This window comes from Sorex araneus, chromosome 2 (assembly GCF_027595985.1).
Source record: "Sorex araneus isolate mSorAra2 chromosome 2, mSorAra2.pri, whole genome shotgun sequence".
In the NCBI taxonomy this organism is placed as follows: domain Eukaryota; kingdom Metazoa; phylum Chordata; class Mammalia; order Eulipotyphla; family Soricidae; genus Sorex; species Sorex araneus.
Genome location: NC_073303.1, coordinates 259,285,535 through 259,426,729, shown reverse-complemented (window position 1 = coordinate 259,426,729; position 141,195 = coordinate 259,285,535). Strand labels below are relative to the sequence as shown.

Below are 141,195 nucleotides of genomic sequence, written 5' to 3'. Positions count from 1 at the left end.
CCAGAAAATCTTCCTGACTTCAACCTCTGACTCACAAGGTTTTTTATATTCTCATTGTAGTGTGGGGTCTTACTGGGACTATGGCGATAAATAACACGGGAAGAGTAACATTTGCTACATATAAAACAACAGGAGAAACAGGGAAATAAATAGTCCTGGACTCTAGCCTCCAAAAACTTGTGGGCTAAGTTCTGGCACCAACTACCAGGTAATCTTAGAAAAATTACTCCTTCGGAGCTCCGTCTCCTCATCTCTAAGTGGTGAGTTATGGATACCTAATTTATTGGGTCACTGCAAAGAATTAAAAAAGGTAAAATTAGGGGGCCGGAGCAATAGCACAGCGGGTAGGGTGTTTGCCTTGCACTCGGCCAACCCAGGTTCGATCCTCGGCATCCCATATGGTCCCCCAAGCACTGCCAGGAGTAATTCCTGAGTGCAAAGCCAGGAGTAACCCCTGCGCATTGCTGGGTGTGACCCAAAAAGCAAAAAAAAAAAAAAACATAAAAAAAGGTAAAATTAGAGGCGGGCATTAAAGGGTTTAGTTTGGCATATGGTTAATAACAAGTGGGATGCAGATAAATCAATGCATAATATAAAGCAGGCTTTGATCAGTTTGTTATAAGCAAGTTGCAAAGTGGTCAGGATGTGGGAGGGGAAAAAATGATTCTACTTGAAAGGGCAATGGAAGACTATTCGGGATAAATAGAAGTTGAGGGAGGCGTGAAGGATGAGCAGGCTTTGACGAATGGTCCTGGGAATTTCCCACAGGCAGTCGATAACACAGTGTTGACAAATAGTGTATCCTGGTACTGTTTCCATTTCCCAGGGTGCCTCCCTTGGAAATGACTCCCACCAGCCTGACTCCCACCAGCTCAGATATGTTGCTGGGATATAATAAGGTTGCGATTGTCAGAAGGGATTCCGAGGATAGAATTCTTCAAAGTGTACATGCGCGGGGGGTTGTTGTCGCTATTTTGGTTTTGGTGTCACGACGGGCAGTGCTCAGGGCTTACTCCTGGCCCTGCACTCCGGGATCATTCCTAGCCAGACTCGGGGGATCATATGTGGTGTCAGGGAGCGAACCCAGGTCAGCTGGCGTGTAAGGCAAGCACCCTCCCCGCGGTGCTATCTCACTGTCCCCCTTTGAGAGTTTTAGGGCTGAACTCTACCTGATTTATTTTAAGTGACTCAGGCTCGAACTAGCGTCCTCAGGAAAGTGCAGCACAGAAGGGAATCTCAACATTTTGTAAGGAAGAGCATCCCGGTAGTTAGGGTTGCCTGGTTAGGAAAGTTCATGGGCCTCCAGTGCTCGGGCTTTTCCGAAGGATCAGGAGAAGGATTCTCAGAGCAGCCACAGGGCACCTGGATGCCCACAGTTGGTTAACCCGGAAGACACGGGAGTGCCCAGAGCCCCTCGGTACACTGCAGTATTCGCCAATCTCACTCCGCACCTCCTGACTCTGGCACTCGCCTGGCTACATGGAAACTTTTGCGCTGCCGCTTTTTGAGCTGCTCAGCTTGGGGCAACTGCGCCTCCTCGTGCCCCATTTCCTCGTCGGTCAGAGGGAGGAACGATGGGTCCTCTCCCGGCGCTGCTGTGAAGATGGAAGGGTGACTCAGGGAGAGCACTTTGCACAGGGTCGAGCACATCACAGTCAGCTGATCAATGCTCACCGGATGGCTGGGCAGGAGACACTGCTACCCAGCTAGGCGCCAGCCACTAGGCTTCAGGAAACAGGCACGAGTATTGCCTTCCTTAAGGTTAAGGTCATGGAGCAAGAGAAAAACTCTTATACTCTACCCACTGATGTATGTAAAGCAGCACACATGTGCTTGGTATTAACATACTTGCTTGTATTCTCTTATATATGGGCTTAAATGGCTGCAGAATGAAATCAACAACCTTTACACACTTTTCTTTTTTTTATTGTGGTGGGAAGATGCTTGCTGGTAGGGTGGGTGTTTAAATTATTATATGTAATGAACTATTGTGAACTACTTTATGAAAATAAAATGTATAAAATCACAAAAAAAAAGGTTAAGGTCAGCCAGGACGCAGAAGGGGAGCAGAGAGGCTTAAGCCCAAAGGTACCCACGCAGACACCGGGTCAGACTGTGAGGCTGGCCGCACAGGGCCTGAGGACACTCTAGAGGGCTCAGCGGACCAGCAGGTGCGGGCTGAGTTCCCCTCACTGCGGCCCAGTGACGGGTTTATTTTTGGGTTGGGCTGTCTGGATGTTAATGCTCGTGAGTTTGGTGCTTGGGGGGAGGAGGGAGGGGGAGGGCATCCCCTGTGGTGCTGTGGGGGGGCCAGGTGGTTCTGGGAATCGAACCCACCCCTCCTGCATGCAAGTGTGTGCTCTAGACCATGATCCGTCTCCCCGGTCCCCGCCCGATGATTTAAAGGGGCAACCTCATGCCTGATCTTACTTTACTTCAGCAGAGAAAGAACAACCATCTGCCGCCGAGGGGGCGGGGCGGCCATCAGTCAGATTCCCAGCGGTGCACCTAGCCATGCATTAAGCAGTGGCGCTGCTGGCAGGCTGTCTGGCTTTGATGATCAGCATCCACATGGTTGTTCTTTTTTCACGGAAATCTATACATGTATCCATCTATACATGTATCCGTCTGTCCATCCATCTCCTCATCCCTCCTGCGGAATGGAAGATTTCAAAATCCTTCGCTCCCACTCGCACAGAGCCTCCTTCCTGTGAGGGAAGCTGAAATGCTCACGAACGCCCATAAGCAGAGTTAAGTCGGGGAGGTGGAGGAAAATGCCAGGGAAGTCAACGATGCTAAAAATTCCAAACAGATGAGGGAGTGAAAGAAAAAAAAATCTTTCAGAAAAGGTATCGTATATTGGAGCATGCCAGAGAATTCTAAGCAAAGTTTGGGATTTAAACTTATTCAGCATTTGCTTCCGAGAGCAAGACATAAAACCTGAACTCTCAGAGCTGGATGATAGTCAGAAGAGCCCTAAGGGGCCTAGGAGATAGTCTGGGGGGGCAGGGGTGCATGCAGGGAGTCCTGGCTTGCCCCCTGGCACCATAGAGCTCACCCCAGCATCTCCAGGTACCACTGGATGCCCCCAAGCCCCACCAGGTGCGGCCTAGTAGCACTCCTGGGGGGCCCTGGGGGGTCCCACACTAATGCCTCAGCAGCCCTTACCCTTGGACCCCAGCAACGAGCTGCCAGCCCCATCACAGGCCCTGCCCGCACCCCCGGAATACACACATACAAGAGCACTCAGCCCTGCTTCCCCTCCTCCCTCCCACGCGGGTGGACCCCTGCCCCCAGCTCCTGTGTCCACGTCCAGCTCTGGGCAGCCCAGCCTGGACCAGGCTCACTAGCACATATTCCCGTGGGCAGTCTGAGTCCGCAGGCTTCTACTCCTGCGCTCAGAGAGTTTTCTGCTTCACTTCGGCTGACAGGCCAGGGGAGAGGGGGCTGCCGTCAGGTGGGGAGGGGTCGGGCACATCCGTCACCAGCCCCCTCAGAAGGAGTCACTGGGAAGTGCTCCAAGAGAAAGGCCAGGAAACCTACTGCCCGCCCTTCACCTCACCTCTTGGCTCAGGGTGCCGAGGGCAGAAACTGTCTCCGGAACCGCGGTCTCCACTGGGGACAGAAGCACCTCCTGGCGTCCCCTCTCAGATCTGGGCCTCCTAGAAGCAACCGGGGCCGTTGGCCTCCCTCTCTCACACCGTCCAGCTGCAGAGGGCAGGCCGTGACCAAGGGGCTTCCCGGGCCGTCAGCTCCTCTCGCCCCCCGCAACCCTACATGGTTCCCTTCAGGATGACGGAGTGATGACCGTCTCCTTGGCCCTGTGCCTCAGTGGCAGTAAGCGCCCCCTGCTCCTTCCGAGGGCAGCAGCCTGACCCCCTGCCCTTCCCATCCTGCCAGCTCACCCCGGCCCCACACTGTTATTCACAGCTTTGTTGACATTTCTTCCCCACGCCTGCCTCGGGTGGTGACTCATCCCCGCTGCCTCCGAGGGCATCTCTGGACCACACATGACACACGGCATCAACCTCACGTTAGCTCTGCTCTGACACCTTGAACACAGGCGCTGTGAAAACTTGGTGATTCGGTGGCCCAGAGGCAAACATGAAGACACCCCATTGTTTACAGGGTTGGAATTAGGCCACCCACCTGCCAGAGTCACGGAGAGACCGGGAATACAGGCTTTCCCTTGGGGACCCAGATCCCTAAGTCTGATTAACAAAAAGATTAGTTATTGGGGGAGAGGGGTGGAGCAATAGTACAGCACATAGGGCATTTGCCTTGCACACAGCATCCCATATGGTCCCCCAAGGACCACCCAGAGTATTGCCTGAGTGCAGAGCCAGGAGTAACCACTGAGCATCACCAGGTGTGACCCAAAAAGAAAACAAAAAAGAGTTTGGGGGTCAGAGCAATAGTGCAGAGGGTAAGGCACTTGCATTGCATGTCGCCCACCTGGCTTGGATCCCCCGCACCCTGTGTGGTCCTCCAGCACCACCAGGAGTCAGCCCTGCGGGCCCAGCCAGGAGTGGCATCACTTAGCTCCTTCTCTACCAGTGAATGAGAGTAGAATGGCCATCACTAGGCATAGGATACGGGACGTTCATCATGGAGCTACGTCAGGGTGTACCTTGACCACTGCTGCCCATACCAGCCGGATACGAAGGGAGACGGGGGGATGGGGGTGTCTGAAAGGGGAGGCCACGCGGGGCATCCCAGGATTCTGTGATCTTGGCCCCATGTTGACTGGGACACTGGGAGAGAAAGAGCTGGACGGTGGCAGAGTGGCCCGAGCCTCTGTGAGTGCAAGGTTGGTGAGATTAGACTGGGACACCAGGTCACTCCCGTTGTTTGTTTGTGTTTTGCTTTTTGGGTCACAACCAGCGATGCACAGGGGTTTACTCCTGGCTTTGCACTCAGGAATTACTCCTGGCGGTGCTCAGGGGACCCTATGAGATGCTGGGATTCGAACCCCGGTTGGCCACGTGCAAGGCAAACGCCCTACCCACTATGCTATCGCTCCAGCCCCAGGTCACTCCCTTTGGGTCACATGTGTGCCCTGCTCACAGGTCATTGTTACGACACCCCCCACCCACCGCCACCACTGGGGGCAGGTGCCTGGGCCTCAGATATACACACCTGGCCCGGAGGAGGGCCCGTTCCCAGCCTGATCCTCTCCTGGAAGGAGCCTTCCAGGTCACCTTCCCTGAAGTGGGTCTTGAGAGAGGCCAGGACCCGGAGCCAGCTTGGGATTCAGCTGTGCGTGTGGAAGGACAGCCTGTCCACTGCAGACTCCTTCCCAGGGGGCCTGGCCATGTGGCTGCTGGCATGGGGGCCTCGGGCCATAAATCACAGCTTGTTGCCTGGACCCTCGTCACCCTCCGGCCCTGCCTCCCTCCAGCGGGCTGCAGGGACCGGGCTGAGGGGATGGCCTCAGGAGGACACTCAGGGGCCCTGCCCACACGGCCACCCCGAGTGCAATGTCACACGGGGGGGCCTAGAGGTGCTCTGTGTGCCCCTCTGGCTGCCATGTCCCTGTCCAGCTGCTCAGTGGTCACCGGTTGGCCTCACGCAAGGCAAGTGCCTTCGCTCCGGTGCTGCTGTCCCTCTCCGAGCGCCGGGCAGGACTTGCGGTGTCCGTTGTGTCCTCTCGGCTCAGAGAGCCGCGTCCTCGTGGGACGAGGAGGCCTTCTCCTTTGGTTTTTTGCCTTGTTTGGGTTTGGTTGCTGTTGGTTTGAGGGACACGCGTCATGTAGGTGTAGCCCACAATTACCCCCAATCCTGTGCTCAGGGATCAGCCCCGCCGGGAGGGAGGGAGGGCCAGGGCCCGAACCCGGGACTGCACCTGAGCCACTGTATTATCTCAGCAGCCCCAGGAGGGACCATTCTCCACTGGAGGGTGAGGGTGTGAGCACTGCCTTCAAGGGACAGACCTCTATTTCCTGGTCCTCCCTTCTCTCCCCAGCTCTCTCTTCCCTGCTGAACACACACACACACACACACACACACACACACACACACACACACACACACACCTTCCCTGCACCAGCCTTCTCAGGAGTGACTCATAGAATCAAGTCTTGGCTTTGGTGCTTTGTGTCCTACTAAAGAGCTAAGTCCAGCTCACTCAGCTGGGTCCCCTCTGCACTAGGGATCACAGGTGAAAACTGGCAGGCAGAACCGACGGCCAGGCCAGGCTCAGCACCCTGACCAGGCCCGGGAAGGCCCGGGACCCCCCACCCCTGCCGCCACCCAATCAGTCGAGTTCAAAGATGAGCAGAAGTTGATGCCAGAGCCATGTTCAGGGCCAAAGCCGAGGAGAGGGCTATAGGGCTATAGGCCACGAGGAAGGGCCTGGGAGGGCAGCGTCCAGGGTCTGCACTGGACCGTCGTGTCCCTCCCACAGGATTGCCAACAGACCAGGGATCCGTCACTCCAAGGCAGGCCCAGGGTCCCCATAGGACGAGCTGTTACAGGCAGACTGGGAGGTCCCGGTTTCCTGCCAGGTGCGGTCTGACCTGGATTCCACTCAGGGGTATTAGCTGAGAACCTCGAACCCCGACCCTCCCAGGAGACACGTGTGACGGTGAAGAAGCAGAGCAGGCACCCCTCTCCTTCTGAGCAGGACCCCCAACACAGAGTGGGTGTCCCGGAGGGCCCACACTGTCACTGGTCAGATGCAGGCCTGGAGAGGGACGGTGACCTGCCCAAGGCCCTCGAGAGGGACCCCTGAGCCAACGTCCGTTCCTCTTCCGCATGAACGGTGTGGGGTAGAGGATGCTGAGGGGAGTCCTCCCCCTCTGGAATATCTGTACCTGCTCATGGCGGCGGGGCAGGGGTGGGGAGGAGCGGTCAACTGGCACCAGGTGCTGCCTCCGTGCCAGGCAGTGTGCTGGGGGCTCAGACTCAACCATAGCAGAGACTAGGGGTCCACACCACCCACCCGACTTGGCCGCTGTCCCTCACTGCTTACGGCAGGCACGTCGGTCGCCGGCAGCGGCAGGACCAGCGAATGAGAACGTGTCTCCTGGAACCTACTCGACGTCTTCCCGAGCCGTGGCCCGCGCAGGCCCCGCCAGTGAGCTTTCTGTTTGCTTGCCGCTGGGAGCGTTTGCTCAGATGAGCATAGAGAGCATCTTGCAGGAGGGGGGCCGGGACCAGCTGGCGCACGCACAGCCACCAGCCTCCTCCCAACGGCCCCCAGCCCTGAAGTGACATGACGCCTCTCCGGGCTCCAGCGGCAACAGGCTCCTCTACCACCGCGCCGGTGGGAATGAACCAGCCCTGCAGCTCCTCGGGGATGACTTCAGCCCCTCTCCAGCCCCAGGGCTATAAATAAAGATCCCCCCTCAGGGTGCTCAGTCCTGTCCCCTGTCCCGGCCGCCTCTGTGACTCAGGGCACACGAAGCCACACACGAAGCTGCTGCATCCATCCTCCTGGCTATAGGCAGAGGGAAGCACCAGGTGCTTGGCGTGTGCACTCACTGAGGTGCAGCCTGTGTGCGCCAGCGTGTGTGTGTGTGTGTGTGTGTGTGTGTGTGTGTGTGTGTGTGTGTTGGTGTGCCGGCATTCTGTGTGAGCCCAGAGGCCTCTCATGACACAGCGCTGGAGTCGGGAGGGTCAGGAAGAGACGCATTCTCTCGCCCGTCTCGGCGTGGCGGCCGTTAGCTAACGCTCCGTCTTCAATCACTCTCGCCAGTGTGTCTCAAGGCCCTTCTTTGTGCTCCGTTCTCTGCTAAGCAGGAGAATCAGACAGGCTAGATCATCACCATGAGCTATCGCCGATAAAAGCAAATAAAAATCCCTGAAATGGCAGCAGCGTGTGAGAAAACCACATTTCATGGGGAAAGTGAAGCTTCACCTTAACAGAGAAAAATCTAGAAAATGTTCATGTACTGAGTTGCTTCTCTATCTGCCAGGCATTTGCTAAGAGCTACATAATTTATTCCTCACAACAGCGAAACCAAAAAAAAATTAGGTTTTTATCCTAGTTTTTTACAGATGAGCAGAGAAATGATATCATTTGCCTCGAATCATGGAGATCCTGAAGGCCCAAGGTCCTGGGGCAGAACCTTAGAGGTTATCCCCTCTAATGCTTGCTTCTAATGCCTGCATTTACACTACACAGTCCCTGGAACTGTCCATTCAGCCCTTAGTAGGAGACATTTAACTGTATCTACAGGCGGACAGCTGTGTCATCTGCAGAGTGACAGATGACTTTCCACCCCTTGGAAAGTTTCCTCCTTGAGTTCAACCTGTCACCTCCGTACCTCTGCCCGTAGACTCTCGTCCACCGTCTGGGGTAACAAAGGCAATCTAACTCTGCCCCCGTGGCTTTCCTTCGTGTTAGTGATGACAGCCACCGCACTGCCTCCCTGCGGGCCTGGGCCCTTCAGCCATCCCATATTTGAAATAACTGTGAATGCCTACATTTGCTTCATCATTGTGTCCTTCAGAGTGATATCTACCACGTGGGTACATTAAAGTAATTATCAGTTGAATGAAGAAAGAGATGAATAAGCCTAGCTAGTACCATGATGTTGCATTAAGTCTTTTGTCTTAATTAAGGATTGCCTGGTTGCCAGGAATAGAACCTGTTCCACACAGGACTTGCCTGTGTGAGGCCCTGGGTTAATTCCAGCTCTCTCTCTCTCTCTCTCTCTCTCTCTCTCTCTCTCTCTCTCTCCCTCTTTCTCTTTCTCCTCTGTCTGTTTCTCTCTCCCTCTCCCTCTCTCTATCTATCTATCTCCCCCTTTCTCTCTCTCCTCTGTCTGTTTCTCTCTCTTTCTCTCTCTCCCTCTTTCTCTTTCTCCTCTGTCTGTTTCTCTCTCCCTCTCTCTCCTTCTCTCTATCTATCTATCTATCTATCTATCTATCTATCTATCTATCTCCTATCTCCCTCCCCCTTTCTCTCTCCTCTGTCTGTTTCTCTCTCTCCTCTGTGTGTTTCTCTCTCTCTTCTCTGTCTGTTTCTCTCTCTCTCTCTCTCTCTCTCTCTCTCTCTCTCTCACACACACACACACACACACACACACACGAGCACACACACTCCACAATAACAATAGAGGCTATCCCAGATGACTGAAGTCCGATGGGAGGCTCCAAGGCCCTTTGATGGGAATAATGGGTCGGAAAGAGAAGAGAAAGCGCAGGGAGATTCCAGGCCCTGTGCTCTCTGCTCTGTCCGCTCTGGCTGTGACTCCCCTGCCTTTTGTGTGCTGACTTCCTTTGTTGCTCCAACTCTGTAGCTGACCCAGAGCCATAGTCGCAGGTGACTCTATGACTATCTGCACTGACTGGCTGGGGCTCTGTGTTCTATCAGAGAGGGAGTAGGAAAGGTGTTTGGGAGGGAGAGGAGTGTGGGTGGAGAGAAATGCCAACTTCTCTCATGCACCTGTCAATGCCCAAAGCCTCCGACTGCTGTCAGAGAATCACCTGCAGTCAGCGGCCTCCAGGCATGGCCTCTGAGGGCAAAGGACCTTCCGTACTCTTTGCCCTTCTGTAATTCAGCTTCTGGGCCGCAGAGCCCTCAACAGTCCGATCAGTAGCCAGAAGTGACCAAGACAGGGCATAACCTAACCCTTCCTCCTGCGTGAATAGTTTGAGAGGGATTCTTTTTTTTTCTTGTTTAAAGTGAGTTTTAATGATATATCAGTGTTAAATTCTTTTTAAAAAAATTTTTATTAGAGAATCACTGTGATGTACAGTTACAAACTTATGAACTTTTGTGTTTGCATTTCACTCATACAGTGATCGTTTACCCATCCCTCCACCAGTGTCCATTCACCTCCACCAATGATCCCAGTATCCCTCTCACCACCCCTACCCCATCCCCCACCACCCCACAAAAGGGCATTCCCTTTTGTTCTCTCTCCTTTTGGGTGTTGTAGTTTGCAATAGAGGTATTGAGTGGCCTTCATGTTCGGTCTATAGTCTACTTTCAGCTCCCATCTTCCAACCCGAATGGGTCCTCCCAACATCCTCTACTTGGTGTTCCCTTTGAGAGGGACACTTAGTGGCTCTTCCGTGTCATTTCAGAGATCCTTGCAATCTCCCAATGCAGCAGGTCCCAGCAGTAGGTGATAAGCTCTTCTTTATTCCTTCACCCCTCAGTAAAATGCATCGGGGGCTTATGGGTCATGGAGGGCTGGAGAATGGGGGGCTGTCAGAGCCATCATCCAGCCGTATCGTCATCAGAGTGTGTGTTTCTTGGATCACCCCTCCCTCCCACCACCTCACCCCTACCATTCTTAGCCGCAAGCACGAGCATGCAGCTGTCTTCCACTTAGATACTGGGTTTCACTCCGAGGCAGGTGAGGAGAGTGACTGGGAAGAAGGGCCGCGGCTTACACGTGGACACCCAGCTCGCTGGGGTCTGAACGGCGCAGACTGCCCGCTGTGCTGACCCCAGAGCCCTCGTTCTGCTGCCACAGGTCATGGTGAGACAGGAAAAGAAGGAATGATTTCTGACAGTGATAAGTACGTGACAGCTAACCATCTGCGCTTTCCACCTGCAGCAAGGCGGAACGCCTTCACCATTGACATTGTCACCCCCTCTACCCCCCCACCACCACCACCCCAGTGTACCGCTGCGCTTGGCCATGCTCGAATGGCGGGACAGCAATGAACTGGTAACTTTAGGGCTCCAGCTCCCAGCAGCCACATTTGTTCCTCGGGTGCTGTCTGTTCCGCAGTTTGTTGGCTTGTAAAGGGACCCTGTCACAGTCATGGGGACTCCATCGCAATCAGCAGAACCGCCCCGACTGAGAGAAACTATTGAGACGCTCTCCAAACTGAGCATCAAGGCTCTGTAGCTGAAGTGAATGAAGCTCCCCGGGAGAGATGAGCTCAGCCCGCCTGGCCCCTCTTTAGCGACCCCCTCCTCTCGTCCAGCTGCTGGCCCTCGGCTCTCTGGGCCCCCATATTTACCCCCTTGAGCCAGGTCTCCTGTGGGCCAAGCTACCAGAGACTCACCCACACATGAGTCCTTGTCTACTCTCCAGACCTGCCCGGTGCCTCTATGCCAAGAACCATGAGACCCAACTCTCCTCAGAGCCCCAAGCAAAGTTTTCTTGAGTCTAAGTAACGTGTGCGTGACAGATCGTGGCAAGCTACCCATGGCAACAGAAACAACGGCTATGGTCCTCATTCCCCTGATCCTGAAAGAGCCCCCAGTAAGCCATCAGGCTACACTAGCATGTGACAGGCACAAATGGAGATGTCACTGGCGCCCGCTTGAGCAAATCGATGAACAACGGGATGACAGTGATACAGTGATACAGTGAAGTAACATGTGTCCTGTTGTATGATGTTTTGATTGGCCTTCCAGTGCCTTACCATGTGTTCTCCTCATGGAACTTGTGGTCGGGGTGGGGGCCTGGGGGGAGTGTGGGTGGATTTCATTGGAACTCAGATTAAGGTACGACATGTAAAGTTTCCCATCCATAATAACCCCTTTTTGTCCTAGGCTCTCCGAGAACTGGGCTCAGAATAAGAGTTCAGTTCAAGCGTTAAGGGACAACCTTCCCCTCCACCTTACTTCTAGAATTTTGGCCCCCAAAAGTCCATTCCAATGTCACTGGCCCTCCAGTCAGGTGTGTAGGGACTTCATGCCAACATAATCTCTTCATCAGTCTCCCTGCAGCAGATAAATTAGCCCCACTCCATAGATAATGCCCCCAAACAGTGAAATACATACCCTCCCAAATCACTTCTGGCTCTGAGGTCATGGTTCTCTGAGGAAATGCAGGGAATTTATTTCGAAGAAGAGGGTGATGAACACTTACTCAGTGAGCCATAATTCAGCCTGCCAGATTCTGGAGACTTCTTGGCTGATCTTTGAGAGCACTCCTAGGGTTCTGAACTGCCACTGGCCTGAGAGCTTATGATATCAGAGAGAAGGTCTGACTTGACCCCTGGAGGGGAAAAAAAATGTTATCTCTAAACTGAGGCAGTAGATCCATGAGTACCCTTGGTACTAAACACAGCATTTTCCGGTTGACTCGGACCCCTTGGCCAGTGGATGAAGGTTTGCTGGGATTTGACTGAGGTGCCCCTGGCAGTGGGCACAAGTGTCCCATGACATCTGCTCAACAAGTCACCTCCAATAATGGCCAAAATCCAGAAATACATTTGAAAAGAAAAAAAAACTATTCAGTTACATATGTGGGAATAAATTATGCTTCAGGGTGAGAAAGCTAAAATAAATCATAAAATAAACTTGCCCCTAGTAACTGAGGAATATTTTGTGAACCCCCAAATGAAATGTCATTATTTGGGGGATTATTTCTCCAAAATTAGGCCACCCACATTGGTCCTGCTTTTTTTTGGGGGGCGGGGGGAAATCTGTTAATCACACAATCTGCGACTGCAACCCCGAGAGCCATTGCAATGAGCTAAAGATGTTCAAATCAACTGCCCTTCAATCCAGAACACAGTACAAGGGGAGTTTGTCATCTGGGGCACGGGGAGGATTCCCAGGTATGTTCCTCGAGTGGAAAAGACAGATGTTCAGGCACATAATCAACTGAATCATCGGCTCAGTGAGACAACTCACTGTTGGGAGTGACAGATGCTGGGATCTTGAAATCAATTTCCTTAGCCTGTTCTTAGCAGCTGCAGACCTGGAGCGTTTGTCTATAGCGCTGGCGGTGCTTCGGAGACAGGGATGAATGTGGCAGGCAGGACTGATGCACTCCAGTTGCCATCTTGTCTGAGGAGGCAGGGACTTACCTCACCCCTCTGACAACGCTGCTGTGACTCTGCAAAGGACAGAGTGCAGGACAGTGGGGCCACCGCAGACTCTGGGATAAGAACTGGGACCATCAGACTCCTAGTAGTGAGTGGGTGGGGGGTTTGGTACAGTGGTAATGTGACCCGGTTCTGGCCCAGGAGCAGAAGCTGGCTGGAGGAATTCTTAAAACGGTTCTTTCAACATGGGAGAGATAGTCCAGTGGTTAGGGTGTTTGCCCTGCACACAGCAGACCCGGGTTCTGCATCCTATATGGGCCCCTGAGCACTGCCAGGAGTGATCCCTGGGCACAGAGACAGCAGTGAGCCCTTAATACCTCCAAGTGTGGCCCCCCAAAACAAAATTTTTTAAAATAAAGGAATTCTCAGCAAGGGAAGCAAGCCCAGCCACTGCACTTGTTTTCCTACGTGTATTAGTTCTCTTACTCCTTGTGGCCACCCTGTGGGTTGAATATTATTATTATCCCATTGGGGAAATCAAGTATTGAAGAGATCAAATAATAGTCATTTGGTAAACAGTGGTGACCAGATTCAAACTTTAGTCAGATTTAGTTCATCTCCTGCATCTCCTGCATATTTTCTACTCCTCCATGTCATATAATCTAGAAGAGAAATTGCCACTCATAAAACATCAATACCTTCCAAGGTTCTGGAGTCCTTCAACCCTCATGTGGATGGCAATAATTTCAGAAGTCAGGGACAGTGAGATTTCTCCCACCACTCTTTTTTTTTTTTTAATTTTTATTAAATCACCATGTGGAAAGTTACAAAGTTCTCAGGTTTATATGTCAGTTATACAATATTCAAACACCCATCCCTTCACCAGTGCCCAAATTCCACCACCAGAAACCCCAGTTTACCCCCCGCCCCCACCCCCTACCCCCTACTGTATAACTAATGAATTTCACTTCATTTTTTCTTTACCTTGATTACATTCCATAATTCAACACAAAACTCACTATAGTTGACATAACTCTCTCTCTCTCTTTTTTTTTCCCTTTTTCCTTTTCCATTTTTTTTTTTAATTTTTCCCCCTCATCCCCCTTCCTGCGCCTCATAGTATGGTGTACTCCACGCCACGTTGGCCAGTGTGGGGCTTTTGCTTAGCTCATAGTCCAGAGGTGGCTGTTACATTAAGAACCTTCAATATTTCAACAAAAACTTACTGTTATTATTTGGAGTTTCCCCCCCAAGTCTGACCTGTTCAAATGGAACCCTTTCACATTGATGACAATTATAAATGTTAAGTCGCGTGGACACGGCAGCGTCCGCGCGGTTTTGGATTTCTGTATAAAGTCCTGGGAAAATTCTGCCAAAAATTACATATTTCCTCCGTTAGCCGGCGTGGGGCAAAGGCTTAATTCACAGTCTCCATACATGGTCTCCCACCACTCTTTAGCCAAGTCTTCCCTTCTCACTGACTAGGAGTTTGATTCAACTCCGAGTTGAACTCTCTCCCTCTCTCTCTGTCTCCCTCTCTCTCTCTCTCTCTCTTCTACCTCCTCTCTCTCCTCAACTCTCTGTACTCATCTACATTTTCCCTCCTTCATTTCTGCCTTTTTATTTGGGAAGGTGGGTTGGAGTTTGGCCACACCCAGGGGTGCTCAAGGAACCCTATGCAGTACCAAAGACCCATGCTCAGAGGCCACTCCTGTCAGTGCTTGGGGACCAGTATGCAGTGCCAGACATCAAACTCGTGTCAGCCACATGCAAGGTAGTTGCTATGCTGTCTCGCTCTCTATTCCCTTTTGTGTTTGTTCTTTTATCTTGGTTTTGGGGTCACACCTGGCAGTACTCAGGACTTACTCCTGGATATGCACTCAGGGACCACTCCTAGCAATGCTCAGGGACACTGTGGGGATTGAACCCAGGTCAGTCGTGTGCCAGGCAAGTGGCTCACCTGCTGTACTATCACTCCAGCCCCGACATTTCTTCCTTCTTAACTTGACAACATGTTAAAGGTCGACATATGTTTCTCCTGGAACAGTTCCCCTCCGTATGGGTCCAGAGGAAGGGGGAATGTTTCTCATGCCAGTGAGGAATTCTCACCAGCAAAAAATGATTTTTCTTCTGGGGCAAGGGTGATGAGTTGGCAGGTTTCCCGGGCTAATTGGTTGAAGTCTTGATTCAGGGGATCACCCAGCCAGGTGACAAGCTCAACAGTGCCATCATCCCACTCATGGGAAGAAAACAAAAGCTGAAGCTGCCTCTAGCTGACGATAAATTCCGGGCGCTTGTCAATAGGACCTCATGGGTCTTGGAGGACCTCCTGGCCCTCTCATAAGGACAAACTAACCCTGTAACCCGGCTTATCATTCTCATAAGCCAAGCAGGAAAAGGGTCCATGCTTGACTTCTAAGTTTCTGGAAATGAAAATGCAATAGAACATCCTGGCGGTCAGCATAGTCTTGCAATTAGGCTCATGACAACTGGACTCCCAGTTCAGTTACCTGCTGATGAATGGGGCAGGGAGGGGCAGTCCCAGTGTTGCAGAGAGGGGGTTTGGGGAATCAGTGTAGATCAAATATAATGAGCAATATGTCCGGCACATACTAAATACTCATTGCCTTTGGAGATAATGGCTTTAACTGAAAAGGGACTAATGAATAAAATGATAATGGTGAAGAGGCTGGAGTGATAGCACAGCGGGTAGAGCATTTGCCTTGCACGCGGCCGACCCGGGTTCAAATCCCAGCATCCCATATGGTCCCCTGAGCACGGCCAGGGGTGGTTCCTGAGTGCAGAGCCAGAAGTAACCCCTGTGCATCGCCAGGTGTGACCCAAAAAGCAAATAAATAAATAAATAAATAAATAATGGTGAAATAGTGAGTAGCTGAGGACAAGTGCTAATTCTCATGGTCAGTTCCTGTTCTCAGTAACAGCTCTAGTTAGTCACCGTCCTCACTGCAAGAGAATCTCTGCTTCTCTGCTGCCCTGTTTGCTCCCTCCAGGGAAGCACAGCTCAGTCCACTTGAACTTTACCCAGTCAACAGATTCTGTTGTGGTTGGATACTGAGATGATTTCCTTTTGTGCCAAGCTGGCCTAATAGTGAGCACTCCGGTAGAGCCCATGAGTCAGGCAACTACAGAGTTGAGACCTGAGATCAATGCAGATATGGTTAATGTTAAAAGGGAATGTTGGTGAATTAGGTAACTCAGGTTCAATATTTTAAAAGCCGTTGTATAATATTGCTGCATTTGTTGCAAAAAAATTTTATTTTTATTATCCTTAGTTGAATAACGATAATCTAAGTTCTAGTGGAACTTATGGTTCTAAGAATTCTGATGGAACTCTTCACAAAGTTCCATTTATTTTCTTATTGATTGATAGTTGGTGGTTTCCGATGCTACAGATTCTCATGCACAATTTCCCTTTTTTAAATTTTTTAATTGTATAAAGTAGTTCACAATATTTGATGACATTTAATATTCAAACACCAATCCCACCGCCATGACACCTTCCCACCACCATACTTTGGGTGTTTCCATCCCGAACCCCAACCCCTCCCAAAGCAGAACCGAAATAATATAATATTTCCCTCCTGGTTGCCTCCTCCTTTGAATCCCATCAAATGTGGTGTGGTGCTCTTACTATGAGTGAAGTGTGTCCTGTGAAGTGTCGTGGTCACGCGCGCGCGGTCCAGAGGAAGGTTCACTCATGGGTGAGGCTCGGCCCAAGCATATGGAGAGCGGCCATGAGCAGGGCGGCAGTTAGATTCTGGAGGTCTTTGGCTGCCGAGGCTGGGTCCCTTGGCTCGAGGAGGGGTCTCACCTACCCCCCTCTGGGGCGCCCTGCGTGAAACCGCGTGACTCATGCACAGTTTCTAATACCATTCCCGTCATCAGTGTGCCCGCCTCCCTCTCCCAAGGAGCACGACATTCACCAGCATCCCTTTCCTCTCGACCCGCCCCTCCTGCTCCTTATGTGCTTCTGTCTCCCATCATGCTGCCGTCGGCCCTTCATTGCTCCCTTGCTGGGTCTCTGAGTCCCGTTCTGTGTCTAGCTCTTTTCTTTCAGCTGCCTTCACTCACCATGATATCCTCTAGTTCCATCCGTGTTGCTGAAAATTGTATGATATTGCTCTTTCTTGGAACTTTATAGTATACCATCATGTATAGCTGGGCATCCGGGTTGTTTCCATTATCTTATCTATTATACTAAGTGCAGTGATATCATTGTATCACTGCCATCCTGTTGCTCATCGATTTGCTCGAGCGGGCACCAGTAACGTCTCCATGGTGAGATTTGTTGTTACTGTTTTTGGTATATCCAATACGCCACGGGGAGCTTGCCAGGCTCTGCCGTGGGGGCGGGATACTCTCGGTAGCTTGCCGGGCTCTCTGAGAGGGATGAAGGAATCGAACCCAGGTCAGCCGTGTGCAAGGCAAACACATTACTGGCTGTGCTCTCGCTCCAGCCCAAGTGCAGTGATATACTAAGTGCATATTATATCCTTCAAATGGATATTTTTGTGTTTGGGGAATAGATTCTAAGCAGTGATTTCTCGGAAATGTATGGTAGTTCTATTTTGACTTTTTTGGTAGATATCCATATTGATTTCCATAAAGTCTAAGCTAGATGACATTCCCACCCACAGTGGATGAGGGTTCCTTTCTCACCAGAACCCCTCAACACCAGCTATTTCCAGACTTTTTGATCCATACCATTCTTACAGACATGAGGTGATACCTCATTTTCATTTTGATTTGCATTTCTCTCCAGGGTTCCATTTACACCTACTTTTGAGTATGGTATGGTTATCTAGTTGACAGAAATATATGTCTTATTTGATTTTGCCTCAGGGAAAGTTTGTAGTCAGTTGGTAGAAGTAAGGCTATGCTCAAACTATCACTTGGGTGATGCAAGGGCATCCTAGGATACTGACTTCAGCTGTCTTTTCATGCATACATAGAGAACGTTAAAGTGTATTGAAGGGTTCATGCTGAGTTAGAGCCTTTCTCTGACGAGAGTATCATCACACTACAGGCATGGTAGAGGGGGCCCAAGGGTTTGCAGGTACCGGAGTGCTGGCATTCATAGAACTGAAAACCATTTACCCTCACTTCAGCCGGAACATCTATGTTTTCCATATTGGACTTTCACAAACTATGACTCATAACTGAAGGGGAAAAAAAAAAGTTTGGAAATCACCCACTTGATTCAACCCACTTAGATTTCAAAAAGAGGAAGAAACTAAACACGGTGCACAAAAGTCAACTGATTTGCCCGAGGTTTCAGAAGTAACTAGTGATGAAATCTGGATTCAAATTCCAGACTTCGAGATTAGCATATTTTCCTTTAAAAAAAATAACTCCTGGGGCTGGAACGATAGCACAGCGGGTAGGGCATTTGCCTTGCCCGGGTTCAATTCCCAGCATCCCATATGGTCCCCCAAGCACCGCCAGGAGTAATTCCTGCGTGCATGAGCCAGGAGTAACCCCTGAGCATCACCGGGTGTAACCCAAAAAGGAAAAAAAAAACCTCCTGAAGTGTTCTCTTATAGACACACACGTCTTTGTTGTTGTTGTTGTTTAGTTGTTTGGTTGTTTGGTTGTTTGGTTGGTTGGTTGGTTCTGTTTGGGAACCACCCCTGGCAGTGCTCAGGGCTTGCTACTGACTCTGCACTCAGGTTTCATCCCCGGCAGACTCGGAGGACCATATGGGGTGCTGGGGATCAAACCCAGGTTGGTCATGTGCGAGCCAAGCCCCCTCTCCACTGAACTGTCTCTCCAGCCCCCTACAAACGTGTCCTTCCGACATTCCTAACCGTCACTGTTGATGTCTGCAGCACTGTGACATCCCTACCCATGAGCGGGTGGTACTGGATTTGGCACTTTGGAGCCTGGCAGAGCAGCTTGTGGGGATGTATCAGAGAGGGCTTTCTGGGGAGCTAATGCCTGAAGAACGGTTTTCTGAATAGGGTGTATGAGTTCACCAGATGGAGAAGGAAGTAACGGGATCATTCCACACCTCAAAACTCTTAGCAGTTGAGAGGCACATAAACAGGAGGCCGACTGCTCTTACCAAGTTCCCGCCCAGGTCAGTCAGTCCAGTCCAGAGGCTGGCAATACCAGCGTTTTAGGGGTTAACTTGGGGGATTTAATCCAGGGAACTAGTTACAAAGTGTTGGGAAAGCTAAAGTAACCAGAAGAAAAAGGAGCCGACAAAGATGAAGAGCCCCACAGAGCAGCTAGCTCTGGGTGGGAACAAAGCTCAGAGCATCCTTCTCCATGCCCAGGAAGGTGCCAGGAGTGTCCCACAGCAGGCAGCAACCTAAAGGCCGTGGGTCAGTCTTAGCACCTCAAGGAGGGCCCTCCCAGGCTGCCACCGAGCTGGGGTGAATGTGTCCAGCCCCTGCTCCATGCACGGTGCTCCCTGGTGCCCAGAGGAGCATGGACCACCTGAAACAGGCTGGCTGAGCCGCAGAGGTGGCCAGAGCCATTTGTAAACGTCAGTCCAGAGATGGGGGTGCTGCAATGGGGGGGTCCAGAGCAGAGCAGGGGCCTGCAGGTTCCCCTCATGCTTCAAATGGCCTCAGAGGCTTTGCATTTTCCTCCAGCTCCTGGGAGGGTCTAGAGAGACCCCCGTGGATTGCCCTGTCCACTCGGGATTGCATCGAGCAGACCTGGTCACTCGGAGACTGGGCTGGGCTCGGGCTGCCCGGTTTTCCCACACACATGACCAAAAAGGCCCCAGACAGCCCTAAGCCTTCCTTGTTGGGCTTCCAGGAGCAACCACCCTGGACCCAGGCCCCGGTGGCCACACAGAGGCACCAAGGGACCCTCGGCACCAGTCTCTGGCCTTGACCTGGAGGATGTAGTGCTGGAGGGAACCAACGAGGCGCCTGTCCTCCTCAGGCTTAGCTTCAGGATGCGTCGGAGAGGAAACAGTCGAAATTCACTGAAACCTTGACCCCCGTGAATGTTTGGATAGGGATGGGGCGGGTGAGGGGTGCACGGTACAGTCCTTTCTGCAGCTTAGGAAGGTCATGCTGTTCAAACCCCGTATAGTCTGTGATACCCCATACAGTCTGGGCCAGCACCTCCTCATCAAATATAAATAGCACAGTGGGTAAGGCGTTTGCCTTGTACGTGGCCGACTTGGGTTCAATTCTTCCATCCCTCTAGGAGAGCCCAGCAAGGTACTGAGAGTATCCCGCCCACACGGTAGAGCCTGGCAAGCTACCCATGGCGTATTCGATATGCCAAAAACAGTAACAAGTCTCACGATGAAGACGTTACTGGTGCCCGCTCGAGCAAATCGATGAACAACAGACAACAGTGCTACAGTGCTATAACCACACTTGCCATATTCACACCAAACAGGGATAGGTTATGGAGGCAGAGATTGGCACCTGTCGAGGTGTAGCAAATTCTGCTACAAAAACTGCAAAATTTCTACCAAAAATCGGGATGAGTGACAAACATGTTTTTTAATGCCCCAGTTTTCGGGGTGTTTGGGAATCTCAGAATTACGGAGAGGGATTGGAAACTAATCCATCCTAGGTAGGAAAATAATCAGGCAGGGAAAATAGTCAGTGGGGCAGGACGTCCTGAGTGGGGCAGGGCTGGGGACGACGGGCACTGTGCCCTCCCCGCCCGGTGCCCTGCTCACATGGCCCCCGCTGAGAGGGAAGGGGACGTTGCCGTTTCTATTTCAGACAGGAAAGTAGGACCTGGAGCCATTAAGAAACTGACTCTCAACGAGCATCCCCAAAGCTCCACACACAAGTACCACTTTGTGGTTTCACCGTGTTCTCCTATCACTCTGCTAATGGAGTTTCCCTTAAGTATCATCCGCTTTCACTGATATGAGGGCTTTGGGGGGGATTCATTTGTTTTGGGGGCCACACTCAGTGGTACTCAGGCCTTAGTCCCAGCTCTGAGCTCAGGGGTCACTCCTGGCGGGCTCTGGGGGCCATCTAGAATGCTGGGGATTGAACCCAGGTTTGCTGCGTGCAAGACAGATGCCCTCCCCACTGCACTATCTCTGCAAGCCCCCACATGCATTGATCTTTAAAGGAAGCATCGTAGAAGCACAACCCATGAACAGACGGCATCTCTCTAATCAGTATCGGTATCACTGTCATCCCATTGCTCACCGATTTGTTCGAGCGGGCACCAGTAGCGTCTCTCATTAAGAGACTTATTGTTACTGTTTTTGGCATATCCAATACACACGGGTAGCTTGCCAGGCTCTGCCTCGTGGGTTCGATACTCTCAGTAGCTTGCCGGGCTCTCTGAAAGGGGTGGAGGAATCAAACTCAGGTCAGCCGTGTGAAAGGTGAACGCCCAACCGCTGTGCTATCGCTCCAGCCCATCTCTCTAACACACATGCAAATACACAATTCCTAATGTGGCTCACCTACACATTATCTCTGAGCAGTGCTGGGCCAGGCTCACAGTGGAGCCGGCCTGAACCCCAATGCTCTTCCTCACCGGTACATGGCAGTGACCAAGCAGCTTCCTTTCATCTCTAACACCCCCTGTGGAATCTTTCCCTTCCTGGGAACTTGCCCAGAACGAGGGCAAAAGAGGAAGCGTCGCCAGGAAGGCAGCTGCTAAGCGTTTCCTACATGGTGCCCCCTCCACTACCTTCATGTCACACACAAGCACACTAGCTAAGGGGCAAACAGGGGCAGAGGTGGGCTTCACACTCAGTCTCATCCCCCCAAAAAGGCCCTCAGTATTTACAGTCTGGCCTCCCCCCAGCACTGAGCACTGTGGGCTGCACAGAGGCCCTGAAACCCTCCCACGCGGCCCCCCGAGGCTGGGAGGTCTGGGAAGGCCCAGAGCTGTTCCATCCGGCTCCACTCTCTCTCCCCAGTACGCAGAGTCAGGTACCCGCAGCAGGTGCTCAGGAAATACGTGCTGAGTTAAATGCACAGATAGATGGAGGGGACGCGGGGCCGTCCGCCCCTGAATCGCAATCCCAGGACCCAGCATGGTGCGGGGCCTGGGGAAGCATCTCCACCGAGATCTGTCCGATCAACGAGCGACGCTCCTGCCTGAAGATCAGTTGGAACTGGGAGTCTTATCATCCCATTTTCTAGAATTCAAAATAAGTCCTAAGTGGTAGTGTCTGTGGTTCCGTGAACAGGCTCCGGGCGAGCAGAGGAAGAGGAAGAGGAGAGAGCACTCTCCAATTCAGCTCTCAAGATCAATCTCAGCAAAATGTGCCAAGCCTGGGACGTGGGTCCCAGCCTGAGCCCGGAAGGACTGATGCTCCCGGCACCTGCTTCCACAAGCACAATCCCCAGCTCCTGGGTGAATTCTTTGGAGACGGATGGCACTGACGAATTTCAAGGGCTGCGACATGTTCCTGGAATCCTCAAGTGTCTCTCCTGACTCAGACGAGGAAGCATCTGAGGTTCTGTTGTGCAGGAAGCGGGCGCAGATGGGTGGGGAGGGAGAGCAAGGGCACAGGAGTCCCTTATCTCAGGAGCTGGGGGAGGAGATAAGATGCGGAACCAATTACGCGTTGGCGAGCGCTATAGGTTCCCCCTCAACCCATTCCTGTTTAATGATTGCTGAGTAACACACTCATTAGCTGTCACATATGGGAACAGCCCCCTCAACAAAATCCTCGAGCACAGAGTGTAGTACAGCACGGGGGGGGGGGGGGCGGGAAGGGGGAAAGGAAACTCCTTTTACCAAGACACAAAGATGCAGGATCATGGTACAAGTTCCACAGGTGACACTTGAAACCCCAGCCTTGGGGCAGGAGCGATAGTACAGCAGGTAGGACATTTGCCTTGCTCGTGGCTAACCTGGGTTCCATCCCCGGCATCCCTTATGGTCCCCTGAGCACTACCAGGAGTGATCCCTGAATGCAGAGCCAGGAGTGAGCCCTGTGCATCGCCGGGTGTGACCCCCCTCCAAAAAAAAGCAAAAAATAAAAAAATAAAGGAGCTATAGCAGGAGCAGAGTACACTGGTATCTTAAATAATAATAATAATAATAATAATACAGTAGGGCTGGAGCGATAGCAGAGTGGTTGGGTATTCGCCTTTCACGCAGCCGACCCGAGTTTGATTCCTCCGCCCCTCTCGGAGAGCCCGGCAAGCTACCGAGAGTATTGAGCCCGCGCAGCAGAGCCTGGCAAGCTCCCCGTGCGTATTGGATATGCCAAAAACAGTAACAATAAGTCTCTCAATGAGAGACGCTACTGGTGCCCGCTCTAACAAATCGATGAGCAACGGGATGACAGTGACAGTGAATAATACAATAAAATAAAATGCTCCTGTTAGGGCTCGTGATGAGATAGGCGAGTGCCACTTCCCAGACCTTCAGAAGCCATCCGGCTAATCACACTCGCCGCCCTCCCTCTCTCCCCTCTCCGCCCGGCCAGGCGTGCAAACCGCGGGCAGAGAAGCGGGGCAAGCTGCTCTGTGATAGCTCCGCTGCCGGCTTAGGAACCCACTTGGAGAAGCCAGCCAGCACTGCCGCTCTCGGGGCTCCTGCCAAATGGGTTTGGCCACTCTGGGTTGCCGGAGAGAACCGGGAAGGGATGGTCCCTGGGAGCCCTGCCAGCACCATGAGCATGGAGGGCAGCGGGCAGAGAAGGGAGGCAGAGGGCACATGGCTTGCAAGATATCCTGAAGGCACCAGGGCAGAAAACTGTTTCCTCTGGACTTTATTTATAAAGCTACTATATCAGAGAATCTGATTTCCAGGAGGATGTACATGTGTGTTCATGTATGTGTGTGTGAAGTTTTAATAGCTAATATTTGATAATACTGGGCAATTCGTACCCCTGATTTGTATTTATAACCTATGGGTTAGAGCGGGAATTCAGGGGCTGGAACGATAGCACAGCAGGGAGGGTGTTTGCCTTGTATGCAGCCGACCCAGGTTCGATTCCCAGCATCCCATATGGTCCCCTGAGCATAGCCAGGAGTAATTCCTGAGTGTAGAGCCAGGAGTAACCCCTGTGCATCACTGGGTGGGTGGAACCCAAAAAGTAAAAAAAAAAAAAATAGAGCGGGAATTCAGACAGTAGGAGCTGTTTGCTTTCAGACATGTATTATTCATCCACATAAGTTGGTCTTTTAGTATTTTATTATAATCTTCAAACATGAAGTGGTGACCAGTTACAAAATGCTTCTTGCTGCCTCTGAACCTACCTATATTCCCTCATCTCTTCCTGAAAACATTTTTGACACCATCACCTGTTTTATTTGGGGGTTTCTCACTCCCCTGTGTCAGCTTCCATGAAGAGAAGTTAGGATAGAGGCCGGCAAAGGGTTACTCCGAGGATAAATTGGAGCTTCTCATTTTATTTATTTTTGTTTGTTTGTTTTTTGCTTTTGGGATCACACCCAGCGATGCACAGGGGTCACTCCTGGCTCTGCACTCAGGAATTACCCCTGGTGGTGCTCAGAGGACCATATGGGATGCTGGGAATCGAACCCGGGTCGGCCGTGTGCCAGGCAAACGCCCTCCCTGCTGTGCTATCGCTCCAGCCCCGAAGCTGCTCATTTCAGAAGAGGAAGAGGAGCAGGTTTCGGCTGGACTGCCAACCCCCACTGAAAGGGCGGGTCGCCCGAGAAAGGGTCTGAGACAGAGTCTGGCCAAGTGGGAGGGGCCGTGGCTCCTGGCAGAGATCTCTGTGTCTCTCCAGGTGGGCTCTGCATGACTCTCGGGGGTGCGGCCATGTAGCCGTGCGTGCAGAGGGAGCACCTGAGGGTCATGCATCCATAACCTGCACCCCTGTGCCGGGCCATTTGGTTCACGGGGTCCTGACTGGAAACGGAAAATGAGGCAGGAGATGAGAGAGGAGCAGGAGAGGTGGGTCCTTAAAAGGGCGGGTGCTTCGGGGCCCGAGATTCCATGGGGAGTCCAAGAGCTATGGCCAGCTCTTAACCGAGTGTCTGGGCAGCAAGCACTTCCCCCGCCCTGGGCTTCAGAGTTAGGCCACTGCCGACTGGGCGGGTGGGGAACTTTGGTGGTCAACTCTGCCATCCAGCACCTTCATCCCTTCATGACGTCATAGCCTAGCGGAGGTGGCAGAGTGAGGGTGAGGGGTGCCCCTTCCCCAGAGCTCGATTGTTAAGCGTTCCTGCACTTCAGGCACACACGAGTAAGCAAGGCCAAGCTGTGCCTGCTCACATCTGTCCATCCCCAACTCCCAATAACAGTGACGACTTCTGGGTCTGCCCCTCAGCCCACCCGTGGCTGGTGAGATTCCCGCCCAAGGCGCTCTGTAACGCCAGCTCACTCGGGTGGGACCTTCATCTCCTGCAGGTGAGCCTGGAAGGGGTCAGCAGTATCTCAGGTGGGGGAGCAGAGAAGGAGGTCCTCTCTGAAAACAGGGCGCCGACCCAAGGGAGCAAAGCCAGATCGTGGAGAAACTCTTGCTCTGGGCAGACTGCTTGAGCCCTGGATCAAACTCTACCTGAAGCCAGACAGTCACCAACACAAGAATCAAAAAAAAAAAAAAAAAGATAAATAGATACACAACCCTTTGGGGACTGGAGAGAGAGTACAGAGGTAAGGCACTTGCATGAACCCAGCCGACCCGGGTTCTATCCCTGGGACCCCCTATGACCCGCCACGCCTCCCAGAAGTGATCCCTGAGCACAGAGCCAAGAGTAAGCCCTGAGCAGCCAGGGTGTGGCCCCTAAGATAAAACAACCTCCACCCCCCCCAAATACCTTTGTTTTGGTACTTTTGTGGATTTTTTTACTGAGCAATGGATGGTACAGGAAGGGGTTAAGATACATGCCTTGCAAACGCCTGACCCTGGTCCAATCCCCATCACCACGTGACCCCTGGAGGGCCCAGGAGGTCTTGGTGACCCCTGAGCAGCACCAAGGAGGCCCGGATAACCCCAACACTGTAGACTCCAACTCCCCTGCATTCTCAGGGCCACACACCAAACCCGTGAGGACCCTGGTTAGCCGAGAATCACCGGGGATGCTCCCCAGAGTCCTTGGGGAGTTCTTGGGAGATCCCTCCTAAAAAGAACTAATGAATCACTGACAAGAATTGAGCCTGGATTCAAGACGCTAAAGAGTGCATCGGTTGTACCCTCTCGCTGCCCAGAACTGGCCTTGGTACCACCCAGCCAGAGAAGCTGCTCACCGCATATCCCGGACACGATGTCACTGCATCACCGCACACGTCACATGTGTGAGGGACGGCGGAGAGGAAGCAAGTTATTTCCACGCTTACCCAAGACGCCCACTTCCAAATGAGAGCTGTCGGCAGGCAGTCACCTGGGAAGGAGGCTGTGGGCGTACTTCTTGATAAAGACGCACAGATGATTTCTAAACCCCCCCCGTGAGAACCTACTAAATCAAAATTTCACTGATCTTGACTGATCACCTGTTAGGTCACAGAAGTGAACCGTGCATTTACCCAAGGGTCTACCATGCATGTACTCCTGCTGGCTCTTCGGAATAACCTTCAAGTGAGGGTACAGAGGGCAGGACCCTCACCTTACACACAGCCAACCCGGCTTTGACCCCCAGCACCCCATAGGGTCCACTGGGGCCCCCAAAGAGTGACTCCTGAGTGCAGAGCCAGGAGTAAGCCCTGAACATGGCCCAGGGAGCCCCCCCAAACAAAACAAAACAGAAAGAGTAATCTTCAAATAACTTATTTCCTAGGCAAACCTTCAGGCTCTGTTCTCCTCCAACCCGGTAGGGGTCCTTGAGTGGCCTGCAGTGAATCTCTGTGAGACTGTCCCCCACTCATCTGTGGGCACATCAGGAGCCATCCCTCCCCTGCCGAGGCCAGTGACCCAAGCCTGCCTCTGTCAGCCTAGGGGACCGCAGGCACACCCCAGGTGCTGAGTGCCGGGCTCTGTGTATCTGCCGGCATTCTGAGATGGAGAAGCTGAGACTGCTCTTGGTCTTATTTTTCCAGTGAAATAAAGGGCACAGGAAACCAGGAAACCAAGATGAGACAGAATATGGGGGCAATTCAAGCTGTCTTGGATGTCTGGGTCCACTTATTCCCAAAGCCCAGACACATGTCTGGAATTTCTTCTTCTGCTCCCACCCATTGGGGCTGGTTTTCTATGGGCTGGAGCCAGAACTCCCAGCATAACCCATCATGGTGAGAGCTCAGACATCCCCAGGTGGTCTCTCCCCAGCAACGCTTCTGGTCCTGTATGCTGCCCCCCGATTGCCCTGGGAAGGGAGAGGAATGGGACCCTGAGTCAGGCCATGGAGCAGAGGGGGCAGAGGGGCCTCGTACCCAGGCTGCCTGTAAGGAGAGAAGGGGCCACAGGAACTCAGAGAACCCACAGAGGCTGGGGGGGTTGGCCGGGGAGTGGGGTGAGGGGTAAGGGCAGCTCGAGAGAGTATTTCTAGCAGAAGGAGCAAAACAGGTCCGAAAGCCTGTGGGGAACTCCAATTAAGTGCAAGTTTCCAGCACCTTGAAACCAAAAGCCTCCCGTCCAGACGCCCGCATTGCTGAGCAGGTTTGGCTCCAAAGGCCATCACCCTTGCGAGAGACGGGCGGGGACCCTCGAGTGGTGGGGGTCTGCGGCAGGGACCTGCCACCCAGCCTGCTGATGGGGTGGGGGCAGGCGGTGCCAGAAACCAAACTAAGGCCTTGTGCCTGTTGGCCTGCACTCTAGCTGTTTGAGCCCTCCCTACCCCACAAAAAAAAAATTGGAGAGGGGAACCAATGATTAAATTGTTGTTGAGAAGGAAATGTTTTAAAAATGTGAAAATTATGAAATAGCATCTCATTCCCAGCACTTACTCAAACATGATTCCAGCTAATACACTTGCAGAGATGGGGCTGGAGTGATAATCCAGTGGGTATGATTTTTGCCTTGCACATGGCTGACCCGGGTTTGATTCCTGGCACTCCTTTTTTTTAAATTTTTTTTAAAATTTTTTTTTTTAGTGAGTCACAGTGAGGGTACAGTTACAGATTCACACCTTTTCGTTTTTGTTTTTCCCTCATGCAATGTTCGAGAGCCCATCCCTCCACCAGTGTCCATTCTCCACCACCAATGAACCCAGTATCCCTCCCACCCCCCATCCCATCCCCCCACCCCACCCCGCCTCTGTGGCAGGGCATTCCAATTTGTTTTCTCTCTCTCTCTCCTTTTGGGTGTTGCTGGAACTCCTTATGGTCTCACGAGCCTGCCAGGGAGAGATCCTTGAGTTCAGAGTCATGAGTAAGCTCTGAGCAATGCCAGGCGTGACCCACAATCATATGTAAGTGTAGAATATATAGCTGTATTTATATATATATATATAGAGAGAGAGAGAGAAAGAGATGTACATTACCTCTTTTCAAAGCAGCCAAATACTTATGCTATGAAAGATTGTAGCTATTTCTTTAGTGTGTCATTCTTATTTCTGCCACTTTAGAATATTATATGAACAGAACGTCATATATATGTCATGCGTTGGCATCATTGTCATTTAAATGGCTGACTATACTCTAATAGCTTAACCAGTCCCCTATTGGCCGACGTCACACTGCCTTTTAATGCGTGTGTGTGTGTGTGTGTGTGTGTGTGTGTGTGAATTCACTTGTATATCAAAACTGGGGTGAACAGATCTTTGCGTAGTTGTCCATTTCTTAAAGGAAATCCCTGCAGATAGGATTACCGTGCTACATGTGTAACATGCACGTGCATGTTTAAAACCTGTATCCGCGTTTCCAGGTCTGCTTCATGACTGTGCCAGGGCAGCTCAGAGCCGCCCCCGTGCCAGGCCGTTTTCTAGCGCTGAGCCACACACCGGCTATTTTCAAGTCTGTGGCCACCTATTTTCAAGCACCCTTTTAAAACGAGCTCATTTATACACCTACCGATAAAAGCTGTGAGCGATGTTCCATTTTCCTTACCCTTTTCAGAGTTTCCAGGCTTAGTTTTATTCCCTTTCGTCTGACCAGAGGTGAAAGCGGGTATCACTGCTATGTCATTTGCATTTGCTTTATTCCTTCACAACTTCTTATGTGAGGGTGGGTCATGTGTGCGGGGAGGAGGGGGTATTTGGTGCCACACTCCGTGCTGCTCAGGGCCCTGTCGTATGTCAGCGCCAGTGACTGAAGAGCTGCACGCAAAGAAAACATCTTAACCCCTGTCTCTGTCTCTAGCTTGCAAGCATGTATTTTTAGACATATTGTTCGTGTCCTTTTCTGTGTTTATTTGGATGTTATTTATCTTTTCATGGCTGACCTCTAAGGACTTCTTAAATACCTAGGATATTAATTCTCTGTTATTTATAGAAGCAGAAAATGTTTTTAATATGTCCTTCATGTTTTAGCCAGTACCAGTGATAACAGGGTAATGTAGGGGAGCTTGCCACATACGTTTTGCTTGTTTGTTTCCTTGTTTGTATGTTCCCCTTAGAGCCACCCCCAGAAATACTCAGGACTGACTCCTGGTTCTGTGCTCAAGCATCACTCCTGACGGCGCCCAGGGAACTATAGCCACAAACATTTAATATTTTTATTTATATTCATTTTGTTTCTTTTATAGTTTCTGATACCGTTGTTTTAAGGATTTCTTTACCCCTGAGAAATTAAAATGTACTCAGCTATACTGTCTTCTTAGATTTTTATGCTTTAGAATTTTTTTTTTGGTTTTTGAGGCAAGGTTCAAATTCAGAGACTCAAATTCAAAGATTTCATTTAATGGAGTATTGCCGCTATGTTAATACTTCCATACACCTGTGATATCATTCTGTCCGTTCGTGTCACTCTCTCCCTTCTCACTACTTCTGCTTGGAGGAACTGTAGATTTTGATTAAGGTCATGCCTGGTGATGCATATGTAGTTGCTATTGTGAATGAAATCTCTTTTCTATTGTGCTTCAGAGCTCACTCGTGCTGGTCTGTGGCAAGCCACTGATACAGAGAGTTGATCCTTGAACAATAAGCGTTTGAACTACAAACATCCACTTACCTGTGGATTTTTTTCCCCACACAGCCACGGATCTGTGTTCAGTGTTTCAACCAACAGTGGGTGTTGGCTGGCCGGGCCCCCGGATGTCGTTTCAGAGGGATGACTTGGAGTTATGGATCACGTGAGGATTTGGAGGGCGGGGACCAGCACCCCTCACCCTGTGTTGCTCTGGCACCAAGTGTCATGGATGCTGCTGCCTCTGAGGGGTGGTGTGAGCTCGTAGCATGACAAGCCATGAGCAGAAACAACGAGGGGGAAGAGACGGACGGACAGACAGACAGACTTGTATCCTGACTCATCTTTTTCCTGTCTCCGCTGACCAAGCCCTGCTGGAAGCCAGCAGAGGAGAGGCCGGTGCCTGTAAGCCCGAGGTCAGGTGGGGGCAGTGCCCACAGAGACACAGCACGCATGATGCCCAGGAAGGGGCCCGGGTTTGAGTTCACCAGGGGTCACAGGAACATGCATTCATTTGAGAACAATCTCAAAAGAGGTGGGGAAAGTGCGTTTCAGTTGCACGTTGAGGGGCAAAGTCCGCATCTGATGCATTGGGCTCTTCTTCAAGCCCAGCTAGTCACCATACGGGAGAGGGCGTTTCTCCAGGCTCCCAAGCGATGGACCCCGTGAAATATTTCCCCGCTTCTGGAACCCCAGACCAGCCTCGTCAGGGGGAAATCAGGAACCCCCAGCCGAAGGGACCAAGTGGGCCCCAGTAGGAACGGTGCTTTTGTTTGTTTGGGTTTGGGGGCTCCGCCTACCTGGGGTTGGACGGGTCCCTCTGCGGGCAGGGCAGGCGCTTCCCACGGCGCAGTGCTCTCCACAACTGGGGCGCTCGTGCACCGGGACCCGAGTTCAAGCCCGGGCACCAGGAGGCCCCCCAAGTGCCGCCACTTGTGACCCAGGAGGCTACCTTGGGTCATATTAGGGTGGGGGACAGGCTCTGCGTCCTCGGGCCCTAGTGCTAAGCTGGCATGGCCCCAGGGCCCCTGGGAACCACATGAGACACCCAGCAGCGTGGTGGGACACGGGCAGCACCTGCTCAGCCTGCCCTTAACTGGGATTCCCCTCCGGTCATTCGCGCTTCCTGTGAAGGAGTCGGCAGTGCCATTTGGCATCTTTAAAGAACTCTCTCTAGCCCCGTCCCCATACCCTCTTCCCCTCTGTCAACTTTCTTCACATCAACAGGATGCTGCCACAGGGACAACCCCAGCCCCTTTCTAAAAGCTCCTTTTGGGTGGGGCTGGGGGCATACCCTGCAGTGCTCGGGAGTCAGTCCTGGCTGTGCGCTCAGGAATCACTCCTGGCAGGCTCGGGGGCCATGTGAGATGCTGGGGACCAAACCCTGTCAGCCGCGTGAAGACCAGCACCCTCCCCATTGTACTGTCTCTCGGACCCACTAAAAGCTTCGTGGGGCCTTTCTTGTCCAACTTGGCTACCCTCGGCACCTGGAAGCTATGCGAAGTGAGTGTTTGCAGGAGGGTGAGGCGCTCTACATGGGAATGTCACAGAGAACTCTGGGGACCCCCACACTCCAGCTTTCCACCCCTGCAGCATGGACAGTGACCCCCTGATTTGGTAATCATACTGGCAGTGTATATGTGTGCATGTGTGTGCACATGTGTGCATGTGTGTGCATGTACATGTATGTTTGTCCATATGTGTATGCATGTGTGTCCATATGTGTATGCATGTGTGTGTCCATATGTGTGTGCATGTGTGTACATGTATGCCCATGTGTGTCTATGTGTGTATGCGTATGTCCATGTGTATATGTGCATGTGTGTGCATGTGTGTGTGTCTGTGTGTGTCTATGTGTGTCTGTGTATGTGTCTGTGTATGTGTGTGTCTGTGTGTCCATGTGTGTCTGTGTGTGTCTCCATGTGTCTGTGTGCCTGTGTATCCATGTTCTGTGTCTGTGTGTGTCTCTGTGTGTATATGCGTGTGTGTATGCATGTGTGTGCGCGTGTATGTGTGTGTGTCTGTGTGTGTCCATGGGGGGGGTGTGTCTGTGTGTGTCCATGGGTGTGTGTGTGTGTTTGTGTGTCTATGTGTGTTCCCGCCTTTGTGTCTCCCACACCGTCGGACGCTTGCCTGCACACAGCCCACCAGTGCTCCTGGAGGAAACAAAGGCATTTGTGGCCCAAGGCCCCTGCGTCCCTGTCTCCCCGTGGAGCCCAGAGCATCTGCGTCTGCAGCCCTGTGTGTGATGGAAAGACGTCCCCTCCCCGTGTGCGTGGGGGAGGAGAGCGGTGGGGGGCTCCTTCCCCCTGTGCCGCCCACATGTGTCTGCTCCCTTCCCGATGAGTCATGGAACCAGACACCATCGCTCTCGGACAGAACATGTCAGGTACACGCTCGGGAGAGGGAGCGGCCGGCTCATAAATCTGTGTGCGTCCCTGCGGTTACCTAGGGAACACTGGGGCAGAGCCAGCGGAGGATGCAGACAGAGGCTTCTGTGCGCCTTGCAGCTCTCTCGCTCTCTCCTCTCTCTCTCTTACTCTCTCTCCCTCTCTCTCACTCTCTCGCTCTCTCCTCTCTCTCTCCTCTCGCTCTCGCTCTCTCCTCTCTCTCGCTCTCTCTCCCTCACTCTCTCTCGCTCTCTCCTCTCTCTCTCCTCTCGCTCTCGCTCTCTCCTCTCTCTCTCGCTCTCTCTCCCTCACTCTCTCTCGCTCTCTCCTCTCTCTCTCCTCTCTCTCCCCCTCTCTCTCTCTGCGAGGTTCCCCACTGTTTGGATCCAGGGAGGGCACAGGTGGCCCATGCTGTCCCCAAGCATTCAGAGGGACCCATTCTCGGGTCCTACTGGTCCAGGCAGGACCGGGTGCTGGCAAGTTGCTACTTTTCTTCCCCACGGCCACACACGGTCACTATCACCCCTCCTTCCACTCTCTGTGAGGGTGCGGGCGGATACCAGGACGTACTGAGCTGCTGGGCCCGAGAGCTGCTTGGGGGTGAACACAGGTGGTGGCACGTGCAATGTCACTGGCAGTAGTGGCGGGACATCAGCCCTGCCGCCACCGCCCAGGCTCTGCTCGGCTCTGCAGATGGACACTGGGCTCGGAGAGGTTTGGTGACTCGCTCCAAGCCCTCCACTGACAACCGCAGCCCCTGGGAACAGCCGGCCACCAGCTCCTCAGAAGCTCGGGATTGCTCTGGTCACTCCCTGGGAGTGTGTGGGGAGGGCAGTGGAGACCGCTCTGCTCTGACCACTGACACCTCGACAGGCCCCTCGATGTGGTCACTGCCCACCCCCATGGTCCCAGTCACAGAGCCACACACGCCCATCATCTCCAAATCCCAGGACCAGGAGCTCTCGGTTTGGGCCAGATGTCCAGTCAGAGCCGAGGAGCTGGTCAGCCGGGGTCAGAGAGGTGGGGGGGACACAAGTGAGTTTGCCGCAACAGCTGAAGGAAGGCTAAGTGCCCAAACAGGATGTGCTTGTGTGTGTGCACGTGTTCAGGCATGCAAGCAGGCATGTGCACATTTGTGTTCAGGTGTGCGTGTTTCGTGGCATGTGTATGGAACACATTTGTCAGACCATCTGTGATGTTCTCTGAAGGGTGATTTCCCTTTTCTTTTTTTAATATATATAATTTCTTTATTTTAGAAAGTCGTTCACAATATTTGATTACATTTAACATTCAAACACCAATCCCACCACCATTACACCTTCCCACCACCATATTTCAGATGTTTCCATCCCGAGCCCCAATCTCTGCCCCAAAGCAAAACCGAAATAACATATTTTGTATTGTTTGTTATGAAAAACCAACTGAAAATGCTACAAAAAAGTATCCTTAGAGGAAAGAGTGCGGAGGTTGTTGTATTTCACCCGGGGCCATTAAACCCTTCTATAAGAGATCACTAACCTATTGTTAAAGGTTGAGCCTTGTGTGATTTATACATATACATACATATATGTCTGTAAAATAAATGCATATTTATTTTATATGACTTGAAACCCTATAAATCTGGTACAGTAATCCTGGAGTATGGGTAGGGTGTGTGGTTTGAAGTATTGTGTGGCCACAAATGTGGCCACATGGTCCAGGAATAGATTCACTCGTGGGTGATGCTCTGCCCAAGATGTTGATTTCCCTTTTCTTTTCTCTCTCTCTCTTTCTCTCTCTCTCCATAGCTTTCCATACCATAAGTATCTTCTACCATAAGTACAATTTGCTTTCATCATCATTCCACAGGGTCTGCGCCTGGAAATGTAGGGCAGGCCTGACATCTTACTGCTTGGTCCCAGTGGTGTTCAGGGGTCCCCAGCACCACCCACTCAATAGTGCTGGGGTGGGGGCATGCCTGGGCCCCACGCATGTCACTGAACTACATCCCTGCCCCCTACTTTGGTCATGTTTTTTAATCTGTTCTGTTTGGTCAGTATTTAAGAAATGTAGATAATAGTTGCTTTAGGTCCCGGTGGTACTCAGAACTGACTCCTGGCTCTGTGTTCAAGGATCACTCCTGGCAGAATTCAGGGGACCAGATGTCATGTTGGGGGATCGAATCCAGGTGGGCCAAGGGCAAGGAAAGGGCCTCTGCCCGCTGCACTGTCTCTCCAGCCCCTCCACATGCTCTCATTTCATCTTTTTACTTGGTTGTTTGGTTGTTTGGGTTATATTTGTTTGTTTGTGTTTGGGCCATCCTTTGCGGTTCTCGGGCATCACTCCTGGTGGGCTCGGGGGATAAAACCAGGTGCCAGGTGTCCGGCCAGGGCTGGCCAGCGTGCACGGCAAATGCCCTGTCCTCAGTACTACCTCTCTGACCCTCCAGAGGATCCTTAGGGTTCCTCTGGTGTGACATTCTGCAGGTCCTTGGTGGTCCTGATTGTGGGTGTGGAGTCAGGGGCTCTAGGGGGAGCACTACGCCCCCACTGCTGTAGTTTGCTCTGGTTTAACCTTTGTTAGTATCTGCTCTTATGGTCAGATGGTGAATCCTGGCAGGGAGAAGTTCACTGTAGTAGCACAGTCATAGCACTGTAGTACTGTCATCCCATTGTTCATCAATTTGCTCAAGCGGGCACCAGTAACGTCTCCATTGTGAGACTCGTTGTTACTGTTTTTGGCATATCAAATACGCCATGGGGAGCTTGCCAGGCTCTGCTGTGTGGGCGGGATACTCTTGGTAGCTTTCCGGGCTCTCTGAGAGGGATGGAGGAATTGAACCCGGATCGGTCAGGGGAAGCTCAGCCCCAGTAAAATCTCCATCGGCTTCCTGCCCTTGATGTTTGGAAAGGGTCCAATCCTTGACCAGAGAAGACGCAATCCCTGCCCTCCGTCGTGGATAACGCCAATGGCACGTGTCTTGCAGAGAGCAGGGTGCAAGCACACTTGCACGCCCACCTTCAAATCAGATCCCAACCCAGGGAGCCTTTCCGAGGACACTGAGTCCCCGTGCCCTCCTGGCCCACGTGCTGTGCGGAGCCTGCCAGGGTCAGTGGAGGGGACGGTGGGCTCCCCCGGCCCTGGCTCACCAGCAGGCCGTGTGCAATGTCCCAGGGCCAGAGGGTCAGACCAGGGAACCTCTCCACGTACCTCCCATCCGCCTTCACACTCCAGCCCCTAGCCCTGTGGGTTCAGCTCCTGGGGGACTTCACAATCAAGGGCCACCAGATTGCGCCAAGGGCTGCCTCCTGGGAACAGCCGTGCGCTGGGAGCTCTGGGCCAGGGGAGGCCGTGCTCACCCACAGTCTGGATTCTAATCCCTGTCATCCAATAGGCTGAGGAGACTGAGGGCAGGGTGGTGCAGTGGTCGCCGTCACTCCCAGGAAGAAAGGCTGGCCGCCCCAGAGGCACTCCGGGAGCCTGTGCTGACGGCCTTTGCAGGCGGATGGAGTGACCTGCTGCTTCCTGTGCCCCCCGTCCAGAAGGAGGCTTACAGAGCTGTCCCACAGGGGCTGCCGAGAGGACAGGAATGTTCCTGCCATCCCCAGAGGCCCCCGTGTCCTGCACCAAGCGGATGCCTCACACTGGCCGTTGCTTCTTCAGTGTCAGCCTCGTTCACTGACCACCTGCGAGCCTGTGCCCCGAGCAGCCACGGGGAATCCCCACGTCCCCAAAATGCCGACCGCTGGGCCTGGGGGTGCGCCTCCGGTGGCAGAGCGCGTGCCTAGGTGCAGCATGGCGTAGCCCCCTCTCTCGCTGCTGCGGGGGGCCGCACTGCTGAGCCAGAGAGCCCTGAGTGCCCCCCCAGAAGAGCACAGAGGAAGAGCACGCATCTCACAGGCCCGTGTCTGGTCTGAAGGGCACAGGCGCTGAGGTACCTGGTTTGTGCGTTTATTTTTCTTCTTTTTTAATTGAGCCACTGTGAGATACACAGTTTCAAAGCTGTTCGTTGGTTGGGTGTCAGTCATGCAAGCTTCCAGCACCCAGGCCTCCACCCCTGCACGTTTCCCACCCCGTGACCCGTTTCCCGCCCCCAGCTTGCTTCTGTGGCAGGCGCTTTCCTCCCCCCCTCTTTCTCCCTCCCCCTTCACCAAGACCCAGTCTCGCCCCTTCTCTCTCTTCTCTCTCTCTCTCTTCTTCGCCAAGACCCAGTCTCTCACAGACTCTCTGTCTCTCTCTTTCTCCCCCTTCACCAAGACCCAGTCTCTCTCTCCCCTTCTCTCTCTCATTCTCTTTCTCCCCTTCTCTTATTCTCTCTTACTCTTACTCTTTTTTTTTTCTTTTTGGGTCACACTCAGCGATGCTCAGGGGTTACTCCTGGCTCTGCACTCAGGAATTACTCCTGGCAGTGCTCGGGGGACCATATGGGATGCTGGGGATCGAACCCGGGTCGGCCGCGTGCAAGGCAAACGCCCCTACCCGCTGTGCTATCGCTCCGGCCCCTCTTACTCTTACTCTTTCTCTTCTTCACCAAGACCCAGTCTCTCTCACACACTCTGTGTCTCTCTGTCTCTCTGCCTCTCTCCCTGTCTCTCTCTGACTCTCTGTCTCTGTCTGTCTCTGTCTGTCTCTCTATCTCTGTCTCTCTCCCTGTCTCTCTCTGACTCTCTGTCTCTGTCTGTCTCTGTCTGTCTCTCTATCTCTGTCTCTCTCCCTGTCTCACTCTGACTCTCTGTCTCTGTCTGTCTCTGTCTCTGTCTCCCTATCTCTGTCTCTCTCCCTGTCTCTCTCTCTTTCTATCTCTCCCTCCCTCCCTCCCTCTCTCTCTCTCTCTCTCTATCTATCTCTCTCTCTCTCTCTCACTCTTGCTCTCCCTCTCTTCCTCCCTCCCTTCCCCAAGGCCCTGGGGCACAGTGCCTAGCCCCGGTGAACACTCCACACCCCTGAGCTGAGGTTATCGCGGCTCCTCTGTGCCCGGCACTTCATGCATGTTATCATGTTTACACTCACCACGGTGCCCTGAGGTAGGCCCGGTTAGAATCTCCTCCACAGATGAGGCAGCAGGCTCAGCGGGGCTGAGTCACCTGACTGAGGATGCTCAGATAATAAGCTACCAGCACTGGGGCCTACACCTAGGTCTGCCTGAGGCTCCTCACCACTGCACCACCCTGCCCTGAGTCCCCTCGGCGCTCACTGGGCGACAGTGGGACTAGAATCCAGACCGTCAGGGGCTGCTCGCCAGCGCACGTGCCCCGAGGGGCCCCTTCCTGACCAGCCAGCTCTGCCCCGGCCCGTCCACCCGACTGCCCACTGCCTGGCCTCTGCCTTGCGCAGGACCCCCGGTCACAGCCAGGCCGCGGCCGTAATTTCCTTCAGGGCCAACGCTGACCCTTCTGCTGCCTTTTTTCCGTTTCCTTTTTCTTTTATTTTTTCCTATAATCTCAGTCTGGTTCAGAGCGAAGGATGCGGTGTTGGAGCCATTCGCCAATGCTTTGAACACCAATGCCACTCACTCCGCCCATGGGCCTCGCCACACCACAGAACCCCTCGGCACCTCAGTCTTTACATCTGTAGCATGGGCGTCATTCTGAGGATTCAAGCAGGTGCATCGGGTTACCCAGCACAGCAGCTGGCACACAGCTGGGCGTCTCCGAAGGGGCTTTTCCCTCCCTGCTTCCTAGCGTGCAGCCTTATGGGGCGAGGGGATGCTCCTTCGTGCCCTGGCTGGCCTGGAAGCAAGAGAGCTCGAGGGGCCCGTGCACGACCCCAGGTTCCGGCAGAGAATCCCGAGCACATCTGTGGCTCTAACCCCCCCCAGCCCCACCGTCTCCCCACCGGCCAAACTCGGCGGCAGAGATGGGAGTGTGCAGCCGCGGGGCTCCTAATGTAATCAGCCGGGTAATAAAAAGGTTCTTCTTCCCCCGGCCTGGGTGAGTCAGAGCTCTGGGTTTGGCTCTGCCCCAGCGAGTACCGAGAAAATGAAATATCGTCCGTATCCTCATGACACCTCAACAAATGGTCGATTCCGTGGGTCAGCTGTCAGCCCGGGGGCAGCAGGGAAGTGGCGAGGAAGGGCCCGTTAGCAAAGGTTGCGGATGGGGGTCCCGGTGCGGGGCGGCTATTGGGGCCAGTTCCTGTTTGCCTTGGGGAGGGGTGTTTGCTTTGCCTCCGTGTGTGATGAAATGATGGCAAGTCTTGAACCTCTCGGTCCGACTCCACAATCTCTTCCACATCCTGACCCCAGAATGCAGGGGTCAAAGTACCAAATTCTGTTGTTGTTGTTGTTGTTGTTGTTGTTGTTGTTGTTGTTGTTGTTTTTAATTTTTTTGGTGGTGGGGCAGGATGGTCGGGATGTTGGTCACACCCACTGGTGCTCAGGGCTCTGTGCTCCAGGAGTCACTCCTGGTGGTGCTCAGGGACCATCGCGCCCACGGGGGACAGACTCCAGATGGGCCACGTGCCAGGCAAACGGCCTTGTCGGCTGGACTATCTCCCTGACACACAAATTATTTTCTTTCCTGACAAGGATGAGCCGATTCTGAGCCTTAAATTTGCTCTTTCCTTTTCTGGCCTTTTGCCACCGTGTTGAGGCGGGGAGGGGCGTCTCTGATAGGCCCAGTGGGGCGGGGAGAGGTGGGAGTATCTTTGATAGACCCTGTGGGGTGGGGTGGGGGTGGTCTCTAATAGGCTCAGTGGGATGGGGGTGTCTCTGATAGGTCCGTGGGATGAGGAGGTGTGGGGGAGTCTCTGACTAGCCAGGTGGAGTGGGGTGGGGTGGGAGTCTCTGATTGGCCCAGCAGGGTGGGGAGGGATGGGGGGAATCTCTGAAAGGCCAAGTGGGGTGGGCGGGGATGGGGGTCTCTGATAGGCCCAGTGGGGTGAGGAGGGATGGGGGAATCTCTGAAAGGCCAAGTGGGGTGGGAGGGGATAGGGGTCTCTGGCCAGGTGGGGTGGGGTGGGCGGGGCTGGGGGTCTCTGACTGGCCCGGTGCTACACTGCAGCTGGGTTCTGTGCTCATGTCGACGCCACGTCTGTCAATTCCATGGCGTGTTGCCGCTGCTCAGTAGCTGGTGAGATCAATGGCCAGGGAGGTGGGACACGGCCACCACACTGAGACGTGGGCTTGGAACTCTCTCATTCCTCAGTGCCCCACGCCTGCCAGTCCCCTGCCCCTGCGCGGTCTCTAGCTTCCCACTACCTCAGTGGCCGCAGTCTCCTCCTCCTCCTCCCCCCTCCTCCTCCTCCCCCCTCCTCCTCCCCCCCACCTCCTCCTCCTCCTCCTCCACATCCTCCTCCTCCTCCTCCACTTCCTCCTCCTCCACCTCCTCCTCCTCCCCCCCTCCTCCTCCCCCCACCTCCTCCGCCTCCTCCTCCTCCTCCTCCACATCCTCCTCCTCCTCCACCTCCTCCTCCTCCCCCCTCCTCCTCCTCTCCCCTCCTCCTCCCCCCCACCTCCTCTGCCTCCTCCTCCTCCTCCACCTCCTCCTCCTCCTCCTCCTCCACATCCTCCTCCTCCTCCACTTCCTCCTCCTCCACCTCCTCCTCCTCCCCCCCTCCTCCTCCCCCACCTCCTCCACCTCCTCCTCCTCCTCCTCCACATCCTCCTCCTCCTCCACTTCCTCCTCCTCCACCTCCTCCTCCTCCCCCCCTCCTCCTCCCCCACCTCCTCCAACTCCTCCTCCCCCCCTCCTCTGCCTCCTCCTCCTCCACCTCCTCCTCCTCCCCCCCTCCTCCTCCCCCACCTCCTCTGCCTCCTCCTCCTCCACCTCCTCTGCCTTCTCCCCCTCCTCCTCCTCCTCCCCCTCCTCCTCCCCCCCTCCTCCTCCCCCACCTCCTCCACCTCCTCCTCCCCCCCTCCTCTGCCTCCTCCTCCTCCACCTCCTCCTCCTCCCCCCCTCCTCCTCCCCCACCTCCTCTGCCTCCTCCTCCTCCACCTCCTCTGCCTTCTCCCCCTCCTCCTCCTCCTCCCCCTCCTCCTCCTCCACATCCTCATCCTCCTCCCCCTCCTCCTCCTCCTCCTCCTCCCCACTTCCTCTTGCCAGCAGACTAGTTTGAGAGGTGCCTCGACGTCCCGGACCTGCCAATACATGCCAAGGGTGGGATCCCCATGGGCCCCCCACTCCCAGCTGACACGGTGGGTGGGGCATGGGAACGGGGGAACGTGCTGCCTTCCGGGGCCAGACACTTGATCCACGCAGGAGGCCAGCCATGGAGAACCAGAAACCCTCAGGAGGTCACTGGACCCAGAGCCTCTCTCCGGACACGTTAGCGAGGAGCCACCTGAAGCCAAGCCCGGTCTCCCCTCTTGCAAGGACCCTTGGCTGAGGACCACCCAGGTCACCCAGCCTCACCCCTCAGCGGGGGCTGCGTGTGGCACCTTGTGTGGCCTCTCTCAGGACAAGGGAAGCAGCAGTGCTCTGAGACAGGAACAAGCAGTGTGACGCCATCCTTGCACCTTTCCCTCTACACACACACACACACATGCACACACACACATGCACACACACACTTGGACACACACACATACACATACACACATACACACTCACGTACACACACACATGCGCACACCACACACACTCACGCACACACATACACACATGTGCACACATACACATACTCACGCACACACATACTCATACAGACATGTGTGCACACACATACACATACACACATGCACACTCACATACACACATGCACACAGATACACTTGCGTACACACATATACATACACACATGCACACACATACACATACTCGTGCACACACATGCACATATGTGCACACATACACATTAGTGCACACAAATACACATATACACACGCATGTGCACACATGCATGCACACACACACATACATAAACACACCACATATACACACACACACTTGAACACACTCTGCCTCAGATGGGAAGATGGTAAACTAAGGTACTGAAGGCTTTTAACTTTTTTTAACTTTTTTTTTTTTTAGTTTTTGGGTAACATCCGGCAATGCACAGGGATTACTCCTGGCTCATGCACTCAGGAATTACTCCTGGTGGTGCTTGGGAGACCATATGGGATGCTGGAAATCGAACCCGGGTTTGCCAAGTGCAAGGCAGATGCCCTACCCGCTGTGCTATCGCTCCAACCCCCTGAAGGCTTTTAAAGACCTCAACCTCTGTATACCTGTGGAGGGCTCATTTTAAGGTCTTCAATTACAACAGAAGCTAGTTTAATTTTAATTTGTTTATTTTCAGGGGCGTCTCTAGCAGGTCTTTTTCCCCCTCATTTTTGCATCGACAGCTCTGTTAATTACACTGTTCATGCACACATCATTCAACACCACCAAAGTGTCTGCTTCCCCCACCAGCAACACAAGGGCCCCTCGCAGCCACCGTCCCCCTCAGGAAAGCCCAGCTGGACAAGAGCCACTTCACCTTCCCCCATGAAAGTCATGTGGGCAGAAACTACAGTCCCAGTGACTTTGGCCATTTATTGTTCCTTTACTATGTTTGTTTATCTTCAATACATGAGATTTTTAAAAATTGTATGCCCAAGAATAGATGACTGGTTAAAGAAGCTGTGGTATATCTACACAATAGAATACTATGCAACAGTTAGGAAAAATGAAGTCACGAAATTCGCTTACAAATGAATGGACATGGAGAGTAGCATGCTGAGTGAAATGAGTCAGAAGGAGAGGAACAGAAATAGAATAATTTCATTCATTTATGGGACGTAAATAAACATCATATGAGACTAATACCCAAGGACAAGAGTGACAAGGGTCAGGAGGATTGGTCCATGGTTGGAAACCTGCCCCAGTTGCTTGGGAGAAGGGCAGTTGGAATAGAAGGGGCCACTACGACAAAGTTGGAAATGATTGATCCCTATGGCTAAGAATTCTTAGCCAGACAAGGAACAAACATGATAACCCCTCAGTATCTGTACCACAAACCATAATGCCCAAAAGGAGGGAGAAAGAGAGAGAGAGAGAGAGAGAGAGAGAGAGAGAGAGAGAGAGAGAAAGAGAGAGAGAAAAACTAGGGTCATTGGTGGTGGGAAATGGACACTGGTGGAGGGTCGGGTGTTGAACATTGTACCACTGAAACCCAATCATAAACAGCTTTGTAACTGTGTATCTCACGGTGACTCAATTTTTTTAAAGTGAAAATTTGCTTATAAATGGATAAACATGGAGAGTATCATGCTAAGTAAAAGGAGTCAGAAAGAGAGGGATGGACATAGAGGGACTGCACTCATTTGTGGAGTGTGGGGTAGCATCACATGAGGCTGACACCCAAGGACAGTAGATACGAGGGCCAGGGGGATTGCCCCATAGCTGGAAGCCTGCTTCATGAGCGGAGGGGAGAAGGCAGATGGAATAGAGAAGGGATCACTAAGAAAATGATGGCTGGAGGAACCAGTTGGGATGGGAGATGCATGCCGAAAGTAGATAATGGACCAAACATGATGACCTCTCAGTGTCTGTGTTGCAAGCTATAATGCCCAAAAGTAGAGAGAGTATGGGGAATATTGTCTGCCTTAGAGGCAGTGGGAGGGTGGGAAGGGGGGGTATAAACGGGATATTGGTGGTGGGGAATGTGCACTGGTGGAGGGATGGGTGTCTGATCATTGTGAGAGTGTAACCCAAACATGAAAGCTTGTAACTATCTCACGGTGATTCAATAAAATTTAAAAAAAAATTAAAGTGAATTAAATTAAATTAAATTAATTCCTTTATTCACACATGGATGAATCAAGTTAAACTCCTGAAATTCAAAAAACTTGTACATCAATGATAAACTGAAAATTTTTTTTCAAAAATTATATTTTTGCAGGTCTGTAACTTTAAAATTAACAGTAAGAGTACTTCTATGATAATACATTAAATTTGTACATGAAAGCACATTAAAATGTACATAAAATAGATAAATCCTACAAATGCAAAATTTAGCAAGAGTGAGGAGAAGAGAATTAAGAAGGTTTTAAGGGAAACCCTAGATAGGCCTATAAAAGTATAAAAGTGTGTTTTATCCTAAACATGGAATATTGCTTTTTATTCATATTATATTGCCGATAACACTTAAGTATCTGCATTAGTAAGTAAAAGACTGTAGTGAAAATCTCTAGAGTTGTAAAAAAATCACCTGAAGAGACATAAAGCATTCTGTATAAGTGAAATGTTAATTCACTATTGAAAAAGTATAAAATCCCTTAGCAAGTTTGAAATTAATGGCTCTTTCTTAATCTAGTAGAAGGCAAACATAAGCGCCATGGTGAAAGCTATACTCGGGAGCAAAGTGTGGAGAACTTTGTCTTATCTGTTAAAGAAGCTCCTTTGATGCTTCCTGCAAAATTGGTTCCAGGGTAATGAATTCCTTAAACTATGGCCTAATCATGAAGCTCTCTATTGCTCCCTCAAAGCTGAGCCATAATCTAGCTGGATAGAGTATTCTCAGGGGCCTGTTCATTTCTTCGAGGGTTTGGGGGCTTGTATTTGTTCTATTTTGTTTTGTTCTCCTACTATTGCCCATCATTCTCTTCTGACTTGCAAGGTCCCATTTCCATCAATACGCTGTGAATCTCATGGGCTCTTCTTCGTTGCAATTTTCATTTTTGATCTTGTTGCTTTCAACATTCTTTCTCTGTCTCTGACGTCTGTCCTTCTGGCGAGAATGTGTCTTGGCGTTTTCCCTGTGGGTCTGTTCTCACTGGCACTCTCCGGAGGGCGGGGGAGCGAGCAGAGGGCATGAGAGGTGGCGGTGGGTCTGTCTAGATGGCAGACGTCTGGCCTGGCAGTTCTCTACCAGGTCTGTTGGGTTGGTGGGTTGGGGGTTTCTGGTGTGAAGGGGATCTTTTTTGTTTTGTTTTGTTTTGTTTGGAGGCCACACCTGGCAGTGCTCAGAACTTACCGCTGGCTCTGTGCTCAGGGGGTGGCTCCTGGCAGTGCCCAGGGAAGCATACTGGGTCGATCTTATGCAAGGCGAGTGCCCTGCCCACTGTACCATGGCTCCAGCCCTGCTACCAGGTTTTGAGTATGAATTTGAATCTGAACACTGAATTTGCGTGCTTCATGCATTTAAAAGTCGTGCATATCGGTGGCAGATGGGTGGAGCCTTTTATAGGCGCAGGACGGCCACCTGGAAATCGAGGAACTGAAATGTAAGTCACCCCGAGCAGCTTCCGGGGCTGCTACCCCCAAATGTGGAGGCAGGGATCCTCTACCCCAGGGAGCCAGCGGCTGGACGCCCGGGTGCAGCTCCCGCCTGCCAGAGGGAGGAGGCATCAGGTTTCGCTTTTTATTCTCCAGCTGTCGCTGCTCACATATGTGCCAGCCATCTGACCACTGGAATGTTCCAGCTCTCTCTGAACCACAGTTTTCTCATGGTCGATGGAGAATGGTTTTGACTCTCCTCAAGGGTTGTCGTAAGGGGTAAAAGAAACTGAGGAAATGCGTGGCTGTCCCTCGCACTCAGTAAAGGGGAGCCCCCTGCCAGTCCCAGCTCAGTCAGCCTAGCCCCCTTCTTGAAGGGAAGTCGGTCCGGTGACTGTGGAAAACAGCATGCCGGTAAGGTCAGGGGCATGGCTCAAAGGGCGGGTGTCGCACCTGGGTTCAGTCCCCAGCACCCCTAGTTCTCCAAGCACCATCGGGAGTAGCCACTGGCCGCTACTGGGCACAACCAGATCAAAGACTAAGCTGCCAAACGATCCAGCAATCCCACTTCTGCTTCTCTACCCAGTGAAAAGGAGAACAGGCTGTTGAAAGATCTCCAGCCCCGGGTTCATTGCGGCAGTTTTCACAGTATTCACAGTAGCACCATTGAAGCGCCCCTTAGCAGAGAGGTGAATACAGGAGGTCTGCTGTGCTGTTGTAAGTGCACACGCACACGTGTCCGTGAGAAAGGGGGATAGCCGGCCAGTTTCAGCAAAATGGGTTACTACGTGGGGGTATTTTGCGAAATAAAACCGTCAGGAAAATATAAATAAGGCATGATCTCACTTACGTGTGGAATTCCACAGAAGCCCAAATCACAGAAACGGGGAGTTGAGTGATGGATATCAGGGCGGAGTAGGAAGGGCGGGGGAGGGTGTCGGGGAGGTAAGCCAAAGGGTACCCGCTTCCAGTTAGAAGATGAATAAATTCTGGGAAGTCCAGCATGGCGATGATAAATAGCAATACTGTATTATAAACTTGGATGTTGATAAGAGAGAGGACCTTGGAGTCCCTCGCCACAAAGGGAAGTGGCGATTACACACACGAGGAAGGTGTTGGCTGGGTCTGTGGTGGTCATCACTCTGCGGTATGTAGATAATGGAACACATTCATATGGTGGCTATACGAGATGTGTTCAGTTATCACGTTGTACACCTTAAAGTTGTACAATGGTATCGGCCAGTTTTACCCCCCATCACTTTGGGGAGCAGGGAGGATCCACCCCACCCCCTTCTGATTGCGCACTGGGGCGGGGGGATGCAATCCAGTGACAAAAGTGCTCGGCTGTGGAGAAGCCTGCAGAGGTCTCAGACCCCACGGTGCCCCTCCTTGACACTGTGTGGCGTCCCCCCTCGCCACCCCCTCCCCCGCATCCCAGAGTCCTGGGCTGGGAATGGCGTGTCGGTCACTGGCCTTCCCTCGGAGGGCCGTGAGAGAATGCAGAGAACTCTTCACGCCCTGTTGGACGGATGCAGGTGCCCCGGCTCTCCTGTAGCGTCGACCCGAGGAAGTGTGCCACGTGGGGAGGCAGAAAGAGGGGGGAAGGAAAAATAAAACCAGCTAAGATGGGCCGGAGTGATGGTACCATGGAGAGGGCATTTGCCTTGCACTTGGCTGATCTGGGTTCGATTCCTGGCATCCCTTATGGTTCCCCTGAGTGCTGCCAGGAGTATTTCCTGAGTGCAGAGCCAGGAGTAACCCCTGAGTATTGCCAGATGTGACCCTCCCCCCCCAAAAAAAAATTAGTAAAGGAAAACCAACGAAGCATCCAGATTGCCCATCTCTGCCCCTCTATAGCCATTCTTTTTTTTTTTTCTTTTTGGGTCACACCCGGCATTGCACAGGGGTTACTCCTGGCTCTGCACTCAGGAATTACTCCTGGTGGTGCTCAGGGGACCCTATGGGATGCTGGGAATCGAACCTGGGTCGGACGCGTGCAAGGCAAACACCCTACCCGCTGTGCTATCACTCCAGCCTCCCTCTATAGCCATTCTTGTGGCCCTCTGTTCCTCAGGACTGGCCTCACTTGCTCCTTGGTTGAGGTTTCAGACCACGCATTTGGTTGACCCAGTGCCCACTCTGCTTAGGTCCTCTGCACTGCGGCCCTGCCCTCACAGGACACCCACAGCATGCTCCCCTGCTCATTAAGTCTCTGAGGACTCTGTGCCCCCAGCCCGGGGGCAGGGCTCCTGGTCTTTCTGTCTGTCTGTGTTTGGGGGCCCCACCCAGCAATGCCCAGGGCTTGCTCCTGGCTCTGTGCTCAGGGACCACTCCTGGCCGGGATCCAAACCGGGGTGGGCTGCGGGCAAGGCAAGCGCCCTGCCCGCTGTCGTAGGGCCCCTGCTTGTCTGCCCTGCTCCAGGCTGCGTCTGTCCACAGTCCCAGGGCCCGGGCTGAGAGCTTAGTTAAGGAATGAGTGACAGTGTCCGCATGAGCCAGTGAAGGAAGAAGCAGCGTTGGATGGTGGTGAGGCCAGGAACGTTGCACAGAGCTGAAGGATCCTTCAAATCCCTTTCACCTGCCTAACCCTTGCGTGGCTTCTTGCAGGTGCTGCCTAAATTGCATCCCACCCCGCCCAGAGGGGGGGGAAAAAATCCGGGGTCCGCCTGCAGACGCTGCCCCCCCCGTTACAGGTAAGCCTCCCCACCCTGCTGGAGAGTGAAGTGGGCAAAGCAATTCCCAGGGGCTCCCCGCGGGGGCGGGGGTCAGCGGGGCGGGGTCAGGGAGACCCACCCCCCTTCTCCCACGCCCGGGGCCAGTGCAGGGGGCTGGCAGGGCAGGGGGGCGCGCCCGGCCCGGGAGGACCCGGGGGAGCGGCGTCGGGGCTGCGCGCGCCTTGGCTGGGCCCGCATTGCCCCCTAGTGCCGCGCGGAGTCAGGGCGCCGGGCTCCCCCGCCTGATGTCACCGCCGAGCGTTCCAGCCCAGAGGCGGCTCGCTGGAAGCAGACCCTCCCCGGCGCTGCTGGGCTGAGGCGCCGCTGTCCGCAGACCCGCCGCGGGCCGGCCCGGCCAGCCGGGCGCCCCTGGCCCGCGCCCCGCCGCGCGCCCGCCCGCCCGCCCGCGCGCGCCCTGCCAGCCCGGCCCGCGCGCGCCTGACGTGGACCATTGAACTTGGAGCTGCCGCCTCGTCCCCTCTCTCCTCCTCCCTCTGACAGGCGAGCGAGCGAGCGAGCGAGCGAGGGAGCGAGCGAGGAGAGAGCGAGCGGCTCCTTCCTTCTCCCGGTGCAGGGAGGAGACGCGCGGGGCCCCCGGCGGCGCTGCCCGCGGAGATGACTTCTGGCCGGAAGGGCGCCCCTGGGAAGCCGACCACGGGGGCAGCAAAGTTTGGGCACAGCTGAGGAGCCTGGGCTGCAGCCCCAGCCAGCCCCATCACACACCCCCGCCCCCCGGCTATGGAGGGCGGACTCTAAGATGAATCCCGACCTGGACCCCGGCCACAACACGTCAGCACCTGCCCCCTGGGGAGATGCCAACCTCACCGGCCCCAACCAGACCTCGAGCAACAACGCCACGCTGCCCGAGCTGGACCTCACCCGGGCCATCTCCGTGGGCCTGGCGCTGGGCGCCTTCATCCTCTTCGCCATCGTGGGCAACATCCTGGTCATCCTGTCGGTGGCCTGCAACCGCCACCTGCGGACGCCCACCAACTACTTCATCGTCAACCTGGCCATCGCCGACCTACTGCTGAGCTGCACCGTGCTGCCCTTCTCGGCCGCCCTGGAGGTGCTGGGCTACTGGGTGCTGGGCCGCGTCTTCTGCGACATCTGGGCCGCCGTGGACGTGCTCTGCTGCACGGCCTCCATCCTGAGCCTGTGCGCCATCTCCATCGACCGCTACATCGGCGTGCGCTACTCCCTGCAGTACCCCACGCTGGTCACCCGCCGGAAGGCCATCCTGGCGCTGCTGGGCGTCTGGGTCCTGTCCACGGTCATCTCCATCGGGCCCCTGCTGGGCTGGAAGGAGCCGGCCCCCAAGGACGACAAGGAGTGCAAGGTGACGGAGGAGCCCTTCTACGCCCTCTTCTCCTCCCTGGGCTCCTTCTACATCCCGCTGGCCGTCATCCTGGTCATGTACTGCCGCGTCTACATCGTGGCCAAGAGGACCACCAAGAACCTGGAGGCCGGCGTCATGAAGGAGATGTCCAACTCCAAGGAGCTGACGCTGAGGATCCACTCCAAGAACTTTCACGAGGACGCGCTCAGCAGCACCAGGGCCAAGGGCCACCACCCTAGAAGTTCCATCGCCGTCAAACTTTTCAAGTTCTCCCGCGAGAAGAAGGCGGCCAAGACCCTGGGCATCGTGGTCGGCATGTTCATCTTGTGTTGGCTGCCCTTCTTCATCGCCCTGCCGCTGGGTGAGTCGGGGCCCGGAGGGAGGTCGGGGAATGGGGGGGAGGGGGGGTTCGCCAGTCTCGCGTTACTAGGAGTTTACTGGGAAGTTGTCGAGGGCAGGGGGGCGGGGACGTGGTGTGCGTGCGTGCGTGCGTGCATGTGTGTGTGCGCGTATGCGTGTATGCATGTGTGTGCATGTGTGTGCGCGCGCGCGTGTGTGTGTGCGCGCGCGTGTGCACGCGTGTTTATGCAGCCTGTGTGTGCCTGTAGAGGTTGGAACATAGTGGTGGCTCTGCACAGGCTTTGCAGATGGGGTAACTGGCCGAGAACCAACTCAGGTGATAGTGGGGCTCGCGGAGACGCGAGTCACTCAAAATAGAAGCTCGGGAGGGAGAAATCTGGTATGCAGAGTGACTCACTCGTACAGCCCGGGTTTAATAATTAAAGAAAGGACACCGGCCCCGCGCGGCTCACCGGCATTCTTTCAGTAGTAACGCTGTGCCGGCGGCAGAGGCAGCGACACTAATGCAGCATACAAAATAGTTTGTAGTTACCGCAGACGCGGTATTTGGGCAGCAGGGAGGCGGCTCGTACGCAGAAAGGCAGTTTTCATTCAGCATTTCCAGGGCTCCCGCAGAGCGCGCAGCTCGGCCCCGAGCGGGCAGGGGCTGTCGCCTCCCATCCCCCGTGGGCTTCATCACCTCCACACGCTCCCTTCCTCCTCTCTTAAGACGGGGCATTTTTTTTTTTAGCCACACACCCCCCACCCCCAGCCCTGAAGTTATCTCAGGCTTGTAATTTGGGAAGAGAAGGTTCCCACGCACCCTCCCCCCCAAAAAAAAAATATGCTGCTAATTCGTGATTTAGAGAAGAAACCAGAATTAAATGGGAGCTGCCCCTCACCTGCGGCTGTCAGAGCCAAACCCTGCCAAGAGGGCATTAAGTCCTTTTGCCCTCCCATCTAAATGGGCGCCTTCATCTTTTGTCTCCTGGTCCTGCTCACTGAGTGGTTTAAAGGGCGCCCGGGTTCTTCCCCGGGGAAGCTTGGGGCGCGTTTGGAAGGCGAGCTGCTGGCAAGACGGGAGATCCCCGTGACTGGGGAGACCCCCGTGACTGGGGAGACCCCTGTCGCCTCTCGGAAGCATTAAGCCACTTTTGGCTTCCTGCTCATCTCCCGGGGGGGTCTCCAGACAAGGAACGAGGAACGCAGTCATGGTCCCACCATGGGTGCTCCAGGGTCTCAGAAGGGGGGAAACGGATGGGATGATCAGCTGCTCCCAGCTCTGGGCCACGTCTACCCGCAGACGCACACACACACACACACACACACACACACACACACACACACGGGGGGGGGGGGGCCGTTCGTCCTGGGCAGCACCAAATCCCTCAAGTCACTAACCTTCAGATGACACGCTGCTGCCCAGAGTGGGCGGCAGGTGGAAAGAGCAAACTGACGCCAGGCGCTGCCCTACCGTGTCGGCGGGCTGGGGGGTGCAGGGAGAGGAGGCGGGCGGGCTCGGCCTCAGCCCTGCCTCTGCTGGAGCGCCCGCACTCGCTCACGCTCACGCCTCTCGGAAGTGTTTGCCGCATGTGCTGTGGGCAGGCTTGAAGTCCTGCCCTGTGCGGGGACCACAGCCTAGGAGCCTTCAGTTCCTGCAGTTTCGGGGGTCCCCTTTGCGGGGTCTTTGGGTGGTGGTGGGCGACAGTCGCATTCAGCAGAGCAGAGGCAGAAGGGGACTTGGTCACCTAGGTTCTCTGTGACCTTGGGCCTATGACAACCCCCCCCCCCCGCCTCATTTTGTGTTGTTTCGTTTGGGGGCCACACCCCGCCCAAAGACCCCCTCAGGCTCGGCACTGAGGAACCACTCCTGGCCGTGTTCAGGGGCCCATGCGGGGTGCTGAGGGTCCAACCCGGGTCGGCTGCATGCAGGGCAAGCTATACCCTGGCTCCGGCCCCGAGCCCTCCTCTGGGGCCCTCGGTCTCTCCGTCCGCCCAGCGGGGCTTGTTCTCTCGGTTCTGTGAGCACTGCTCTCACGGGTGGGAGGAACGCAGTACTGTGCCTGGCCCGTGGGCAGTGCCCTGACCCAGACCCAGCCCCCACGGCTCGAACTGGATTTGTTTTTCCTCTCCCTTGCCAGCCCCTTGCCCATGGCCAGAGGCTCCCCGGGGAGTCAGATCTTTCTCCGAACCTCCTTTCACCTCTGCCCCCGGCCTGCAGAGACTGTGATAGAGCACCCCCTGAAGGAGAAGGCCCCCGCAGGCTAGGGTGGCAGGGGAGACCCGAGGGGCGGGCACGTGAGAATGGCATGGCACAGAGACAGCTCTGCCCGGGGCTGGGAGGAATCAAGGCCCGCTGGACCTTGCCACCTGTCTGCTCTGTGATCTTGACCTTGTCGCTTTACCTCTCTGGTCTTCATAACTCACTTCTGGAGGGTGGGGCCATATCACGGGCTCTCCAGCTGTAAATGGGATGAGAAGCCCCTCGGGCCCCTGGATAAGCCTATAGTTCCTTCGGCCGAATCCATGGAGAAACGGATTTGGGGAGTCAGACGGATCTCACTCACCTGCCAGAAGGTCCCGTAAAGACGGGCCGGCTTGGAGCCAGCCTGGCCGGGGGCTCCTTCTACTCCCTTCCTGCTCCAGCCTCCCCGGCGCCTACCCCAGCCCCAGGGCCAGCCCCCACTTGAGGTTCTTCTCGCTTATGCGATCCCATCTCCCCAGGTCCTGCCCACGCCTTCCTGAGCTCTCACCCCTCACGTCTCCAGGCCTTGGAAAGCGAGGTGCCGCCGAACCCCGCCTCCTCTCCCTGCCAGGGCAGGAAAACCTTCGTTTATCTGTAGCACCCTCCCAAAGTCACCCTCGGTGCTGTCCCCGAGCTGACAGCCCCCCGCCACACACACACACACACACACACACGTGCTCACACGCACGCACACACACCTACACACATGCATGCACGCACACACGTGCATGCACGCGCGCACACACACACACACACACACACACACACACACACCTCCCCTGGAAACCCACCCTCTGTGAAGTGCAGGCCCCTAAAGGGACCGGAGGCCTCCCAGCAGCAAAGGGGGAGGCAGGGCTCCAAGCGAAGTGGACATGTGGGCTCCTGGCCTCTGCCCGGATGGAAAGGAGCACACAGGGGCACGTTGCCCAGCAGCCGCCCCCCCACCCTTCCCCGGCCGGCCTCTGAAGAAGCTTCCAAGTTGTGAATCTTCCACCGTGGCTCTTTGCTGGAAGGAAGGAGCGTGGGTCTGGGGGGTGCAGGTGGGAGTGATTCCCAGGGGCAGGCTCCCAGGATTCCGAGAACAGTGTCCGTCTGATGGGAGAGGAGGACTGGGATCCTCCGGGAAGGGGGACGGGCCGTGCCCACCCCAGCACCTTCCTCTGGGGGCTCCGTCCGTCCATCTGTTGGGGGGAGTGGGGTCCGGCTGGCCACAGAGCGCGGCCGCCTCCCGCTCTCCCCACACTCCCTGTGGCTGCAGAGCCCCCAAGGCCCGGGAGCAGGGGTGGACTCCTCCCGACAGTGACCCCTTCATTCGACCCCTGGAGCCAGGCCACGCAGGGACAGGAAGTAGCGGGAGCAGTGGCACCGCCTTCCCCGGCCGCTGGCAGCGCGCTGGGGTGAGGCTCCCGCCAGCCCCGGAAGGCCGGGCAGGGGCGCAGGGAGAGCCTGTTTCTGAGGGGTGCGCGTGGCGCGGCGGGCCTGGGGGTCTGGGGGCGCGGGGCACAGGAAGTCTCGGCAGTGCACGGGAGCTGCGGGCGGCGGGCTGTTTGGAAAGCTCTGGAACCTCGCCTTGCTCCCAATCTTTCTTCCGCCTTTTACATGCTGAAAGGCCTGGAAGCCATTATTGAGCTAACTGCTTTCCCCTCCGAATAAATGAAGGTCAATTTCAAGGAAACAGTCGGGCTCTGCAACCCGCTCCCATTCCCTCTCCCGGGCCTTGTTTATCCCGACGTCCTCATCAAGCTGGGGCCAGCCAGTCGCCACCCTCTGACCAGAGGTGAGGGGGCAGGGGAAGCTGGGGGGGGGTGTCATGGGGGGATGGTTTCAGGGATGACTGAGACAGAGACACACCCCCCCTACACACACACACACACACACACACACACACACACACACACACACACTAATCCTCCAGCCCCGAGCTTTCAAACTCAGGGATTAGAGGAATTCACAAGGAAAGTGATTGACTTGAGCAAGGGGATATTTTGCACCGGGAAATCCTTCCTGGAAGAGAGACACCCCAGAAGGGAGACGGGCCTGTTGTGTACGGATCATTCTCAAAGGCTTCCTCGCACACTTAGAGCACTTCTGGCCCTGATGCTGACAGCCAGGTCCCCGCACACACACTCACACACACACACACACACAGCAACACACACACTATAACTCACACATAGGAAAACACACACTCTCACACAACACACACAGGAACACACTCACACACACTCACACACACAGGAACACACCAGGATCACACACACTCTCACACACACAGCAACACATACACTCACACACACACACATAGGAACACACAGGAACACACACACTCACACACACTCTCACATACACTCACACACAGAGGAATATACACAGGAACACACACTCACACTCACACACATAGGAACACACACACACTTACACCCCCACACTCTCACACTCACACACTACAGAGGAACACACACTCACACACACAAACTCACACTCACACACACAGGAACGTACAGGAATGCTCACACACGCACAGGAACACACATACTCACATACACTCATACTCTTACATACTCTCACATATACTCACACACACAGAGGAGCACACACTCTCACACACACAAACTCACTCACTCTGGCACACACAAACTCACACACACAGAGGAACATAAATTGTGACCAGTGATTGGAAATATTCTATCAGGAAGAATGGAGGGGGTTGTGTGAGCAAGGCAGCCCACCCTAGTCCACCCCTTATACCACATATGGACCCCCGAGTATGGCCAGGAGTGATGCCTAAGCACCCCCAGATTTCCCCCTCCGCCGCCCCCCAGAATAACGAAAGAGTAGAAAGGGGATCCACGCAGCACAGAGGCCTTGAATGTTCGTGCCGTCAAGGACAGTGAGAGGAGACGTTTGTGAGGGGCCTGGACAGCTGGAGCCCAAGCAGAGGGCCCAGGGGACAGGCGGCCGGAAGGAAGAGAGGGCGCCCGGAAGTGCTGAGGAGGGGCGGGAGGGGGGTGTCAGAAGGGACCCTGTGGTGACAGGAATTGAACTTGGGACAGTCGTATTCAAGGCACACACTTGAACGCCTGCCCTATGTCTCTGGCCCCTAAAATATCATTTCTTTGTAAGACAGTAGTGAAAATAGGTGGGGGGAGGCGCGCGCGCGCGCGCGCGCGCGAGTGTGTGTGTGTGTGTGTGTGTGTGTGTGTATTTAAGGATCTATTGGCAGAGACAAAAATATTACCAATCATATGCCAGAGGCCAGGTGAGCGTGGCTGTGTGGTTCGGAAGACGGGAAGACAGGCCCTCCCACGTGGGCCTCTCCTGTCCCTGCGGGGGTCTCCTGCTGTCCCGGCCCCCCACCACACCTCATCCACCCGCCAGCGTGTCTCCATTTCCTTCCCAGTACTCTGAGCCGTGCCGGGTGAAGGGCCGCCCTTCCCACCCCGCTTGTCAGCTCAGGGAAGCTCTCGGGCGCTCCAGGGCTCATGGCAGTTGCCCGGATTCACTCCAGGGCGATCAGGTGATGCTAAAGAATCCATCACTGGGTACCCCCCCCCGCCGTAACACACACAGAGCTGTGGGGCTCTGCGCCCCCTGGAAGTGCAGGGAGGAAGTAGGCACACCATTCTGAGGAGGAACGGGGGTGTAGGGGACCTCCTGTCATTTAGCTGCCGAGCGGCCTCGTCCTGATGAGCACTAGCAGCTATAAAAATAATTGAGTCTTTCCTCGAGCGAGCTGGGTCAACATTTCTTCTTTTATTGTGGATACTTTGGCTCTTTTCCGCTTCACAGCCTATCATAGGTAATGTCATGACTTTTATCAGATTTGGCAAAATACATAAAATCTGGAGTCTGTTTTTTGCTGCGTAGTCGCCGGCTTCGGGCACTTCCGCCGTAGACCCGCCTCCGCCTCCACCTCGCCGAATGTTCCCAGCACCAGGGGCCTCGTGTCCTCTTCGGGGTCAGCCTCTGCTCCCACCTCTCGGATGACCTGGCCGGGCAAAAGTTTTGTTAGAAGTTACTTTCCACCTTGCAGTAACTCAGACCAAAAATTAGGCTGGAAAAAAGAACTGTAAACCACACCCAAGTGGTCAACAAACTCCTAATAAGATTTTTTTTATTCAAATAAAAAGATAAAGTTGGACTGGGAAAGGCAGTGGTCCTGATGACTTTAAGATTGCAGTTAGGGGGGCTGGAGTGATAGCACAGCGGGTAGGGCATTTGCCTTGCATGCAGCTGACCCAGGTTCGATTCCCAGCATCCCATAGGGTTCCCTGAGCACTGCCAGGAGTAATTCCTGAGTGCAGAGCCAGGAGTAACCCCTGAGCATCGCCAGGTGTGACCCAAAAAGCAAAAAAAAAAAAAAAGATTGCAGTTAGGGCCAGAGAGATAGTACAATGGGTGGGGCGTTTGCCTTGCACACGGCTGATCTGGGTTCGATCCCCGTCATCCCATATGGTCCCTCAAGCACCGAAAGAAGTAATTCCTGAGTGCAGAGCCAGGATAACCGCTGCGCATCACTGGGTGTGATCCAAAAATAAGAAGAAAAAAAAAAGATTGCAGTTAATAGGGCCCAGTGCAGTGAGAGAGCGCAGTGAGTAGGAGGGTGCTTGCCTGGTACGTGGCCAACCTGTGCTCCAGCCCCAGCATCCTCGAGGGTTCCCTGCTGGGAGTCATTCCTGAATGCAGAGTCAGGAGTAAGCCCTGAGCACAGCCAGGTGTGGGGGAAAAAATGCAGCTTATAGATGTGGTTCTTAAATTTTATGAAACCCGTGACCATGAAGAACATTGCTGGGTTCCTGCCAGGGCCCTAGTGGCCCACCTGACAAAGGCCCCCTGCCACGTGTCTGGGCATGAGGATGAGCGCCGGCCTCTCCCCTGCAGATCGTGAGCGCATCTTCTCTGAGAGCGAGCAGGACTGGCACTGTGGGTCCAGCAGAAACAGCTGCTTCTCCGGCTCCTTGCTTCCCCCCCAGTAGACCTGGCATTTCCCTCTGCACGATTCCAGCTGCCCAGCTCGCGCCTCTCGTCTGCTCTAACTCCAGATTCTGGCCTCCCTGGACCCCCCAGTGCTCCTGAATTCCCCTCTCTGGGCACGCCCCTGCTTCCCACCCCTCTTCTTGGCAGTGGCGACTCTCCCTGTCTACCCCCTGTTGGTGACATGTGTCCTACTGTCCACGGGGAGGAGGACGGGTCTAGGCATCTCCAGCGGTGACCCCTGGCCTTAAAGCTGGAGCCCAGGGTCTTGTCTCCCAGGCCCCAGGATGGACGTAGTAGACAGACGCTCGGGGGGAAATGGCCATTGTGGCTGCGATTCAGTCTCCTCTGGATGCATCCGTCACTGGAACGTCTCCCCAGCCCATCAAGTTGGGAAGAGGGTGCCCCACTTTATGAATGAGGACATAGGCTTAGAGTTAAGGGGCTTGACCCCATCCTGAATTCAACCACCAGCAGGTTAAAAAGTGATTAAAATGTGACGGTCCTGACCTTAGAACACCAACAGGCTCCCACGGGAAGGACTAGTAGAGCACCAGGGGAAGACGTGAAAACCAGGATTACACAGGGGCTCTCATTCTGTGTCGCAGCGTTGTCACGCCTGGGGGGAGACCCGTCCACTGCCAGCCCACCCCGCTTCCCCCTCATTTCTCCAGCCCTCTTACTTCTGGGTCAGAGCTGGTCCCCACAGAAGAGTGACTTTATTACATCCCCAGATTCTGATCTTTAGAAGGGATCAAGGTATTGAGAAGGAATGTTATCTCCTGGGGCTGGAGTGATAGCACAATGGGTAGGGCATTTGCCTTGTACTCGGCCAACCAGGGTTCAATTCCCATCATCCTATATGGTCCCCCAAGCACCACCAGGGGTAATTCCTGAGTGCAAATCCAGGAGTAACCCCTGTGCATTGCCGGGTGTGACCCAAAAAGCAAAAAAATAAAGAATGTCACCCCCACCTCCAACTATAATTCCAGCTAACACACACACACAGACAAACACACACACACACACACACACACTCAGGACCCACAACTAAACGGGAGGTCACAGCAATCTGACTTACCCCATAAATTGGCCTGGAGTTGGAGGTACACAGCACTACCGGCTCTAAGACATAGTGTGTCTGCGAGCTAGGGACCAGGATGGCCCTGCAGGGTGACCGTGCAGCCGTGGTAGATCCCTCTGTGGGCTCTGCAGCGGGATCTGTGGATGTACCGTGGTGGCGGACCCTTCTGTGGGATGTGCGAGGGATCTGTGGATGTACCGTGGTGGTGGATTTCCCCCCCACCCTTGTGGACTCTGTGGAGGGATCTGTGGATATACTTTGGTGGTGGATTCTCCCCCCGCCCCCGACTCTGTCGCTATACCTTGGTGATGGATGCCCCCATGGGCTGTGCGGAGGGATCTATGCATGCACTTTGGCGGTAGATCCCTCCGTGGGCTGTGCGGAGGGATCTGTGGATGTACCTTGGTGATGGATCCCTCCGTGGGCTGTGCGGAGGGATCTGTGAATGTACCTTGGTGATGGATACCCCCCGTGGGCTGTGCGGAGGGATCTGTGAATGTACCTTGGTGGTGGATCCCCCCGTGGGCTGTGCGGAGGGATCTGTGGATGTACGTTGGTGGTGGATCCCCCCGTGGGCTGTGCGGAGGGATCTGTGGATGTACGTTGGTGGTGGATCCCCCCGTGGGCTGTGCGGAGGGATCTGTGGATGCACCTTGGTGGTGGATCCCCCCGTGGGCTGTGCGGAGGGATCTGTGGATGCACCTTGGTGGTGGATCCCCCCGTGGGCTGTGCGGAGGGATCTGTGGATGCACCTTGGTGGTGGATCCCCCCCGTGGGCTGTGCGGAGGGATCTGTGAATGCACCTTGGTGGTGGATCCCCCGTGGGCTGTGCGGAGGGATCTGTGAATGCACCTTGGTGGTGGATCCCCCCGTGGGCTGTGCGGAGGGATCTGTGGATGCACCTTGGTGGTGGATCCCTCCCGTGGGCTGTGTGGAGGGATCTGTGGATGTACCTTGGTGGTGGATCCCTCCGTGGGCTGTGCAGAGGGACCTGTGGATGTGGTACTGTGGCAGTAGGTCCCACACTGGGCTCACTGTGGGGATCTTTAGAGTGACACTGTCCTTGGTCAGACCCCACGGCACACCCAGACTATGGATAGAGACTGGTGGTGGAAGCAGGCTGTCATTGACTAAAACCTCACCACTCGTGGCTCATGCAAATGTCCCCTCTAACTTTCAGAGTGTGTCCACTGTGTGCTGTGGTGTCCCCCCTCTTTAAGCCCTGGAGCAAGCGTTCCCGTGGAGCATTCCTCTTGCCTTCATGTGGGGGGAGCAGAGGATTCAGGTCGCCGCAACCTCAAGAGATCAAAGGAAGGCTGAGCGTGAGAGTGCAGGGGCCACTGAGAGTTCTGTGTGCCTTGCACACGGCCAACCTCTTGGGTCCCCAGAGCACCACCAAGAGTGCTCCCTGAGGAGCTCAGAGCCGGGAGTAAGCCCTGAGAACCACCAAGTGTGGCCCCAACACAAACCAAAGGGAGGGAGGTGGCATGAATACGAGTTAAAGGAAGAAACACGTAAATTCATACGCATGCTTCTGGTGGGAGGGAGGCGTGCGCACACCTGTGACTGAGCAGGGATCTGCGTCCGGGGCTGACAGTGGACGAGTGAGTCAGTGGCAGAGAGAATCAATTCCAGCCCAAGACAGATGGTGTGATCTGAATGATGAGTGTCTCTGTAAGGAAGGGCGGGCGCAAACGGTCTTGGGGGGAGACTGGCACAGCCCTGAGAGCTGTCAGGGACGGGGTCTTTGCCCACCTCACGCCAATCCTCTCGGCCGGCTGTACTGGGGCACGTGGGAGCCCCTCGAAGCCCTCACCCGCGCCTCTTCTCGGCCTCACCCCAAACTGTGCTCTCACACCAGCAATCCAGGCCAGTGTGGAGAAACATCGTGTTCCAGCACACAGAAGTAGCCTGTTCCCTCCCCCCCCCCCCCCCCCGCCCCAAGCCTTCTCCGCCTCCCACTGGGATGAATTTGGGGGCCTGGCTCTGGACACTTTTTGAAATTCTTCTTGAAGATCGAGTTTCTGCCAGGCTAACGTGCTTGACTTAGCGGCTGAGCTCAGTGCCCTGGCCGTGGCCCAGGAGGCGGTTAACATGGAACCAAGGGCAAGCAGGGCTCGCTGTCCCTCTCGGGCACGGGCCCAGGGCTCACACTCGAAGACAGGGCTGGGCACGGGGCCAACGGGTAGCCAGGGGGAGGAGGAGCCTTCACCAACTGGGACCAAAAAAAAAATTACATCTTGGATTTCTTATATTCGGGTCATATATCACCTCTGGTCTGAAGAGCAAGGGAAGCCCTTGGCCACTCCGTACGTGAGTCTGGCCGAGTCCCTTGTCACAAAAGGCACATAAAATGAGAGACAGACGTTTTCAAAGAAAAACCAATTACTCTGAGGTAGTTATACTTGTGTTGAAAAAAATAATGTATTATATGGCAGGGGGGAAAAGGCCCTTTATTAACATATTAAATAAACAAGACCCAGCAACAGTCAAATAAATAACAACTCTCATTTTGAAGTAGTGACAAGTGAAATATTTCAAAAATATGTGAAATAAGTGCAGTGTGATATTATAAATCTGTTGTCCATTGATGGCAAATTCTGCTCGTTCTACAGCGTCTAGATTCCTCTTGAAATTGCTAGCTTTCAGCCAAGGATTAGTTTTTCAAACATTCTTTTTCCTGTCCCACTCCCCCTGCCACTACCCCCAGCCCCCTAAGTTAGAGTTTGACTAATGACTTCAGGAAGTGAGGGATTTCTATACTTACTTTCAAATAGTTTGGGGGTCAGATAGAACTTGGACGGTCACATCATGCACTATAATCATTTTATATGACTTAAAGCAATTTTAATCAACTCATGACTCAAAACTAACCTATAGACTTTCGTTTTATGGGGGCCAGAGAGCTGGGTCAGAGGGCTGAGCGCCTGCTCTGCACGCAGAGGGCCTCGTAGCAGGAGCCTCCATCCCCGGGATTCCTGGGTGCTGCCAGGAATGTCCCCCGGGCATATAGCCAGGAGTAGCCCCCAAAATGCCAGGTGTAGCCCAAAACCTAATAAAATAATTTTATTGTAGTTTAGGGACTGGAGCGATAGCACAGCGGTAGGGCGTTTGCCTTTCATGCAGCTGACCCGTGTTCGATTCCTTTGCCCCTCTCAGAGAGCCTGGCAAGCTACCGAGAGTATCGAGCCCGAATGGCAGAACCTGGCAAGCTACCCGTGGTGTATTGGATATTGGATATGCCAAAAACAATAACAAAGTCTCACATTGAGAAACGTTACTGCTGCCCGCTTGAACAAATCAATGAACAATGGGATGACAGTGACAGTGACACTAAAAATTATATTGTAATTTAGACCAGTGTTCCTTCACCTTTTTCCTAGACTGTGGTCTCCTTCCAACTCTATTTTCTTCCTGTGGCACCCAGGCACCTGTGAGCCCTTTAGGCTGTGCCCTCCCCTTTCACACCATTTCACCATGCCCCCTCCCATTCACAGTTTCACCCATTTACACCATTTTACCTATGCCCTTCTCCCATTTACACTATTTTCCAGGGGGTCTCCGTGACCCCCTGGAATATCCTGTGATATTCCAATGGGGTGTGGGGCTTATGGCCCCCAGCTAAGAAAATCCTGATTTGGGTAACAAGCGACAATAATGTTAACATTTAGGCTTTGACGGGCAAAGTTGCTGCTACACCTTCACCACCACCAAAGTGCCCGAGAACGTCCACCGCTGTCCCTGTGTCACCCCCAGTCCAACTTTTCTGCCCCTTTCAAGCCCTATAGACATTTTTCAATTGCAAAGAAGCTGGGGGTGGGGACAGAGCCGTGGAATAAAAGTTCTTCCCTTCCCAGACCCCAGAGCCACGTTCTCCCCACACTCAGAAGCGGACACTCATACCCCGTCACTGGTGTGTGCTTCTGGGAACTCTGTTCGCAAGCATGTGTGTGCACCTGTGCTCTGGGTACATAGTTGAGACTGGATGTGCGGGGGATGTTTGGTTTTGACAGTGGTGACAATTCTGTCGATACCATGTGAGGGTTAGTGACAGTCCCTGCCTCTTTGTCTCAGAGTCTAAATGCTCAGCGTTCTCGCTCTCCCTTCGGTGGGCAAATGATCAGCTATTCTGTCTGCTAGTCAGTTTCCCTGTGGACTGACAGTTGGCTCTCATTGATCTCTGACTACCGTCATCATTTTGCAGTGAATACTCTCACGTGTACGTCTGGGACCACATTTTTCAGGATACATTCCCAGATATGGAATCACTCGGGCAAGAAGTATAAGTTAGGTTTGGCCTGATGGTGCCCAGTTATAAGGAATTTAAAATATAGTAACATGAAGTGTTATTAAAACCAATAGGTTAAGCCTATTCTCTAATCTATCATTTGGAGAGTTATTCGTGATGTTAAAGTTTTTGAGAAGTAAGAGTCCAGGGCTGGAGCAATAGAACAGCGAGGAGGGCATTTGCATGCAGCTGACCCAGGTTTGGTCTCCAGCATCCCATATGGTCCCCTGAAGACCATCAGGAGTAATTTCTGACTGCAGAGCCAGAAATAACCCCTGAGCATCACCTGGTGTGAGCCCAAAAACAAACAAATAAAAAAATTAAGAGCCCATATTAATTTATTTTTTTAAGTTACTTACTTGGTCTCCTTAGGAGGCAAAAGATAAAACAGAGAATTTTAGCAATTTTGTATACTCCATGCTATTTCATATGTCAAAATAAGCAAATATTCCACTTAATATTTAAGAAAGTGTGATGAACTGTTAATATATTAATATGATGAAAGAAAATTTAATGATTTTTTAAAATGTGACCAAAAATGGGCCCAAAAAAGGAATTATTGCTGTCTTTAATAATTCTTAATCTCATTTTTGGCATAATATATATATTCTGTACACACACACACACACACACACACACACACACACACACACCTCTCCCCATGTGGTTCCCCCCATTCTAAAACATTTGCTTAATTACTTCACCTTTTCGCTGGTCAGCATAGCCCATCCGGTCAGTGGCAATAATGTTGTCAGATTGGTTGTTGATTCCTCCTCTGCATTTGAGGGTGTGGAGGATGTTGAGGGGTCAGACTCAGAGTAACCCCTGGCTCTGTGCTCAAGCGGCTCTGGGGGTTCCATGTGGTGCTGGGAATCAAACCTGAGTGGGCTACATGCAAGGCAAGCACCTTACCTATGTGCACGCTCCAAGCCTGCCTTATATTCATTGTCAAAATGAGAATTTTCTCCCTTTGAAAACAGCTAATTTAGGGGCTGGAGCGATAGCACAGCGGGTAGGGTGTTTGCCTTGCATGCAGCCAACCCGAGTTGATTCCCAGCTTCCCATAGGGTCCCCTGAGCACTGCCAGGAGTAATTCCTGAGTTCAGAGCCAGGAGTAACCTCTGTGCATTGCTGGGTGTGACCCAAAAAGAAAAAAAAAAAAACAGCTAACTTAGATATAACAGCAATATATAAAAAAAAAGGAAAGGAAAAGTCCCTATAATCCTTCACTCTATAGACTCATGTTTCATATTTCCCAGCAGAACTTTCCAGATCTTTCCATATATGTGCTTGCACACCCATTACTATATATGTTCGTATCTGGAAAAACAAATTAGACCACCCCGTACTTTTTATCTCTACCGGTCGAGCAGAGACTTTTTGCCATTCCCCTACATCCGGATCTTATAAATTTCATTTTCCTTGAACCAGGATTATATGGCTCAAAGGGCCAGAGCACGTGGCTTTCACATGCTTTTGCCCACACCACTGTCAGTGACTCCTTAGCACCAAGCCAGGACGAGTCCCCCAACAGAGCCAGGTGTCACCAGAACCCAAAACTGTAGTGCTGGAATCGCATTCCATACTACAGAGTACCATGATGTCCTTAACCAACCCGCTTATGGCAGCTCATTTCTGCAGGTAGGTGAGCCATGCATGAATTAGTATCACCTTTTCAACGCCCAGGTACACAGGGACCTGACATCTGTGTCACTTTGACGGTCCACTGTCCATTTTCCTTCCCTGGAGGCAGCTCTTGGTACCAGTTTCTTGCATCTCCTGTCAGAGCTATTCTGTGCCTATAAAATATAATTTATGCATTCTTTTCTAAATGGAAACAACATATTGTAAACACTACCCCGCACCATGCTTTTTTGTTTTTCACAGAATAATACATCTTGGAGATCTTTCCGCTTCCATACAGGTAGAGCTACCTCATTCTTTTTCATAGTTGTGTCTATTTTTATTGTGCTATTTTTTTCTAATAGATTACTATAGAAGGACATTTACATTGTATCAAATCTTTTGTTAGCACAAATGCTATTGGAAAGAATGTTGCTGTACAAATTTCACCACCTTGCCTCCTGAATGGAGATCACTCTTGAGTAAATTGTTTGTTTTTTTTCCTCTAATATTGCCAGATCACCCTTCACAAGAGATTCACCCACATTTCCGTAACTGACAGCGATAATGCCCACACTGCCGCCAAATGTGGCAGCAAATGATCTTGGGACACCTAGAGAGGTGAAAATTTCGCAGAGGAGGTTAAGTAACTCTTTTGTCCGTGTGAGATAATCCGTGCTTCCGAGGGCATCTGTTTAGCATCTCCAGCTGACCAGCCAGTTCCATAAATCTCCTCCTGCACCTTTGGGGTCTCCTTTGTCTCAGGGAGTGACGGCTCCTTGGGTGGGACTCCTGCCAGGCTCTCAGACCTGGGGCCTGGGGTTGTCCCCCTGGAAGGACGCAGCCATCTCCGACCCCACTCAGGGCCTCTCTGCACAGCTGACGGGAGCTCTTGGTAAGCCCCTCACTACCTGGGACCCCAACGTCCAGGCCACTGACTACAAAGCAGCTTCCCCGGAGAGGCGCCGAGAGGCCTTGAAAGCACCAGGTACTTCAAACCACACACCCGACCCACACGCCAATATCACTGCACCACAGCTGATAGGGTTCAGAGTAGGAGGCAACTAGTCTTATATCTGTAAAAGAAAACATACATTCTCTTTTACAGATATAGATATATAGATATAGATACATAAAGCACACAAGGCTCAACCTTTAACAACATGTTATTGATCTCCTTATAGAAGGCCTTAATGGCCCCTGGGTGAAACACAACGATCTCCACACTCTCCTCTAAGGATATTTTTTTGTAGCAGTTTCAGCAGGTTTTTTTTTTTTATCTTCAGCAATATTTTTTATTTATTTTCTTTTTTTTATTTTATTGAATCACCGTGAGATAGTTACAAGCTTTCATGTTTGGGTTACAATCTCACAATGATCAAACACCCATCCCTCCACCAGTGCACATTCCCCACCACTAACATCCCGGGTATACCCCCCTTTCCCACCCTCCCCCAGCCTCCATGGCAGACAATATTCCCCATGCTCTCTCTCTACTTTTGGGCATTATGGCTTGCAACATAGACACTGAGAGGTCATCATGTTTGTTCCATTACCTACTTTCGGCATTTCAGCGGTTTTTCAGAACAAACAATACAAAATATGTTATTTCAGTTCTACTTTGGGGCAGGGATTGGGGTTCGGGATGGAAACATCCGAAATATGGCGGTAGGAAGGTGTCGCGGTGGTGGGATTGGTGTTGGAATATTAAATGTAATATTGTGGACTTTTATAAAATATTATAAAATTTAAAATATTTTTTAAAAAGGAAGAAAGGAAAAAAAGAAATCTCCAGGTCCCCCTAATGACCCCCTAATGGCAGGGTTCCCATGTAGCCCTCTCAGAATGCATAAGGCCCCCCCCATCCCCGCAGCCCCCAGGGAGCCTGGGGAGCCCTTGGACTGCGCGTCTTTACCCAGGATCTAGGAAGGGAACGCGGTGACCCGCATGTGTGTAAAGGGGTTTGATCTCCGACCCACGCCCGACCCCATGAGCAGCTCTCGAATGCTGGTTCCTGGGCCCTCCCCAGCTTAACAACAAGAAACCAAACCCCGGGAAGCTGTGCCCAGCCCCGGGCGAGCAACAGACGGCGAGGCTGAGGATGAGTTCACAGGGCAGGATTCCTCTGGGCACCTTGGCCTGCCCCGCCCGCCCAGGGGCTGTGCGCATCGGGGGACGCAGTGGACAGACGGTATTTAGACCGAGCCTTGGCCAAGGCACCGCGCTGGAGTAGCGGTGTTCAGATCGGCGCTGAGAGAAGCCAGGCACAGAGATGAGAAGCCGGACCAAGCGCCACCCAGGGAGTGAGTCCGTGGGCCCTGGTTGGTCATGGGTGTCATCTGCTCCTGACCTTGAACCCCCGGCCTCGCTGGAGAGTCGGAGGCTATTTTCAGACTTCACTATCTCTAGGGGCGCTGGAAGCCGCAGCGAGGGGGCAGGGAGGGCAAGGGGCACTGCGATTCACCTGGCACGGGGGAGGGAGATGCCGGGGGCATCGTGGCCAGGGCGCTGAGGTCAGCCAGGGAGCCTCAGAACCTGCCCCCTGCCTCCTGCCCCTGTCCCTGCAGAGGACACCCTGCCTGAGCCTGTCGGTGTTGGGAAGAGTCAGAGCCTCGTCTGCTGGCCCTGCGGCTCCTCTCTCCACGCCCCTGTCATAACGACGCCTGTAAAAGCGCCCCTGAGACCACGCCCCCCCGAGCGTGGTGGTGGGGATGATGGATTCAGAGAGCAACACACACAGGCATCTGCCGTGTCTGCTTTGGAGGAGATGGTTAAGAACGTGCTGCTCGGGGCCGGAGCGATAGCACATGGGTAGGGCGTTTGCCTTGCACACAGCCGACCCGGGTTCGATCCCCAGCATCCCCCCGGGCACTGCCAGGAGTAATTTCTGAGAGTGCAGAGCCAGGAGTGACCCTGTGCATCGCCGAGTGTGACCCAAAAAGGGGGAAAAAAGAACATGGTGTTTTTGCCGTGATGCCGAAAGGTCCCACGAATCACCTGTGTCTTGGGGGGACATAACCCCGGGGCTGAGTTCAGCTCAGTCAGAGATGGGGTCTCCTCTCCTGCTGGGGGGCTGAGGGGAGAGAAAGCTGAGTCAGACAGAGTGAGGGCCGCGTGCTCGGCAACTATCCAGATGCCTGACGAAGCATCTCCTCTTGGGTATGTTCTCGGACTTGCCTTGCTGATTAATTCTGAGATAGCAAAGGTCTGTCCGGAGCCTGACTTGAGACCTGCCCGGAGCCTCCCGCCCAGATCTCTCACTGCTGACATGCTGGCCACTGTGACTGCCTCCCTCCTTTCCTCTCCTGAGAAACACACTGCAGTGGCGGCTCACAGCCCCTCAGACCCCGAGGCGAGATGCCCATGACTCAGGGCATCAGGCCTCCAACCCCCTTCCCCCCCCCCCACAGTGAGTGCTCCCACAATGACAGGGAGGGAGGCCAGGGCTGGGGTCTGGGCGGGGGGGGGGGGGGGGGGCGCGACCCTGAGCTTAACTTCTAGCCCTGCTCGCTTGCTGGCTGCGTGCTGCTGTTCCGTCCCTAAAAACAGGACTTTTAGCACCAACTTCTCCGGGCTGTTGTGAAGATGAGTTCAGATTATTCACATGCAGCAGTGGTTCTCACAGAAGAGCGATCGCCCCTCACCGACACACCCCCTTCCCTGCCTGGGGCCCCCAGAGGACTTTTGGCAACGGCAAGAGAGATTCTGGGTTGTCGCAGTGGGGTGTCTACTAGCATCTAATGAGACGGCCGGGGTAGAGCCAAGGACGCACTGCGAAGAATTATCTGCCCAAGATCTCGACAGTATGGAAGTGGCAAAGCCATAATATAAAGCACGCTGTCACTTTCGAATAGCTCTGTAAACATTTGTTCAATAAACATAAAAACAGATGATGATTTCTTTATCGGCACGACATGATGGGAGACGCTTCCCCATGCATTCCCCGTCTCGCTCCCAGCGGGCACGGCCCTTGGCGCCCGGGACACGGAAGCACAGCACCACCGCCCCGACGTGTCGGAGGATGTCCCCCCCTTTCGTTAAGTGAACATGATGAACTTATTAAAAATGTAAAATTTCAGGCTGATGGATTAATCGGTCGTTGTTCCTGGCAGCCTCACTCGCACCCCCCCCCCGACTTTCCTGTGAAGAACAAATTGTATCAGCACTGTCAGCCGCAAAATTGGTTCATTTAAACCACAAATATCCCTTCAACCAAAGCGGCCCTGGGACTGGCATGCTAAATAAATAAGGTGTCATAAGGAAGCCAGCGCTCTTGACAAGGACTCAGCCCCCCAAGGCTCAATGAATCATAGAAAAAGGGGGGGTGGGGAGAGGCCAGGTCAGGCCCCCCCCTCCTCCCCAGGCCTCGTGGACTCGGAATATCCTGCCGGAGAGCGTCCGTTCAGTGGGTCTCCCCGCTGTGACCCCCCCTAACCGCACCAAGTATCAGCACCACCCAGGAACTGGTTAAAGAGGACACTTTACAGGGATAAAGAGGGCTGGAGTGATAGCATAGTGGGTAGGGCGCTTGCCTTGCATGGCGGCTGACCCGGGTTCTAATCCCAGCATCCCATAGGGTCCCCTGAGCACCGCCAGGAGTAATTTCTGAGTGCAGAGCCAGGAGTAACCTGTGTGCATTGCCGGGTGTGGTCCAAAAAGCAAAAAAAGTAAAATAAAATAAAATAAAGAGGACACTCTCCAGCTAGGTGCCCATCCCAGAACAACCCGACCCAAGTTGGGGAGGGCTTCCCAGGCAAACACGGTGGGTCTCCCCAGCTCTCCTCGTGACCCTGGTGCTCGGTCACGTTTAAGAGCTGTCCCGCTCATCTCCCACGGCCCCCTCAGACCCAGGACCTGACTACAGGAGCCACTGCTCTGCCTGGCGACGGGGCCGGGGGCTCAAAACCCCTCCCTCAGCTTCCACAGCCAGAGCCGCAGCCCAGGTCCCATACGCAGGTGGCCCCGTCCGGCCAGCACCCGCAGGCCAGGTGAGCAGGGCGTGCGTGGTTCTGAGTGTGCCTGTCGCGGCCCTCTTCCCGATGGGGAAACTGCAGCCGAGAGCTGGACCAGTTTATCCAGGACCGTTCCTCAACGGAAGGGCTCAGAGCAGAATTTTTGCATCAGCCGCCCCCAAACCCTGCACTGTCATCAGCGGTAGCCCAACACCGCCTGTTGACACTTAGGAGATAGAACACCAGCAGCCCAATCTGGGGTGGGAGCAGGGCCTGGGGGGTCAAAACAGCCACCTGTCCTGGGTTTCACCTGCCCATAGGTAATCCCGCGGAGTGCTGATACTGCCCCCTAGAGGTCACAGATGACATTGCAATGCTCTACTGCTTTTGGCTTGATGTCCTTAACCTACCTCTTAGCCGTTTGCTTTGCTTTGCTTTGCTTTGTTTTACGGGGAAACACACCCAGCATTGCTCAGGAATTGCTCCTGATTCTGTGTTCATAGATCATTCACATTGGTCCTTAGAGGACCCCCCCAGGATCAAACCGGGGTCAGCTGCATGTAAGCAAGGCAGGTGACCACCCCTGTCCTATCTCTCTGGCCCAGGCTGTGTGACTCGGAGGCAGACTCAATCTCTCTGCACCTCTCTTTCTCCCCTTCAAGTGATGAGCCCTTCGTATCAAGGCTGTTAGTGGGACTGAGTGGGATAGCGGGGAAATGTTTAGCTCGGGGGTTGGCACCTAGCAAGAGTACTTACCTATGGTTTTTGCCTCCTCTCCACTTCAGCTCTTCTCACTGCTCAGTTCAGGATCCTCCTGTTGTTCCATTTGTTGTTCACTTAGCTGAGCTGGCAAGTGAATCCCCAACTAAGTTACTAACTGGTGCCAGGGCTGTCTGTGCCCCAACAGACCGTTCACGTATCACCCGGGAGTCCTGCGTCCTCAGAGTGGTGCAGTTTGGTGGCTAATGGTGGCACTATTTGAGTCGGTGACCGACACTGTTGAGTCGGTCCCTGTCCGGCTTGTGACCCCAGTGCCGCTCCAGTGAGGAGGGAGTCCCCACGGAACTGGCTCGGAGCCGCGTGCCTTCGAAAAGTGATAGTGGCTCGCGGGCATCTGCATAGCAGGCAAGGTGGGTGCAATGTACAGCAGCAGCGAAATCAAACACTAATGGGTCATTTGCCAACATGTAACACGATTGCTTGGGATCCGACTCGCGGGATGTAATAAGGCTTCATTAAAAACGTAGCTAGATCGACTAATAAGACCCTAATTAAATCAGCCTGCGCCGGGCAAGCTGCTTGTGAGGCTCTGACGAGGTTATTTGCTGCCATTGGCCCGGCCTGTAGACAGAAGAAGGCTCTGTCCTGTCTCAGAGATGCCTCGAAAGTGCATGTGGATGGCAGGGGGAAGAGGGGACGGGACTCTGAATCTGAGCAGCACCAGCCCTGGGCTGGGGCTAAGCCCCGACCCCCTGGGGCGTGGCACGTGAGGCCCCTTTACAGGTCCCTCTGTTTGGGGGATGGGACAGCCTCGAAGATGGAAATTGGAAGGGTTTGCAGAAGAGGGGGCACCAGACAGATAGCACAGCGGGCAGGGCACTTGCCTTGCATGTGGCTGAACCAGGTTTGATCCCTGGCACCCCATATGGTCCCCCCAAGCACCGCCAGAAGTGATCCCTGAGCACAGAGCTGGGAGTCAGCCCCAAACATCGCTGGGTGTGGCTCCCTGCAAAGAAATTACAGAAGAGAAACTTGAGGCCATGTGGAAGTGCTTTGCCCGGCAAGGATCGCTATCCCCCGGCCCTGCCTCTGTCTCTGCGGCCCTGTGAGCGGGCCTGTGACTCTGAGGGTCCACGCCGTGTGAAGAGAACTCCCGTGCCAGGAAACTGCCCGCTCTCCATGCCAGGATCTGCTGAGACCCCCCCCCCGGGGGCACTTCTGACTCCCACACACTGTCAAGAGGCCCCTTGGGTGATGGAGATCCAGCTCTGCCCGTCACTCACTGGCCAACAAGGGATAAGTGACACCCTCTCAGCATCTGCTTCCTGCCTGGAGGGCAGAGAAGGAATCGCGTATCTCGTGGCCGGGAGCAGAATTAAGGGACCTTACCGCAGATAAGACACCTTGACCAGGGGCTGGAGCCATAGCACACACCGCCTTGCATGGCGGCTGACCCGGGTTCGATTCCCAGCATCCCGTAGGGTCCTCTGAGCAAGGCCAGGAGTAATTCCTGAGGGCAGAGCCAGGAGTAACCCCTGTGCATCGCCAGGTGTGACCCAAAAATGCAAAAAAAAAAAAACACCTTGACCAGGGGTTCCCCACCGAGCTTCCCTCTCTGGCACACACAGGGCTCCCACATGCCCGATGCCCGTGGATCTGGTGCCTGGCACCCTCTCACCTCTGCCGCGTGACGTCTTCCAACATCCCGGCCTCGGACAGGCCACTCCCGTCCTGTGTGATCTCACCTGCTCGCACAGGACTGGAAGCGGTTCTAGTGTTTGCCTCTCAGGGAGAACCACCTCGCAAGGGCCTTCCTAGCAATAAAACCTCGACGCAGGAACTGGGGAGAGGAACCAGAATGGCCCAGTTCTTTCCCCAAAGCTGAAAGAGAACTCAGTTTAGTGCACACATCTCACACACACACACACACACACACACACACACACGCACACGCACACGCACACACACATTAGCAGCAGTAACCTGCAGTGGTTTTATTTCCTTCTGCTGCTTCTCTGGAACCAGAGTGCAAGCAAAAGAAGGACAGTTCTTGATGTTGGGGGGCGGGGAGGAGTGGGGGGGCGCTGGAAGCTTAACAGAGGCCCAGGAAGAAGTGTCCCAGCTCTGGCTCTGGTGCTGGCCTGATGTTTTCACTGCACAGCGGTCTCTGGTTTCTTCTCTGTGACATCCAAGACAGGATCTCCCTCGGAGCAGCCAGGTCAGAGGCCGGGGGTGGGGGGGTGGGGGGGTGGGCGAGGGCACTTGTGCAGAAGTCATGCCTCTTGAAGCAGCGGGCAGGATCCGAGCAAACGTCTGAGAGTGTGGTGACAGGAATCCGGAGTGGACAGCCCGTGGCCCACCTGCCTGGGGACCTGTGGTCTGTCGTTGACCCCAGGACCTTTATATGCCTCGAGAGGCTGCGACTTTACCGGCAGCGGAGAAAAGCCGCCTTGCCTACGTGAATCAAATTCACATTTCACTAAAACGGAGTAAAATTTAAAATTCAGCCCCTCGGTCCCAGCAGTCACACACTTCCGGTGGCCCAGCAGTCACACGGGCCGGGGCAGATCCAGGGCCCTCGCCTCATCCCAGAAAGCTCTGCTCATGCGTGTCTCAGCTCCCTCCACCCGGGGCCAGGAAGTCTCGAGAGAATAAGCACTTGAGAGATGAAGCCATTTGCCCTGTGAATATTTTCTTTCTCATTTAAAAAAAAAAAAAAAGCCCTGGCCCTGTAAAATGACTTCAAAAAGACAGTTTGGCAGTTCCTCAAAAATGTGGACAGACTTGCCTTATGACCCAGAGAGTCCAGGCCTGGTGTCCACCCAAGGGAAGTCAAACCCGAAGTGCCCACCAAGGCGGGTACACCGAGTTGCCTTGGCGTCTTACTTGCAACAGTCAGAGACCAGGGGAATATTACCTGGCGAGGAAAAGAGAAGGCGCCCACACGGGCATCTGGGTGGAGAAGCTGCGCCCAGGGAGGGGAGCCAGCACAGAAGGTCACAGTGTGGGAAGCATCTGGAAGGCCGGATGTTCTCACTCACACGTGGGATATGAAGACACAACGCCAGGGAGGGGACGGCACCCAGTGACCGCAGACTCTCGGGCTTTAATTTCAGACCTGAGAGCACGGGGCGGGCTGCAAGGCAGAGGGGCAGTGGTGGAGAGTCTCAGGCCACCGGTGGTGGTAGAAGGTCTGTGAGCATGCCTGGTGACACTCTTGTGACCACGTCACCTCGAAAAAAAGAGTAAAGGGGCCGGAGCGTAAGCACAGCGGGGAGAGCGTTTGCCTTGCACGCAGCCAACCTGGGTTCAATCCCCGGCATCCCATATGGTCCCTCAAGCACTGCCAGGAGTGATTCCTGAGTGCAAAGCCAGGAGTAACCCCTGAGCATCGCTGGGTGTGACCCAAAAAGCAAAAAAAAAAAAAGAGAGAGAGAGTAAAGTCCCCAGAGAGAAGTAAAGTCGTGCGCGGGGGCGTGAGGGGAGGGCTGAGGGAGACCCTGTCACCTCCTCCAGGGTGGCGGAAATGCTCTGAAATTAAGGGAGGGGAGAGAGCCGGGCCGGGCCGGGCGTGTCTGTGATGCTCAGTAGAGCTTTTCGTCTTCCATGTGTTCTTGGGGGACAGCAACCCGAACGCTCATCCCGAGGCTGGTGAGGAAATCCCTCGTGCGTGGCTACGCGGTGGCTCTTAAGGACAAGTCAGGGAGAAAGGGCCGGCCTGCTTGCTGATTGAGAAAGGTCTCCAAGACAAGTGGTTGGGGGGGAGCGTCTGAAGCAACTTGCAGAAAGTCGCACACAGCATGAAATGTTAAAAAAAAATGACAAAAATCCCAAATATTTTCTTTTCTGTGAGCGTGTTTATAAAATGCATGAAGGCTTGCTCTTCAAGCCCATATTCTCCCTCGGACACAGATTTTTTTTTAATTTTTTTCTTTTTAATGAATCACCATGAGATAGTTATAGACTTAGAAACTTTCTTTTTTTTCTTTTTTTTTTTATTGAATCACCATGTGGAAAGTTACAAAGCTTTCAGGTTTAAGTCTCAGTTATACAATGCTCGAACACCCATCCCTTCACCAGTGCACATATTCCACCACCAAGAATCATAGTATACTCCCCCTCCCCCCACCTCCCCAGCCCCCCACCCCACCTGTGTAACTGATAAATTTCACTTTACTTTCACTTTACTTTGTTTATATTCAATATTTCAACAAAAACCTCACTATTATTGTATGGAGTTCCCCTCCCCCCAAAGTCGGACCTGCTGAAAAGGAAGCATTTGATAATTTGTTTTCCATTGCTGAGAATGAAGAGATATGAGGTCAAGCGGCCACAATAGCGGCCACACGGTTTTGGATTTCTGTATTTTAGCATTTTATTAACTAAGTCCAGAAAAATTTCTGCCAGAAATTGCATCATTGAAAGCTCGTACCTCTCTACTACTTTATATTCCACATATGAGTGCAGTCTTTCTATAGTCTTAGAAACTGCAATTACGTTTCAGTCATACAATGATCAAGTACCCATCCCTCCACCAGTGCCCCTTCTCCACCACCAATGTTCCCAGTATCCCTCCCACCACCCCCACCCCATCCCGCACCCTCCACCTCTGTGGCAGACACATTCCCTTTTGTTTTCTCTCTCCCTTTGGGTGTTATGGTTTGCAATACAGGTAGTAAATGGCCATCATGTTTGTTCTCAGCACGCATCTCCCATCCTGAGCAGGCCCTCCAAGCATCATTCGCTTAGAGGTCCCTTCTCCATCCCAGCTGCCCGTCCCCCAGCACATGAGGCCAGCTTCCAATGGAGCGATCCCCCTGGCCCTTATCTCTACTCTCCTTCGGTGTTAGCCTCAGACACGGATCGTGCTTACTTGCTTTGCTGCCCACCCATTTCCCCTCTGGAGAAGCCTGTGTTCGCTCTTGAACATGAACTTCTCACCCCTCCCCTCACACCTTTCTAAATAAATTTTGAAGACAACCTGGAAGGGAAAAAGGATAACCCTAGGTGCCCTTGGAGGGCCTGGAATTGGTGGGGAACTGAGGGGGGCGGGGGTGGGAGGGAGGAGGGCCAGCTGGCCCAAAGCTATGTCCTTGACTCTTCTCTTTGTTGGGTTTGGGTTTTTCAGCCACACCCGGTGCTCAGGGCTTCCTCCAGGCTCTGCACTCAAGGATCACTCCTGGTGGGCTCCGGGGACCATAGGGGGTGCCAGGGATGGAACCCACGTGCCAGCAAGCGCCCTCTCCGCTGTACCCTCACTCCGGCCCCTGTGCCCTTACCTAGCCCAGAGAAAACCTTTGCCCGTATCCCATGTGCAGTGAACGGTGTTGAAGGTGCTCTTTATTAAATAAAAGCATGAGGTAGATCATCTCTGGGGGAGGGAATCCATGATAATACAGAGCCAGCTTCAAAGACACAAGCTCAGTCGGATCAGACCTGTGTTAGAGGAACCCTAATTCTCTCCCCGTGAGCTGCGGGAGCGGCTGAAATGCGGGCACCGGGCAGCGCCCTCCGTCTTCTGTGCTGGGAGCTTGGGCCTGATGGGCCGCCCGGGGTGGGGGATGGGGGACGCCTTCCCCGCGGTTCCACCTGTCATCACCCTCCTCCTCCTCCGGCCACATCTGTCCAGGCGAGGCCTGGAATTTCTTTCATGCTTCCTGTAGCTGCCGGGATGATTGAGAACACAGCCTGTGACCTACTTAAGGGGATTTTTTTTCCCCCAGGGGTCAGGGAGAGGAAGAGATTTGCTTTTCATTTTATTTGTTTCCCTAAATTTTTTTTCAATCTTTTTGTTTTCAATTTTTTTTTCCAAAGCAGATCACAAGGAATAAAAATAACGATTAGGGGGGTGGGGGTGAGAGGTGGGGGACGGGGAAGGACGCAGTGGCATCCTTTCTCTTCCTGCAAACCAACCTGATGATTTTCTTCCTGGCCGCTTGCTCGCCGCCTGCTGTTCTCCCCCTTTCTCTCCCTCTCTCTGCACCCCCCAATTCTGTTGCCTGGACGATCCCTTCCTCTCCGGTGAGTCAGTTCTCGATCCTCCGAGTGTCTCTTTAGCCAAGAACTGCCCCTCTATTTGTGTGCATCGGTGTTTTCGCCTCTTCGAGCTTCTTCAGGCAGATCGATCTTATTCCTTTCTGAACCTTTCACGATTTTTTTCTTTTTAGCATCATGGCGGTGCACATTCTCTCTGGGTGTACCAGGGACAAATGCTCCCTCTTGGGAGGGGGACAACCCACGGCGATGCTCAGAGATTACTCCTGACGGTGCGCAGGGGACCCTGTGGGATGCCGGGGATGGTGCGCAGTTCGGCCGTGTGCAAGGCCGGCGCCCTCCCCGCTGTGCTCTCTCCCCAGCCCCAGTGGCCCCATTTTCGACAACACCGAGCCCTGCCAGTACACTGGATGCCCGCAGCTGGGTGCCCACAGCTCAGGGTTCTCTGTGTCCGAGCAGGGCCCGCCGCACTCCCGTGTCCCTCCTCCCATGTCTGAGCGGGGCGCTGCCCTGCCAGCCGCCCACTCACCGAGACACAGTTCCTTCTGCCTTGTCCTCTGAAGCATGAATACGTAGCAGCAGCCTCTCTGTGCCAGTCGGTGACTGGACAGCAGACAGGGGAGGGCTCGCACCTGGCCAGGGCGGCGTCGGCTTCAGGGCCAGGGAGACAGCGCAGAGCACTGGAGCATCTGGCTTGCACGGGGGAGCCCCAGACTCCAGCCCTAGCACCATTAGGAGTGACTCCCCGCCCCCCACCCCACACATGGAGTCAGGAGTCTGAACACCGATGAACAGGAAGCCTGGGGGGGAGCCTGATCTCTCCATGTCCCGGGTGACAGCTGGTCCAAGGGCCCCTGCTAGAAAGTCCAGAGACCTGCGAGGCCCGATGAGGGACAGAGTGTGAAGACCCCGGGGTGGGGTGGGGGGGTGCGTCCCTGCTCTGTGCCCAGTGCTGGACTCTCAGCCGTCAGCAGGGCGGGGTGAGAGGCTTGTTGTGGCCTCACAGGGAGGAGACAGACGGGGCAGCCCAGAGGAAGCACCCGCCTTGCATCCCCCTCGCCCACTGTGTGTCCGGGACTGCACAGCCCTCACCTTCCAGATGCTTCCGGGCTGAATGGGGAGGTGGGGCGCGCGTTTCGGAGAATTGCAGGGTGCAGGGCACCCAACAACAAGTCCCCGACCATGCTACCAGGGAGTCAGGCAAGTCGGCGCAGCGGCCGGCGAGCAGGAGAGGACGCTGGGAGAGTCAAGAACCCTGGGGTGGACGGGCTGGTCAGAGCCGCGGGCTCAAGCCTGAGTGTGTGGGGGGGCAACAGGAAGTGCACATGCTGGGGAGGGACTGTGTGGGCGTGGCGGGCAGGGAGAGCTGGAGAGAGAGAGACAGAGAGACAGAGAGACAGAGAGAGAACACAGAACTGACAAGTGGCAGACGCGGTCAGATAGCAGGCGGGGTCCGTGCAGTCCCTCCGCCCGGGAGAGAGAGTCCGGCGTCTTCACCAAGGGCAGCGGGAAGTCGCCGGCGGGCGTTAGGGAGGGAATTGTGTCTGACTTGCTTTTTTTGTTTTTTTAACTCTGTGGATAAACAGAGGAAGGACTGTAGAGGCTCGAGAGTGGAGGCAGGGGGCCGGGGAGACCATCCCGGGGCTTCAGGCATTGCCTAAATGTGGCCGAACCCAGTCCCATCTCGGCACTGTGTGTGGTTCCCCCCGAGCAGCGCCAGGCGTGAGCCCAGAGCACAGAGGCAGGGGTCGCCCCTGCACAGCACCCAGTGTGGTGCTAACTTCACCCTAACTTCACCCCCTCCAAATACACAAAGTGGAGGCAGGGAGGCCCCTGGGCGGCTAGAGCAGGAAGGGGTGGGGTGGTATGTCCTGCTCTGACATAGAAAAGGGGGTCCTCACAGGGAAGCATGCAGAGGGGTTCATGGAGCTTCGCCCAGCCCCCAGCCCCCAACCCCGTCCTCTCTTGAGGACTCTGCAGCCCTCCCCCGCCCGGCCCGAGCACGCCCAGTACTGAGTGCTGCTGATTCCACCCGGTGGTGCTGGGGCCGGACCCCAGGATCCCGGGTACACCAGGCACGTGCCCTGGCACAGAGGCGCCCCCCACCACCAGGCCCCAGCTTTCCCCACGTGGCATGCAGGCAGAAAAACACACCCCCCTCCGGGGCGCAAAGGGAGCCCGGGGCTGTGAGCAGCGGCCGGAACCCAGAGAAGCGACCGTCCACACCCCGGGGCGCCCCGCGTCCCTCCCAGCCGGCCTCTGCGTTCCAAGAGTGTTTGGCCAGAGAGACATTCTGTAAATCCATTTTCTCCCTCTTGCTTAACCCCTGACCCTGTTTTCTAAACTGAAAGTCCCTGTCCGCAGCCTCGGCGGGTCCCGTAGGCCAGCGGCTTGGAAGATGCGCAGTCTGGGTGCTGGGAGGCCCCCCTTGCAAACAACAAACTGCCGTTGTGTGCGTCCAATGGAGTTTCGACGTTACAGCGCTGAATACGGCACGAACGCCCTCTCCCAGATTCTCTTACTCCTACCCCACTTCAGAAAAAAAAAGGGGGGGCTCTGGAGAGATAGTGTGGGGGGGCACTTGCCTGGCACATGGCCCCACTTGGATCCCCGGCATCCCCTAGGGTCCCCCAAGCATCGCCGGGAGTAATTGCTGAGTGCAGAGCCAGGGGTTCCACTGAGCGCCACCGGGTGTGACCCAAAAACAAACAAAATAATCGTGTCAAGGCCCCGAGAGACAGAACAGGAATGCTGGGACTTGCCTGGTACATGGCTGTCTTCAACTGAGTCCCTGGTACCGCACATGGTCCCCCCAAGAACCATTGGGGTGGGTCTGCCATCCCAGAGCCAGGAGTAAGTCCTGAGCACAGCCAAGCGTGGCCCAAAAGAAAGGATGGGGGGAAGGGGACATGGGGAAGAGAGAGGGAGAGGAAGAGAACCACGCAGCAGAAATGCTGCCATGGGGGCTGGAGGGATAGCACAGCGGGTAGGGCGTTTGCCTTGCACGCAGCCAACCTGGGTTCAATTCCCAGAATCCCATAGGGTCCCCCGAGCACTGCCAGGAGTAATTCCTGAGTGCAGAGTCAGGAGTAACCCCTGTGCATTGCCGGGTGTGGCGCAAAAAGAAAAGAAAAAAAAAAATTTTAAATGCTGGCATGGCCTTAGAAGTCCAGTGAGGGTGCTCGGACAATAGCACAGTGGGGAGGGCATTTGCCTTGCATGCGGCCAGCCCAGGTTCGAATCCCAGCATCCCATAGGGTCCCCTGAGCACCGCCAGGAGTGATTCCTGAGTGCAGAGCCAGGAGTAACTCCTGTGTATCGCCGGGTGTGACCCAAAAAGCAAAAAGGAAAAAAGAAGTCCAGTGAGGAAGCCTGCCATCACGGAGAGCTGAGCTGGGATGCAGGAGTGTGTGATACAGAAGGAAAATGTGATTTCAGGGCTCATTCGTGAGACAAGACGAGGAGCGAGCTGACGTTGGCTCAGTCTTGTTTTCGGGGCATTTATTGTGTCCCTGGCGCTGACCCGGGTGAGTTCTGAGTCCTAGTTCTAGGACACTAGAACTGTCCTGTTTCATCTCCACGCCGTCTGAGGATGATGGCATTGTCTGTTGCACAAGCAGGAAAGCCAAGGCTTGGGAGGCAGAGCCGTTGGCCTGGTTCTTGGGGCTCCCAGGGACAAGTGCTGCGCCTGGAGCCAGCTGGCTGCCCCCGGAGGCCTCGTGCACGGCTCTCACCGGCCGCCTCCCGCAGGAGCCTCTTCCCCGCCCGCTGGACTGAACAAACGGAAAACGCTGGTTTCAGTATTTGGTTGCTTCAAAGCCCGTTCATTCCTCCCGATGGTTTCCTTTCTACGTTCTTTCTCGAATACACTGGCGTTGGGATTAATAGGGTAGCTACTCATAAATGATTAGGGGGACCTGGCTGTCGTTTTGCCTCTCTCCAGAAAGCCTGACGAAGTCCAATACTTGCTCCAAATCCAAGAAAGAAATGAATGAGCACAGTTCAAATCTCCCCGCCCAGAGTCCGGCCAAGGGACGGAGACAGGAGTCACATTGGGTCTCACATATTATTCATGATGGAGAAAGAAGCCAGCAATTAAAAGAGCAATCTCGATTAAGCATGTTAACATCTCTGGGCGAGCAACGCGTGCTCTCCGGCTTTCTGGAAGCTCCGGCAAACTCAAGCTGGGTTCCTTGGCTCCGTGTCCTGAAGGGAATTGATTTGATCAATTACCCTGCCGTTGCCTAATTAGTAAGCATGGCCACACCGGCCCATCAGTTTCACCGAGATTAAACTTGGGATCCTGACTGCAGACCAATTTTCGTAGCTGAAAGTCGCTCTGCCTCACTCTCAATCCATCCCAAGTTCCCCACACTTAATCATCACGGGACTTCAGGCGAGGGCCGGAGGCACATTTCCAAGGTCCCAGGGAGAAGGGGCTTTCGGGGTCCTTCTGACAGTCCCTCGTGCCATGAACCCCTTCTCTGCACGGGGGAGGGGTTGCCTTTCACAAGCCACTCTCTGCTTTCTTACGGATGTTTCAGTATCCCAAGAGGAAAAATGGTTTTTGTTTTATCTTGGGGACCACAAAAGGGCTGAGTGGCTCTTCTCAGCCCTGGAGCTCAGGGGTCATTCCCGATAGTGCCCAGGGGACCAGGTGGTGTTGGGGATCGAACCTCAGCTTCCTGCAGGCCGAGCCCTGTGAGAAAACGGAGGCAGGAATCACAGAACTCATCATGCAGAATCCTACCATGTCTCTCAACTAAGAAGGATCCTCCTTTGATAAAACGCTTAATGTGTTAGTGGTTTTTTTTTTAATTACAGAACGTTTAGTCATCCTTCAGCCATCATACGGAAAAGTCAGAGCCCGTTTCCCCAGCACCTTCTGTATGGGGCGATCACACAGCATTGTTTGTCAGCTGCCCTCTGTCTCCTGGTCTATTGCGGATACTTTTCCGTCTTAGTCACTGATTTAATCTTTAGTGGTTGAGTTCTTTTTTTTGTGGGGGGAGGGGCATACTCGGCAATGCTCTGAATTACTCCCAGCAGTGCTCAGAGGACTATATGGGATGCAATTGTTCAAACCCATGTCGGGCGTGTGCAAGGCAAATGTCCTACCCACTGTACCATCACTCTGGCCCCAGTGGTTGAGTTCTAAGGACCAATGAGACAATCATTTATGTGGGATACTGGGGGTGGTTTCCAATTTTTAGCTATCTTCATGACGTGGCAATGAAGTCCTTGTGTGCATATTAATAAAAGAACACCGGCATCTGATAGTGCAGTGAGTAGGGCCTTACAGGCAGTTGATCTAGGTTCAATCCCTGGCATGCCACATGGTCCCCTGAGCCAACCAGGAGTGATCCCTGAGCGTCCCAGCGCCAGAAGTAAGACCTGGGCACTGCCTAGGCTTACTCCCAGCTCTGCAATCAGGAATCACTCCTGGCAGGCCTAGGGGACCATATGGGATGCTGGGGATCGAACCTGAGGCAGCTGCATCAAGACAAGTGCCCCACCCGCTATACCATCGCTCTGGCCCCAGGACACTGTTAGGTTTCATTGCTCATTTGATAAATAGAGCCTAGACTGAGGATAACTTATGTCTGCCCTTGAGAGCCTGCACACAGTTCAGTTCCTGATCAAGAGAAACGTGATTTCTTTACATTAATGACTCTTATTTTTAGTCCCTGGTCCCTTGGAGAGGTTGACAGAAGCTGTAAAGCAGACACACAGAAAATGCGCACAAACCCTCCAAAGACGCCTTCTTTTCTTTTCAGGAGTCCACAGACAGTGTGAAGCACTCCTCTGCTAGTATGACAGGTCAGCAACACTGAAATGGGACCCCGGAGGTAGCCCAGTGGTTAGGGACACGTGCCGTGTGCACCAAGGCCAAATACCAGCACCACACTGCCAGGTGTATCGCTGGTGGGCCCACTGCGCACTGCTGGAGTGATCCCGGGAACCCCTGGCATCTCAGGCCCCGGACAGCCCCACGACTCCAGGCGCCAGCATTGAACCATCCTGCTGGGCTGCCCAGATGCCCTGGAGTGACCCCCGGACTGCACCTAGAACTCAAAGAAAGGATCACCTACAGTACCAGCTCCCCGGAGATAGACCAAAGGACTTGAGTGCATCCTTTGTATGCCAGATGTGATCCCTGGGATCGCATGCCCCTCCCCCCCAGGCACTTAGGAGAGCAGCCCCCAAGCACTGAGCAGGGAATAGCCCCCAATAGAGGTGGGTCAAAAAAAAAAAAAAAGCAGAACTCTTGAGCAAAGCCTCCTGCTGGTTTTTCCAGATTGTTCTGGCAGTCCTGTAGCACCAGGAAGCAGATGAGAAGAGTCGCATGAAAAGCTCAGATCCTTAATGGCGCACTTGCCGTGGCGGGAGGGAGGCAGGGCGCCAGGCACTGGCCGCTGCTGAGCAGGCCTGAAGCAGGGACACGGTGAGGATCAAGAAGAGAGGACGAGCACGGAGCTGGGGGTGCGCCTGGCCTCAGAGACCGAGAGCCCCAGACTGCTGCTTAGAACCCATACCCAGCAGAAGGAGCAGAGCGTTCTTCGGTCAGGAGCCTCACTATCTGGCTCTATCCGGGCTAGGCTTTTGCGCCTCCCAGGGCCTCAGTTCATCAGGACAAGCATCTGCGTAATGGGCTTTCTTGCGGGAAGGTGCTTCCAGGAGAGGGAGCGGTGACAGAGCTGTTACAGGCCCTGCCAGCAGCATTCTGCCCCTGGAGCCAGCACTCTGGGCTGAAAGGTCCTACAAACTCCCCGTCCTGTCCCTCTCCCTGACCTGCCTCCCCGGACCCCAGCAGCAGGGGGACTCCCAGGCTAACACTCTCATCAGGTCACCCTGTCCTCCAGCCAACCAGCAAGGCCCGGGAGCAGGTGCAAACTCCCCCCCCCCGCCCCCCAACACCTGCCCAACCCCTAAACTCTTCATGGTTTGGCAAACCAGCACCCCCGCCCCCCCCACCCCACTGACCGCTGGAGGGTCAGTCAGACCTCCACCCACCCTGCGGTCACAGACACTGGCAGGGACGAGGAGTGGGGGTGCGGGGGGGAGGGGGCACAGGCCCAGGGCTCCTCCCCGGCCCCTGCTGCCAAGGCCACGGGGCCCGGCAGGCAGGCGCCCATCTTCAGAGCCACCGTGACATTTCCAGAGTCAGGGGCGGGACGTCTGGTCCCAGCTGCGAGGAAGGAGGCGGGCAGAGGAACCAGCACGCTTGGGTGAGCCGCCTGGGGCCACCCCTCGGGGAGCTGCTCTCCCTGTGGGTGGGCGTGGAGGGGGAGACGCCGCCCCCCTCCCACCCCCACCCTGCTCCCAGCTCTCCGTCACCAGCCAGCACGTACCTTCCTTTTCCTCTGGCCCATGGATGGCCAGTGGCCCTTGGCCCTGCCCGCCCCACCCCCACCCCCACCCCTGGCTTCTGCGCTGGGCAGCGCCCTGGTGCAGAGGCTGGACGGACGTGGAGAGTCGGAGAGCCTGGCCCTTCTCCCACCACCTTCCCGGGGCCCTGGGCCTCCCAGTCACGACCTGCCAGCATGCCGCCCGAGGATGAGGCTTCCGTTCCCAATAATCACCGTCCTCCTGGGCCGGGCTGGGCCGGGGCGATGAGTCATCAGCACGGCTCCCCTTCCGTGCTCCCCCTCCCGGCCCCTCCCCTGCACTGCCAGACCCCAGGGGAGCGGGGCTCTGCTTGCTCTGGTTGGGGGAAGGCCTCACCCTGCAGGGGCTCGGAACTGACTAATGCCTCTGTGCTCAGGGCTGACTCCCGGCGGGACGTGGGGGACCCTTTGCATGACCGAGGCTCAATGCAGGGTCGGCTGCACGCAAAGCTGGTGCCTCACCGATGGTACCGGCTCCCCAGGCCCTGCTCTGCCTTCTCAGCTGTCCTTAGAGAGCCTGGGTTCCGGGGAGGGGCCGGCAGGGGGTGGTAAAGGGGGACTCCTGGCCCACAAAGAAGCAGAAGCAAAGCCGGGGAACAGCCGTGGCCATGAGACCCGGTCTGGGGCCGAGCACACGCCCCCTTCTGGGCCCCGACGTCAGCGCCTGTGAGATGGGAGCAGTTAACGGTGCCTGTGTGGGGGTCACGAGTGAGATCAGGGTATCGGGAATGGGGGCCACCGTCCTCATCCCCGTGGCTTTTGTCACCGTTTGTTGGACTCCCAAGGCCGCCACGCTGCAGCCATCTGCGTCTGAGTTTTCGAGGCCGGGCCCGCCTGAGCGCTCAGAGCACTGAGCACCAAGCCCAGGCTCCTTCTCTCCGGAAGGAGTGAACTGCAGAAGTCACCGGATCCCCCAAACGCCGCCCGTCCCCGTGGCCACTGCCCCCGCAGGCACAGATGGGGGGGGGGGCGCAGTGCCCCTCAAAACGAGAGAGGACGGAAACCCTTCGGGGAGGAAGGGTCTCTGAAAGCAGCCGTGTCTCCTTCTCCAAGTTCACCCGAGAGGGCCTCTGGGCTGATGCGCCCTACCCCACCTCCCGTGGCCCCGCCAACCCTCCCCCTCGCACGCCACATCCCCGTGGCCATCTGGGTCAAGCTGCAGGTCAGTCCCTGGGCACAGCCCCCTGGGAAGGGGCTGTGCGGGCGAAAGTGATGCCATGACAAACTGTAGCCAACATGAAGTCTCAGCCAGGCCTCAGTTTCTGTCTCCCTGGAGCAGGACTTGCCGTTTCTGGTCGACTCCCAGCTGAGTAATTTGCCAAGATAAGGAACTGGGCCGTTCGGTCCGGCCGGTCAGGAGGGGTCACTGTCCCCGCCTTAGAAACTGTTCCTAGCCATTGCCTCATGGCTGACCACCAGTGCAATAGGGCCAGTGCTAAAAACAGGCCAGTATATAAACTGCTTCTTAACTCTTAGCCCTGTGTACACTGCCTGTGACTCGGAGTCGGGGTCCTTGTCAAGATTCCACTGCGTTATGGGGCTGGAGCGATAGCACAGCGGGGAGGGCATTTGCCTTGCACGCGGCTGACCCGGGTTCGATTCCCAGCATCCCATAGGGTCCCCCGAGCACCACCAGGGAGTAATTCCTGCTGAGTGCAGAGCCAGGAGTAACCCCTGAGCATTGCCGGATATGACCCAAAAAGCAAAAAAAAAAAAAAAAAGGCTCCACTGCATTATATGAGACTTGGACCCTGGCTCAGGCTCACGCTGCTTTCGCATTATCCGTGTGTGAACAACAGAGTCCTGGGGTGCTGAGCTCAGGGTCACTTTCCTGGACGTCCTTGGACCCAGGCTGAGCTGCTGGTGCTTCGCTGAGAGCTGGCATCTGGGATGCAGCCGGGCTCCTGATTCGTGAGTCCAGGAAGGCTGGAGGGGACCCCCTGGCAGCAGGACCAGCTGCCCTGGAGGGAGCCAGCTGGTGCCACGGGCTCTGTGGGTGGGAAACAGGGGCCAAAAGGAAAGCGGGAGCCCAAGGGTGGCCCCCGAACCCGGCCCTTCCTCTAAGCCAGAGGAGCCGCAGAGCAGGGGCGGGGGCTGGGGGTCCCGGCCCCACCTGAACCTGGCACACCCCCTTGGCTCGAGGGAAGGGCTTGATTACCCCCAGCCGAAGGGCAGAGCAGCCGGATGAGTCAGAGGCCAGGCCAGGGAGACAGCGGGCAGCCAGCCAGCCGGCCGTGAGGGATAAAAGGGAGGAAGCCTAATGGGCTAAGTAGCCCCATCTCCACATTGCTGCCATCTGAGTCCCCAAGGCCGGGAATTATCCCCGCTCCCTCCTGGAGCCCTTCACGCAGTGAACCATCTGCGTCCGCCCAAGCAGACCCCTCAGATGGGGCCGAATCAAAGCTTTAGAAGTCAGGGAGGAGGGGGGCTCTGGTAGGTAGGGCAGCCCACCCTCCTGCCCCCTCCAGGGGAACCTGGAGCCCAGAAAAGGGATGATGGCCCTCAGGCCTAAGCGCCCCTTTTGATCCCTCCCTTCTCAGCCTCTCTCCTCGCTCATCTGAACAGCCTGGTTTGTTTTTTTTTGCTTTTTTTTTTTGGGGGGGGGGGGTTCACACCTGGCAATGCACAGGGGTTACTCCTGGCTCTGCACTCAGGAACCACCCCTGGCCGTGCTCAGGGGACCATATGGGATGCTGGGAATCGAACCTGGGTCGGCCGCGTGCAAGGCAAACGCCCTACCCGCTGTGTGAACAGCCTGGTTTGAACGTTGCAAAAATATATATAAATATATATAATATATATTATATATTTATATTATATATTATATATATATATTTTAAAACACAAGGAAAATCTTCCCATAAGCCCCTTCTCCCAAGATAGCCTCTTGGAACAGGTTGTTGAATGTTCATCCAGATTTCTTCCTATGAACATGCTAACCCACATACATACATGTGTGCACAGAATTTGTGAAACTCATACCCCCCTAGGCATGCTTCCTTGAAACTCGCTTTCTCTCTGCTGCGTTCTCTCTTGGCTCGCTTCTGGGTGGAGTTGGCGTGCCGTCTGAAGAGATGGGCGGTTTTCCATCGTGGGAGCTATTTTGTTGACTTTATAAGCACCTAATTTGGGGGGCCAGAGATATAGTACTGGGCTTAAGGCATGTGCTTCGCAGGTGACCAACCCTGGTCTGACCCCTGAGCATCACGGAGCGCAGTCCTAGAGAGACACCCCCACCCCCACCCCCCCAGCACCCTCAGAGGAGCCCTGCAGGTCCCAAGCCGCACCAAATCCCACGTCTCTCATTTGAGCTGCTGGTCGGGTTGGCTGAGAATGGCCAACTGAACCCCGGCCCACTGCTTGGATTAAAAAAAAAAATTAATGTTGGAAACTTGGGTTATTTCTTACTCAGGGGAATATTACTGTGATTCCTTTTACTTTCATCTTTGCTCTCTTTTAAGAGAAAGTCTATAGTGTATTTTCTTGGATGTGGAGAAGTTAGATCAAAAGCTATGCTCGTTTTAGCTCTATTAGATAACGCTGCCTTTCTAGCCCAAATTTACAGCACCTCTCCCCGGCATCACCAAACATAGGATGATATCTGTCTCCTATACCTTCCCAGGGCTGGAGAAGGTAGGGCATTTGCCTTGTACACGGCCGACCCGGGTTCGATTCCTCCATCCCTCTCGGAGAGCCCGGCAAGCTACCGAGAGTATCTCACCCACACGGCAGAGCCTGGCAAGCTACCCGTGGTGTATTTGATATGCCAAAAACAGTAACGGCAAGTCTCACAGTGGAGATGTTACTGGTGCCCGCTTGAGGAAATTGATGAGCAACGGGATGACAGTGACAGTGATACAGTGATACCTTCCCAAAACTAAGCATAAGCAACTTTTAAATATATTAAAAAGTGAAAGGTCCTGAAATCTTTTGTTACTTCTTGGTTCCATTACTTATTTTAAAAGTACATCTTATCATGTTTTCATTAATTTATTTATTGTCCACTTTACTTGGACCTCCTATTTGCTTAGTCATATCATTTGTGTTCTTCTCTACTGACTCTTTTTCTCTTACTCATTTGAAAAACAACTCTCTCTCACTCTAATATATAATATATATATATGTATATCAGAAGTATCCCTTCTTTTACTGTCATTTAAATCTCTCTCCATCTTTAACTTTGTTTTCAAGATTTGCAACCTTGTAGATACTTAATTTGCCCTGCATAAGAAGATTTTTTTCCTATTTCAAGGTTGTAAAAATAATTACTTAAATCTTCTAATATTTTTATAATTTTACACTGGAAATGTTCAGCCTATCGGGATCAATTCTGATAGGACAGGTACAGTGGGAGTTCAGGGAGGTGGAGCAATATTATCGCGGGTGGAGCATTTGCCTTGCATGTGTCTGAACCAGGTTTGGGTCTGGGCATCCCATCTGGTCCCCTGAGCATGCTAGGAGTGACTCCTGAGCACAGAGCCAGAAGTCAGCCCTCATCACCACCAGATATGGCCCCCAAACCAACCCCCCACCCGGAAAAATAGTAGAAGTCCAGCTGCCTTTGTTTTAAAATAGCTAGCCTAGGGCTGGAGCGATAGCACAGCAGGGAGGTCTTTTGCCTTGCAAGCAAACCCGTGGCTGACCCAGGTTCGATCCCTGGCATCCCATATGGTCCCCCAAGCACCGCCAGGAGTAATTCCTGAGTGCATGAGCCAGGAGTAACCCCTGTGCATCACCAGGTGTGACCCCAAAGGAAAAAAATAAAAATAAAATGAAATAGCTAGCCTCTGTCCTGACATTGGTATAGAATAAGATTTTTTTTCACCTACATTGAGATGGCATAAAATTTTCATGGGTGTTTAGCTCTTTCTGAACTATGTTGTCTCAGAGATATGTCTGCCTTTTCTTGCACTTCCTGCCCTTACATCTTTTACTTGCTATGATTTTATGTTAGTGATATATTGGGGTGGGTTAACTCACTTCCCCCATCCCACCCCATTCATTCCCTTATTTCATTCTAACAGGTCTGGTGGTGGTGGGGGGGGTTCTTCTTCTTTGTCCATTTTCTCCCATTCCTCCCTCCCCCACCAAAAAGAAAAAAATGGGGGAGGAGGAACCTGCTGTTGTCGTTTTAATGAGATTGTCTTGAATCCACAGATGAATTTGGGGAGGACTAAAGTTATCTCTGATAGAGACTTCCTGTACTAAAGCAAACGATGTTTCTCCGTTTAGACATGTCTTCTTTTTATGACGCTCTGTAAAGTTTTATAGCTTCCTTCACAAGAACCAAGCAGTGCTCCGTTTCTAAAAGTGTCCTGCCAGGAAAAATTGCTATACGCAGTCAGGGCAAGGGATGGGACAAACTATGGCATCGACGATGACCCTTTACCTGCTGCAGAAACCACTTCATCCGGGACTGCCTCACTCAGGGCTGCAGCCGAGGGGGGGTGGCGTTGCTCCTGGGAGTGGCTGGGGGGTGGGTGGGAGGGGCTGGGGGCCCTGCCTGCACACCCAGCCCCATGCTACCGGGCTTCGACTCAGAGTCCATCTTGGAGGGGTCCTGACCTGCCAGTGGAGACGAGTCGGTCGGGGCACAAGGCCCCTGGTAGGTGCTGCATGCTGAGTGGTCCCCTGGGCCGTGGGATAAAGACAGGGTCTAGAGCGGTCAGGAGAGGCTCCAGAAGGGAGGTGGGAATGGAGCTGGGTGTGGGCACAGTTGGCAGTCACAGCCACCAAGAGGAACGTGGGGTCTGGAGCAATAGCACTGCGGGTGGGGCGTTTGCCTTGCACGCGGCCGACCCAGGTTCAATTCCTAGTATCCCATAGGGTCCCCCGAGCACCGCCAGGGGTGATTCCTGAGTGCAGACCCAGGAGTCACTCCTGTGCATCGCCGGGTGTGACCCAAAAAGAAAGAAAGAAAAAAAAGAGGAAAGGAAGGGCAGAAATGCCCCAGAGGCTGTGTGCCCGACCTTGGCAGCCAGGCCGAGCCCCGGAGAAGAGGAGGGAGGCCCAGAGGCGCAAGCTGGGTCCTGGCCTTGGGGAACTTGCAAACATGGGAGACGAACGGACAGATGGACGCCAAAATAAATAAGGCCAAGAGCTGCTGTGCTGCCGTCTCTCTGCCCCATTCGACGGCACCTCCGGGAACCCCGTGAGTGAGCCCCTGAGATGACAGAGCAGGGCTGCCTGCCTCTCCAGCGCCCGCAGGGCAGGAGCGACCAGGGACAGCGGCCCACAGCTCTTGGTTTCGGAATGTTTGTATGTCCAGGAGCCAGAGCAACAGTACAGCCGCCACAGTTCCATCTCTGGCACCCAGCATGGACCCCCGAGCATGGCCAGGAGTGATCCCTGGGGGTGGGGCCGGGAGTGATCCCTGGGGGCGGAGCCAGGAGGAAGCCCAGAGGACCACCTGGTGTGGCCCAAACCCTTACAAAAAAAAAAAAAGAAAGAAAATGATATATGTGTGTGAGTGTGTGAGTATGTGTGAGTGTGTGTGTGTATGAGTGTCTGTGTGTGAGTGTGTGTATGAGTGTGTGTATGAGTGTGTGTGTGAGTGTGTGTGTGTGAGTGTGTGAGTGTGTGTATGAGTGTGTGTGTATGTGAGTGTGTGTGTGTGAGTGTGTGTGTGAGTGTGTGTGTGAATGTGTGTATGAGTGTGTGTGTATGTGAGTGTGTGTGTGTGAGTGTGTGAGTGTGTGTGTATGAGTGTGTGTGTGTGTGTGTGTGTGTGTTCTCAACCCTTCCTCATAACCAGACCACAATGCAGCGCCTCCTCTCTGCACCCCTCCCCGGGGCCCGCAGTGCTCCGAGGGTGCAGAGGAGAGGCGCAGTGGGGACTCCGGTTGGGGCGCGGCTGGGGGCCGGGGCGGTCGGGCAGTGGGCTCGTGGTGCCTGATTCCCAGCCTCCCGGAGGAAGGGGGGCTCTGAGCCAGCGCAGAGAGGACGCGAGGCAGGGGGAGGGGGGCCGGCGCGGGAGGGCGCCAGCCCAGCCTGCCCGGGTCGCGTGAGGAATTGGCCGGTGGCAGCCAAGCTGACCCCGTCTTAAATTTCAGCGCGAGCAGTTTGAACTTTATCCTATAAACCAGAGACGCCTCTGGGGGGAGGGGGAGGGGGAGGGGCGGGGGGTGGGGGGGGCAAGGGAGCCAAGCCCATGGTGAGGTGGCTCTCAGCCCGGCCTCCCGTCACCCACAGGTCCCAAAATACCCAGGGAAAACAGTCTTAAAAATAAAATGGCGGGGCTGGAGTGATAGCACAGCGGGGAGGGCGTTTGCCTTGCACGCAGCCGACCCGGGTTCGATTCCCAGCATCCCATAGGGTCCCCCAAGCACCGCCAGGAGTAATTCCTGAGTGCAGAGCCAGGAGTAACTCCAGTGCATTGCCAGATGTGACCTAAAAAGCAAAAAAATAAAAATAAAAATAAAAAATAAATAAAATGGCAATGTGAGCTACGTAGATGGGGGGGGGGGCGGGAGAGATAGCACAGAGAATTAGGACATGTTCCTGACACGGGGCCCACCCGGATTCCAGCCCTGGCACCCCCAGAGGGACCCTCAAACTCACCAGCAGGGATCCCTGAGCACAGAGCCAGGAGTCAGCCCGGAGCACTGCTTGGTATGCTCCCCCCAAAATAAAGAATAGATTTGAAGGCAGAGAGATGGCTCGAAGGGCTAGAGGGCGCACACGCTCAGCCTGAGGGGTCCCAGCTCTGTCCCCCCAGCACCACGCGGCCCGCCCAGCTCTGCTGGGTGAGGCGGCGCCTTGGGGAGGGTGGGCCGACCCCTGGTCCCCGAATCCCTCTGTATTAACAAGCCCCCGGCGGCCGCTAGGGCTCCACCAGGGGCCTCACTGCGTAGCCAGGGCTGAACAGATTCCAGTTTTATTATTTTACTATTTCACTCATGGAACTCTCTTTGACTAAGGGCTCTCCCAGGCCCCAGGCAAGGTGGCAGGCCTGCAGGGGAAGGAAGTGCCAAACACAGTCTCTCTCCTCTCTCTCCCTCTCTCTCTTCCTCCCTCTCTCCCTCCCTCTCTCTTCTCTCTCTCTCCCTCTCTCCCTCTCTCCCTCTCTCTCCTCTCTCCTCTCTCTCTCCCTCTCTCCCTCCCTCTCTCTCCTCTCTCTCTCCTCTCTCCTCCTCTCTCCCTCTCTCTCCATCTCTCCCTCTCTCTCCATCTCTCTTCCCTCTTTCCATCTCTCTCCTTCTCAATCTCTCCTCTCTCTCCCTCTGTCTGATCCCTCTCTCCCACTCTCTTCTCTCCCTCCTTCCTCTCTCCCTCTTGCCCTTTCTCTTTCCTCTCTCTTCTCTTCTCTCTCATCCTTTCTCCCTCCTTCTCTCTCTCCCCCTCTCTCCCTACATTTCTCTCCTCTCTCACCCCTCTCTCCTTCTCACTCTCTCCTCTCTCCCTCCCTCTCTCCATCTCTCCTTCTTCTCACTCTCCTCTCTCTCCCTCTCTCTGATCCCTCTCTCTCTCCCACTCTCTTCTCTCCCTCCTTCCTCTCTCCCTCTTACCCTCTCTCTTCTCTATTCTCTTCGTTCCCATCCTCTCCCTCCTTCACTCCCTCTCTCTTCTCTCTCCCCCTCTCTCCCAGTCCCCCTCTCTCCCTACTTTTCTCTCCCCCCTCTCTCTCTCTTCTCTTGTTTTCCTTCCCTCCTTCTTCTCTCCCTCTCGCCCTCTCTCTTCTCTTTCTTTTCTTTCCCTACCTCTCTCCCCCTCTCTCCCTCTCCCTCCCTTCCTCTCCTTTACCCCACCTCGCCCTCTCTACTTCACATGCATCTCCGGGGATGTACCTTTAAGAGTTCAAGGTACAAAGGGACAGCTGCCACATTTTAGGTTCAGGTTCAGATAACTTGCCCTGATGATGCGGAAGGATTATTCTCAGCTGAGGGAGAAAGTGCCTGGTGCTTGGGGGATGCATAGAAGCGTCTTTCCTCTTGTACGAAGCACTGAGTGAGAACCTCTGAGAAAATCTCAGAGTTGGATTTTAATCCTGGCTTTGCCCCTTCCTCGCTGTGACTTTGTTCATCTCTTAAACTCAGTTTCGGGCTGGAGTGATAGCACAGCGGGTAGGGCACTTGCCTTGCACGTGGCCGACCCAGGTTCAATTCCCAGCATCCCGTATGGTCTCCTGAGCAGCGCCAGGGGTAATTCCTGAGTGCAGAGGCAGGAGTGACCCCTGTGCATCGCTGGGTGTGACCCAAAAAAAAGAAAAAAAGCTCAGTTTCCTCATCTGTACGATGAGATCTGATAGCAGCAGGGCTGCAGGAAGGCCCGCGCGTGCCGGTGTTTGTAACCGGCGTTGCTAAGGGTTCCCCAGACGGTCTCTCCTGGCGGCCATGAGGACTATTTCCCGCTCTCACTCTCAAATGCAGCCTCGGTCTGCGGGACCCAGCGACACCCGCGTCTGCCGGCCCTGACTCATGATCTCATCCCAGGGTGAAATGGCAAAGGGAAGTGGGAAAACCTCCGTGGGGATTTCCAGATCCAAAGGAAACCTCCTTTACAAGGCTGGTGCGGAAAGGAGTAGCAAGTGTGCGAAACGTTTCCAGTTTTTATTGGGCCAAACTTGCAGCCTGGGGAGGTGTGGGGGGGGGGTGGCGGGTGCAAGACTTGGCTTGGCTGTAGGTGTAGACGAAGGCTTCTAATATGAGGCGTGTCAGAAAAGGAATTCCTCTCTGTTTACGAGCTGATCGAGATGGTCTGATCACCCACCGGCTCCCTCGAGGTCACTGCACGGTCTGGTACTGACTGTGGGAATAGCCAGATGGAATTTGCAATCTGGGAGTCCCAGAACGGCCGCCCGGATGGACCAGATCTTAGAGGCGCGCTCCTGCCGCCTGTCAGGGTCCAGGGCTGTGCAGCCTTCACCCCACCCGGCAGTGAGGGCCCCTGGATCTGGCCATCCTTAAGGGACCCAGAGCGGGGGCCGAGTGACAGGACAGCAGGTAGGGCGCTGGTCCTGCACTCAGCCAACTCGGGTTTGGTCCCCTGAGCATCACCAGGAGCGATTCCTGAGTGAGTGCAGAGCCAGGAGGGACCCCTGAGCATCACTGGCTGTGGCCCCGCCCCCCGCCCCTCCCAAATAATAATAATACCAAAAGGATCCAGGCTTCTGCCCCACACTAAGTGGGCAAGGGCAGGAGGCACTGGGGGTCTCAGGAACTCACCCGGGAGGTTGTAACCTGCCAGGCGTCACCTGTCTCCCACCTGTGTGGAACTCCGCCTCCTCCCAACGCACCTCGTCACGGAGCTGCCACTGAGTCGAAGACCGCCGACCCGATAAGCACGGGCTCTCTCGTCCTTCTGCTCTGGTCCTTAAGCAGTATTCTTGGGGTTGCTCCCCACTGGCCAAAGCAATCCAGGCGATCCAAGGTTCTCTAAGACGCACACAGAGAGAGGCGCAGCCGCTCCCGCCGGCTTGCTGTTTCCCCGTCTACCTCCAGGGGGCGCGCATCCGCGGGGAGGGATGCGGGGGAGCAGCTCGCGTGCCTGCCCTGTCCCCCCACCCGCTGTGTTCTCTGGCAGCTGGCTCCCAGGGGCGGGGGGTGGTGGGCGCTGTAGGGGTCTGGGGACAGGCCCACACACGTGCCCGGAGACTGAGGCCAGCGCTGGCCGGGCGGCCCCCGCTTTCACCCAGCCCTGCCCCACCTCCTGAAATTGCCCCCTCTTGGGGCTAGAGCCATAGCACAGCGGGGAGGGCGTTTGCCCTGCATACAGCCGACCCGGGTTCGATTCCCAGCATCCCGTAGGGTCCCCTGAGCACCGCCAGGAGTAATTCCTGAGTGCAGAGATAGGAGTAACCCCTGAGCATCGCCAGGTGTGACCCAAAAAGCAAAAAAAAAAAAAAAAAAAAAAATTGCCCCCTCTTGGGACAGGGCAGACCCCCGTGCAGTGCGTGCGCGCCCCTCTTCACTTCCTACCTCCTACTCCCCCACCCTCACCCCCGCCTCCACCCAGGCCCTGCGGAGTGCTGGCCCAGGTGGGCTCCTAACCAGCCTCAGGCACAGGCGGGGCCTTAGCCCTGAGATAGAGTGCTCCCCTACCTGCGGGGGTCCCTGGGTTTCTGCAACCCCCCCACCTCTGCAGACCTCGCACAAGAGGACGCCCCCCAGACGCATCAGAGGGGAGCCAGGGGCCTCCTGTTGCTGCGGCTGCCCTCACTGTACCACCCTCCACCCATATCAGCCCAGGGTGATACTGTGTGTCACCTGATCCGGGGCTGTAAGTGACTCTCTAGTCCCCTTCGGTTCTAACTGATACTTGAACAGCGGAGCTCACACAGGGCTGTTTCAGACCCAGAGCCGCTGCGCCCTTTCCAAACTGGCGTGTAAAAATCCCTTTGGTGAGTGTCAGAACACCCACTGTGTGGCTTACAGCATCTGCTTTAGTGGCGGGAGGGGGTCTGGGACCAGACCTCATAATTCTGAGGGGGGCCGCTACACCCCTCAGGAGTCCCTAAGCACACATGCTGGGAACGCCAGCATAGAGGTTCGTGTGACTGGACGTTTGTTCAATAACGATGTCACTTAATGGCCCCTTTCTCAGAGGGGAGCCCCGGGTGAAGAGACTGTCACAGGGTCTTCCTGCTGTGCCACTTCTTTTTTTTTTTTTTCTTTTTGGGTCACACCCGGAGATGCACAGGGATTACTCCTGGCTCTGCACTCAGGAATTACTCCTGGCGGTGCTCAGGGGACCCTATGAGATGCTGGGAATCGAACCCGGGTCGGCTGCATGCAAGGCAAACGCCCTTGTGTAAACCACCGACTCTTGTGTGTGCTATCACTCCAGCCCCTCTGTTGTGCCACTTCTCCAGGGTCCGAGAGTGGGTAGATCGGTTTCCCTCTGGCCTCCCAGCCAATAATTAGGGAGCCCCTACTTTGCACCCGGCCGGGCTCTGCGGTGAGAGCTGTCCTGTTCAGAGTCCTGACCACACACTCCAGCCCGCCCTCGGCCCGCCCCGTCTGGGCCGCCCGGACAGACCGCCCTGTTGTCCTCTCGACTGACTTTCCTCTATACCGTGACATTCATTCAGGCACAACAAGCAAGGCGAGGCCGGCCTAGAAAGCTCCCTTGAAACTAAAAATTCAATAAAAATGCAGTCGTGGTGCCAGAGAGATAGCAAAGGGGCAAAGACTTGCCTTGCCTGTAGCCAAGTGGACTCAAACCCCATCCGGTCCCCCGAACACCACCAGGTGAGATCCCTGAGCACAGAGCCAGGAGTATCTGGATAGCACAGGCAGGTGTGGCTTCAGCCCAAAAATAACAGCAACGACAATCATAATAGACTAAAAAGCAGTTGAGAGCCACAAGAGTCGGTGGTTTACAGAAGAGCCTTCAGTGACCGTGAAGCAGTGAGGGGTGCTTAGCAAGTCCTAGTGTGAGCTGGGGAGCGAGGGGGGCTAACCCCTGCAGTGAGGCTGACCCCTTCAGCCACCTTCATAGGCCGGCATCCTCCTCCTCCCAGAAAGCATGAGTGCCGCATACACCCCGCCTGGAACCCACTTCAGGCCCATTCGGGCCCCTTTTGGAAAGAGCAGTAAACTGAGAGGCACACAGGACCCTCACCCCTTCTTTCTCTCTCTCTCTCTCTCTCTCTCTCTCTCTCTCTCTCTCTCTCTCTCTCTCTCTCTCTCTCTCTCTCTCTCTCTTTTTGGCTTTTTTGGGTCACACCTGGCAATGCTCAGGGGTTACTCCTCGTTCTGTGCTCAGGGATCACTCCTGGTGGTGCTCAGAGGACCATATGGGATGCTGGGGATCGAACCCAGGTCAGCCTCATTGCAGGCAAATGCCCTCCCTGCTGTCCTATTGCTCCCGCCCCACCCCTTCTCACCACTGGCAGCTTCCCTAGTCCCCAAAGGTCGGTCTGGGTGGGAAGGAGGAGGGGAGGTGGATAGAGAGACTCCTATTACCCACCCTCCTTCGTGCCAGAGAGACTCAGACATTAATTAAGTTTAGCTTCCCGCTGGGGCAAGAGACAAAGCACCAGATCCCCCCCAATCCCAGTGGCGACTGGCCGCGCCTGGAGGGCCGCAGAGAGGGAGGGAGAGGACAGAAATATGCAGAGAATGCGAAGCCGGGCCGGACCCACACTGCCCCCGAGTGGTAGGTCTAGGGAACAACAGCCTGCCCTGGGGACCTTCCAGTAGAGCCAGTCACACATGTGTTTCGGGTTCCCGGTGTGTGTGGAAGGCATGTTCATACTGTCCTGCCGTCTATAAAATGGTCAGCAGCACCATGTCCAACAATTCAGGACCCCTCCTGAGCCCTCCAGGTGTGCTCCCAAACAGAACAAAGCAGAAAGAATAATCTTCAAGTGAACGCGTTATCATTTTTTTTGTTTTATTAAGACACCGAAACTTAGTTACGAATAGATGAGTTTTAGGCATATTGTGTTCCAGCACCAGTCCCAGCCCCCTTCCATCGGGGTCCCCAGGTTCCCTCCTTCCCACCCCCCACAGCTGCCTCTTTGACAGGCACTTTTTTATTTTTGTTTGGGGGCCACACCTGGGGGTGTTCGGGGCTTACTCCTGGCTCTGCGCTCCAGATCACTCCTGGTGTTGCCCAGGGAACCATGGGATGGCATGTGGGATGCTGAGGCCCCCGACCCCTGGTTGCCCTTACATCCATCCTGCTTCTTCTCCCCCCAACCCCCTCGATTTCTTTCCTGCTCTGCCCTTCTCCCTATATTCTGGGGTCAGGGGTGATCTCAGCATCCTCCCCTTTACTACATGGCATTCCCTGGTTCTCTGCACCACAGATGAGCCAGATCCTCCTGTGTTTGTCATCCTCCTGACTTCGTTTTCTTCAAAAGTTCCACCTCTCCTTTGGGGGTCTTTCATACAATACCATCGTGGCCACGGGCATAGAGCAACAGCTCCCTCCTGGCGCTTTTGTGGACCAGGGAGTAATACCGTCAAAAGAGCCAGGTCGGGGCCAAAGTCATAGGACAGCGGGGAGGGCTTTCACCTTGCAGGGAGTCTCCCGGGGCTCGACCCCAGCATCCCATATGGTCCTCCGAGCACCGCCAGAATGAATTCCTGAGTGCAGAGCCAGGAGTAACCCCTGAGCATCGCCGGGTGTGATCCAAAAAGACATACACACTCACAAAAAAAAAGAAAAAAGAAAGCCAGCACGGGGCCTCTAGAGACCCCAAAGAGGAGGCGCAGTCTTGGGTGCCGCGCGAGATCACCCGGGTGGGAAGCGGTGAGATGTGCAAGACCCGGGTGGATGCCGGCGCGCCCAGGGGCGATTAGCGGGAGATGGGGGTGGACGGGGGGGGGGGGGGAGCAAGCACAGGCCCCCCGCAGGGGGAGCGGCCTGGGGGGGAGTTGACCGAGCGCCGAGCACTGACGCACTGCTGTCTGTCTTTCTGTCCGTCCCTGCCCGCCCTGCAGGCTCCCTGTTCTCCACCCTGAAGCCCCCGGACCCCGTGTTCAACGTGGTGTTCTGGCTGGGCTACTTCAACAGCTGCCTCAACCCCATCATCTACCCGTGCTCCAGCAAGGAGTTCAAGCGCGCCTTCCTGCGCCTGCTGGGCTGCCAGTGCCGGGCCCGCCGCCGCCGCCGCCGCCGCCGCCGCCTCCTGGGCGGCTGCGCCTACACCTACCGGCCGTGGACGCGCGGCGGCTCGCTGGAGCGCTCGCACACGCGCCGGGACTCGCTGGACGACACGGGCAGCTGCCTGAGCGGCAGCCAGCGGACCCTGCCGTCGGCCTCGCCCAGCCCCGGCTACGCGGGCCGCGGCGCGCCCCCGCCGGGCGGCCTGGAGCTGTGCGCCTTCCCCGGCTGGAGGGCGCCCGGCGCGCTGCTCGGCCCGCCCGAGCCCCCCGGCCGCCGCGCGCGCCCCGACGCCGGCCCCCTGCTCGCCTTCCCGCCGCTGCCCGACGCGGCCGGCGACGCCGACGTGGCCAACGGGCAGCCGGGCTTCAAAACCAACATGCCCCTGGCGCCCGGGTCGTTCTAGGGGGCGGGAGGGGACCCCCGCGCGCGCGGAGACCCACGTCGGGGAGGGGAGGGCGGGAGGGCGGGGAGCGCTGCTGCTTCTCTCTGGCAGGGGCATGGGTGCCAGGTACCGCGGAGAGCCGGGGGCCCGAGCATGCTGAGAGCCTGGGGTGGGGGTCGGGGGGCGGCCGGGGCCCGCCGCCCCGCCGTGTACATAGCGCCCCGGTGCTTGTATTTAACCGTGCGTACACGTGCGTGCGTCTGTGAGGTGTGCGTGTGTCTGCATGTGCGCGTGTGTGTGCAGAGAGAGTGGGGGGCGCCCGGGAGGCCGGCGGGCGGGGGCGGGCGGGGTGGGGGTGGTTGGCCTTGGTCTGTCTCGTGGCTTTGTACCTCCCCGGCCCCCTCCCCGAACTGCTCGGAACCGTGGCACTTGGGCGGGGCTGGGAACCGAGGGGGACATTAAAGGTCGTTTCTCCTGTGCGCCTTTGAGTCCTTTTCATGGGTGGGCCCGTGGCGGGGGTCGTCCGTGCGTGCGTTCACTCCTCTTCTCTTCCCAGGGTGAGGACCCCGATTTCTGACTGCGGGGCGGGGGGGGGGGGGGGGTTCCTGACTCCCAGACTGAGCTCAACCCAACCTGGGGCTGAAACTGACACGACTCCTCTACCGCCCCCCCCCCCCCGCCCCCGCGGACGTGGCATTTAATCCCCTGCTTGCCTGCCCTTGATCGGCAGGTTGTGGGTGACACAGGACTGACTAGAAAGACCTGCCCAGAGCCTGATCCCTAAGGACCCCCGCCCCCAGCACTCGAGTTGGGGCTCCTAGACCAGCACCAAGAGAGAGGTGGGACACCCCCCCCCCCAGGCAGGGAGGGAAGGTCTGTACCTCTCCATCCTCCCATGCCTCAGCCACAAACATGCCCTTGCTTGCCCCGTCCACAGGACCTGAAAACCGCGATCCAGACTGCAGGATTTTCTAGGTAAGACATGGACCCCGGTAAACAAGCAACACCTGGGCCCGGCGCCTCGCTCTGAGGCTCTGCTAGATGGCGCGCACGCGGGGGAGAGGAGAGAGGTGGGTCTCATCCGGGAGGAGGTGACCTGGGCGAGTTGAGAGTCCCCCAACCAGAGCCCCACCTTGTGCTGCTATGGACCGAGAGGCCAGAGAAAAGTGCCCAGCTGCCCGAGGATGGGGTTGGTCCATCTTTCTACACAAAGGAATGAAAGATGGGGAACAAAACAGAGGGGCGCCTTTCTCCCTGAAGTTTTTTGTTTGTTTTTTTTTTATGCTTTTTGGGTTACACCTGGCGATGCACAGGGATTACTCCTGGCTGTGCGCTCAGGAATTACTCCTGGCGGTGCTCAGGGAACCATATGGGATGCTGGGATTCAAACCCGGGTCGGCCGCATGCAAGGCAAATGCCCTACCCGCTGTGCTGTTGCTCCAGCCCCTCCATGAAGTTGTTTTTTTGTTTGTTTGTTTGCTTTTTGGGTCACACCCGGCAATGCACAGGGGTTACTCCTGGCTCTGCACTCAGGAATTACTCCTGGCGGTGCTCAGGGGACCATATGGGATGCTGGGAATTGAACCTGGGTCGACCGCGTGCAAGGCAAACGCTCTACCCGCTGTGCTATTGCTCCAGCCCCCTCCATGAAGTTTTTTCAAGAGAAAAGGGAGGGCGGAGAGCGAAAACAGCAGGTAGGCCCACTTGGGCTCTGCCCCTGGCAGCAGTGACCCCTGAGCACAGAGTCAGGAGTAAGTCTTGAGCACCGCGGGCTGTGGCCCAGATACCAAAAAGAAAAAGGAAAAAGAAAAGGAAAACCCTCCTCTCCAATAAAAGGATTATGATTTCCCAGCAGGGGAGAAAAGAATGTCACCAGAGGCTCAGTATCACAGACCTGTGTGTAACTCTGCTGGAAGTTCCTTCTGGGAAGGAAAGTCTTTAAAAATCGCATTGTTTCCACCCAGCCTCCGGGAACTCTTTTATGTTAAGCTTCCTATGAGTGCTCCAGGACTGGAATGATAGCACAACAGGTAGGGCATTTGCCTCACACGCAGCTGACCCGGGTTCGATTCCTCTGACCCTCTCGGAGAGCCTAGCAAGCTACTGATAGTATCCCGCCTGCATGGCAGAGCCTGGCAAGCTCCCCGTGGCGTATTCGATATGCCAAAAACAGTAACAAGTCTCACAATGGAGACGTTACTGGTGCCCGCTCGAGCAAATCAATGAGCAACGGGATGACAGTGACAGTGATGAGTGCTCCAAGCCACTGGTGGCCTGAACTAAACCACATTTTCTAGCTCTATCTGGGTTAAGCTCCTCACCTTTCTCCACGGAGGTGGAATGTAACCTCACCACACAGGATCGGGACTGGCGTGACTGACCCTCTTGTGACCCCTTGGAACCTTTCCATTCCCTTCTGCCACCTTCTCGGGGGTGCCATGCTCCCAACAGAGTGTTTTATTTTTTTTCTTGCTCCTGGAAAGAACAGTGGCGGGGAACAGAGAAACCCGAAGCAGATGGGACAGTTGGGTGTAGTGCTCAGAGAGCACTGTATGTGCAGCGTAATCCAGAAAAGCCTGATTACAGAGTCCAGAGGGAACTGGGGGTATGGGACAGGGTCCCCCCACCCATTCACTGCCCCCTCCTTCCTCTGGCCTACCCCCAAGTCTCTATTCCTTCACAAGGTTGTTATGAGACAAATCTGAAAAGAACTTGGTCAGAGTGAGCACTATTTTTATTTCCAGGGGCGGGGGCAACCTTACATCTGCAGTTTTCAATATTCCCACATTTTTGTTTGGTTTTATTTGGGGGCCACACCCAACGATGGTCAGGGTTACTCCTGGCAATACCGGGGACCATTTGTACGCTAGGGATTGAACCCTGGTGGGTCGCATACAAGGCAAACGCCCTGTCTGCTGTATTATCTCTCCAGCCCCTCCTTAGGAAATATTGAGAGGGGGGAATGTCATATAAACTAGGGGGAAAGCAGACATTAACAGGCTAGATTTCTCCTCGGTTCTTGCCCCCCCCCCCAATATCCCAGGGGACAGGGAGCCCCGACTAGAACCCTCTCAACAGCTGCTGCTCCTGGGCTCGCTGCCTGGTGGAGCCACCGCCCTACCTGGGAGCCTCTGGGGCCCCGCCGGGGCCCAGGACGCGTTTTGCGTGGCACCGAGCGCGCGCGGTGTGCACTGTGAGAGACGAAGGGAGGGGGCCGCCCTCTGCCCCGCAGGAGAGTTTGCAGCTTTAAAAGGTAGGGGACAGCTGGGTGAGCCCTGGAGCAACATGCAGGGGGCAGCGAAATGAAGAGTAAAGGCCACTGGGGAGACCTGAAGAAGCCTGTAGCCTGCTGGGACCCACGTGACCTAACGGACAGCAGGAGGAAGGGGGCTCCGAGGAGGCTGCCCTGCTCCGCCGGGGCTGAGGCCCGGGAGGCGGATCCCGGATCCAGAGGCACCCCCAGCCTCCAGCCCACCAGGAGAGGCCCAGCAGTCTGCACCGGGCTTCCCGCGCCCGCCTCTCCCTCCTGCGCTCTTGCAGACGCCCGCAGCGCCCGCTTGCAGAATTCAAGGTTTTTTTGTTTTTTGTTTTTTGTTTTTTGGGGGAGGTCACACCTGGCAATGCTACTCCTGGCTTTGCACTCAGGAATTAACCCTGGCGGTACTCAGGGGACCATATGGGGTGCTGGGAATCGAACCCGGGTCACCACGTGCAAGGCAAACGCCCTCCCCGCTGTGCTATTTCCAGCCCCAGAATTCAAGTTTAAACCAACGGGCGAGAGGTTTCCGTTACCCACACACGCCCCCCAGCAGGCTCGGGAACCGCTGACTTCGGTTTCGGGTTTATCTTCCCCTACAAGGAGCCGCGGTGCCGTGCGCCCGGGTCTGGGGCGTCTCCAGCTGCGCCCCGGAGCGGCTCCCGGGCACCCAGGCGGCCGCCCGAACCTCTGCCCCGACGCGGAGCGCCGTCTGCTGGCGGACGCGGGAAGCACCCCGAGTGTACAGGTACAGAAATGCTCTGGCAATTTCGGGTGAGCTTCCTCTGCACATCTCCCCCCCAAAAAAATAAAACACGCCCGGGGCCAGCTTCCGCTGCACATCCTTCCCCCCCCAAAAAAAATAAAACGCCTGGATGCACGCATCCACGCTGGCTGATGCTTCAGCAGCCGCCAGATATTCTAGTAACACGGGTTGGGGGGGTTAATTTTTTTTTAATTGAATCACCGTGAGATACAGTTGCAAAGCTTTCATGTTTGAGTTTCAGTCATACAATGATCGAACACCCCTCCCCCCGCCAGCGCACATTCTCCACCACCAATGTCCCCAGTATCCCCCCCTCTCTTTACAACCCTCCCCCTGCCTCTATGGCAGACAATTTCCCCCATACTGTCTCTCTCCTCTTGGGCATTATGGTCTGCAATACAGACACTGAGCGGCTATCACATGGGTCCTTTGTCTACTTTCGGCACCTGTACGCTGTGCCAATCCTGAACCATCCTTCCAACCATCGTTGACTTAGTGATCCCTTCTCTATTCCAACTGCCTTCTCCCCCAGCACATGAGGCAAGTGGCCAGCTATGTAGTTGATTCCTGGCCCTTGTGTCCACTGTCCTTGGGTCGCACTGCTGTCCCGTTGTTCATCGATTTGCTCGAGCAGGCATCAGTAACGTCTCCATTGTGAGACTTGTTACTATTTTTGGCATATCAAATACACCAAGGGGAGCTTGCCAGGCTCTGCCCTATGGGCAGGATACTCTTAGCAGCTTGCCGGACTCTCCAAGAGGGGCGGAGGAATCGAACCCGGGTTGGCCACGTGCAAAGCAAATGCCCTGCCTGCTGTGCTATCGCTCCAGCCCTTGGGTGTCTAATATTACGTTATTCTATATTCCACCAATGAGTGCAGTCCTTCTATGTCTGTCCCTCTCTTTCTTTTTTTTTTTTTTTTTTTGCTTTTTGGGTCACACCCAGTGATGCTCAGGGTTACTCCTGGCTTTGCACTCAGGAATTACTCCTGGCAGTGCTTGGGGGACCATATGGGATGCCGGGGATCGAACCCGGGTCGGCCGCGTGCAAGGCAAATGCCCTACCTGCTGTGCTATCGCTCCAGCCCCTGTCCCTCTCTTTCTGATTCATTTCACTTGGCATGATGCTCTCCATGCCCACCCACTTGTAAGCAAATTTCGTGACTCCATCTTGGGTTAGGAGTGTTTAATTCGGGGTCTGTGCTGGCTTCAGGGGATCTGGGAGCCCCCTCTCTTTCTAGAAGTGGGGTGTGCGTCCTACTTGAGGACTGGGCTCACCCGGAAGCACCTGGAAAGAGAGAGCAGAGGGCTTCTGCAGGGAGAGCCCGCACAGGGCCACCTGGCTGGCTGGCCACTGTGTCCAGCTGGGCACAGGCGTGCTGGGGCTCTGAAGGACTCGGGGCTCTGCGGGAAAGGGCAGTTTACTGAGAAACAGTGAGGAGCCAGGCAAGGCGCCACAGGTGACACAGAACCCTCCGGGGCCCACTGGCTGGCCCCAGAGCTTCCTTCCTGCGTCATGCTTTCTATTTGGTTTGGAGGAGCCACACCCCCACTGTGCTCAGGCACTACCACACCCTGCTCTGGACTCGGGAGGTGCTCCCAGCAGAGCTCGGGCGGTTGCCTTGCACACAGCCGACTGGGGTTCGATCCCTGGTACCTGATGTGGTCCCTCGCCAGGAGTAATTCCTGAGTGCCGAGTCAGGAGGAACCCCAGAGCACTGCCGGGTGTGACCCAAAAGGAAAAAAAAATGGAGAATCTGAGGTTTATTGAGGTTCAGGAGTTTTTCCAGGTTTACAGACTAGTGGCGGCTAAACTGGTACTCGGTGGCATGTCTGATGCCACAGTTCTGGTCTGAGTCAAGAGTTGATGACCTTCAGCGTCGGGGCCAAATCCAGCCAACACCTTCTTTTTGTCAATAATGGATTGAAACCTGGACCACAGGACCAGGTAGTCTGGCACGCACAGCCGAGACCCAGTGACCCTCAGAATCACAAATATTGGCCACCTGGCCCTTCAGGAAAAATTTCTCCAAACTCTACAACTCTGCTATACTTTCAGGCAGAAAAGAGAGATGAGAAAGAGATAAATAGAGGCTACCAGGAAAGAGAAAGAGAGGAGAAAAAGGCCTGCCATAGAGGCCAGCTGCGAGTCTGCAGTGGAGAGGGGAGTGATGGGAGGGAAACTGGGGACGCTGGTGCTGGGACACGTACGCTGGTGGAAGGATGGGTGTTGGAACACTGATTGAAACCTAATCATGAACAGCCTTGTAAGAGTCTATTTCACAGTAACTCAATTAAAAAAAAGGGGGGGCTGGTGCGATAGTACAATGGGTCGGGCATTTGCCCTGCATGCAGCCAGCAGCAGACCTGGGTTCAATCCCGGCACCTCAAATGTCCCCTGAGTACTACTCAGGAGTAATTCCTGAGCGCAAAACCAGAAGCCCAGAGCTGGGTGTGGTCCAAAACCCAAAACCCCGGAAAAAATAAATAAATAAAATAAACTCTGAAGATAGCGTTCTTAACTGCTGTGGTTTGCAGGCGGGGGCGGGGGGAGGGGGGAGGGGGGGAATGTGACTCAGGACCTGGAGCACATGCTTTGGCCTGCAGGAGTCTTGGGTTTCGTTCCTGGCAACATCATAGCCCCCAGAACACTGCCGGGTGTGACCCTCCAGCCACAACAAATAAATAGAGTGAAGTGAAATGGCTTGTGAAATGCAAGCGCAGCGAGAGGGAGCAACTACTGTGTTGTGGTTTGACTAGAGATTTAAAATCATCCTGTTAGCGATAACACAGCGGGTAGAGCATTTGCCTTGCACGGGGCTGACTCGGACTGGATGCCTGGCACCCCAGAGGGTCCCCCGAGCACCGCCAGGAGTATTATATGCTCAGTGCAGAGTCAGGAGTAACCCCCGGGCATTGCTGGGTGTGACCCAAAAAGTCTAAATAAATAAATAGAATCATCGTGTCAAGGGGGCTGGGGAGAGAGAGAGTAGAGTGGTTAGGGCACTAATAGCGTGGTTATGCCTTATACGTGGCTGGCCTGGGTTTGATCTCTGGCACCCCGTATGGTCCCCTGCACCCACTTTAGGAGTGATCCCAAAGTGCAGAGCCTGGTGCAAGCCCTGAGCACAGATAGCTGTGGCCCCCGGAAAAACTTGCTGCGCGGGTTTGAGCCCCCAACACCATCTGTGGTCCCCCGAGCTCCACCAAGACTGATCCCTGAGCTCGGAACCAGAACCAGGTGTGGCACAAAAACAAACATTCTTCCTCACCCTAGCAGTGATCATATTGAGAACTTCAGCAGTAATACTGATGGGGATCATTTATTGAGCACTTACCATGCTAAGTTGTATTGATATTAAAGTCTTGAGGCTGGAGTGATAGTACAGCGGGTAGGGCGTTTGCCTTGCACGCGGCCGACCTGGGTTCAAATCCCAGCATCCCATATGGTCCCCCTGAGCACCGCCAGGGGTGATTCCTGAGTGCATGAGCCAGGAGTGACCCCTGTGCATTGCTGGGTGTGACCCAAAAAGCAAAAAAAAAAAAAAAAGTCTTTTCTCCTTTTCATTTTGCATTTTGTTTTGCTTTGGGGGCCACACCCAGTGGTACTCAGGGCTTACTGCTGTCTCTGCACTCAGGGATCACTCCTGGTAGGCTCGGGGGACCTTAGGGCTAGCCTGGGGTCAAACCCAGGTGGGCAGCATGCAAGGCAAGTACCTGCTGTTGTATCACTCCAGCCCCTAAAATTCTTTTTTTTTTCTATCTCAAGCACGTCACTTTCTGTGTTTTAGGTAAGACCAGACACAGCAATGTCCCCCTCACAGCACACCTGGAGGCAGTTCCAGAAGTGTCGCTATTTCTTAACTCATCATGGCTCAGGGTTACTCAGCGTTTTGTGCACACGTTCCTGAAAAGGATCATTCACCGAGAGGTAACAGGACGTTCACCGACCCATTTACGATTGTAAACGAGACAGAGAGGTCTCGGCCTTGGGAAATAAGAACAGGACGGCCCTCTCCCTGAAAGCTTGTCCTTCCTTTGGCGGACTGCTTGTAAGGAAGAAGGCTCTCTGGGCCAGGAACCAACGCGGAGACAGCTAGGAGGAAGCCGTCTGTTTCTCACTTCCTGGGCTGTACTTAGGAATACCCAGTGCCTTCCTTCCCTTTTCCTGTCTGCATTTCTTTTAGTTTTAAGGCCACACCTGGCAGTGCTCAGGGATTACTCAGTCTTACTATTCACCAGAGTTTGTTAAAAAGATTTTTTGGAGGTCATTAAGAACCTGTATCACTTACATTTTTTCTTATCACTTACATTTTATAAGTTCTGCCTGCATTTTAAAAATTTCAACATAGGGCCAGAACCATATTACAACACACCTTGCATGCGGCTGATTTGGGTTTGGACCCTGACACCCTATCTGGTCCCTCACACGGTCCCCTGGGACCCCACCAGGAGTGATCCCTGAGTGCAGAGCCAGGAGTAAGCCCCAGGCACCACCAGGCATGCTCCCTTACCCCCACCCCAATTTCTTTAAATAGTAAAATATTTAAGCTTTTAAAAAATGGTTAATATTTATTTTTGTATATTGAAATTTTGACTTGCAAAATTGTGCACATAACCTCATTTGGGCATAAATTCAAGAAACAAATTTTATGTCTCTTCTAAAAATAGTCAATCCAACGATCTCTGGTTTAGGTTCAATCAATTAAGAAAATGAATTCATGCTGCACTGCTATTGTTGGTTACCTGTCTGGTAGCTACCTAAAAAGGATTATCAATTCTAGGTTCCCAGTATAATGCTTGAGGTTTGGACTGAGGAAACAAACATTTCTTGACTGAATATAGAGGGAAACAATTCACTTTCCTCCCAAGACCCCTTCACAGTATATTAATAAGTAAACTTAAAAACTTGTGCTTGGGACCAGAGTGCTAGTACAGTGGGTAAGCTGCCTGCCTTGCAAGTAGCCAACCCAGGTTGGATCCCCTGCACCCCATACAATCCCCCAGCACCGCCAGGTTTGAGCACAGAGCCAGGAATATCCCCTGAGCATCACCAGGTGTGACCCAAAAAGCAAAAAAAGAAGACAACAACACCAAAGAAAAAAAATCCCCACCTTTTGCTTATGTAAGTTATGCCTATCACCATCTTAAAAATTAGAACTGAATTGGGGCTGGAGTGATAGTACAGCGGGTAGGGCGTTTGCCTTGCACGCGGTCGACCCGGGTTCGATTCTCAGCATCCCATATGGTCCCCCGAGCACCGCCAAGAGTGATTCCTGAGTGTAGAGCCTTGAGTCAGCCCTGAGCATCGCCGGGTGTGACCCAAAAACAAAACGAAATTAGAACTGAATTTTAAGATTTTGATTGATTGACTGATTGATTGATTGGGGGTGCCCCACCGGTGATGCTCAGGAGTTACTCCTGGCCCTGCACTCAGGAATTACTGCTAGCATTGCTCAGGAGATGGAAGCCGGGTTTCCATGAGCAAAGTAAGCACCCTAACCACTGTACTCTTACTCCAGCCCCTAGAACTGAATAGTTTTAAAGATTCCATTATTTAAGATAATACATACACCATCACTGTCATCATCACTGTTATCCTGTTGCTCATCGATTTGCTCAAGAGCGGGCGCCAGTAACATCTCCATTGTGAGACTTGTTGTTACTGTTTGTGGCATATCGAATACATCACAGGTAGCTTGCCAGGCTCTGCTGTGTGGGTGGGATACTCTCAGTAGCTTGCTGGGCTCTCTGAGAGGGACAGAGGAATCGAACCCGGGTCGGCCTCATGCAAGGCAAATACCCTACCTGCTGTGCTATTGCTCCAGCCCAACATTATAGTTACCTCTATGAAATAAATTTCAGAGCTTAATAGATAGTATAGCTTCCACCCAGAGATGAACCAAGAGCCGCGGCACGAGAAGCAGAGCCTCCCGCCTACTGACTGTGATCCTGAGGTCTCCTAACCCATTTTGGCACCAGAGCAGATTCTTGGAGCCATGCATTTTGACTGCGAACTGAACTACAACCTCGTGCAGCCCGGGGAGGGATTTTTTTCCCTCTCCACCCCATTTTTCTGAGCGAAAATGGCGGCAGCGGCAGCAACCACGCGGTGAGAGCCACCCTCTAAGACCCCTACACCAGGAGATTCTTGGAGCCATGCATTTTGACTGCGAACTGAACTACAACCTCGTGCAGCCCGGGGAGGGATTTTTTTCCCTCTCCACCCCATTTTTCTGAGCGAAAATGGCGGCAGCGGCAGCAACCACGCAGTGAGAGCCACCCTCTAAGACCCCTACACCAGGAGGTAGGACTTTCTTTAGTGACGTAGCCTGTAGGTGATCCTGGGAGGGGAGGTGTTCCCGGCGCGCCTTCCGCCCAGAGATGAACCAAGAGCCGCGGCACGAGAAGCAGAGCCTCCCACCTACTGACTGTGATCCTGAGGTCTCCTAACCCATTTTGGCACCAGAGCAGATTCTTGGAGCCATCCATTTTGACTGTGAACAAAATCTTCACCTTTACCAAGGAAGAGAAATTATTAGATGATGCTTATTCAGCAGGCCTGATTGTTGGGGAAAATTTCCAATCAACAATAGTGAGTTCTGTATGGAAATATGAAATGTACTCAATATATAGAGAGAATAATGGGAATATCATCAGCTACTTAGATGGGGGGTGGGGTGGGAGGGGGGTGTTTTGGGGTTTTTGGTGGTGGAACGGGTGCACTGGTGAAGGGATGGTGGTTTAATCAGTATTTGACTGTGACTTAAACCTGAAAGCTTTGTATTTTTTTTTGTTTTCACGGTGGTTCAATAAAATATTTCTTTAAAAAAAAAAAAATAGATAGTATAGAAGGTAAGGCACTTGCCTTGCACACAGCTGAGCCCTAGTATGCCATATGGGCCCCTACACCTCTCCAGGAGTGATCTCTGAGCACAGAGCCAGGAGTAAGCCATGCACACAACTGGGTGTGGCTTAAAATCAAAAACTAAAAAATAGAGGCTGGAGCGATAGCACAGCGGGTAGGACGTTTGCCTTGCACTCGGCCAATCCGGGTTTGATTCCCAGCATTCCATGTGGTTCCTGAGTGCAGAGCAAGGAGTAACCACTGTGCATCGCTGGATGTGACCCAAAAAGCAAAAAATAAAAATAAAAAATAAAGATTTTTAAACCTTGTTGGCTCTCATTTGCTACTGGTAATATTTTAATCCCCTACAATTTTGGGTCATACCTAGCAGTATGACCTTTATTTTTCCTTTAACCACTCTGAAATGATGAAGCTATCCTCCTTGGTAAGAACATACACCATATGCAAACATAATAATTTTGAAAACAATGATTACCTTTATCAAAAAGAAAAATCTAGTGAGAAGAATGGTATTGTTGTCCATGTCTGCAAAGCACGATCTTAACAGAAGAAAGCTGGATTCTTGGGGCTTCTTCATTCCATCCTTGGTCCATCCTGTGACAAAGCAACCGCAGGGAAATCCTTCAAGAAGAGCCAGGAAATGGCAAAGGACAAACTTAGTATTATTATTACCATGAGAAATTATTTTGAGCAGCGGTTTTATTTTTAAATTTTTTTTATTGATTTGTATTAAAAACGCCGTGACTTGCAAAGTTGTCCGTTATACAGTCGTTTCAAGTACTTGGTGTTCCAGTGTGACCTTCCCTCCACCCGCATCCCCAGGTTCCCTCCAATCCCAACCTGCCCCCTTTGGTGCATAACAAATTTACTTCACATTGCATAGTCCAACAAAACTTCAAGAACTGGAAAATAGAATGATCAGAAAATAAACCAGTAAGGAAACCAGAGGTTTTGAAAGGCACGGGGCGGGGGGGGGGGGGGGGGGGGGAAGGGGGCGGGGGGAGGGAGGGCTAGGTGCCTGTGAAAGCCCTGAAAGGCACACTTTGAGAACCACCGGAGGGAAAACTTTTATTTTGGGGTAAGCCTTCAGTATTCCTGTGCACGGTGCGAGGCAGGGGAGCCAAAGAGCCGACCCTGAAAAAAATAAAATAAAATAGAGACAAGCCTTGTTTCAAGGGTGGGACGAGTCCGTACTCCAAGGTGGCAGCCCTTACGCCTGCCGACGCCTGCCGTACAATGACGTCACACAGCCAGCGCCGGGCACCGCCTCCCTCCCGGGGCGGGGCGCCGGCGACGACTACCTTTCCCGAGATGCCTTGCGAACGGCGACGCCATTGGCCGGCGCCGGCGGAAGTGCCCCGCACGGGGCGGACATGTACTTCCGGCGGCCGGGACGGCGGAGACGAGCGGAGCGGTGGAGCTGTGAGTGAGCCCCGGGGCGCCGTCCCCCTGGACCCGGAGGGACCCTCGGCCCGGGGGTGGGCGCTCGGGACGCGCGGGGTGACGGTTCCACGCCCGCTGGCGGCTCCGTGTCCCGCTTCCTCTCGCGGGGGGCGAAGTGCGGGTCCGGGCGGCCTGACTCAGCGGCCCCGGCCTCGGGGCTGCGCCTTTTCCAGGCGCCTCCAGGCCGGCAGCGGGACAGCGGGACAGCGGGACAGCGGGACAGACAGCAGGGCCCGGCGGGCTCTCGGGGGTGGAGGGGGCCTCTTCCCCGCGACCCGGCTGCCCCTTGGCACTCAAGAGCCGGGACGCTTCGGCTCCTCGCCTGGGGTTAACTCCTTGTTTGGTTTTTGTCTTTAAAAAAGATTTATTATTATTATTATTATTATTATTATTTCCTGGGACGTGTCTGTCTATAAACACGGGCAGCGGGGCGTGGAAGGCCTGGAAGAAGTTCTGCAAGTTGGTTGGGGGCCGGAGCGGTAGTACAGCGCGGCCAGGGCGTGTATATTTTTTTGCCTTGCACGTGGCACACCCGGGTTCGATCCCTGGCACCCCATTTGGTCCCTGAGCATGGAACCAGGCGTGAGCCCTGAGCACTGCCAGGGGTGTTCCCCGCCCCCCCCCGCCACCAAATAAAAAGTTCTGCGAGTTGGAGGCCGGGACGATGGTACAGAGCGGCTGGAGCGGGTTTTTTTGGTGTTGTTTTTGTTTTTGCCTTGCACGTAGCAGACCCGGGTTCGATCCCTGGCACCCCATTCGGTCCTTGAACATGGAACTAGGAGTGAGCCCTGAGCACTACCGGGTGTGTGTCCTCCCTCTCCTCCCCCCCCCCCCCGCCAAAAAAAAGAAAAAGGAAGTTCTGCAAGGTGTGATCGCGTTATCTCTGCACCCCTGAAACTAGGGGTCTCTGCGGGCTCTGGTTGGACGGGGAGGAGGTCGGCTTCAGCCCCTAGCGTCTCTAACTGTCCTGTGTCCTCTCTTCTCCCTCAGAGCTTCAGCCCCGCCTCCCTGGCCCAGCGAGCATGGGGGAGAAGGCGGAGAACTGTGAGGCCCCCGAGGAGCTGCTCAATGGCCTGAAAGTCACCGAGCCCCTGGGAGCAGAGGGTGCTGGCGCTGCGGGGTCCCCGGGCTCGGACGACGAGCAGGGAGAGGAGGAGCATTTCCACGCCTGCAGGTCGTCCTTCGAGGACGAGGAGCCCGGAGCGGGCAAGGTGGAGGGTAAAGCTGAGGGGGATGCCAGCCCCGCGGAACTGGACGACGAGTACTTGCTGGAGCTGGAGAAGGACATGCCGCAGGAGGAGAAACAGGCAAGGAGCCGTCGGCGTCTGTCATCGCTTTTCGAGGAGGCGCGTGCTGACGGTTCCTGCTGTCCACGACTGTTCTGTGTGTGGCACAGACGCTCGCACCTCTGTGGTTGATTCGTGGCCATGGCAGTGAGGCGAAGGAGTAGCATAAAGGAAGCGTTGAGAGTGTCTGCTTAGCAAAGAAATCGCGAGCTCGCCCATCTCCCCCCTTTGCATTTCTGAAAGTGTATGTGCTTCTGAGTTTAGGGATGCTTGGTCGGCTGCTGAAGTTTCTGAAGTGAACCTTGCGTCAGTCAGACTTTAGTGTTAGAGTGTGCTGCCTGTTTCGATTTCTTTCTTTTTATTTTATTTTATTTTTTGCTTCTTTTTTTTTTTTTGCTTTTTTTGGGTCACGCCAGCAATGCACAGGGGTTACTCCTGACTCTGTGCTCAGGAATTACTCCTCGCAGTGCTCGGGGGACTATATGGGATGCTGGGAATTGAACCTGGGTCAGCTGCGTGCAAGGCAAACGCCCTACCCACTGTGCTATTGCTCCAGCCCCTGTTTGAATTTCTTGTAGCAGAAGAGTGTGTGCCTGGATGTGCTGGGGACAGACTGGCTACAGAGGCTGGTGCTGGGGGCCTCTGTTGCTTACATAGCGTTTCCAGCTCACAGGGAACAGTTGTGCACAGTAATATCTGGTGTTCGTTAGAATATAGCACTGTGGTCCCGTTGTTCATCGATTTGCTCGAGCATGCACCAGTAACGTCTCCATTGTGAGACTTGTTGTTACTTTGGCATGTCGAATACGCCAGGGGTGGCTTGCCGGACTCTCCAAGAGGAACGGAAGAACCGAACCCGGGTCGGCCGCATGCAAGGCAAACGCCCTACCTACTGTGCTATTGCTACAGTCCAATGTTCATTAATGCACCTATAATGTGCCACCACTGAGCTTAAAACGTTCTTTGTTTCATAGTCACATGAGTCTAAGACAGAAGTATTAGCATTCCCCACCAGAGAAGGGAGCTGAGCGTGGAGAGTAACTTACACAAAGTTAGACGCATCTTATAGATTGGCAGAACTGATGCTCAGACCTACGCCAAATTGTAGAATTCTGCAGTGAATCTTTTTATTGTTCAGACTTTAGCGGTACAAAGAGTTGTGCATTTGTTTTAGTTGGGGTTCTGGTTTTTTGTTGTTGTTTTTGTTTTTTGTTTTTTGCATTTTGGGTCACACCCAGTGATGCTCAGGGGTTACTCCTGGCTCTGCACTCAGGAATTATTCCTGGCGGTGCTCAGGGGACCATATGGGATGCCAGGGATTGAACTCAGGTCGGCTGCATGCAAGGCAAACGCCCTACTTGCTGTACTGTCGCTCCAGCCCTGTTTTAATTTCTTGCAGAAAAATGTCTGCCTAGATGTCGGGAGCTTGGGAGACCATATGGGTGCCAGGGATTGAGCCTAGGCTGGCTGTGTGCAAGGCAAGTGACTTACGTGCTGTATCATCTCTCTGCTCCCTCACAAGTGTTTTGTTGCTTTGTTTTGTTTTTATTTTGGGGTCACACCTGGCATTGCGGAGGGCTTACTTCTTGCTCTGTGCTCAGGGGCAGCTTGTGGTAGTGCCCAGGAGACAACCCAAGTTGGCCATATGCAGAGTATCTCCCCCTCTGTGATACTGCTCCAGCCTTCCCCGCACCGACATTTTAAGAGTCACACTTGAATGTTGACAAAAAACAAGACATAGGAACTCATGCCCTAAAATTGTGATCTGGATTAGGGAGACGGGGCAGGGGGTGTACTCGTGTGCAGGAGTCCAGGGCTTGAGCCGCAGCACCTGGAGCACGGCAGGGAGCATCCCCTCAGCCCTGGGCTGAGAGTGACCAGCTCTGACCCTGATCACCTCTGGGTGTGGACCAGACACCCCCAGAAAGCAGTAAGTAAAAAACCCTCAAGAGGATTGGACTCGGAGGGGGTCCGGGTTAGTGAACACAGGAGGCGAGTGCGAGGAGGCTGGCACCCCCAGGGGCGCGGGACTCGCTGCCCCTTCCTGCTGGCCTCTCCCGTGCAGCTCTTCTTCTGACAGCTGTCGCCTGTAAGGATGTAATCCCCCACCCCCTCCCTTCCCTGCTGCTTTTTTGAGGGTGTGGGGAGGGCACACCTGACTGTGCTCAGGGCTTGCTCCTGGCTCTGCACTCGGGAGTCCCTCTTCGCAGGGCTTAAGGAACCATACGGGATCAAGCCCGGGTCAGCTGCGTGCCAGGCGAGTGCCTTGCTTGCTGCACTCTCTCTCCAGTCCCTTGAGTTAACTTTTATTAGTATTATTTTTTAAAATTTTAGTCACCATGAAATACAGTTAGAGACTTAGAAACTTTCATGATTACATTTCAGTCAAACAATGATCGAGTCCCCATCCCTCCACCAGTGCCCATTCTCCACCCCCAATGTCCCCAGTATCCCTCCTGCCATCTCCCACCCCTTCCCACTCCCTGCCTCTGTGGCAGACACATTCCCTCTTACTCTCTCTCTCTCTCCTCTTGGCGTTATGGTTTGCAATATAGGTTAAGCAGTCATCATGCTTGGTCCTTGGTCTCCTTCCAGCACGCATCTCCCATCCCAAGTGATCCCTCCAACCATCATTTACTTAGTGGTCCCGTCTCCATCCCAGCTGCCCTTTCCCCCAGCACGTGAGATCGGCTTCCAAGCCGTGGGGGGATCCTCCTGGCCCTTATCTCTACTCTCCTTAGGAGTTAGTCTCCTGTTGTTACCTTGAGTTCCTTTTTAAAATTTGTAATAAAACAGGGGCAGAGCAATAGTACAGTGGGTAGGACACTGCCTTGCACGCGGCCGACCTGGGTCTGATCCCTGGCAACCCATAAGGTTCCCTGAGCACTGCCAGGTGTGGCCCAGAAACAAAACAAAATAAAATTTTGATAAACCATTTCTACTTTAAGTCATCTGCTTGTCTGAGTGAACAGAAGGGAAGTGGAGGGAGGAGAGGGGGGGGAAGAAAAGGAATTGTAAGGTTCCTTCTTAAAATACCTTCGACTGTCTTAAATTCTAGCATTTGATTTGATTTAAAAGTTACCAGTGTTTGCTAAATTCTTCCTTTTCATTGCTGTGAGGCTCAGCACAGACCTTTGTGGGGCTCCCCGGGGGCTGCAGCCTGTGGATTGCAGACATCAGTACCACCAGAATTGTGCTTGACAAGTTGTGGGGTGCCAGGAATGGACCCCAAGTCCCCCGGCTTGCAAGGCAGGTGCTCTGCCACTTAACCAACGCCGCCACCCATGCCAAGCCCCTTGAGTTCCGACCCTGAGTTCAGGCCGGGGGAAGTAAACATTCTGTGCACAGAACCCTTGGGCGCTAGTGCAATAAGCTCAGACTGTTTGCTGATGGGAAAGTTTTCTGAGTGCCACCCACCCTTTTCTGTGCTTATTGATCTAGAGGATGACTTTGCAGATCAGTGTTCTCAAAGTTTATTGGACCTGAAAAGTCACAGGAAACTTCTACTCCAGGCCTGGGGGTGGCACCGAGGCTCTGCTTTGTTGGTGGGCGTCAGCCTGATGAAGTTAGGGCGGTGGCCGCAGGACTGTTGTGGGACATGGAGAAGCTCGGGGGACACAGGCGACTGCAAGCCCGGCCGGCGTACTGACCGCATCCCGTGGCAGAAGGGGGTTTTCTTCCACCCTCTTCTCTGCTCAGCATCTAAAAGCTCCCGCTGCTCAGGTGTGAAGCAGTATCACAATAAGGACGCCTGCTTCTACAAAGTGTGTTTTGGGAAATAGAATTCTGAGTTAAGAAATATTTCCCAGGTGTGTGTGTGTGTGTGTGTGTGGGAGGGGGGGAGCGAAACAAGTACAGTATTTCTCGGGCCAGAGAGGTATACTAGAGTTAAAGCCCTTGACTTGCGGTAGGCCAGTTCCAGTTCCAGTTCCCTCTGTCACCATTTAATGTCCCTCGAGCACCATCAGCACCATTCTTGAGCAAAGCTCGGTGTGCCCCCCCAAAAGAAAAAAATTGGAAACAAAATAGTTTTTTGGTTTTTTCTTTTTTTTTTTCTTTTTTTTTTTTTTTTCTTTTTGGGTCACACCTGGCGATGCACAGGGGCTACTCCTGGCTCTGCACTCAGGAATTACTCCTGGCAGTGCTCAGGGGACCATATGGGATGCCGGGGATCGAACCCAGGTCGGCCACGTGCAAGGCAAATGCCCTACCTGCTGTGCTATTGCTCTACCCGCTGTGCTATCACTCCAGCCTCCACAAAATAGTTTTTTTAAAGAAAAAATTTCATAGGCAACAAGAGATGGCTTAGCTGGCTGGGGTGCATTTCCTGCACGTAGCAGGGCTGGTGTGCCCCCTAACGCCTCAAGGTCTCCTGAGCAAAGCGGGAAGCAACCCCCAAGCATCTCTGGGTGTGACCCAAAAACAAACAGGAGAGACATTCCTCTTCCCTCGAAATGGCGTGCCTCTCGGAGTCTGCTGCCGCTGAGCTTGACCCGAGGCCCGCCCTCTGAGGGCTTTGGAACGTCACTTGAAGAAAGAACAAATGTGTCTCTGGATTAGTAATGGTTCTTTTTTAATGTGATCAATTCCCTTCAGAATCATCTGTCTGGAGGGCTGGAGCGATAGCACAGCAGGTAGGGCATTTGCCTTGAATGCAGCCAACCCGGGTTCGATTCCCAGCATCCCATATGGTCCCCTGAATGCAGAGCTGGGAAGAAACCTTGAGTCCCGCTGGGTGAGCCTCCCCACTGAAGAACAACACCTGAAAAAGGTCTCAGCAATGGAAGCACAGGCAGCAAGGCCTTTGGTGGCATTCTTTCCTGGAATGGCGGGGCAGCAATCCAGACAAATGATTCTGCTTTTTTTTTGGGGGGGGGGTCACACTCGGCGATGCTCAGGGGTTACTCCTGGCTCTGCACTCAGGAATTACCCCTGGTGGTGCTCAGGGGACCATATGGGATGCTGGGAATTGAACCCGGGTCAGCCGCGTGCAAGGCAAACGCCCTCCCCAATGTGCTATTGCTCCAGCCTTCTTCCCTCCTTGTTCCTATTTTTGTTCAGGGGTTACTCCTGGCTCTGCTACTCCTGGCGGTGTTTAGGGGGACCATATGGGATAGTGGGGATTGAACCCAGGTCAGCCACGTGCAAGGCAAAAGCCCGTCCTGCTGTGCTATCACTCCCGCCCCCTCCCCCTTGTTCCTTAAACGCCCCTTTTATCCACATGTGATTGACGAGTCTCTGGGCGTGCTGTACTTGGTGTAAAAGTTCCTGCCAATTTTGCTTTTGTAGCAGTCACTTTATAAAGCCACAGGGGGAAGCAGAGAGCTGCTGAAAACTCAGTGTGGAATCAACTTAGTGCTGATTGTGGTTTGGGTTTTCCTTTGTTGCCTACGAGACAGACAAGATTCTTGAAGTGACTGTCTCTTAAAACATCTACTTAGCACAGTCACTTGGTGATGTATTCACCGGCCGCTCTAAGGTAAGGGGGGTCTCCCTGGGCAGTCACTGCCTTGAGGGGTCCCTGGTGCAGATGGTGGGAGTTTTATGTTATTTTAGGTACTTCTGCCAGATTACAGCCGGTTGAGATGGAAACAGCTGGAACTGAATTGCCTCACAGTTGGAAAGCCTTCCCGCACGCTGAGGCAGAGGGCAGGCCACCTGCTCTCCTCTGCTCCGTGGCTTCCTGTTTTTCCATGTAGGTCCCCAGCCTATTGGAGCCTTCGTGTGCGTGCTGTGACATGTGTATCTCATTTTATCTGCCTGTCCGTATGACCGCCAGGGGGGTTCAATACAGCTTCTTAGCTTCACAATTCCTTTTTTTTTTGCTTTGTGGCCACACTCATCAGTGCTCAGGGCTTACTCCCCTGTGCTCTGTGCTCAGGGATCATCCTGGCAGGCTTCAGGGACCGTATGGGATGCCTGGGATTAAACCCTGGTCAGCTACGTGCCAGGCAAGTGTCCTACCCACTGTACTGTCACTCCTGCCGCCAGAGTCCCACAGCCGTCCCTCGAAAGGTCCTTCTGCCCCTTCTGCCCCCCACTTTCCTTCGGGTAACCACCATGGTTTTCCCTGAGTCTAGGAGTTCATTTTGTTGGTTTTTGTCAGTTCCTGCAGTTAATAATGAGTCAAAGCATCTGGTAACCAGTGCTCAGGGCCCGTGAGGTGCCAGGCTCGAACCTGGGATGCTTGCCCAGGCTCAGCACGCACTCCAGCCCGCTCAGCTTCTACCACCGTCTTCCCACACATCGGCCTTTCTCACAGATGTGAGGTACGGTTTTGATTTGTAACTCCCTACTACGTGATGTCGCACGCGCTTTTCCATGTGTCTTCAGCCCGTCCATCCATATGTCTTCTTCTTTTTTTTTTTTCTTTTTGGGTCACACCCTCGATGCTCAGGGGGTTACTTCTGGCTCTGCACTCAGGAATCACTCCTGGCGGTGCTCAGGGGACCTTATGGGATGCTGGGAATCAAACCTGGGGGTCGGCCACTGTGCTGTTGCTCCAGCCCCCGTATGTCTTCTTTGGAGAAGTGTCTGTTTAGGTTTTTGCTAGTGGTGCTTGTTGCTGTGGTTGTGGAGGGTCACTCTTGGGGCTGCCACGGACACTTCAGTAGTGCCCGGCAGTGCTTGGGCGACCACATGGTACTGAGGATTGGACCCAGGGCCCATGTATATAACACGTGTGCTCCACAATTGGGCCTCCCTCCCTCCCTCCCTCTCTCCCCCCTTTTCTCCTTTGAATCATCACTGAATTTTGTCTTCAGTGGCACTTATTTTTTTCCTCTTCAAGATCGAACCTATTTTTTGTGGAGCCTTTCTTGGAGTTCGCATATTGTCAGTGATGTTTTTTTATAGACAATAACTCTGTTGGGAATTTTTCAAAAATTTTGTAGTTAAGGTAATATAATTACAATAGTGTTGCTGTTTATGTGGGTCTTGAGGGGGGAGTGCTCAGGGCTTACTCCTGGATCTGCACTCAGGGATCACTCCTGGTGGGCTCAGGGGACCATCTGCGGTGCGGGATGCTGGGTGAGTGAGATCATCCGGTATTTGTTCTCTTTTGGTTTAGTATTATGCCCTCCAAGTTCCATCCGAGTTGCAGCAAACTAACAGATTTCATCTTTTCTTCTAGCTGACGAATATCTTGTTGTATAAATACATTTATGGGTATTGCATATGTATGTATGTATGTATACAAACACACAGTGTATGTATATCATAATTTATCTACTAATCTGTCTTTGGGTATTTGTGTTATTTTCATATCTGGCTGTCAAACTTAACACTGCAGTCCATGTAGATGTGCACATTGGAATAGTACTTTTATGTTAGGGAGTAGGTGCCAAGAAAGTGGTTCTCTTTGAGCCAGAGATAAAGTACAGTGTCTGGTGAGTACCAGCCCCAGCTCAGTCCCAGCGTTGTGTATGGTCCCCCACGTGCGGAGCCAGACATGACCCCTAAGTACAGAGTCAGGAGTAACCGAGCACAGCCCGGTGCTGCCCAGACTCTTTCCCCCGCGTACACACTCCTAGGAAAGAAACAGCTCTTAAACTTGGGGAAGTCTCCAGATTGCTTCCAGAGGCTGAGCATTCCCACCTGCACAGGATCTTCCTCACCAGACATGGGTTGTTCGTGGTTTTGTTGGTAAGTGCTTTTCCCACTGGTGTGGGATACAGTCTCATTGTCGCTTGATTTGCATGGTACTGGTACTGAGCATCAGTGAGCATTTTCCCATATGCGTGCTGGCTGTTCTGTGTACAAAGTACCTGTATCAGTTCATCACCTCTCAGTCTTCACTGGGCTTATTCTGTTGCTCTTGATCTTTGTGAGTACTTGATATATCTTGGGTATTGGCCCCTTTATCTGATGCAAATGTTTTCTCCCAGTATATGTATGGAAATATTTTCTCACAGTAGAATGTCTTTTTATTTTTGTCCAAGTTTCTTTGCCATCCCAAACCTTCCTAGTCTGAAGTAGTCTTGTTTTTTTATTTTGTTTTCATTTTCTCTCCCTGTGGAATCGAATCTCTAAAGATACCTCGGAGGTCTTTGGGGGCCGCACCCTGGAAAGCCCCATCTGTGCTCCTCGGTGCACTTTATTCTGATCTAGTATTGACTCCTCCTCGTGCAGCGTTAGGGATCCAGTTTCTCTTTCCCTCCCCCCTCCACAACTGGGCCCTCCCCCTCCCATCATGGCTATCCAGTTTCCTCAGGTTAGTTGAGGCCCTTTGTCGTGCATAATCCTCTGTATCTCAGGGTTTGGGGGGTCTTGGGTGAGGGGTGGCTGGAGGGTGTTGGGCCACCGCTGGCTGTGCTTAGCACTTCCTCCTGGCTCAGCATGCCTGGCTGGGCTCGGAACAGTGTGATGCTGGAGCCCACTGTACAGTGCTCCAGTCCCTGGGATTTTTCTAACAGTGTCAGGTGTTTGGTGAAGAGGTTCCTGTCCTTTGCTTCTACATTTCCTTTCTTTTTTCACAGTTCTTGTTGGTGTGCTTTTGCAGTATTGCACTAATTTTACTCAACTTTTTTTCTTTTTCTTTTTGGGTCACACCCAGCGATGCTCAGGGGTTCCTCCTGGCTCTGCACTCAGGAATTATTCCTGGCGGTGCTCAGGAGACCCTGTGGGATGCTGGGAATCAAACCCGGGTCGGCCGTGTACAAGGCAAACGCCCTCCCCGCTGTGCTATCGCTCCAGCCCCTCAGTAGGTTTTTTCTTTTTAACTCATTGTTATGATTCCCCATTTACTTAAAAGGAATTTGAGGTGATTTCTTTTCTCGGGGTGTGTGTATGCATGCACACACGCATGTTTTCGTGTGGCGCTCAGGATAAAACCAAGAGCATACACGTGAAGTGTGTGCTCTGCCTTGGAGCCATGCCCTCCACCTGTCGGTGTCTGCAGCCTTTCCTCACTGGCTCTGGCCTTTCTGAGCACGTGGCTTGTTTCTCCACCAGGAGGCACTGTAGCTCCTGGATTGAAATTTTGTGAGTAGGCTTTTTTCCCTCTTAGGGTGAGCAAGGGCCACCCCAAGAGGAAAAAAAAAAAATATATATATATATATATATATATTTAAATTGTATTTATTCCTGGGGCTGGAGTGATAGCATAGCGGGTAGGGCGTTTGCCTTGCACGCGGCCGACCCGGGTTCAAATCCCAGCATCCCATATGGTCCCCTGAGAACCGCCAGGAGTAATTCCTGAGTGCAGAGCCAGGAGTAACCCCTGTGCATCGCCAGGTGTGACCCAAAAACCAAAAAAATAAATAAATAAATAAATAAATAAATAAATAAATAAATGAATTGAATTTATTCCTATATCTTAGATCAGTGCGTGCATTTCTCAGGGCCCCGGCAGGCGGGGAAAAGGCTGGTCTGCTGGGCAGTCCTTGGGCAGCGCTGGTGAGACACGGTGATTCCTCTTCTCCCTCCATGTGGGCTGCGCACCTGGCACTGCCAGCGGCTATTTCTGGCTCTGTACCCGGAGTGCTGGGGGTGCCCAGGGGACCTTGCGCTGATCTGAGCCAGGGTGGGCTGAGTGCCGGCCGGGCACCCTCACCCCCCCCCCCCCCCCCCCGTGCTTGTACGGTCTCTCGGGCCCAGTTGTCTTGTGTGTGTTTTCAGGTTTTGGTGGAACTTGGGGGGCTTTTCTGTTCAGTTGGTTTTGGGGCCACGTCTCTCTGTGCTGAGGACGTACAACTGGTTCTGCACTTAGGGATCACTCCTGGAGGGGCTTAGGGAGCCACATATGGTGCTGGGGATTGAGCCCAGCTTGGCCCTGAGCAAGGCAAGGGCCTCACCTATTGTACTAGTGCTTTGGCCCCTTAAATTTCTTTGGTTTTCATTTTATTTTTTTAATTATTTTTTAAATTTTTTTATTTATTTATTAGTTTGGGGGGGTCACACCCAGTGATGCTCAGGAGTTACTCCTGGCTCTGCACTCAGGAATTGCTCCTGTCGGTGCTCAGGGGACCATATGGGATGCCAGGGATCGGACACAGATTGGCCAGGTACAAGGCAAATGCTCCGGCCCCTGAACTATTCCTCTGGCCCCAAAATCTTTGTTGTTTTTGTTGTTGTTGTTTTTTAATTATTTATTTTGGTTTTTTGGGTCACACTTGGTGATGCACAGGGCTCACGCCTGGCTGTGCACAGAATTACTCCTGTCGGTGCTCAGGGAACCATATGGAATACTGGGAATCGAACCCGGGGTCGGTCTCGTGCAAGGCAAACGCCCACCCCGCTGTGTTGCCGCTTCATCCTCACAGCTATACCCTTTTGAAAACCAAGGCATGGGCTGGAGTTGAGTTGAACCACCTGCTCCGTATCCGTTCTGGTCAGCCCCATGGAAGGCCTGTGAGCTGTAGAGGAACCGGGGCCCAGAGAGGTCCTGTGGCTCATGCCCTGGCTGGCAAGTGCGGACGAGGATCCAGGCCCTGGTGCTCCTGCTGTCTGGGACCCGGGCCCGCCAGGATGCCACACCACAGCCCGTGGCACCTCTGTGGGCCCAGCAGTTTCAGCACAGAGGGAAGGGGCTCGGGGTCGGTAAACAGTGACCGAAACAGCCCTGAGCACTGCTGGGTGTGGCCACAAACAAGCCACCAAAGGTAACAGTTTGAGAAGCTCTGTTCTGTTGGGGGGACCACCCTGGGGAGTGCTCCTGGCTGGGGGTGCCCGGGACTGAACTCGACGCACTCTCCCTAGTCCAGAACCTGGCGGGAGATGTCTCCTTCCCTCATGTGCTGTCCTGTCCTGTCCTGTCAGGAGGGTCCCCTGCAGGGCTCCTGGCTCGGGCCTTGAGCCCCACCCCAGGGCTGGCCAGGGCTCGCTCCTGCAGAAGCGTGTTTTCTGCTCCTTGCAGCCGGCGCTGACCCTGGGTGATAAAATGACTCAGTGTGATTTTAGGGTTCCTTTCCCCAAGGTGGCCAGTATCAGTGGAAACTTCAGAGTATTTGAATGCTGGTCTTTTGTTTAATTTTTGGTGGAGGGTGGGGAGTGTTGTTTGGGCCACACTCCTGGCTCTGTGTTCAAGATTCACCCCTGGCAGTGCTCAGGGGGCCAAATGATGCTGAGGATGGATCTTGGTGGGCTGCATGCCTGGCTCACTCCTTCCCTGCTGGGCCACCTCTCCGGCCCCCCCAAACTTTGGTCACCCATCAGCAGGTCCTGTTTGATTAGGGCCGAGGACTTGGGGGGTGGCCAGGTTAGTCTGAAAGGGGCACAGGAGAAGCTTGTGCAGTCCTGGCAGTTTCTTAACCGGATGGTAGTTATGTGGTGTCTTTCAGTCCCGCCTTCTGTTAATTTCCTGTCAGATAGATACCTCTAAAAGTTGATGTTTTGTTTCTTGTGGAATTGTCTGTTCTGAGTGGCTACACTTTGAAACTCTGCAGTGAAGTGCGGGATAGGATCCTTGCCCTTGAACCACCTGCTCTGTGAGCTCTAGGGAGGGTGGGGGCACTTCAGTGATTCTGAGCTCTGTAGTTCGGCTTGATGCTTCAGTGCTCAGGTCAGCGCTGAGGGGCTCATCAGAGCCACATGTGGCAGTGCTCGGGTCATGGTACCAAGGAGGGAGTTGGGGGCCTTAAAGAGAGATGGCACAGTGGGTAAGGCTCTGGGTTCCAGTCCCAGCATCCCAGGTGGTCCCCCATGCTGCCAGGCATGATCCCTGAGCACAGAGCCAGCACGTTCCCACCGACAGTGCAGGGGTGTCCTCTCTCGTCTCAGCAGCTCCTGCTCGCTGTCGTTCTCTCGGGCCTGGAGGGTCCCTCCGGGCTCGGCGAGCACCCTCCACTGGTGAATGATCTGAAGCACTTTCCTGTGTCTGGGTCACCTGTGTGTTTTCTCTGGAGCAGTGTCTGTTCAGGGCTTCTACTCATTTTTTTTAAATTCCCCCTTGGTCTGTTAGTTTTGTTATTGTTGAGTTTTAGAGACTCCTCACATCTTTCGACTGTTCCCCCTGGAGAAATATCTGACCTCAAACATCCTTTCCCAATTTGTAGGTCTCCGTTTGCGTCCGTGATACTTTCTTCCAGTGTGTTAAGAGCCTTTTAATCTGATACAGTCCCATCAGGTTTTTTTCTTCTTTTTTCTTTTTTTTCCCCTTGTGGTTGGAATTTTCAAAAACGTGTCTGACATTGGGGCCAGGAGGGTATTACCCATGTTTCTTCCATGGTGCTGTTTCTGGTCTCCCAGCCCTGCCCCCCCCACATTAGGACTGGGGGTCGCACCCAGGGTCGCAGTGCTGCCAGGATTGTGCTCTGGGAGGAGCGGTGTCCCTTGCCCGCCGAGTTTCCGTGACGGGTGGAGCTGAAGGCAGCATAGCTTTCCTGCGCGGCCTCTCTGGCCGGTGTGAGGTGCAGGAGGGCCAGTCCACACCCCCACTCCATCCTCCACTCAAGGAGCGTCACACACAGCCGACCCGTCTTTGTCCTGGGATCAAGTTCTCCTCGTGGCGCAGCTGGGAGATAGTGCAGCTTTCTCCTCAGGGTGCTATTTTTAGCTGTTTCCAAGGAGATGTTCAGCGTGATATTGATAATTGCATTAATCCTTCATTTCCACAACCTGTGGGAGCTGCTGCTCTAGGCCGAGGAGCTGTGGTTCGCCAGTTGAGAGCGAAATGCCTTTCTGGGACCAGTCGGCCTCAGCGGTCTGTGTGCAGTCCGGACTTTGCGGCTGTCAGTAACGGCTGAGCTTGTCTGGGGTGGCTGCCCGCGCCGGCCCCTAGCCGTCCTTTCTCCCTGATCCAGGCTTTGCCGGGTCGTATTTTAATGCTTGAAGTTTCCCAAAAACTTGTGATTTTCCTTCTCCCTTTGACTGTGCCAGGGATCAAACCCAGGCCCTCACATACCCAAGCCCTGAGACCTGCCTCTGAACAACATCCCCAAACAAACGATAGGTCAAACTCTTCTTTCTTTTTTTTTTTAATTTTTTGGTGTTGTTTTCGGGCCATGCCCAGTGGTGCTCAATGCTTACTCCTGGCAGCCCACGGGAACCATATGTGGTCAAGTCCTGGTTGGCTGGGGGCAAGGCAGTGCCCTGCCCACTGGACTATCACTCTGGCTCCTTTTCTTTTTATGGGTTTTTGAACCACACCTAGAGATACCTAGGATTTCACTCCTGGCTCTGTGCTCAGGGGCGCTCCCAGTGGTGCTTGGGATCAAACTGAGGTTGGTCACTTGCAAGAGCCCTGTCTTGTCTCTCCAGCTCCCAAAAGAGCTAGTGCCCTTTCTCATAGCTCCACACATGCCCCTACACAGGAGCCTGATCACAGAAGTGGCTGGTGCCCTGGCACTGGTGAGCAGGTTACAGAAAGCCGCGTGGGCCGAGTTAAGTAGAATTGACTGGTGGACATCAGCTGAAGGGTGGGCGTCGAACTTGAGGAGTTGCCCATCTCTGAAGAATTTGGGGTTTTTAGAGGGGGGTGACGGCTCAGGGGGCTGGAACACATGAGCCAGGAACTGGAGTGCTCTCTCCTGCGCCCTAAATCACTTAATTTGTCAGGGATTTTTCTTGGCCTCCAGCCGCTAGTGCCCTCTCTTGCCGGACTATTGCTCCTGTGCTGGGCTCTCACTGAGTGGCAGTGCCCACCGCGCCACCTGCCGCTGCCACTCCGCCTGTCAGATGTTTCCAACCAGGCCCCTGACCTGGGCAGGGAGGGTCAGTCTGTGACTCAGCTCCGTCCTGGCCGGGCTTTTCCACTTCAGAGACGTTTGCTCTCTGCAGTGTCTTGTTCCCTGACAGCTGCCGTCTAAAGACTGTTGTTGAGGGCCGGAGAGGGAGAGCACAGTGGTTAGGATACCTGCCTCGAGTGCAGCTGATGGCTTTGATCCCCGGCATCCCATATGGTCCCCTAAGCACCGCCAGGAGTGATTGCTGAGTGCAGAGCCAGGGGTAACCCCTGAGCATCAGCGGGTATGCGCCCCCCCCTTAAAAAAGACAGACATTGAGTCTTCAAGCCCTCCAGCATCTTTTCAACAAATCTGTTTGCTTTCAATGTTTGCCTTGTGGGCCAGAGAAGTAATACAGTAGGTAAGACACTTGCTCACCTGGGTTCCATCCCTGCCACCACATGTGGCCCTCCCCCAGCACAGAGTGAGGAGTAAGCCCCGGGCATGGCGGGTGTGGCCCCTAAAACAAAGTCTACCTGATAAGATATTGAAAATCCTGAGAATACAGTAAAGCAGCACTTTTTCCTGCATATGGGGGTGCAGGGGATGGAACCTGGGTCGATCGTGTGCAAATCAAGTGCCTACCAAATGTGCCGTCTCTCCAGCCCCGAGCCAGCATTTCCCAGAGTGGGCAGTGCCTCCTCCCCCAGCACGGGGCCGGCCCCCCACGGCAAAGATCAGGGGTGCAGTATAGCCTTGCAGTTGGAGAGTGCTTGGAGAAGAGAGATAATGAGTGTGATGGGAGGGAACCTGGGGACACTGGTGCTGGGAAATGTACACTGGTGGAGGGACAGGTGTTAGAACACTATGACTGAAACCTAATCACGAACAGCTTTGTAAGGGTCTGTCTCACAGTGATTCAGTAAAAAGGTGGGAAAAAAAGTAAATGACTTCCGAATTCCCATTCCGTGCAAAAGATAGAAACCTAGAGAGACTGGGTGTTGTTTTATTTTATTTTATTTTTTTGGTCGTGGGCCACACCTGGTGGCGTTTGGGAGTCACGTTAAGTGGTACTTAAGGGGCCCTGTGATGCTGAGGGTCAGGCCTGGACCTCCTGTGGGCAGAGCGTGTCTTCAGCCCGTTGGCCTCTCTGCACAGTGATACCGTAAACTTTAAACTGCTGTAACTGTAAACTGAAATCTGAAAATAACAACTCTGTCTCTAGTCTGGTTTGTGTTTTAAATATCAAGATGCAATTGAATGGCCAAAGAGATAGTACTGGGGGTGAGGAGCTTCCCTTGCATGCAGCCCGGTTTGACCTTGGACACTGCACACATGGGCTCTGCTAGGAGGGGCCCCCCCACCCTACCCTACCCCCACATGCACCCCAAGTGGATGCAGGTGATTAGCTAGGCAGTCAGGTGGCTGAATCACCATGTCTCTGACCTCTGTGTGTTTGAGGCTTGGACAACATTGACCCAGCCCAAAGTTAACTCCGCGGCCTGGAGCTTCTCAGTGACTGGGACCTCCTGCCTTGCAAGTCTGTGGTGGCGAGTGCCCGTGCTGCTTCTCGTGCGCTGAGTGCAGTCCGAGCTCCTCCAGCCGCCCTGGCACCAAGCGTGAGCACCAAGCCGAGGGTGCAGAGCTCGGGGGGTACTGAGCATCTGTGCTCGGTCTGCAACAAGAGCAACTAAGTAGCATGCTTGAGGTTTGGGGCCATGTCCCAGCAGCGCCCAGGGCTTACTCCTAGCCCCGTGCTCAGGGCCACTGCTGGTGGCTGGGGTTTGGGGGACCCTACACAGCTGGCCGTGCAAGGCAAGCGCCCTCCTCCTTTCTTCAGCCACAGAGAAAAGTGCTGGGGAATGCTGACGGGGCTGGTGTGTAAGAGGCTGGGCTTTCTGCTCGCTTGTGGTAACGGGGCGATTAATCGAGCTTCTCTGTCTCGCTCAGAAAAGAAGAGAGGAGAGCACGCGGCTAAAGGAGCAGGGAAACGAGCAGTTCAGGAAAGCAGGTGAGAGGCCCCCCAAGGGACCGTGACCCTTCTCGCGTGTCTCCTGGCAAGGACGGGTTTTCCCCTTTCTGTCCTTGACGCTCTCTGAGTCCCTAGTAGGGGGGCGGGGACCAGCCGTGGATGTCGGGGCTGGCGGCGCCTGGCTGGACGCATGGGGACCCGCTCCTCTGGCCTGGCCTTGAAGCCTGGCGGGGGCGCTGCTCGCTCTCCGGGCTCGCCTCTGGACACAGTCCGGGTGTTCTCCAGAGCTCTCGGCCTTTCTTTCCCTGCTGGGCAAGCGATGGTTCCTTCTGCCGCACAGAGCCGATGGCTGACTTGGCCTCCTCGCCTGGCAGCAGCTTCGGGAAGCAGTGGGGGTGACATTGCCCTCTGGTTCCTGTTAGGCTCAGACGTTTTTACACCTCGGTTTAACGAGCGTCCCTTTCCTCCAAGCACCTTGATTGTATAGTTTTGAACATGTGTGTCTTTGCATTTTATTTATTTATTTATTTACTTATTTATTTTATTATATATATATATTTTTTGCTTTTTGGGTCACACCGGGCAATGCACAGGGGTTACTCCTGGCTCTGCACTCAGGAATCACTCCTGGCGGTGCTCAGGGGACCTTATGGGATGCTGGGAATCGAACCCGGGTTGGCCACGTGCAAGGCAAACGCCCTACCCGCTGTGCTATTGCTCCAGCCCCCATGTGTCTTTGCATTTTAGTATGAAAAATTACGAACCTGAGAAAGGCGTGAATAGACTATTTCTCCCAGTGCCCAGACTAAAATGATGCCTGTGAACCTAGAAACTTAAAACTATTTCTCTAGTTTTAAGTTTTTGTATTTGTTTGTTATTTGGGGGGGGTCGCACCCAGCAGGGCTTACTCCTGGTTGCCCAGGGACCACCATATGCCATGCCAGGGATCGAACCTGTGTGCACGGCATGTGTCCTACCTGCTCTATTCTCTCTCTAGCCCCAGATATATATATATTTTTTAATCCCAGGCTTTGAGTTCCAAACTTGAGTCTCTTTCTTCCACGAAATTCTCTTACGAAATCAGCAGTTCACACGGACACCTAGTGGGTGCTACTCAAACCTTCGTCCTGTGAGTGGGCCAGGTGGGGACACCCAGACCCTGGGGGGCACTGCAGGGTTCCGGAGAGAGTTCAGCAGACTGGACATACGCTCTCAGTGCAGGGGTCTCCGTGCAGGGGGTACCCGGGTGCCGACCCTGTCCCCACACGGTCCCCGAGCCCCAGGGCACTGCTGGGTGTGGCCCCCCCAAAGGTAAAAAGCCCGTGACCTCTGTCTTCTCCATCCTCAGATTACCTAGAGGCTGAAAATTCTTACAGCCAGGCCCTCCAGACGTGCCCCTGCTGCTTCCAGCAAGAGAGGTCTGTCTTGTTCTCCAACCGCGCTGCCGCCAGGATGAAGCAGGTACGGCTCTGCGGCCCCGGGAGTGAGCACAGGCGGCTGAAAGCTGCCACCCCTTTTCCTCCCGGGCCAGAGAGGGCACAGAGAGGACCGAGAGGGATCTGAGGAAGTGAGTCAGCGTTCCATTCTCGTCCCTGTCCCAGGGGACTCTCCCACAGAGCGAAGCCTGGCGTCGTGGCCTCCAAACTAGGGCAGGTCAGCGAAGCCGAGGGCCAAGTAGTGCGTGTCCTAGAATAGCGACCGAGGCTATTCTTGGCCTCCAGAATGTGAGCTGCAGGCGCCGGGAGACTGGCAGCCACCCACCGAGACTCTGGCCCGAAGGATGCTTGTCCCTCCCGGGCCGGCCTTTCTGCCCGTGTGGAGCGTGCGCGGCAGCGGGGCCCCGCGCTGTGGCAGTCAGCTCAGCCAGGCTCCCCGGCTGCGGGTGGCGGTGAGGCCAGAGTGGGCAGGGTCCGGCTACATTGGCTTTCTATCCCTGGGTATTTGTTTGTTTGTTTGTTTTGCCATACCTGGCGGTGCTCAGGGCTTACTCCTGGCTCTGTGCTCAGGGCTTACTCCTGGCTCTGTGCTCAGGAATGACTCCTGGCACTGCTCGGGGGACCCTGTGGGATGCCTGGGTCAAGCCTGGCTCGGCCGCGTGCAAGGCCAACGCCCTCCTCGCTGTATATTGCTCCAGCCCTCTGCCATGTGGGTATTGAGTGTGGTGGGGCCAGAGTGATAGTTCAGAGGGCTGGAGCAGACGCTCTGCGGACACACCCCTCGGGTGTCATTCCCAACCTCTCCAGCACGCCTGGAGTACCAGAGAGTACGGCATGGTGCAGGAGCAGTTGAAAAGTAAAAGCTGTATCAGCTGTGGTTTTGTCTGGCATTCCTCACGTGTTTGAGTGGGAGCGGCCTCCCGGTAGCCTGTGGGGTTGGGGGACCAGTTCAGGTATCTTGGCCCAGCTCTGCAGTCTGAATGGTTCCTGCATGGGCCCGGCAGTGGGTGCCAGATCCGGAGGTGCTGGTGGCAGTCAGTGCCACCCGGGACACGAGGGCTATGTCCAGTGGTGTCGGGGGGACCTTGTTGTACCAGGACCTAGAACTGGGACCATGCCCACGCAGGGCTGTGTTTCAGCCCTTCGGGCGAGCATCTCCCTGTCCTCTCCACTCTGCCTGTAGAATCCACAGAGCAAGTCTTGTTGGACTGGAGTGGGCACTTGGGGGGAGAAGAGCATTTGTGGGCCGGAGATCGCTCTTGAGACACCGTCCAGAGTTAAGGCGCTCGCCTGCACCCCGCCAGCCCCAGCACAGCGTCCTGAGCGTCACCCAGGTAGCCCCACGCCCAGGAGTACTACCACTTGCTCAGACTATAGCTGCTCTTTCCAGAGCGTCCATGCCTGTCACCATCCACAAAGGGAGTCCAGCCTGGGGGAGAGGGGGCCAGTTCCTGCCGGGACACTGTCTAGGCTTTGCTTGCCCTGTGGCCTGAAATTCTCTGGGCCTCCTGCCAAACTCCAGGTGCGTGGTCAGGCTTGGAAAGGGGAGGGAAGTGCCCTGAATACTGTGCAAACAGAAAGGGTTCTGTCTTTTAAGCCCAGACCTGTGTATTATTGCATTATTGATTACTGTATCCTATCCTTGATCAGAATTTACGATTTACACTAATGGTTTTACACTTAGTTGGGAAATTCTGGCCTTTCGTATGTGTTTCTCAATGAGATCTTGCCATATTTTGGGGTTTGACACTTTAGGTTTTGGGTCACACCCAGTTCTACTCAGTTACTCTTGGTTCTGCACTCAGGAGAAACATTCCTGGTGGTGTTCTGAGGACCCTCTGGGATGCCTGGGATTGACCCAGGTCACTACATGCAAGGCAAGCGCCCTGCCCTCCCCGCTGTGCTGTCACTCCAGCCCCAGCTTGCAGCATTCTAACCCTAGGAGCCTCAGTACGCATGGGCCTCAGAAGGCTTTCTGGGTCAGAGCACGAGTCGCCCTGGGTCGGACTTCTTTCTCATCACAAGTCCCCAGTGACTGGTCGTGCTGGGTGGGCCCGGGCGAGCGACTCACAACTGAGTCGGGAAAATGTGGGCTACTTGTCTTTCGCCTGGGGGCCAGCTCCAGAGAGTAGTTCGTGCTGTTTCCCGCGTGGAGACGCAGTCTGTGAGTGTGTGCCAGTTTCTGACTATGTGAGATCTGGCTTGGGGGGCCCAGGTCTGTGCTTTGCATGCAGGAGACCCAGGCTTGACCCGTGGCACCGTGCGCATCACTTTGTGTGATGTCCACCTCCACTGACCGGGGGGATGCTGGATCGGGCACTTGGCTATGGCCCTGGGGACTCCGCAGGATGGGAGCACAGACCCGACATGATGTCACCCGTTAGTCCCAGTTTGACCCCTGCACCACACAACTCCCCCTGAGCACCATCTTAGGGCCTGCCCCCCCCCCCAAATACATATGTATAAAAAGTAGGCTCTGAGATGTATAGAATTCCCCTAAGTTAAATAGATTTTCTGGGCACTTTGGGAGGAAGCATGAGTAATTTGTTTCCAGGAGGCCTTTAAGTCAGAACTTCGCCGTAGTGTGCATTTTAGCTTGGAAGACACGTGTATTTCTGTGATATTTCTTTGAAGAGAAACAATCGTTATTGGAGAGTTTCACATCTTTGAGCCTTGGGCCATGAAGATAGAACATCTTTTGATGTTATATCGACACCTGGTAATACTCTATTTCTTTTTAGGACAAGAAAGAGGCGGCCATCAGTGACTGCAGCAAAGGTACAGCTTGTGGGTGATGTTTATGCAATTAGCTCCAGAGCTGGGATGGTGTGTGGGTCAGGTGGGTTCTCCTTGGTCTTTGCCGTTAAAGCAGCCTCTCTCTGCTCTGGCCTTCCTGCTGGCGGTAGCTGTAGACACTGGTCATTAGACTGTGGACGTGCTCTGAACGCACAGTTCCGTTGTTATCCCTGTTGGTAAAGCCTTTCTCGAGTGTCCTGATGATTTTCCTTTGTCGGTGGGGGCGTTTGGGGTCACACCTCCTGATGATCAGGGGTGCCAGAGATTAAGATTGAACCTCTATCGGCTGCATGCCGAGCCAGTGCCCTGCCTGCTATACTCTCTCTGACCCCTGTCAGAAACTTCTAGATTGGGGCCGGAGTGAAAGTACGGCAGGTAGGGTGCTTGTCTTGCAGACACCGGCCTGGGTTCCATCTCCAGCACCACACATGGAGCTCCCTGAGCCCGTCAGAAGGAGCTCTGAGCCAGGCTGGGTGTGGCCCAGAAAGCTGCTAGAACCAATTTCCTGGTGGGTGTGGAGGCAGATTGCTGGGCTGAGCACCTGCATGCATGAAGATTAGGTTCAGCATCCGGGACCACCTGCACCCCAGCCCTGAGAGAAAACCCCCCACAAGAAGAAAAAAAAAAAACCACAACGGAGCAAAACCAAAATAGAACAGTGGTAATAATTACTTGATAGGCCAGATACCTATTCTGCTTTCCTAATCAGCCTGTGAGGGGAGCTTACGGAGTCACCTGCCTTGCATCCTACTCCCAGGATGGTTCTGGCTATTCACCATTTATTTATTTATTCGTTTGTTTGTTTTTATTTATTTATTTTCTGTCTTGCTTCTCTGGGTAATAGTTTCTCTGCGAACATAGCGCTAAAAAGAATCCAGTATCTAGTCCCAGTCTCATGCTAAGCGTGAGTTACTGCTTTTGTCTTTAAATTAACTTTCCCCCATCTCGGCTCTCTTGACTGTATGTGAATGAAACTCACCACGTGCCACTCGAGTAACTCCCATCGGATCTCACTCTGGATGCTCCGTCCTGTTGGGGAGGTGGTGCTTCACTTTCCTGAGTGTGAGCTCCTGGCAGGAACATCTGCTGACTTTCGGAGCCGTGTTCTCTCGGAACGATGGGGAGAATGTGCCCGAAAGTCCGCTGAGTCGGAGCCTGGCCAGGAACATGGGAAAGGCGGGCAGGATGAGGGCGTTTTCCAGTTGCAGTACCCAGAAACTGTGTGTCTCTGGGGGGAAGGGTGTGTGTGTGTGTGTGTGTGTGTGTGTTTTGTCCCAATGGGTGAGATGCTTGGGGGGGGGGGTGTGTCTTTGTAATAAGGGTCCACACCCCCTTGTCCCCGTGCACACCTATTCATTCCACCATCCTTGGCAGCAGCCACGGCCATTTATTTCCAAGGTCGCATTAGAGCTCGTCGCTCCCCATCACGGGGTCCTCAGCCTTGACGCAGCATGCGCACATTCTCCCTGTGAAGATGCGTGCTGGAGTGATGGCTGCGTTCCAGGGGTCTTTATAAAATAACCCTGGGCCGCAGCGGTAATACAAGCATCGAGGCACTTGCTTACAAGCAGCTGCTTCTGCCCAACCCTGGTTCCGTGCCCAGCACTGCGGGTGGTCTCGTGAGCACCACCATGGTTGCCCCTAAGCACCGCAGAGTGGCCCCAAGCCCCTGCCCCAACCCAGCCAAAAAAACAAAATAAAACAAAAAACTATACAATAACCCTGGGAAAAGCCGCTTCTGTACTTACTTGTGTCAGAAGCAGGTGGAAGTGTCTGGAGTCCATTATCCAGATAGGTGGGGAGAGGCTCTGGGGTGTTCTTCCAGGGAGGTGACGCTGACAGAGGCCGGGTGGGGTTCCTTGGGTGAACCTCCTCCTGACCGCAGCCCCCTGCCCCTGACCCACATGGAAGGGCCTGCGGAGCCGCCTTCTGCTCCTGCTGCTGCTTTGGGCGTTTTGCCCTCAGGCCACTGCAGCCTCTTGAGCACAGGGCCGGGGGCGTCTCCAGAAACCCCGCGGTCTCCACAGACAAAGGTGCCAGGCACAGGTGCAGACCTTGGCAAAGGACTCTGCCCGGGGCCCCCCAGGCGGCGGCAGGGACCGTGCACGCTTTCTCTTTGTGACTCAGCGGTTGCTCGTCTCCGTAGCCATCCAGCTAAACCCCAGCTACATCAGAGCGATCCTGAGGCGGGCAGAGCTGTACGAGAAAGCCGACAAGCTCGACGAGGCGCTGGAAGACTACAAGGCCGTGCTCGAGAGGGACCCCTCGGTGGCCCAGGCCAGGGAAGCCTGCATGGTAAGGGCCTGCGCGCTCGGAGGAGCAAGTCCCGCGAGCTTGGACTGGGCAGAGGTGCCCACAGACCCTCAGGCCGGGCACCCGGGCTCTGCCTTCGGCGGCATCTGGAGCCCTTTCCCTCCACTGCGGGGCTCGTGCCCTCTGCCATGTGGGTCAGACGGGCTGTGCATTCTGTCCGCCCTTTTGGGTATTCAGTCGCCATTTTTTAGTCATTGTCATATGCCTGTCTAGTTGAATGCACCTAACACAACCTCAGCTCTCTTAAGATGACTCTTATTCTTGTCTCTGCTCTATTTTTTTCTGAATATTTTTATTTCAGCTGTAAAGTAGCTGAGTGCTTCTGTCCTGTACCCCTTTAAAATGAACTCCAGGGGCTGCAGAGATTGTACAGTGGGTACTGGGCTCCGTCCCCAGCACTGCCACGAGTGAGCACTGAGCCAGGAGTAAACTCTGAGCCCCGCCAGGTGTGGCCCCAAAACAAATACTGGACCCCACCCCCCGAAAAGGGACTCAAACACTAGAAAAATCAGAAATGATGTGTGTGCTAGGGACTTTGCTTCCCGGAGAGTGTTCTTCCACCCACCCCCGAGTTCGGTTCCCGGCCCCAGAGCAGCGCAGGGCACAGCCCCCGGTGGCCTGTCAGCGCCTGGCTCGGGGCTTCCCGCGCGGCAGTGCTGGCCGTGTTCGGGCAGAGCAGGCGGTGTCGCTGAGGAGCTGCGCTCCCGGGTCTTCGCCCGCCACAGCAGGACACAGCAGGGCCCTCGCTGACCGCGCTCTCCGGCCAGGGGACCCTTCACCCACCCGTGTCCTTCCTCCCTCAGAGACTGCCTCGGCAAATCGAAGAGCGGAATGAGCGGCTGAAGGAGGAGATGCTGGGTACGTGGCTTCCCTGCCTCCCTCGCGCCCTCCTGGGAGGGCTCGGGCACTGCGGAGCGGGCGTCTGCCTTGCACGTGCCCGCCCGGGGTGGGACCCCCAAACTACTTTCACTTTGCCCTTTCTCTTGGGAAACTTGCCACCTTGGAGACCCCTCGTCCCGCCCAGGTGGCCGTGCTGCGGGCCTCCGTTTCGGGGGATGGAACTGAAATTCAGGACACGGCCGGCTGCCGGGCTAGACTGAGGCTGAAGGCTCTTTCCTGGGGGGTTGGACACTGACGGGCCAGGCATCTCGGAGGGGGTTTGGGTTTCCGTCACTCCTGGTGGGCCTTGTGGGTACCCTGTTGTGCCGGTATTGAACCCAGGCCGGCCACATGCAAGGCAAGCGCCCGTTGCTCCTGCTCCCCATCCTGCAGTTCTTTACCTGGCGTGGGAAGGAACCTGCACCTCTGGCAATCGGGGGCTCCTTCCCCGCCCCCCGTCTCCTGAGAAACAGACCTGCAAGAGCAGTGAGAGCAGTTAGGGCTGAGCCTGGCCGAGACTTCCCAAGCATGACGGCCTGTCCCGGGGCCGCAGACCCCTGGAGGCCCCGCCCCGTGCCTGCGGGCGTTGGCAAGTGTGTCTGTGGCCATGGCTCGGGGCCCGGCAGAGGCTGAGCAGTGCGGCCGGGTGCTGGGCGGGGAACACCTCTCGTCCAGGAGTGCGGCTCCTACACGCGAGCCTGACACTTCCCGGAGGACAGGGAAGGCGGGTGCAGCCCGAGTAGAACCCGAGCAGGCGGGCCTGAGCTGGCACGTGTCCTGCCGCTCACAGGCTTGTCCCCAGCCGAGCAGCTCGGGCGCCCGTGACTGCCCGCAGGTGAGGTGCGTGGCCTCCTCCCCCCGTGTCTGAGTCTCTGCCTTTCCGTTGCAGGTAAACTGAAAGACCTCGGGAACTTGGTTCTCCGGCCCTTTGGACTCTCCACAGAAAATTTCCAGATCAAACAGGATTCCTCCACGGGTTCCTACTCCATCAACTTTGTGCAAAACCCCAATAATAACAGATAGCAGAGACCATGCCGGGCCTGAAGCGGGCTTGGGAGCTGTGTGCTGCTCGCTGTGTGCCGGGGGCCGGGCCCTGCTCGTGTGTCCTTGTCCAAGCGTCCTCTGCAGAGCCCAGGCCCCCGGGGCCGTGGGGGGGGGGGGGGGGCCAGGCCTCCCGATGCCATGAGACTCACTGATGCCTCTCGAGGCGGTGTCTGTGCTGTCGTCCCCGTGACCCCCCTTGTGCTGCCCGGGACCACCTTTCGCCCAGCCAGAGCCCCCCACCCCCGGCAGCTCTGCTGGCCGGGAGAGGCTCCGGCAGGATCCAGCTCGTGGGCCGCCCGCCTGCTGCCCTGTCCCTCAGCACGTGTCCCCGGGCCGCCGTGTGGCTCCGGTGGCGCCCGACTCTGCTGTGGTAATAAACGCTTTCTCTGATGGTCTGGGCTGGCTTGTGAATTTTGTGCCTGTCGCGACAGAAGAGAGTGAGCGACAGTCCGACCCCGAAACGGATGCGGCTTCAGGCAGTTTCGTTGCGGCCGGACTCCTCCCACGTGCCCCGAGTCTTCGCGGCCCCGGCAGCGTCACTGTGGCCCAGAAGAGCGGAGTGCCACCTGCAGGCAGGTCCCCGGTTAGTGGCGGGGCGTCCACCCCGTAGGTAAGGCTTCTCTCGCCCTCGGTGCTGGTGGCAAGCTGGGCTGTGGTCTCGGGGTCAGGGGCCGTGGTGTCTCTGACACGTGGCACTCCGCATCCCGCACGGGACAGACCCGGCTTCCACATGGCCTCGGCAGCCCCCCAGGCCGAGTGGCTGGCGGGGAAGCGCTGAAGCCACATGCCAGCTGTCTGAGGGCCCACCAGGAAGACGGGCAGACCGTGCTTAGTTCTGCTCTGCTGTCTGAGGGAAGGCTGGCATCAGCTGGTCCCCGGAAGGAGGGAGGGAGGGAGGGAGAGGGAGAAAGTGTGTGTGTGAAGGGAAAGATTGTGTGTGAGTGAGTGTGTGTGTGTGTGTGTGTGTGTGTGTGTGTGTCCGTCCGTCCGTCCGTCCGTCCGTCCGTCCATCTGGTGAGCTGTAGTGAAGCTGCGGGTGACGGCTGTGTGTGTGTGTGTCCCTGTCCGTCTGTCTGGTGAGCTTTGGTGAAGCTGCGGGTGACGGCTGTGGGCAGCCCAGATCCTCATACAAAACAGATTGACTCAGAACAAAATAGCTGTGTGGGTTTTATAGGTTACATCTGTCGGTATTTCCCATCTAGGAAAAGACTCTTCTGAAATATTCAGTTAATTTCTTGTGAAATATTTTGCGCTCATCTATTTTTAGGAAAACATCTTCCCCAAAAGTGACGTCATTTTCCATCTTTGCAGACTTCTTCTCTGCCGTGGGGCCAGGGAGGAGTTGGGTTCTCATCCTGCTCCCATGCGCTTTCTTACTCTGATGGTTTCTGAGAGTCTGATCTCACGAACGCCTTAGCAGTCACATGACTCACTCGTGGGACACTCGCGCCCCACTGATTCAGGTTGCTAGTTGTCCTCGGAGCCACACCCAACAGTACTGGCCCGGTGCTGTGCCCGAGCCCCTCTCCTAGCCCCACGTTGCGACTTTGGTGCCCAGTGGCCAAGATTGAGAAAGTCAAGTCTAAGAGAGAGATTTGTTTGCCTGTTGCGTTGTCTCAGGGGCTTACTTCTTAGATCCCTTCTCTGCTTCCTCCCTCGTTCCAGTGAGAGTAGCGCATGGAACACAGCAGCCAGGGTGGTTGCCTTGCCCATAGCCAACCAGTACCCGATATGATCCCCCAAGTCCCACCAGGAGTCATCTCTCCGTGCAGTTGGGAGTAAATCCTGAGCATCGCTGGGTGTGACCCAAAAGCCACACCCAACAAATGCTCGCGGTGCTGGGCCCGGTGGTGGCACAAGAAGGGAAGGGGAATGAGTAGGTGTGTTGGCGGGGAAGAGCCTTCCCCATCACCGTGGCTGCCGGCTTCTATATGGAAGAGAAGAGACTCAAATCTTGCACCAGTGCTTGAGGTGTGTGTGAGGGAGAAAATTGACTTTGGGGACTTCCAGCCCCCACCTCAATAGAAAAAAGTTCCAGAATTTACTTCTAAGGTAATCACCCCGTGCATGACACTGTATTTTCTCATTCAACTGATCACACAATGAATCAACACAATGAATCAAAATAATTGTGCATCTCCTAGAATTTCCTTAAAGGCTTCAGATGCCTTTTTTGTAAAGCTTTGATGTGTTTATTTTATATGACACAGTTAAATTGTAACATCAAACCTTTGTTCTTTCGGAAAGTATAATCACACTATTGCTTACAGATCTATAAAGTACTCACAAAGATCAACCAAAAAAAAAAAACAAACCCAAAAGCCCCATTTAAAAATAAAAATGCAGAGAGGAAATGAACAAGCATTTCCCTGAGAAGACCAGCGGCTGGTCAGCGGGCACATGTGAAAATGCTCATCGCTTGTTAAGAAAATCCAAGTTTGGGGCTGGAGTGATAGCACAGCGGGTAGGGCGTTTGCCTTGCACGTGGCCGACCTGGGTTCGAATCCCAGCATCCCATATGGTCCCCTGAGCACCGCCAGGGGCAATTCCTGAGTGCATGAGCCAGGAATGACCCCTGTGCATTGCCGGGTGTGACCCAAAAAGAAAAAAAAAAAAATCCAAGTTAAATGCCTCTTAAACCACCCTGACCTGTGACCCCGCCGCCCCCAGCTGGTCTCTCAGGGGAGCCCCTCGCCACCTGCCCGGGCCTCCCCGCTCTGCTGGGCGAGGCTGCAGCCTCCCTGTGCACGTAAGGCCCCAGGGCTCGAAGTAAGATTATGATTTTTCTCAGTTTTTCCTTATTTCTCTGGTTGGCTTCTGTGCTCCACCCAGTGGGGCCAGGGCCACTTCCAGCGAGCCCAGGCCAGAACTAGGCCTCCCGCCTGCAGCCCCCTGGGCCATCTCGGTGGCAGGGGCCCACGCCCAGATGTGCGCAGGGCTTCCGGCTCGGGGGTGAGCTGAGCCCGGCCCCCACGCCAGGGCAGACGCCTTCGCCCTCGGCCGGCCCCCGTGTCCTGTGCTGTTCTCGTGAGGACGGTGGGAGCCTGTGCATCGCACCCTGGTCCCCCCCAGCATTGTTTCCTGGGAAATGATTCTCTTCTGGGGCACCTCCCAGCCTGGCGCGGGCCAGGCCCTCCTGTGCCAACCCAGATCCTCGGGGCGTTCATGCCGCCTCGTGAGGTTTCCAGCTGAATTTTCACATTAGGATATTTCAAGGCCTGGGGGCTGGAGCGATGGCACAGCGGGTAGGGTGTTTGCCTTGCACGCGGCCGACCCAGGTTCGATTCCCAGCATCCCATAGGGTCCCCTGAGCACCGCCAGGAGTGATTCCTGAGTGCAGAGCCAGGAGTAACCCCTGTGCATCGCCGGGTGTGACCCAAAAAGCAAAAAAAAAAAAGATATTTCAAGGCCTTTCTTGAGACTTTAGAATCCACCTGCCTCTAGTTTTAGCCTCCCACAGCTGCCCTCTGCAGGGCCGTGCCCCTGTCCACAGATGGCAGGGATGGTGCCCACCCTGACTGGATGGGTCAGGGGGGAGAGGGCTGAGGAAACAGCCCGTCTGTGAGCTGCCCGCATAGTGTGGCATGCCGCTGCCCAGTGGATCCCAGACCCCTCGGAGACTCTTTGGGTGGCGGGGCTCTGGCAGCAAGTCTCCGCATCAGATCCCGGGGTCCTGGGCAGCAGCTGGGGGTCCCGCCTGGCGTGCGTGCGTACCCAGGCTCTGCCACTTCTCGCTGCCTCTGAGCTGAAGTAGCTGCAGAGGGGGGATCCTTTCCCGGCAGTGGGCACGTTTGACATTCCGCACAAAGCTTCACCAGCTGACCCCAACCCCCTTCCCCGCCCCAGTGGCTTCATGTGTGTTTTCCAGGTCAGGGGCCTAAAACCCCAGCTCCCTTAACTCTCCCAACACTGGAAACCAAGTCGCCTTACTGGGATCCTGCTCAGGACCCCTGGAATCTAGAAGCGTAAGGAGAAAGAGGCCGACAAAGGGAAGGAGAAGGAAGAGGAAAGGTCACCGAGTGTCATGCATGAAACCTTACTAGACACGGTGGGTGGAAGGCGAATGGGGGCACTGGTGAAGGATCCGTGTTGAAACATTGTATCTAGATAGGCAATCTTGGGATATCTGCTGGCAGATTAGGGGCCTCCCCAGACTTACCTATGATCGTCCCACTTGACTGTCTTTGGGTCTCCTAGTGTTACCGGGTCCTTCACCAGAGAGGTTTAGCACAAGAGCTGCAGAGAGTTATCTGAGCGCGCGGAAACAGCCCCAGCCTTTTTGGGAAGTTCCCAATCAAGGAGGCCTACCTGGAATCATTGATGAGGCCTGTGAGTAGGCAATCAACGAAGGTCTCAAAGGAGAAAAGATGAGTTCGCTCAATGAGCAATGAGTGCAGCACTTGAGTGGGGTTTCAGTACCCTTAAGGAGCTTTTGGGGGGTCTGACTTAACTAAGGAGTAGGGAGTGTGGGGAATGAAGAGCCCTGTTGGTTGAGTGTTGGGTCTTGCAAGCGGGTTGGGGTTGTGAGTTCATAGGCCAGACTCCTGTTGGGACAGTTACCAGCTCAAAAGATGGCTTTCAAAGAAGACTCTATATAGTTCAAGTGCAAATTTAGGAAAAGGAAGAAGAGAGGAGACTAAATAGTCCCTTCTTAAAAGACAAGCTCTGGGGGCTGGAGCAATAGCACAGTGGGTAGGGCATTTGCTTTGCACGCGGCTGACCCGGGTTCAATTCCCAGCATCCCATGTGGTCCCCTGAGCACCGCCAGGGGTGATTCCTGAGTGCAGAGCCAGGAGTGATCCCTGTGCAATGCCGGGTGTGACCCAAAAAGCAAAAAAGAAAAAAAAAAGAACAAGCTCTGGGAGACATAGCTCATTCGAATATTCAAATTTATGCAAAGCCGGGGATACACCAGTCTCCATCTTTTGCATAAACTTGAATATACAAATGGCCTACGAGAAGCGACATGTTTAAATTAGATGGGCGGGAGTAATGTTTACATATTCAAAGCTGCGAAGAAAGTGATTCGAATGATGGGGGCTGGAGCAATAGCACAGCGGGTAGGGTGTTTGCCTCGCACACGGCCGACCCGGGTTCGATTCCCAGCATCCCATATGGTCCCCTGAGCACCGCCAGGGGTGATTCCTGTGTGCAGAGCCAGGAGTAACCCCTGTGCCAAAAATGCAAAAAATAAAAAAGAAAGTGATTCGAATGAATATACGTGAGCTAAAGGAGTATTCTAAGGAAGAGTCTCGGAAGATTGGTTCGTTTACATATATCTTTATGTGAATAACGAGCATATATATAAGTATATAAAAATTACTCAGCTATAAATCTATTAAGTATAATTTACACATGTAAATTCTTGTTAGGAACAGTCTCTTAGACTATGCAATTCTTTTGCATCTTCAAATTTGTATAAAGACTGTCCCCTGGGGCTCGAGCAATAGCTCAGCGGGTAGGGCGTTTGCCTTGCACGCGGCCGACCCGGCTTCAATTCCCAGCATCCTATATGGTCCCCTGAGCATTGATTGCCAGGAGTAATTCCTGAGTGTACAGCCAGGAGTGACCCCCCCCCAAAAAAAAACCCTGCCCCTCCACATACATTTGAATATGTAAATGAGTCGTGGCCTTCGTTTGCATAGGCTTGAATACTTACCATTGCTCGTTTACATATTCAAATCAGCTGGACTGAGCTGTTTCTTGCTTACATATATTTGAATATGCAAATGACCCGTGGGCACCATACTTCCTGAGAGGCTAGGCTTCCTCTCTTCACACAAGTTTGTATTGCTGTGTAAATAAGCTACACACAGGAGTCTGAGACTGCGTGCTCTTACATAATAGTAAATTAGTGACTCGTTTACATAAATTTGAATATGTAAATGAACGTGCGGGGTCACTCGATGGAGTGTGGCTCGCTTACATATTCATATGCACGTAGCTTAGTTTGCATGGGGGTCGAATGAGCTCTGGATGTTTGCGTGTGCGGTCTTGACAGAGATGGGTCGGGAAGGACTGGGGTGCAAGTGACCACCTCTAAAGACACTGGTCTCACCAATGAACCTGAGTTGTAATCTGGCTTCTCAGTTATCTTCTCCATAAGAGCAAAGAAGTTGTTAGGCCATGACATTTCGAGTAGATTAATGTGTATGTTAACTTCAAAAGGAAGCTTCTTGGTAGGAGAAAGCCTACTTTAAAACCAGGCACCAAGGGTCCTGATCTGAAAGAGAAGGTGTCTACCGGAAGACACTGCGGGGAGCACAGGCTCTTAATTTCCCTGGTTCTCTCTATCCCATTTTCATTAGTGGAAACTTGAGGGAATTAAGATCAAAACGAGAGGCCTCTTTTTTCCGTTCACTTAAACTGAAATGGGAGAATGTCGGAGATGAAAAGCCCCATGTACACTGGAACGCTAGGCTGCTTTCCTCAGTCGGAAAAAAACCAACTCCGTTGACAAGGTTCTGGGTCAGTCCTGAAAAATCTGAGAGTTAAAGCAGCCAACTTTTTCCTTCTGGTTGTTTCCAGTCAAATATTCGTCACATATTGGACATGCTAGCCTTGAAGAAAAAAAATAAAAACAGCAAGCCATTTCCCTGTAAGGGGCCAACTGAAAAAGGGACCAGGAGACAGGGTTCTATCCCCAGCACTGCCCCCAAAACCCTCCAGTGATACTTCAGTGACAATGATAGTTACTTGCTTCACCTGGGAAACAGTGTTTGTGCATGGGCTCCTAATGATGCAGCTTCCTTTCTATTTATAAAAAAGGTTCAATAAAACCTACCCCAGCAGTTAAAATCCTACAGGTTGTTGTCAGGAGACTCTACTACTTAGTTATCCTTATAA

At 54.3% G+C, this 141,195-nt stretch overlaps 2 protein-coding genes across 4 annotated transcripts; both read left to right on the top strand.

Moving 5' to 3' along the window:
• The first annotated feature begins 47,225 nt into the window (after window positions 1-47,225).
• ADRA1B (adrenoceptor alpha 1B) lies at window positions 47,226-96,723 on the top strand. The gene is made up of 2 exons (XM_055127132.1): window positions 47,226-48,506; window positions 96,143-96,723. The coding sequence occupies exons 1-2, from the start codon at window positions 47,564-47,566 to the stop codon at window positions 96,709-96,711; spliced, it is 1,512 nt and encodes a 503-aa protein (XP_054983107.1). The 5' UTR covers window positions 47,226-47,563; the 3' UTR covers window positions 96,712-96,723.
• A 12,170-nt stretch (window positions 96,724-108,893) lies between these two features.
• On the top strand, window positions 108,894-134,748 carry TTC1 (tetratricopeptide repeat domain 1). Of its 3 annotated transcripts, none has more exons than XM_055128962.1 (8): window positions 108,894-109,001; window positions 110,013-110,329; window positions 125,860-125,920; window positions 127,230-127,342; window positions 130,059-130,095; window positions 132,260-132,408; window positions 133,230-133,284; window positions 134,195-134,748. In XM_055128962.1, the coding sequence occupies exons 2-8, from the start codon at window positions 110,045-110,047 to the stop codon at window positions 134,326-134,328; spliced, it is 834 nt and encodes a 277-aa protein (XP_054984937.1). In that variant the 5' UTR covers window positions 108,894-109,001; window positions 110,013-110,044; the 3' UTR covers window positions 134,329-134,748. The 3 variants fall into 3 exon arrangements, with proteins under 3 accessions (XP_054984937.1, XP_054984938.1, XP_054984940.1); XM_055128963.1 differs by having other exon boundaries at window positions 108,929-109,005; XM_055128965.1 differs by having other exon boundaries at window positions 108,968-109,057.
• The last annotated feature ends 6,447 nt before the right edge of the window (window positions 134,749-141,195 follow it).

Bases quoted from the DNA above. Each gene is read 5' to 3' on its own strand.
- TTC1 (XM_055128962.1), top strand. From the start codon at position 110,045: ATGGGGGAGAAGGCGGAGAACTGTGAGGCCCCCGAGGAGCTGCTCAAT. The intron at 127,343-130,058 runs GTACGGCTCTGC...ATTTCTTTTTAG, and splicing joins CTGCCGCCAGGATGAAGCAG to GACAAGAAAGAGGCGGCCAT. The intron at 130,096-132,259 runs GTACAGCTTGTG...TCGTCTCCGTAG, and splicing joins CATCAGTGACTGCAGCAAAG to CCATCCAGCTAAACCCCAGC.
- ADRA1B (XM_055127132.1), top strand. From the start codon at position 47,564: ATGAATCCCGACCTGGACCCCGGCCACAACACGTCAGCACCTGCCCCC. The intron at 48,507-96,142 runs GTGAGTCGGGGC...CCCGCCCTGCAG, and splicing joins CTTCATCGCCCTGCCGCTGG to GCTCCCTGTTCTCCACCCTG.